The 144179-nt window shown below is 43.9% G+C and overlaps 3 protein-coding genes across 10 annotated transcripts; 1 reads left to right on the plus strand and 2 right to left on the minus strand.

Annotated features, from left to right (window-relative positions):
* Positions 1-30479: 30479 nt before the first annotated feature.
* On the minus strand, positions 30480-41493 carry CBX3 (chromobox 3). 5 transcript variants are annotated; one of them, XM_075558267.1, is made up of 5 exons: positions 40967-41493; positions 39497-39548; positions 36542-36684; positions 33793-33955; positions 30480-32081 (listed from the first exon to the last, which is right to left on the minus strand). In XM_075558267.1, the coding sequence occupies exons 2-5, from the start codon at positions 39518-39520 to the stop codon at positions 31950-31952; spliced, it is 462 nt and encodes a 153-aa protein (XP_075414382.1). In that variant the 5' UTR covers positions 39521-39548; positions 40967-41493; the 3' UTR covers positions 30480-31949. The 5 variants fall into 5 exon arrangements, with proteins under 5 accessions (XP_075414382.1, XP_075414384.1, XP_075414386.1 ...); XM_075558269.1 differs by lacking the exon at positions 40967-41493 and adding an exon at positions 40701-40850; XM_075558271.1 differs by lacking the exon at positions 40967-41493 and adding an exon at positions 40697-40843.
* Positions 41494-41726: 233 nt separating this feature from the next.
* HNRNPA2B1 (heterogeneous nuclear ribonucleoprotein A2/B1) lies at positions 41727-51252 on the plus strand. Of its 4 annotated transcripts, none has more exons than XR_012786116.1 (12): positions 41727-41953; positions 44767-44877; positions 45051-45197; positions 45429-45639; positions 45775-45876; positions 46151-46231; positions 46462-46524; positions 47408-47527; positions 47780-47902; positions 48693-48775; positions 50140-50272; positions 50744-51252. XR_012786116.1 is itself a non-coding variant. In XM_075558266.1 (11 exons), exons 1-10 carry the CDS (start codon positions 41948-41950, stop codon positions 48752-48754), a joined length of 1026 nt encoding a protein of 341 aa, XP_075414381.1. In that variant the 5' UTR covers positions 41727-41947; the 3' UTR covers positions 48755-48775; positions 50744-51252. The 4 variants fall into 4 exon arrangements, 2 of the variants coding, with proteins under 2 accessions (XP_075414381.1, XP_075414380.1); XR_012786117.1 differs by having other exon boundaries at positions 50140-50210; XM_075558266.1 differs by lacking the exon at positions 50140-50272.
* Positions 51253-54835: 3583 nt separating this feature from the next.
* Positions 54836-86592, minus strand: NFE2L3 (NFE2 like bZIP transcription factor 3). The gene is made up of 4 exons (XM_075558264.1): positions 85827-86592; positions 59608-59778; positions 57041-57124; positions 54836-56474 (listed from the first exon to the last, which is right to left on the minus strand). The coding sequence occupies exons 1-4, from the start codon at positions 86403-86405 to the stop codon at positions 55248-55250; spliced, it is 2061 nt and encodes a 686-aa protein (XP_075414379.1). The 5' UTR covers positions 86406-86592; the 3' UTR covers positions 54836-55247.
* Positions 86593-144179: the final 57587 nt, after the last annotated feature.

A 144179-nucleotide genomic window follows, 5' to 3' on the forward strand; every position in this document is an offset into this window, starting at 1 on the left:
CCGGACAGTGCAAGATATGACAAAATAATTTATAAATTATGAGGGAAGGGGGAAAAAAGAAACATGAGGAGCTAATTCCAGGAGCCCAAGTGGAAAGCGAGTGTTTTGAGAATGATGAGGGCAACAAATGTCGAAGTGTACTTTACACAATTGATGTATGTGTGCATTGTTATAAGAATTGTATGAGCCCCCAAAAAATGATTTTTTTTATTACAGGAACTTTTATTCAACAAAGATATCAAAATGGGGAGCTCTTGTCACTTGACATCTCTTCTATGCTCTAGTGCCATTAGTACCATGTCACATAGCAGTTTTGACAAGCTTCAAAGACTCAAATGATGGTGTTTGATGTTCCTTGAGATGAAGTCTACAGGAGCAAGGTCAGGGGCATAGGGTGAATCAGTCAGGGTGTCTCAGGGAAGGTCTCATACAACAGAGAGTGAGCAGGTGCTTTGTTGTGATCGGGGAAAATTCTTTGGCACACATATTCTGGCCTTTTTCTCACCAGTGAAGTTTTCTATTTTCTTAAAGCTTTTTCATAATAAACTGCCAAGACTGTCTCGTGTACTTTGAGAACATCTATGAAGATGACACTTTTGGAATTCCAGAACTAATCACCCTAACTTTCTGACCTGACCCTTTCTGCCTGGAATTGAACTGACCCAGCAAATGCCCCCCAAATCACTGTTTTGATTGGACTCCTTTTGAAGGTACCAGACACAGATAAGTGCATTACTGAAGAGAACTTATCTGCAGCTATTCCCTGATCACAGAGACATGTCTGATCATGTTCCATTTGCAACAAACCCATGCCTGCATGAACTGGAACCTTAGTGGAAATATGTTTGTATGTAGCCTCTCATACCAGAACATTCACATAGATGAGGTTTTTTGTTTTCTGTTTCCCTTTTCCCCTTTTTCATCATTTCCCCACAGTGAATAAATGTCACGTTTGAAATGGAACAAAGAATTCTTTAAATATTTCTGAGCATGACTTTTCCAGCTTTGCTTTTTAATAACACACAATAAATGCTAAGTTTCCATTCTGCGGCAGATATGACAGTATTAATACTAATAGCTATTGACTTTGCCAAGCATGTCTTGTTTTACTTTCTCTTTTTTTGCTTTGTAGTAAATCTGGAGAATTTTTTCTTACGGTTATGCTTGTTTTTCTCCATGTTCCCATGGTGACGGTAGAATAGTCCCTGGAATCTGTTGTCATAAATATAGATGACACTAAGTTGGCTTAAAAGTATATAATGATAAGATAATATAAAGTACTTATTTAGTCTGTGAGACAAAGTAGCCCTTTTTAGAAGAAAATTTAAGTCAGTGAAAGAAATGTTGACAACAGTTTCCATAGAGTGTTTCGTGCTTTCGTTGTTCTTTGTTTTAATTATATGGCTATGAGGAGAGATGCCTGGTGGTATGAACATCAAACTGAAGGTGACACATAGCCCTGGCCTGAATTCTGATTTTAGCTCTGCCATTAATTTCCTGTATTCAAGGTCCTCTGATACTTTGTTTCCAGATAGGCTTAAACTGCATGACCAATTATAGTAAAGTGAATTAGTTAATATGACCCTTCTAATCTTTTTGACACCCACACAATGATAGGATGGAACAATGCAAATGAGGGGCTTGTGGCTCACCGAGTGGTTTGGATGGTTTGTTGCCAATGCAAATAAGGTACATGGAACTGCTATGGGCATGGACCATGCAAATAGGGTGTATGGAACTCTAACAAGGGGATTGGTCCATTTTATCCCACAAGGCTTACAGAGGGTGGAGTGAGGAAGAAGTCATAACAATGGAAAACAGTAAGAGACAGCATCATTTCAAATATATAATTATTCCATAATATAGACCCAAAAATTCTCACTGCCATTAAGTCAGTTCCTGCTCATGATGACCTGATGTAAGGTTCTGAGGCTATAAATCTCAGTGGGAGAATATAGCCTCATCTTTCTCTCAAAGTGAATCTGATGTGTTTGAACCACTGGCCAACTAGCAGTCAAAGCCTAGCCCACAGCAACTCCAGGACTCCTTCATATTGATGTCCATCTTGTGCATTTCCCTGTTGTTGCTGTTGTCCTTAGAAACTGCCAAGTGAGTCCTGACCCTTCATGGCTCCAAGCACAACAGAAGGAAACACTGGGCAGTCCTGCCTCATCCTTATTGTCCCTGTGCTTGAGCCCATTGTTGCAGCCTCTGTGTCAGTCCATCTCCTTGAGAGCCTTCCTTTTTTCCACCGCCCTCTACTTGACCAACATGATATTCTGCTCTGGGCACAGGTCTCTCCTGACAATATGTCCAAAGTGCATAAGATGAAGTCCACCATCCTTGCCTCTACAGAGCACTCTGACAGTATCTCTTCCAAGACAAGTTGATCTCTCAGTCACAGTCCATGGTACTTTCAACATTCTTCTCCAGTACAAATGTATTGATTTTCCTTCTATCTTCCTTATTCAATGTCCAACTCTTACATGCATATGTAACAATTGAAGCTACTATGGTTTAGCCCTTTCCCTCGGGTTAGGCATTTTGTTAAGTGTGTGCCACCTAAAATTCATTTTTATACATTATTTGACACATTTATATGACAATTGTTGACAGACTTAGCAACTTCCTAAAGACAGGTGACAAGAGAAAGATGAGGCTTTCTACTCCTGTAAAGAGATACAGTTGGGTCCCAGGGGAAGATGAGCCAGTCAGAGTGCAGTATACCCCACCGATGAAACATAGAACTTTTCTCGAGTTCTTTTTTTTTAATCAAAAATAATTGATGACTTCATTTATTTTTTATCATTTTATTGGGGGCTCATACAACTCTTATCCCAATCTATACATACATCAATTATTCAAAGCATATTTGTACATCCATTATCCCCATCATTCTTAACACATTTGCTCTCCACATAAGCCCCTGGCATCAGCTCATTTTCCCCCTTCCTCCCCGCTGCCCCCATCCTCGTGAACCCTTGATAATTTATAAATTATTATTTTGTCATATCTTATGCTGTCTGACGTCTCCCTTCAGCCACTCTTCCATTGTCTGTCCTCTAGGAAGGATGTTATCTGTAGATCCTGTAATCGGTTCCCCCTTTCTACCCCACCCTCCCGGTATCCTCATTCTCAGCACTGGTCCTCAAGGGATCATCTGTCCTGGATTCCCTGTGTTTCCAGTTCCTATCTGTACCAGTGTACATCTTCTGGTCTAGCCAGATTTGTAAGGTAGAATTGGGATCATGAAAGTGTGTGTGGGGGGTGGGAAGGGAGGGTGAAGGGGGGGAAGGAGAAAGCATTTAGGAACTAGAGGAAAGTTGTATGTTTCATCTTTGCTACCCTGCACCTTCACTGGCTCATCTCCTCCTCGCAACCCTTCAATAAGGGGATGTACAGTTGCCTAAAGATGGGCTTTGGTTCTCCACTCCCCCTCATTCACAATGATATGATTTTTTGTTCTTTGATGCGTATACCTCATCCCTTCAACACCTTGTGATCACACAGGCTGGTGTGTTTCTTCCATGTGGGCTTTGTTGCTTCTGAGATACATGACCACTTGTTTACCTTAAAGCCTTTAAGACCCCAGATGCTATATCTTTTTTTTTTTTTAAGACTAGTCAAGTGCAGCAGTGAGGGGGCATAGACAAATAGGTCAACCAGTAATTGACTGCAAGCAATCATGAGATCTCACTACCTTCGGACCAGCCGATGCTATACCTTTTGATAGCTGGGCACCATCAACTTTCTTCACCACATTTGCTTATGCACCCTCTATGTTCAGCATGGTGTTGGGAAGGTGGGCATCCACTGATGTGATTTTTTGTTCTTTGATGTCTGATACTTCATCCCTTCAGGACCTCATAATCACACAGGCTGGTGTGCTTCTTCCATGTGGGTTTTGTTGCTTCTGAGCTAGATGACCGCTTGGGTACCTTCAAGCCTTTAAGACCCCAGATGTTATTCCTCTAGTTCTTTAATGCTCTCCCCCGCACCATTATCATGATCCCAGTTCTACCTTACAAATCTGGCTGGACCAGAGGATGTACCCTGGTACAGATAGCAACTGGAAACACAGGGAATCCAGGACAGATGAACCTTTCAGGACCAATAATGAGAGTAGCGATACCAGGATGATAAGGGGAAGGTGGGGGAGGTAAGCGGAACTGATCACAATGATCTATCTATAACCCTCTCCCAGGGGGAGGGACAACAGAAAGTGGATGGAGGTAGACAGTGTAAGACATGAAAAAATAATAATGTATAAATTATCAATGGTTCACGAGGGAGGGGGGGGGGAAATGAGGAGCTGATACCAAGGGCTCAAATAGAAAGAAAATGTTTTGAAAATGATGATGGCAGCAAATGTAAAAATGTGCTTGAGACAATGGACAGATGTGTAGATTGTGAAGAGATGTATGAGCCCCTATAACATGATTTAAAAAGAGAGAGAGAGTCTCTGAATCTCACAGGGGCGGTTTGAACCTGTCCTAGCGGGTTGCTGTATTGTCGGAATGGACTGGATGACAGTGAGTTGATTTTCATTTGCTTGTGTGAAGACACACAAGGGAGATTACTTAAGTCTTTGTTCTCTCAGCAGCCATCTTAAACCTAGCTTACTTTAGTTTCATGGGTATAATTAGAGATTTTTGAACACTGAGGTAATGTTGATATTTCATTAATAAAGGAGTAAGCACTAGAGGAGTTCTCTAATGAGGTACCATTCCTCCTTCAAGAATTATTAACTAGCTTGATTTTATCTCATGAGTTTATTTATTATTTCCCCTATTTGATGTTCTAATTAGCAAGGCTTGTTTTGTCCAGTGTTTCCGAAGAGCTCTCTCTGTTGAAAACAGGGAAGGCATCTGTATTGGTTATATTTTGCTGCCTAAGTAACTGCCCCCAAAAGTAGGTCTTAGAACAGCAAATAGTGAGCCCACACAGGAATTGAGGAGAGGAATGCTTGAGGGTAAGGAATGGGGTGCAGCTTTGGTGGGTGGTCCAGAGGCCTCAAGGCAAGGTGGCAGTCATTTCAAGGCTTGATTGTGATCAGAGGATCCACTTTGAAGCATGCTCTGTGGTTGGCCAGCCCCAGCTCCTTGCTGTTTCTCACCAGGTGGGCTCACCACAGAGCTCCTCACCACAAGGCAGTTTATTTCACTCAGAGCTAGTAGTCTGAGGTTGGTTGGTGAGGAGGATGGACAAGAGTCCCCCAAACAGAAGCTACTGACTTGTGTAACCTGATCTTATACGTGAAATACCATGTCTCTGCCCTATGCTTTTGGTCACCTTCCCCCAAACGGGGGAAGAAACCATATAAGGGTAAGGCTATCAGAAAGCAAGATCTTGAAGGCTTGTCCAGGCCAGGGCTCACCAGAGCATCTAACCAACTGCTTTCTGCCTACAGTTTGGGAGAAACAAGAGAAACCCAGTTTCGTTTGAAAGCAATGAATGCCCTACTACAATTCTCTGGGGACTGTAAACGTATCCATGTGGTTTGTGGAGGCGGATGTTACAGGGAGCAGCACTGCCTTTCTTCTCTTGGTCTTATTTAACTGGCATTTTATTATACTCTCTGTTGTGTTTATGTGACATTTCGACATGATCTACAAGGCATTATTCAGATTTTTTATAGCTACTACTCTATTGAAGAGCCGGGATAGCATATTGGGTTATGTGTTGGGCTGCTAACCACAAAGTCAGCCGTTTGAAACCACTAGCCCCTTTTGGGAGAAAACTCAGGCTTTCTATTCCCATAAAGAGTTCCAGTCTCAAGGTAAACAAGAGGCCATCTAGCTGAGAAGCAACAAAGCCCACAAGGAAGAAACACACCACCCTGTGATCACAAGTTGTTGAAGGGACCAGGAATCAGGCAGCAAGGGGAGTGCAGATTGGGGACCCAAAGCACATCTGTGGGCAACTGGACATCCCCTTGCAGAACGGTCACGGGGAGGATATGAGCCAGGCAGCGTGCAGCGTGTCAACAATGAAACATACAACTTTCCTTTGGTTCCTAAATGTTTCTTTCTCCCTCCTGCCTCCCACCCCCCACACACTATCATGATCCCAATTCTACCTTACAAATCAGGCTGGACTGGAGGATGTACACTGGTACAGATAGGAACTGGAAACACAGGGAATCCAGGACAGATGACCCCTTCAGGACCAGTGCTGAGAGTGGCAATACCTGGAGGGTGTAGGGTTGGGTAGAAGAGGGGAACCAATTACAAGGATCTACATGTGACCTCCTCCCTGGGGGACGTGCAACAGAAAAGTAGTTGAAGGGAGACATCTGGCAGTGTGAGACATGACAAATTAATAATAATTTATATCTTATCAAGGGTTCATGAGTGTGGGATACAGAAGGATTTCTCCCAAGCTGTCTCCCCCAAATATATGCCAAACAGCTGCTTGTGAATGATCATACACTTGGAGGTCATCAGGAGTAGATCAGGGGTCATTCTCCCTAAGGGTTATCAGCCATCTAGAGCAAGCAGTCACCACTGTTTATCCCACAACAAGGAGGGTCCACTCCCTTCTGATAAGGAGAGTAGTTGTCTGTTTCCTTGTAGGAGACCCCAGAGAGGTCAAACCCGTCCAAGGATGACCAAGGTTAGGCTGCCATCCTAAATCTAGGATCCGCCCATCTTGTCACAAGTATAACCCCAATCCCTCCTCTTCCTATTGTGTATATTTCCCTGGACCATCCCTTCTCATTACTGTGTTACCTATAGCACAATCCCTTCCTGTGAGGAATGTCCTCACCTGTAATGAGGGGGCTTGCATGTTCCCAGAAAAGATAAAAGCCTGGACTAGCATTAAAGGCCTCTCTCTCCCTCCACGTGGACCACCAAGCAGGGCTGAGGTGAGCATGCTACTATGAATCATGTCTGAGTCCATTCATTTCAATACTTCTCTTCTATCTCTCATGCTCTTTATAACTTTACTATGATCTTTACTTATTATCGCTGCACCTACCGGACCCGTAATGATGTGTTACAGGCTGCCTTTCCCTGACACATGGCGCCCATTATGTTGGGACCCGTAGGAAAAGAACTCTTTTGAGTTATATCCCGTGTAACAATTGTACGGCCTCGTCAGACAGTGAGGGTGAATCGGGACTTTAAGTTTAAGTGAATTTTTTTTATCCAAGTGAGATATGGGCCAGGCAAAGAGCAAGGATGCAGAGTGTGGTATCACTCTTTGCCACCTCTTGAAGAAACAAGATGCAGTGGTAACGAATAAGAGAATGAAAGAGTTTCTTCAATTGGTAAAGAAATTTAATCCTTCTTTTCTGGAGTCAGGAACCTTTGATATGGAGATCTGGGATAAGGTAGCCATTAATTTAAGAAAAGCTCACGGGGAAGGACAGAGCATACTCATGGAGGCCTGGGAGCTGTGGGTGCAGATTAAAGCAGTGTTGGAGCCGCTGCAGGGTGAGAGAAGGAAGGATCAATACCAGCAGAGTAGTGAGAAACCTCTAATCTACACAGACTTAAATCAGGTGAGAAGCAGGCAGAATGAGTTTCAGACAGATGAGAAAACTTTAGATGTAGCTAGGAAAACGAAGTTGAAATCAGGAAATTTCAGAGAAGCTTCTGCCTCACCAAGTGTAGTGCAGGGAATCACAATACTGTCAAGCAAGCCAGTGCTGGAGGAGAAGAGATTAAATCCAAAGAAATGCAAATAGAGAGATTTAACCTAGAAAGTGAACCTTGGAAAGTGCGAGGCAAAGAGTCAGGGACTAGGAAAGCACCTTTGCTCTCACGGGTGGAGCCGAGTATAGCTCAAGAAGCAGACATAGAATTCGGAATGGCTTATCCTGTTAGAATTATAGACAGGGAGCCCGAGGAGCAGCACTCCAAAGGGAACAAAGAAAGGCAATATACTGCCTTTCCCTTCAAGCTTCTGAAAGATCTCAAGCAGGCAGTATCTAGTTATGGTCCAGATTTACTATTTGTAATTGGTATGGTCAAGAAGATGGCAGATACGGAATATTGGATCCCGGCAGACTGGAAAGCTTTGACGAAGGTGTGCCTTTCCGCTTCAGAATCTTTGCAATATCAGATGCTATGGAACGAGGCAGCCCTCATACGAGCACGCAAAAACGCAGAAGAGGGCATAGATATAGGGGTTCATCACCTGCTAGGAGATGAGAATTATATCAATTGAGGCACAATTAAACTTTGATGAGCAGACTTTTGCTCAAGTTCGAGAAGTCTGTCTTAAGGCCTGGGAGAAATTAATACCATCAGGAAGCAGGAGGCCAAGTTACACGACAGTAAAGCAAAGGAATGATGAGCCTTACATAGATTTTATATCCAGGTTGCAGGATGCTGTCCACTAGAATGTAACAGACAAAGGGGGCAGCGGATAATCTTATTCTTACATTAGCGTTCGAGAACTCGAATACATCTTGTCAGGCTGCCATACGCCCTTTCAAAGAACAGAGCACGCTGTTAGATTATATCAGGCTTTGCAAGGATGTAGGACAGATGAGCATAGAGCCAACCTCATGGCTGCCACTTTGGCAAGTTACACCAGACCTAAAGGGAGATGCTTTACACGTGGAGCAGAGGGACATTGCCAGAGAGACTGCAGGCAGATATCACAAAAGAACAGGACGATTCACAGCAGAAAAGACCCAGGGAAAGAGTCCGAGGGAACTGGACTCTGCCCCTGCTGCAGAGCGTGGTCATTCAAGGTTTAGCAATAGAGGACATTTACCTGGAAGTAATGCCCAGCCAAAAAACGGCAGCGGCGCATGCTCAGAGCCCCTTTGAATGGAGCACAGGTCAAAGAGGAAGGAGCTTGCTACAGACCCTACCCAGCAGAACATGGGAGGCAAGGTGTTTGCCTGTAAAGATCTTAAAGAGAAACTGCTCTCTCCCTCCACGTGGACCACCAAGTGGGGCTGAGGTGAGCATGCTCCCATGAATCGTGTCTGACTCCATTTATTTCAATACTTCTCTTTTATCTCTCATGCTATCTATAACTTTACTATGATCTTTACTTATTATCGCTGTACAATTGCGCCTACTGGACCCGTAATGATGTGTTAGGGGCTGGCTTCCCCTGACACATGAGGGAGAGGGGAGCAGGGAGGGAGGGGAAAACGAGGAGCTGATACCAAGGGCTCAAGTAGAAAGTTAATGTTTTGAGAATGATGATGGCAACAGATGTACAAATGTGCTTGACACAGTATATGCATGTATGGCTTGTGATGTGTTGCACGAGCCCCAATAAAATGATTAAAACAACAACAAAAGAGTCCCAGTCTCAGACAGCCCCCTTTCCCCCCTCCCAGGCAGTGCTATTTGGTCTTTCAGGCATGCTCTGCGTCAGAGTTGACTCTGTGGCAGTGAGTTTAAGTGAGCACACTCCATTACTGCTCATTCGTTCTCCACTGAAGTAACATACTTTATATGGAATCCTCTAGTTCTCTACATAAAGGGTCACTGATGTTTCTGACATGAAGTGTTTCACACACACACACACACACACACACACCCCTGTGGGCCTCCAGCTTTGTATTAACATTGACGCGTTTTCATAGTCTTTGTCTTATTGTGGGCTCAAATTCACATACCCCCAATATGAAAACAAGCAACACACCCATGAGGCCGATTAAATGACTAAAGGACCAGAGCAGTGTGATTTACTTACGAATTGCTCTCACCTAAATAAAAGTTTTAATAGTCAACCTGCCATTTAACTTTAAAATCCATGGATGGAAAGTATTTACAACTAATACTCAAAAGCATTTTAAGGGGTAAAATTCATAGGAAAATTTAAAACCCTTTTGCTTGCACATTGTGTCATATGGTCCTAGACATTCAATTTCCCAACAAATCCATTCTTATCGGGGACCAGCCTCCCCACAACCAAATGGGTCAAAGAGCTGTTATGTAATTGAGGGGTGAATTAAAGAGACATCAGACAAGATAAAGCAGATAAGGCCTCACCTCCACGATTGCTTCTGGAACCAGGTCTAAGCAGAGAAAAAGGCTGTAATGTGATCTCACAAGCTTATATAATCTCAGGCACACAGGCCACACTGTAAGCACATACGAAACAGGAAGGGGGTGTACAAGAGGCATAAATATAACATGACAGGGGTGAGCTAGGAGAACACATGCAAGAGGAAGGGGAGGCACTAAAGGCATACATGCAACAGGAAGGTACATATGTAACAAGACGCACGGGCTCTAGAGTCAAGATGGCAGCCTAACCTTGTTTCTCTCCCAGCTGGCTTCCTCTTAGGTGTCTTTGAGTTCTTGACCAGGAGCACATCTATGATCTTTATCAGAAGGGAGTAGGCCCTACTTAGGGTGGGACAGAAAATAGGGTCCCTTGCTTTTGATGGCAGATAACATTTAGACAGATAGCCTTTAAGTAGTTGATCTTCAACAGTAGAGTGACTCCATGTTTTGCAATCAGCACCTTAAATTTGACATTATTATGGAGAGACATTGAAGGGAATGATTTTTACTTAGGAGAATATGAGTGAGATGCATCTCCAACCCACAAAGGTAAAGGTTTCCTCCACAGAGACCCTGGCCTCCCAGGCTCCTTAACATGTGAATGTTGATAACACTCCAGGGACAAGGGAACAACAAGTGATCCAAATCGGTGGTGAGGAGGGTGTGGGAGAGCAAGTAGGGTTTGATCAATGACAATGTAACTGAGAGGAATTACTGAAACCCAAATGAAGGTTGAGCATGATAGTGGGACGAGAGGAAAATAAAAGGAAATAGAGGAAAGGACTAGGAGACAAAGGGCATTTATAGAGATCTGAATACAGGCATGTATATATGTCAATATGTATATGAGGATGTGGAAATAGATCTATGTGCATATATGTATAGGTTTAGTGTTTAGGTAGCAGATGGACATTGGATCTCTAATCAAGTACTACCTCAATGCAGGAACATTTAGTTCTATTAAACTGTCATTCCATGATGCTCACCTTCCCAACACAATCACAGAAGACAAAGTGAGTGCACAAGCAAATGTGGTGAAGAAAACTGATGGCGCCCAGCTATCAAAAGATATAGCATCTGGGGTCTTAAAGGCTTTAAGATAAACAAGCAGCCATCAAGCTGAGAAGCAACAAAGCCCACATGGAAGAAGCACATCAGCCTGTGTGACTATGAGGTGTCAATGGGATCAGGTATCAGGCATCAAAGAACAAAAATCATATCACTTTGAATGAGGGGGAGTGCAGAGTGGAGACCCATAACCCATCTGTAGGCAACTTGACACCCCCTTACAGAAGGGTCACGGGGAGGAAACCAGCCAGTCAGTGAGCAGTATAGCAACAATGAAACATACAACTTTCCTCTAGTTCTTTAATGCTTCCTCCCTGCCACTATCACGATACCAATTCTACCTTACAAATCCAGCTATACCAGAGGATGTACACTGGTACAGAGAAGAACTGGAAACACAGGGAATCTAGGACAGATAAACCCCTCAGGACCAATAATGAGAGTAGTGATACCAGGGGGACAGACAACAGAAAAGTGGGTGAAGCGAGACATTGGACAGTATAAGACATGACAAAATAATAATAATAATTTATAAATTATCAAGGTTTCATGAGGGAGGGTGCAGGAGGGAGGATAAAAATGAGGAGCTGATGCCAAGGACTCAAGAAGAAAGCAAATGTTTTGAGAATGATGATGGCAACAAATGTGCTTGACACAATGGATGTATGTATGGATCGTGATGAGTTGTAGAAGCCCCCAATAAAATGATTCTAAAAAGAAAAAAACAAAAACATGAATGTTGAAAGTTTGCCTGCTTACACTCTCTTCCCAGTTCTGTTTCCCACACATTCTGCTGGTTAAAAATGAAATCTTGGGTAATCGCTGTTTACAATTAAAAAAGAAAAGCATTTGAAAATAGAAGCCAAGATTTTATTTCTGATTTAGTTTTCTCTTCTTTCACTTACTAAGATTTTTGTCTAGCTCAAGTGTTATTACATACTGATTATGTAAGTACACACATAGCTAGCTATACAGGTCTCAGTGATTTGTTTCTTGTCTCTCTCTCTCTCTCTCTCTCTCTCTCTCTCTCTCTCTCTCTCTCTCTCTCTCTCTCTCTCTCTCTCTGTAGCACATCTTGATGCTAGCTAGTAATATGCACTGCATAAGATATCACACTCTAATACCAAACCAAACTCATTGCTATTGAGTCGATGCTAACTCATAGTGACTCTGGTGGACAGGGTAGAAGAATTGCCCCGTGAATTTCCGAAACTATAAATCTATGCCCTAGGCGTAGAAAGCCTCATTTTTTTCTTCTGAGGAGTGGCTGGTGGTTTCTGGCCTTATGCAACTGGGGCTCCTTAGTGTATTATGTCGCTACATTAGGAACAAGGGGCTGTCTTGTCTCCCCAATGCCTGCAAAGGCCTCTAATACAGGGGTGGGAAAGAGATCAGGCATACTAATTGGACACCTATGGGATGACTCAAACTGAGCATGCACAGACTAGGACCCTTAAGTGCAGGTGAAGCCTAGCCTGATGTCACACAGGTGGCCTGAACTCAACCAGTGGGGTTGGCCAAAACCTTTAACCACGCCCCCCACCCCCCTCCAGGCAAAGGGGCCAGCGGGTATAAAAGAGTGCTGTGGGAAGATCACGGACCCTTGTTCTGCTCCTGTTCAGCTGCAGGCAGAGAGCGGGGACATCTCTCCCACGTGCAGGTACGGGAGGGCACATACATGTCTACTCGGAGCCCACGTGATCTTGGCTTCCTGGGATTCCCTAGTTCAGCCTGTGTGGGATTCATGCTCCCCATTCAGGTCTTCTTTCCCCGTGGTGTTTCTCACCTAATTGAGACCCCTGTGTGGCTTCTGTGCTGCCTGGCATGCTTTCCATAAGTAGTGTGTGCCTTTCGAGACTGTAATGCCTGAAGTTTCCATTTGCTCCATAAAAATGCCCTTGGATTGTGAAAGTGCTTCTGCCACATGAATTCTTTCAGCATGTGAAGCAAGGAACCAAGGTAGACTCAGTCCAGACACTGAGCATGCTGAGTGACAGCCAGAAACAAATATAGACAGTATATTGTGTGCCCTGACTAAATGCCACATAAGCACAATAGGAAATATAATGAAATTCAATTAAATAACACCAAGAGGTACGAAAGTTCTACTGTGTAAACGCTGGTCTTATTGCTATAAGTTTACATGTCATGTTTCCAACCCCTGAAGACAAGTAGAATTCAGATTTATAATGATATTGAAAGTAAAAGGGAATAATGATCAAAGCTTTTTGTAATGACATAGTCTACTTTTGTCAGAATGGACTTAATAATAGAGCCATGGGAACAAAACCCTGTCGTAAATCGGTGACCACTTGTATTCACTGCATAATGTTCTACCAACTACAAATTCCGTCTGGTCAGTTCATGATGGCCATAGCCACCGTCATTCATCTCTTTCTTGCCACCAGAGCAGAGCTCTTGTCCTCCCTTACAATGGTGGCTGCACAGGTTGGCTCTGCATATCCTGGAGGACTTCTCTCGGAAACTAAACAATAGTCTCTTCAAAGCAAGAAACATCAGGAGACTATTAGAGTCCAGAGGCCATGGTAGGCGTTTTATATACATCAGTGATGCTCAACCAGGGGTGATTTTGCCCCCAGGGAGATCTGGCAATACCTGGAGATGTTTTTAATGAACAAGGCTAGGGCAAAAGGATGGTACTGGTATCAAATGGTACTGGTATCAAACGGTAAGAGGTCAGCGAAGCTGTTTGGTGTCCTGTGGTGTAGGATACAGAGACAGCCCTACAAGGCAGAATGATCGGATCCAAAATATCACAAGCACCAAGGCTGTAAAACCGTGAGATACATTGTCTTCTCCAGCCCTCCCAAAGCCCTGCAAGGACATTACAATCCTCCTCGGTTCTATCAGGAGGCTCCCTTCCCCCCAGTTTTCTCTGCCAGGCAACTGAGGCTGAGATAAGCCAACGTTCCCCTACTATAAAAGGCGGAACTGGAAGAGTTGTATGAGCCCCTAATAAAACGTTTAAAAAAAAAAGGCGGAACTGGAATGTGCAATTTCATCTCTGTCTGGAGAGGCCAAACCAAAACCAAACTCACTGCTATCGAGTCAATGCCAACCCATAGTGACCGTCCAAGCTGGAATAGGACTGCCCCATAAGAGTTTCTGAGACTGCACCCCTAGAATAGAAATCCTCATCTTTCTCCTGGTTTAGCACTGCTGAGCTTGCGGTTAGCAGCCCAAGGCCTAACCCATGATGCCTCCAGACCTGAAGAGGCAGTGCTCGTTTATCCACCACCTCCTGCTCGGCACTGGCGTCCCTGGCTGACAGAAACAGCTACAGTCGGACTGAGCATGCTCGATGGCTGTGCTGTTCAAACTGCTGGCACTGATCTGCTTACTAGTGGTTGGCTCATAAAATCAGTGGTGGTCTGGAACCAGCCAAACAACAACAATGCCAACAACAAAAATAACTGATGAAAGGAAAAGGATTAGACAATATCAGCACAGTAGAAGTGTTGTCTCAAGGAGCTTTAGTTTCAGATATGTATGTGCAGGGTGTGCAAATACTGGATTGTAATGTGAAATGTATTTCCTATTAAGATCAGCCATCAATCCAGCCTTCTGATGCCGCCACTGCCATTGGATCCACAGAGCGTTGCACCCACTGGCCAGTGATCTTCCCGCATCCTTCATCCTGCATGTGTCTGTGTGAGTCTGAAGAGAGATTTATGGATTAATATTGGACTAGTATCAGACGAATGGACTTGTTCTGCCCTGGGCTGGGATGTTTGCTTGATATATAGTTACCTCTTGATATGAAGCGCTTTCTTACACATTAAAAAAAAAAAAAGATCATCCATCTAAATGTTTGAGAAACCTTCTCCACACAGTTGCAGGCCTATGGGATAAATCTATGTAATCCATTAAGAAATAATCACTTAGGCATGATCCCTAAGGATGTATGGCTTTCTGTATCATGAAGCCTACTGGATCCAACCCACAGTGAGTAAGAAAAAAAGGTGAAATTGAGTTAATTATGTAATGGAAGCATTAGCTCCCCAGAAATCATCCATTCATCAAATATTTATTAAGCCTCTGCTGTGGGCCAATGCTAGGCGGGAACTATGTAGTGGAGAACAAAGCAGGTAAGCTCAAATGGAGTTTACATTCTGGTAAGGGTAAGCAGGTAACAGTCAGGTAATGAGACAAAGAGAAAATATAACCCACCTAATAGAAATGTCCGTTATTTCCAGAGCCTCTCTCTGCATGAGCACCCTCCTCTTCCAATCCTCCAAAAATTTGTTCTATTCACCGGCTAGACACTAACAATTCAAATTTCTATCTCCCTAAATTGCAAATGATGAACTTCAACACACACAGGATTTAGAAACTGGTAAAGACGTTACATAAAGAGGGCTGGGTCTGAGAGAGACATGATAATGACACACTCCTCCCAACGCTACGGTTTACGAGAGCCTTCAAATAACTGTTACGAAGCTCCCGAGGGGCCATGGGCATTCGACAATCCATCACGGAGCTTTTAGCTCAGTAATTAAAATGTACATTCAAGCAATGCATCTTGAATAGCGGGTAAGATTTTTACATAGCTTTTTGGGAATCCATTTTATGTTTATTGATGTTGATGTTTCCTAAAAAATGGATTCTGTCTGTAGCAGCAAATGAGCTATGAATTATTGACATGGAATCAAGGAATAAACAGACTGGTGCTTCCTTTGTTGATATGCTCTAGTTACACTGACTTATATTGTTAGAGATGATACTTGCACTTTTTAAAAATAATATTTATACTTTTACAAGATGTCAGATAGATACACTGCGGGTTTCTGTTCAGGAAGGGACTTGTCCTGTTTATGAAGTGAGTTGCAGTTTTGGTCAACGGCAAGTATGTACATCAGAAAGATACAATTTGAGAATTTGAGAGGAAATGGCCTTTATGCTCCGGGTGGGGTGTGGGTGGTATGTGGGTGTGCCTGGTTCTTCAGTGAGTGATTGTCAGGATTGCAGTCACATCTTCTGCAAACATTTAGTGAGAATTCCCTGGGTATGTGCCATGCATGAGGCTACAGCAATGAACAAGACGTAGTTCCTGCCCACAAACAAATAGCTTATTAAGAGAATTGGGGCTGGTGAACTGGTCCTTACTCTATACTATGAGATAAGAGGTGTGAGGAGGCAGAGACAGGATCCTGATACGGAGTCTCCGAAGTTTCTTTTTTGGAGAAAATTGTAAATTACTAGGTAGAAGGAGATTGAGGGCAGGGAGAGGTATTAAGTAAAGAAGACAAGGAAAAGGGAGGGGAAAGGCAGGACCGATTTAAAGATCAAGAACTGCTGCTGTACTGTGAGGGAATCTCGGGGGACGTCCCACCCACCCAAACACCTGTCATTCCAACGGCATCATGGAATCATCATCAGGACACCTTTAAAGTGATACACACTATCAGGCTCAAGTTCACTGCCATCAAATCCATGCCAACGCAGAAAGACCCTATAGGACGGGGTAGACCTGCCCCTGTAGGTTGCCGAGATGGCAACTCTTTCCGGGAGTAGAAAGTCCCTCTGTTCTCCCACAATAGACACCACAGGAACAGGCAAAGTGGCAAACAGTTCGGTCGCTTTACTCTTGTACCTGGGAAAGCAGAACCCACAGTTCTGAGAGGATGAGAAACAACACAGATGGGATCAAAGAGTACTTCAGGGAGAGAAAACAGGCATTTAAAGCCAACTCAAGGTCATAGGAGGAGCCCTCGTGGTGTCGAGGTTGGGCTGCGAATGGCAAGGTCGGCAGTTGGAAACCACCAGCTACTCTGCAGGAGAAAGAGGCTTTCCACTCCTGGACAGAGTGGCCGTCTCATCTCAGACACCCTGTGGGCAGTTCGTTACTGTCCTGTAAGGGTGCTATGAGTCCAGCTGGACTCGATGGCAGTGGGTTTGGTTTGAGCTGTGTAACTCATATTGAGAAGTCGCCACTGGAACGGAGATGGGATTGAGACAAAGAACTTGAGGTTAAGAGGGGCTTTGTTAGGAGAGGGAAGGAGCTCCAGGGAGGGAAGAGGGAGCAGAGAGAGGGACAGGAGCGTCTTGAGCTCCCGGGCAGTTCCAAGACCTAACAAGTTAGATCTGGGAAATCACAGCTTGTCAGTGAGGCGGTGAGGGATATTTAGGGCTAGGTAGGGAGGTAGACATCGAAAAGAATGGAGATTTTTTGCTTACAGCTGCAGGACCTTGAGTCAGGATGCGATCCCTGGGAAGTGCCTTTGTTGTTTGCCAACCTGCTCCCTGGAGCGCTGGGACTGGGGCTTCACAAACTTGGTCTGGAGAGATAAGCTCCTTGGAATGTTGGGCCAGAAGATGCAGACTTCAATAGGCCATTTATCTTCCCGAAAGGCTGGAAATGGGGGCCTTGAAGTTCTATCCTCCTGAGGAGCAGGAGAGGAGATGGGTGGGGGGGGGGCTGCCTAGTCCGGACCCAGCCCAAACATTTATGTTGGAATCATGGATCATTTACTAGTAAAAGGTGACACATACACATATAGCATAAAGTTTTGCATTGACTTTCTTGAAGCCGCTGTCATTTAGAATCCTTTAAAGCAGCGGTTCTCAACCTGTGGGTCGCAACCCTTTTGGGAATTGAATGACCCTTTCACAGTGGTCGCCCAATCAGGGAGGCCTTGGCATGTAGAGGGACCACCCCTAAGAAAACAGTTAAGAAGTAGCCACAAAAATAACTTTATGGTTGGCGGGGTCACCACCACATGAAGAAGTGTACTAAAGGGTGGCGGCGTTAGGAAGGGTGAGAACCACTGCTCTAAAGCACAGGGCTCTACTTGATGTGGGTATTGCCCAAAGGAGTACCATGGAAGGAGTTCCTGGGTGGCTGGGGGAGTCAGTGAGGGACAAAGGAATTTTCTGGGAGAGGGAAGGAAGGACTGAAAAAGATGCATCTCAGTGTTTTAAATGTTGACTCAAAGGTAATGATGTACTATGATTCAAAAGAAAAAGAAGTGTTAGGTTCCTCGGGTGGAAATACCTCGGTCCTTGGCTTCACGAGAAAGAATTCACACCGAAGCCGGGTGTGTGGTCCAAGTGAGTTTTTATAAAGGATAGAAGAAATTCCAGGCTTTGTGCAGGAATTGTGCAAAGTGCCCCACGGCGCACTTCAGAGCCACACGTGGAAAGCTGCAGCCCGGCGGCGGCGGCCAGCTGGGAAGCAGCTGAAAAAGAGGGTGGTAGGCTTCGGATTCAGGCTTTTCAGGGCCCTCCACTGGGAGGTGTGGGCGACGATACCGGTTGACCCCATTGACTGAATTTAGCTCACCTGGCCTAGATTGGGGTCCTCCCAGGTGTGCTGGCGTCTGTCTCAAAGGCCTGAGTGTGCGCATGCCCTCTCGCCTGGATTGGCTCCCTGTAAGGGGGAAGGGAGGCCTTGGCAGGTAGAGGGGCAACCCCTAGTTTCTGCCTCTAGCTACCTCACAGAAGCTAGGTGATAATGTAAAGATTCTTAATCATCCTTTAGAAAGAAAGGCGTAGCCAGTACTTTAATCCTAGCTAACAAGGATCAGCAAATCCGGTCTCCCAGCCAGCTCCCACCCTCGGCCTGTCCTGTGTTTGAATGAGAATGGTTTTCGCATTTTCACATGGTTGGGGGTGAGGAGGGGAGGGGGAAAGGGTGGGGGAAGTGCCAGCCCCCCACCAGTAATCGCAGGTTCCATAGGCGCAATTGTACAGTTGAGATATATAAAGATTATAATAAAGTCATTGAGAGCATGAGAGATAAAAGAGATTGAAATAATGGAGTCAGACACATTTCATAGTAGCATGCTCACCTCAGCCCTACTTGGTGGTCCACGTGGAGAGAGGGGGAGGAGAAGGAGGACAAGGGGAAAGGGAACAGGGGAGCCAGGACAGGAGAGGAGAGGGGGAACCCACAAGAGGCCAAGAGGGGAGCCTTTGAGAGCTCTTTATTGCTAACCAGGCCTATAGATCTTTGGGGGGCATGCAAGCCCACTCATTACAGGTAAAGACATATGTCACGGGAAGGGGTTGCACTATAGGTTATACAGCAATGAGATAGGAAGAGGAGGGAATTAGGGGTGCACATATGACAAGACGGTTGGACCCTAGATTCAGGATGGCAGCCTAACTTTGGATGTCACTGAGCAGGTTTGATGTGTTCTCTGGATCTCCATAGAAACTATTATCAGTAGGGTGTAAACCACACCTATAGGGTATAAATCTCACCTATGGTGGCAAACCTTTAGGGAGAAGTAGCCTATTGTCCGTAACAGCAGGGAAAGGGGCCTACCTGTAGTCTGGCAACTGACTGTCTACAGGGAGGTAACTTGACAATCACTTACCATTAGCTACAACCAGTGTCCTAAGTCTAACATACATTTGGGGAGGACAGCTTTGGAGAAATCTTTCTGTATCCCACAGGCAAAAATCCAAAAATTATAATAAATATCAATGCCCGAAAATAAACTTTTATTGGAACACTCAAAAACAGTGCCTTTGAGTCAATTCTGATTAAGGGACCCTGTGACCAATGGTTCTCAACCTGTGGGTCGTGACCCCTTTCAGGGTACAGTGACCCTTTCATAAGGGTCACCAGATTCATAACAGTAGCAAAATGACATTGATGAAGTAGCAACGAAAATAATTTTATGGTTGGGGGTCACCACCACATGAGGAACTGCATGAAAGGGTCGCAGCGTGAGGAAGGTGGAGAACCACTACTCTACACAAAGTAGAGCTGCCCTTGTGGATTTCTGAGATCTCATCTTTCTCCAGAGAAGCGGCTGGTGGACTGGGACTCCTGACTTTATGGTCACAGCCCAATCTGTCACCCCATCATGGCATCAAAACCCAAGCTCACTGCCACGTACAGTCACCTTAAAGGACAGAGTAGAACTGCCGCTGTGAGTTTCCAAGACTGTGACTCTTGAAAATTCGTGCTCATTCATTCCGTATTGTCTTTGGCGGTGTGTTCTCGCTCCTACAGTGACTAAGGCAGCTGCAACCAAGACCGTAAGGCCTGTTCGATTCCTCGGGTGGGAAATACCTCAATTCTTGGCTTCCCAGGAGAAAGAAATCTACACAGAAGCCTGGTTTGTGATCCAAGTGAGTTTTTATAAAAGATAGAAGTTTCAGGTTTTACAGTTAACTGAACACGGGACTGCACCCTTACACATGGTGACCTGAGTGGGCGGGGGAGGGGGAGAGCAAGAGAGAGAGAAAAGGAGAGAGAGAGCAAGAGAGAGAGAGAGAAACCAGAGCCGAGCCAAGATGAAGGTAGAGGAGCCGTGGGAAAAGAGGATGGGGTCTGCGGCTGGGACTCATGTTGACCCCACTGGCTGAATTAAGCCCACCTGGACTAGACTGGGCCAATCCAGGTGTACCATCTACCTAGGTGTACGCTCCTGACTGGGGGGCCTGAATTGGTGCATGCTCTTAGGCTTTATCATCTTCCAATTTCCTGTAGGGGCCCCTAGATATGGAGAGGAATAACCCCCCTATCTTGCTACCTAACAGGCCCACAAAAGCCTAATATGTGCATGGTGATCCTTTATAGAAAGGGTTTACCAGCCTCTGCTTCCGAATAAATTATCCGTTGTTGATATCAACGAAGCAATTATTCTCAAAAGCAGGTTACTTAGTTCCTCATCCACACATCAGTTTGACACGAGTGGACTGTTTGAAAGGAGCTCGCTGGGTTTATTACCTTTTCACGTGTGAGTTGGGTGAAGAATTACAGAGGAGGTCATCGGCCTAACATTTGGCAACTCATACACATTTCATGTCATTGTAGTCCCCTTAATGTACCGCCACGTATCCCATCTCCTCCCTTTGCTTCCTGTTTCCATTCCTCTGCTTCCCCTAGCCCTTCTGAACTGCATTCTTGGGAAAACATTGCCCTTTTGAATTGATCTTAAGCAGTGGATTGTTCTGAGCTGTGAGTACCTCCCCAGTGTTATTGTTCCCCTGATAGACCTGTTGATTGTTTAGCTAGAATTTGAGCACTGGGGAACTGAGTTCAGTTCCAGGCTTGGAGAGATATCATCTAATCTTGACCTTTATGCTAACCTCTTGGAAAAATACCACTAAAGCTAAGAGATGCAATAAATATACAAATGAACTATTTTAATCTGAGTCTTTACTTAAAACAAAGTGGGAAGACAAGTGATATAAAAACTCTGAGGTATATAGTTACCCCAGCCTGCTTTCCATCTGCTTCATGGAAATAAGAGTCCTTGGACTGCAGGCTCTTGGCTCCACAGGAACAAATTGGCAACAAGAGTTAACTTGTTGGTGTTAGGAGAAATTATTTTTAAAATGCATCCACTTGTTTTAGTAATTTATTTGTGAGTTTTCTTTAGACCTCTTTGTTCACTGGTGGTTATGTACAGTCTGCTAGACTTCAGCAGAGTTGTATTTATTTTAGCATTCTTTGCATTTTCCACACTCTGAAGCAGGGCAACCTGAAGACCACACAGGTTTCAGTTTTTGGATTTTATTTTGTATTCCCCGTTTGTGTTAATCCAGGTAGACCAGAGAAACAAGTTCATGAAGACACATATGTGTATAAGAAAGAGCTTTATATAAAGAGTAATTGTATATTAAGAAAACATCCCAGCCCAGTCCAAGTCAAATCCATAAATCCAATATTAGCCCGTATGTCCAGGACCAGTCCATTCCAACTTCTAGTGACCCTATAGGACAGATGACCCTATAGGACAGAGTAGAACTGCCCGTATGGCGTCCAGGGCTATTCATTGTTACAAAGGCACATTGTCGCATCTTTTTCTATAAAGAAGCTGGTAGGTTCAAATCACTAGCCTTTCAGTTAATAGCTAACCTTTGTGTTACCTACTAGGCTCCTTAACCGAGGGATAGGGGTTAAGATTTACAGCACATATTTTGGGGGCCATAATATAATCTATAACAGTGTCATATATAATATATTCCCTAAGACAATAGACACCTTCTTTATGATTTCAGAATTGCTTTTGACACTCACACTTCTACCAGCAGTATGTTCAAAGCAATCTACCCATTACCCAATTCCCAAACCATCTCCATATTTTAGGTATTTATTGGAGCAATATCCCATTCCTGATACCAATTTCTGTCTTAGTTATCTAGTGCTGCTATAAACATCCAATGGAGCCCTGGTGGTGTAGTGGATATACATTGGGCTGTGATTCGAATGATCAGCAGTTCAAATCCACCAGCAGCTCTGAAGCAGAAAGACTGGGCTTTCCACTCCCTGAAACCATTAGTCTTAGAACCCACAGTGGGAGTAGGATGAAGTATCACTGTGAGTCAGTGTTGAGTCGATGGCAGTGCATGTGGCTTTGTTTTATAAACATCCTTAAGCGAATAGTGTCAGTGAAACAGAAATTTATTTCCTCGGAGTTTTGAGTCTAAACGTTCAACATAAGGGTGCCAACTCCAGCGGGATGCTCTTTTTCTGTCAGCTCTATGGAGAGGCCCTTTTTCCTCGGTTCCTTAGGGATTTTCATGTGGGGTGGCATCTGTCTCCCAAGATCCCTGCTTGCTTCTTGATAGCCAATTTACCCTTCTTGATCACAAGAGAAATTGATTTAAGTCATACTCAACACTAACACTAATTACTAGTTACCCTTGGAGTCCTGTGGCGTAGTGGTTAAGTGCTGAGCTGCAAATAGAAAGGTCAGAAATTTGATACCACCAGCAGCTCCTTGGGAGAAAGATGAGGCTTCCTAATATTGCAGAGCCTTGAAAACATACAGGGGACTTCTATCCTGTCCTACAGGGTCACTATGTCAGAAACCAGTTTAGTTTAGTTCAGCTAGCAGTCTAGGGCTTAACCATAATACCACCGGGTCTAGAAATAGGGTGGAGATGCTTCATATTCACTTAAGAAAGTTACAAAATATATTTTCCCATTTTTGTTACAAACAACAGAAGTTAAACATATAGTTCAGAGGTGAACAAACATATACTAAGCTCTGTATTATGTTTAACATTTTTACAGTTGTCTGATTTGTTACAAGAAGTGTATTTTAACCCCACCACATAGGGGCAAAACACTAAGGGTGTGCGACAGAACAGCAAGGGGAGTAAAGCAATGAAGTCCCTGGGGAAAACCAAAAATAGACTGGGAAGCCAGGGAGTGGTATCCCAGCAGACTTGACTGTAAGACTCCTAAAGGTCAACCAACAGACCTTGAACTATTTCAAGATCATCTTTGGTTGTTTTGCTTTCATTTTTTGCTTTGTTTTGCTCTTGTTTTTGTGCTTATTGTTGTCTCTGCATGTCTATATAGATAAGATAGGCGAGATACACAATCCAGAGGAGAAAACAACCAACAGACAGTTGGGGAGGGGAAAGACGTGGGAGAGGGGTAGGGGGGAAAAGGAGGTGGGTGTTGACAAACCCAGGGACAAGGGAACAAGTGATCTAAAATTGATGGCAAGGAGGGTATAGAATGCCTGGCAGGGCTTGTTCAAGGGCAATGTAATCGAGAATTACCAGAACCTGAATGAAGGCAGAACATGATAGTGGGACAAGAGGAAAGTAAATAGAGGAAAGAGCTAGGACACAAAGGGCATTTATAGAGGTCTAAATATATAAATGATAAGGAAATACAGCTATGTATTTATATATACATACATATATGTTATAAATGTACACACAAACATTTTAATATACATATATAACAATAGGGAAACACATCTATGTACATATATTTATAGGTTTAGTATTAAGGTAGCTGGCGGGCATTGGGCTTCTACTCAAGTACTCCCTCAATGCAAGAGCACTTTGTTCCAAAAACCTGGCATTCTGTAAGGCTCACCTTCCTGACATAATCGCTGAAGACAAATTGGGTCCATAAGCAAATGTGGTGAAGAAAGCTGATGGTGTCTGGCTATCAAAAGATATTGCGTCTAGGGTCTGGGGTCTTAAAAGCTTGAAGGTGAACAAGTGGCTATCTAGCCCAGAAGCAACATAGCCCACATATAAGAAGCACACCAGCCCATGTGGTCATGAGGTGCCGATAGAATCAGGTATCAGGCATCAAAGACCCACAATAAAAAAAATCCTATCATTGTGAATGAGGGGCAGTGCGGAGTGGAGGTATAAAGCCCATCTGTAAACAATTGGACATTCCCTTACAGAAGGGTCACAAGGAAGTGACAAGCCAGTCAGAGTGCAGTATAGCACCATTGAAACACAACTTTCCTCTAGTTCCTAAATGCTTCCCCACCCCCGACTATCATGATCCCAATTCTGCCTTACAAATCCAGCTAGAGCAGAGGATGTACACTGATACAGATAAGAGTTGGAAACACAGGGAATCCAAGACAGATAAACCCCTCAGGACCTACATTGAGAGTATGGATACCAGGAGGGTAAGGGGAAATTGTGGGAAGAAAGGGGAAATCGATCACAATGATCAACGTATAACACCCTCCTAGGAGGATGGACAACAGAAAAGTGAGTGGAGACATAGATCAGTGTAAGGCATGAAAAAAAAAATTAACAAGGGTTCATAAATGAGAGGTTGGGGGAGGAAAAAATGAGGAACTGATACCAGGGACTCAAGTAGAACATGTTCTGAAAATGATGGCAACAAATGTACAAATGTGGCTGACACAATGGATGGATGATGTATGGATTGTGATCAGTTGCATGAGTCCCCAGTAAAATGATTTCAAAAATTAACAAAAAAAGAAGTGTATTTTATTTACAAGTAGATTTCAACGGGTAGAAATGGGGGAAATAAGAATCCACAGATCCTTTAATTTTTTCCCCTTTCAGCCAATGCCTTAGAATTCAGGATTAAAACCAGTTTGTGCTCAATTCCCTTTTAAGTCTGTGGTAGACAAAAGGTTATCTCTCAACCCATGGCAAAACGGTCTTTGCAGATATAATGAAGAACTTGAGATGGACAGATTACCTTGTGAGATGTGGTTAATTACTTAATATGGCCCCTGTAGCCATATGTGTGCCAGACTTGTAACCTCTCACCTTACTTATACCGTCTGTATGCTGAGCTAATAATCAGAGAAGCTGGATTATAAAAAGAATGTGGCATCAGGATGAAAGGAAGGTTTAACAAAGTGAGATATGCAAACCCTTGCTCATGAAGGTCAAGGATGGTGGCTTTCAGTATGGATTACAACTGAATGCAAAGGTCACAAGCTTTACAACTGGACCAATAGGTAACACCATAAATGGAGAAAAGGTTGAAGTTGTCTTACGATTTTCTCTGACTTGGCTCCACAATCAATGCTCATGGCAGCAGCAGTCAAGAGATCAAATGACAGGTTGCATTAGGTAACCTGCTACACAAGAGCTCTATAAGATGCTACTTTCAGGACTGAGGTACTTCGGACCCAGCCCATGGCATTGTCCATTGCATCACTTGCATGTGAAAGCTGGACACTGAATAAGGAAGAACAGAGATGGGTTGATGCATTGGAATTGTGCTGGAGAAGAATATTGAAAGTACCATAGTACCACAGACTGCTAAAAAGACAAACTGATCTGTCCCGGAAGAGGTACGGCCAGAGTGTACCTGAGAGGCAAGGATGGCAAGGCTTCATCTCATGTACTTTGGACATGTTGTCAAGAGAGACCAGTCCCTGGAGAAGGACCTCATGCTTGGTAGAGGGACAGCAAACAAGAGGAAGGCCCTCACTCAATGACATGGATTGGCACAGTGGCTACAATGGGCTCAAGCATAGCAACAATTGTGATGGCACCGACCTGGGCAGTGTTTCGGGCTGCTGTGCGTAGGGTGGCAATGGGTCGGAATCAACAGGATGGTAAGCAACAGCAGCAGCCATGCGATTGTAAATTCTAGCTTCTACACCTGGGGATAGAACTCAATTGTGAAGGGAGTAGAGATGCAACAGGATCAAGGTGGGATGTATTTTTGAGACTCCAGCTCATTGTCATCACTCTTTATTTCCTTGGGGGTAAGGTTGCCAGAAGGCAAACACCACGCCTTCGCCAATGGCAGTTTTGTGAGCACTCCTTCCTATGTGCAGAAGCAAGTGCGAGCTGCCTTGCCCTTCAGAGGTTTCTTTTTGCTCTGGATCCTGCATCAGGCTTGCCTCACGGCAGCTTCAGGTTCGACCTGTCACCCGACCTGACTTCAACAACTTCTCTTTGTGGTTGCAGACTTCCAGCTGGACATCTGAGCCTCAGATTTGGAACCTACCAACACCCACAACTGAGTGAGCAGTTTCCTTAATAATTCATGAGTTCCGGGCCACACTAGCAAATTCAAGTGCAGAAGCCTAGGGAGGTGAGGGAATATTCAATGGAGGTGACTAACCGGGTAATGGAGTGGCACAGCATTTGGACACATCCTCATTTAGATCTTTAAATTCTACCTCACTGGAACAAATCTAAAACAAATCATTTTACCACTTTATGTTTCTTGTGTTGTGTCCTTCTGAAATCTATGTTGACATCTTAGCCCCTGAACTTGTAGATATGAACCTGTCCAGAAAGGAGGCTGTTCTGAAGTAACCACCAAACCCACTGTTTTCAAGGCCGACTTGAGTACAAGAGTAGACCTACAGTAAATACTCATGTAGAAGCCGAGTTTTTCAGCACATTGTAAAACAGGTTTTGTGGTAACATTAGGTGCCTCGGCTGATATTCAGGCCGGCTTATACTCGAGTATATTTGGTACTTAATAGGGTTTCCCAGACTAATACAGCTAAGACAGCAGAAGAGATGATTTACTGGGCACATCTCATTAAGCCACAAGTGAGAACAATTCCTAGGTCCAGGGCAAAGGATCAAAACAAAGTGGGCCTCTCAGGTGCTCTTGATGATTGAATGCAAATGGAAGTTCTAGACCCATAGTTCTAGCGCAGTGGTTCTCAAGCTTCCTCATGCCAGGACCCTTTAATACAGTTCCTCATGTGGTGGTGACCCCCAACCATAAAATTATTTTCGCTGCTACTTCATCACTGTCATTTTACCACTCTTTGGAATCTTCATGTAAATATGATATGCAGGATGTATTTTCATTGTTACAAATTGAACATAAAGTACAGTGATTCATCACAAAAGTTTGTAATTATATATTGTGAAATATTTCTCATGACAAGTGAAATTTTGTCTTGAAGCATGGTGTAGCAAGGGGAAGTCTTCACACCGGGTACTTGTATGTGGGTATATCTGCATGTGGGTAGAGATGGATAAAGGAGCGGTGTCCCAGTTCCTAAGACGAATGTTTTCTGATGGTCTTGGGTGACCCATGACCCCCCAAAGGGGTCGTGACTCACAGGTTGAGAACCACTGTTTTAGCATGTTATGCTGTAAGACAACTTCCCAGTGTCTCAGCCTGACACTCCATATTCCTGATGTTGTGGCTTCTGGGGGTGCACATGCTAGTTTACGTAGACTCTGCCTCATCTTTCTCTACATCAGTCTGCACACTCTTCTACCTCCACTTGGCTCTCATGGTTTGGCAGTCTCTTATCAGGATGGCTCTAAGAGCTCCCAGATAAAATCTTTATGGGAGGTGACAGCCTCATCTTTTCCCGACCTTGTGATTAGTAGCCCAAAGCTTAACCTACGCTATTTCAGAGTACAGTAGTCCTAAACCTAATCCCATCTGAATGGTTGCTTGCAAAATTGGACCCACAAGGACTACCAAAGGACAGGATTTCCAGCAGAAACTGGAAGACCCACCAAATAGGTAAAGCTGAGACCAAATGGGTCTTTATCCTCCAGAACTGAGAAAGTGTTTTTTTTTTTATAGCCACAGACGCTATGGTATTTTGTACACTCAACTCTTAAGAAACTGATGCCCTATTCTACCAGGCTGCACACAATTGCAAACATGCATACAGGAGGGAAGGTGTGATGCTGGAAGCGAAGGTTGGGTGTGAGGTGATGAGACTAGAAGATGCTATGTTGTTGGCTTTCTAGACGGAAGGAGGCAGGTGTCAAGTAATTTAACTACCTTCTCAAAATACTCCAAACTCAGTTATTGAGTCAGTACTGATTCATGTTGTTGTGGTTAATAAGTCTTCCTCTAATCCTGTGCCATATTCTTTGTATAACCCAGTTTCTCTGGTTTGTTGAACATCATGAACAAGTATGGTGGCAGGAAACAAGCAGACTCAAAACCACGTATTCCCTTGTTCTGTTTGCACAACTCCCTCTTGATCCATGTACAAATTGAGTGAATACATGAAGGGTTCCTGCATCCTCACTATCAAGGCTATCCAGTTCACATTATTGTTCACGGTTGAATGCCTTTGTGTAGTCAATGTAACACAAACATATTTCTGGTATTCTCTGATTTGCGTCAAGATCCAACACGAGCATTATCACTTGTTGCACAACCTCTCCTGAATCCAATCTGATCTTGTCACTTGTATCAACGTACTGTTGCAACCATTCTTGGATGATCTAGGCAATTTTACTTGCGTGCATTGTCAATGACACCCTCCCATAGTTGGAGCATTCTGATGGGCCATCGGGTCACGTTGGGAATGGGCACATTCCTGGGTCTCTCCAGGCAGCTTGACCTAGCAGGCGTCTTCCACCATTTCTGGCAGAGTACTTCAACATTTCAGTGGGTATTCAATTCCTGGAGCCGTTTGGCTAATGCATTCAGTGGTTTGAAATTCCTCCTTTAGCTCCACGGGCTCAAGCGCCGCCTCCTGAGTACTGACACCACAGCAACCCTAACGTTAGAGCATACATGCCCTGGTGAGATCCTAAGGCGGTTAACTATTTACCGTAGAAAGCCCCATCTTTGAGTAGCTGGTGGTTTTGAACTGCTGACCTCGCAACATGGTAGCACAAGCTGTACCCATTAGGCCACCAGCCTTTGTCTCTGGAGAAGCTAAAAAAAAAGCAAGGAAATTTGCTGCCAGAGCCTCTACAGGCAAACACCTTTGACTTCAGCCCCAGGAGTGATATTGTACTTCTGAGCTCCTGCACTCTAAAGCACAATACATTGTTCCCAGAAATGCCCTCTCAGGGAGGCCCTATCTGTCAAGTTGTATTCTGGTAAAGTTTGAAACTCATAGGCTAAAATTTAATGTAGTTATTAACTCTGCAGATTCTGTATCTGTGAACTAACTGTTGAAAGCCGTGTTAGATCTGAGTAAAACTGCATAGATATAATGATATCCTTTTCTTTTTCTTCAACAAAAGTATCTTTTGGAAATCAAAAATCTATCACCACAGTACAACCAGTACTTGCAGAATGCATGCTACTACTACATTCAGAGGACGGTAAGCAAGCTAGAAAATACTAAACTTTGAATTTCACGAGGCAAATCTCTTTAGGAATCATAAAGGCATTTATTCCCCTAACTACCTCACGGGGGGGGGGGTGGGTGGTTGGGAGGCCCTATCTGTGGAATGTTCTATTCTAACAGAGTTGGAAGCGCATAGACTGGCTTGAAGGTACTAGGATATGTTTTCTAATGTGTTAGTGGTATGCCCTGACACAAATAATGAAGAGAATTCAATGTGTCTACATGTACGTTCAATGTTTGTAATTCTAATGAAAAGGCAATCAGCTATGGGAGTGGGAAAAACAGTCTAACTACATAAAGGAATATAAAACTATTTATTGACCACGGTTCACCAGTATTTACAATAAAGCAAACAATGTACAATTAATTGGGTTAACATTCTGATTACAGCAAAGTTGTTTTCCTGGCTTTAGCTGAGCTGGAGTAACCCCGATACTGAGAAGGTTGAACCTACATGTGAAGAGTGGGTTGGATAAAAACAAACCATGCAGGTCATTAGTTGAGGTGCCAAGTTTGTTCACCCATGTATGCAGCAGGTCCTAAGTGGCAGCATCGCTAACCAGCTTAAAAGGTTTTTTTTTTCCACCAGCAAGATCTTAAAACATTCCATGAATCACCTTTTATGTAACACAGATTTTAACTTTCTGTACAAAAAAAATTGGTTATCTAAAAGGAACCAATACCCACCTAAAAACCTTTTAAGACATCCCGCATTAGTCTAGTTTTCTTTTTGGGTTGGGAGGTTTTGAGTAGTGGTAAGGTTTTTTGTTTTTTTTTGCACACAGGGGATTTTGCAAATAGTTTAATTTATGAGTCTATGGGTGTGGATTTGAGAGAGTTGTTTAATTAATTTCTGGGTCATTTATTTGTCTTAAAAGCTATGGCTTACCAGTTCCCCCCATTTTACTTGACGTGATCTCCTTGAGATGCTCAGAAGGACAGCACCCATCCCTGTGACAGGGAGGTACCCAGGTTGTTCAATACCGTTTTTGCTTAAAACAGTTTTTGGTGAATGTAAAACAAAATAAAATGTACATATGTATTTATGCACACACACACAAAAACAAAGAACCAAGCATCCACAATGGTCCTTAGGCATACATTATGGGTTAAACAAGTCTGATTCAGTAATAACTAAGTAGAACTTCCAATATTTAGAAAAGCTATTTTATAATGCAGAGGAAATAATATGCCATGGTATCAAATGTTCTTTTCTGATAAATGAAGCAACTACCGAAAGCTTTATTTGTTCAAAGTAACCAGTGCTATTTATACAACAACAAAATAACCCCAACAACTCCCCCAGCACTACTCCAAAAAAAATATCAAACTTGATTTCCATTAGAATGTAGTTATTCTTCTCACTAATAATTCAAAACAAAAACAAGAAAACCCAAGACCCAAATTTTATATATATATAAATATATATAAAAAGAATGCAAACAATTATTGAGCTTCATCTTCTGGACAAGAATGCCAAGTTAGTCTCTCTTCATAAAATGCAATGACAATTTGAGGGCATTTCATGTTTGCCTCTTTTGCCAGCACCAAGTCTGCCTCATCTGAATCTTTCCTGTTGTGAGGAATAAAACAGTAAGTTTTAAGACTAAATTGCTTATATCAACTCAGAACCATTCAATGATTAAAGGGGATTAAAAAAACCCAAGCAAAAAACGTTGAAGTACTTAAGGAAGGTTATGTAGCTATTATGGTAATATTCCAATAAAAGTTCCGTTTTAAAGACTGGGCATACATAGTTTGCTGGCCCATAGTAACAAGAACTAGAACCATTCTTTCAGCGTATCACTTCACAGTGATAGAAATGAATTAGGCAACGTTTCCTAAATACTACTATACATATTAATAGGTTTATGAAAGGTGTCATTTTGATGCATTTCAATTTCCTCAATGAAAAATTCTGAAACTGTTTACACTTCTATCACTTATGCTTTTATCCATTTAATATGCCCAAATTCATTTCCGCCTAAGTCTTCTAATCTCAAAGTTCTGTGTGGCATACCTATCTCTACAGATATGGGTGAATTTGACTCAAATGTAAATTGGTTTCATTCAAGAAACAAACTCTGCAACAAATATAAACGTAGTAAAACAGTTCTTAGAGTAAGGGGGAAGGAGGAGAAGGGGGGGGGGAGGAAGAAACTGCAGAGGAAGGGAGACAGCAGTTGGTGTAAGATATGAAAATACTAATTTATAATTTACCAAAGGGTTACGAGGGGCTGATGTTTAGAAAATAATGATGGCAACATATGTACAAATATGCTTGATACAATTGATGTGTGGGTGGTTATGAGCCTCCAATAAAATGATCTTAAAAGAAAAAGCTCTTAGAAAGTAAGCATCAAATGTAATGACAAACAGCTGGTTGCCATACTGACCAACTCAAGCGACCCTTATGATTCACGGAACCCACTATCTCAAATGTTGTATGTTAAATATAGATTTTAAATAAATATCAGTTTCATTTATAAGTTAATAGCATACAACAGCTGCTTTAAAATAAGCTTTTAAAAGAAAATGTGTGGTTTCATTCACTTGTCAATTTGACATTTGTCCGTAGAGATAGGTATATAAGAAGTGCCTGTGAACATAGTTAACAAACATATCATCTACCCTGATTTTGAAATATAACCACTACGTACCATTTCATGAGAAACATCAATTCCCCACTGCTGTCTGTAGCGCCAATTATTCGTTCAGGATCAAGACCTCGGGCAAAGCCCCTTGGTTTGTCAGCCTGTTTGCAAGACATTAAATGATAATTAAAAACAGTACAATAATCAATCTTACGTAGTTTTATATATTAAGCAAACAAACCAATGGTCTCAAAGGTATGACCCTGTTCAGGAAGCTTGCCACGTCCCCTGTCCTGTTTGATTATGGACTCTCTCCCCAGATTTCAATCCCAAGTAGGTGTTTTTCTAATAAGCCAGACACTGCATTTTTAAAATGTACAACAGCCACTATTTATTTTTTATTTTGGAAGTCACTTTTCATGAGAAAAAAATGATTTTTCAACATAATAGGTTTTCTTGTTATTCTGAGCTGAACAATGGTGCCAACCCTTACTAAATATCTGACTTTGGGCAAGTTACTACTTTGTGGTTCAGGTTCTTTATCTGTAAACCAGGGATAATTACAGTTATGGATTTCATAGGTTTATGTAATACAAGTTATTGAAAATATGGGTATACCCAAAAGGTTCAATATATGTGAACTATTGCTAGTAATGCCACGTTACTATTGAATATGTAATTTATGTTCACATTTTGGACAGTGATTCTCAACACTATCTTTGTTATAGCTGCTAGGGCATTTAGTTTATTTGTGGTAGCCTCTAATTTTTTTAATCTATAAAATTGGGATACTTAAACCCCTAATCTTACTTCCATGAAGATTTAATGGACTTTATAAGAACTTGGCATCTAATAAAAGTAACCAAACATCGATTTCAAAGCCCTTTTATCAATAATGCAATTATCTATAGTTTTGCTAGTGGTTGTCTATGAACCACAGGTTGATGATTCAAAGCCACCAATCCCTCTTAGGGAGGTAGATGAGGCTGTTATTCCCACATTCACAACCTTGGAAATCCTACATATGATCACTATGCATCAGAATCAACTTGCTGGCAGTGGGTTTGCTTTAGTTATATATGTGTAATCCTTAAGCCCAGAAACAGATTCTGAACCAAGGCCTTTCCCCTGAACTGCCACTCTCGTTCAGTAAGCAGAACAAGTATAATCTCTGTTTCAGAGTTGAGGATAGAAGTAAACAGTTACCCAATTTGTCAACACCACGGAGACATTAGTGAAGCAAAGAATAGACCAAATGTACACATGTAGCGAATGAACCAAATATTTCAATGCATGCCAACACAAACTTCCAAAACAAGGTATTGCTTGGCAATAAAGATTATACCCAAGCACCTTTTGGTCTTCAATGCCACTAACAGCCTGCAGTCAAGATATGCTATGTGGATAAGCGAGTGTTCTAGTGCTGCCATTGTTTATACGAGGACTGCTGACCCGATTAGGGAGACTATCAATGAGCACTACTAGCTCATCACTTTAATTGGAATACGTACTTTTGCCACAAATGGGTGGAGTGTGCTCAATTAGTTGAAAGGTTGGAGGTTAAAACCCTGGACCCAGGGGCAACTCACAACACCACAGTCCAGGTGCCCTGCTTCTGAAAGATCCATCACAGACTTGAGGGGCCCCATAACATGGTTCTGGTGCATCCATGAGTAGCTAAGTTGGGTTCTACTCCACAACAGCAGGTGCACATTTATACAGTGTAGGCGAAACCACTCCTTCCCTTTTAGTGCCAAGTAGCAAGCAGTTTAAGACCTTTCAATGGCATTTCTAAAGCACCTCAGTAATACATGGTAACCATGTCATCAACCGCTTACAAAGTCATCTTGGTCACAAACATTTTATACTCACAGCATCTCTTTTCTTCTTTGATTTGCTGTCATCAGATTCGCTGTCAGATAAAGACTTTCTTTTCGTACCATCTTTTTCTTTACCAGCTTTTTGAGAGTTGAGAAATGCTTCAATTAATTCCGGACAATCTAAATTTTCTTCAGGTTCCCAAGTATTATCAGCACTATTAAAAAAAAAAAGTGGACCCAATTATATATGGGCCCATCATTTGAATCAGGCTTCTGTAGCTAGTCTTCCGGATGCACATCATTTCCTTCCTATCCTCTTTTCTTGTTTTCTTTTAATTGAGCTTTCAATTAAAGTGTATAGGGTAAGTTGGCTTTTATTTCAATAATCCATGAACATTTGATAATACTGATTGCAAACACCACAATGGAACAGCACTCTTCCCATTTCCTGTGGCTATCATTTCCCTTTTTCGGTCTGTCCTATCCTGCCTTGAGTTTTAATCCTGGGGAAGCGACCCCTTTGAGCTCACATGGTTAACTATTCTAAGGAATAATCCCTCTGGTGCTATTGCTCACTGTATAGTCTATCATTTGCCTGAAAGCTGAACCTCACAAGAGTTTAGTTCTTGGCTTGAAGAACCATTGTCTTAGGGATAGCCCCTATCACCTTTTGAGAGAATGTTTTCATTGGAGTGCCAGCTTATCACTTATCTAACAGGACCAGAGAATAATGGAAACCAGTGTTTCTCAAGGTGTTAGAGACATTCTACCTTTGAGTTTCTCTGACAGTGCTTGTTAAACTAAAGGGTCACATTTTCTACCACAGATTTCCCCAGCAAATTAAGGCCAGGGTTGGGGTCTCCAGTACTTTATTCTAGAGCAATGATCCAGAAGTTCTCTTACATTTGAGACAATGTTTTTTGTTTCTGTTGGGTGCTGACATTTAAATCTATATTAAAGCCCGGGTCAGCAAACCATGACATCTTATGTATAGTCTGTACGTGATATTTAAAATAAAATTCAAAAGTATGAATTTTACAAAAGCAACCATAAACAAGGTGACTTTTTCCATGTGCTTATCAGGAGAAAATATGACTTTTATTATCATTGGACACAACTCAGTATGGAAGCCAAGTTATCTACTTGAAAGCTCAGGGGACTCCAAACCATCGAAATCTAAATTAGTAAGTAGAATTCCTAGAGGTGGAGCTAACTCTTAAAGGGCTTGGCCTCTAACTGGTTGGTGTCAACCCAGAAGTACTTTAAAAGAAGAGCCTGGCAATCTACTTCTGAAAAAGCAGCCACTGGAAACCTTGGGGGGGGGGGGGGGGGGACACAGTTCTGCCTGACACACACGGGCTCACCGTGATTCTGAACTGCCTCGATGCCAAACTGCAAATTAGTGGGCAGAGAAGTTTAAAGAATTGAAACTGGATGCCCACTTCTGTGGAGTAAGGTAGACAAATTCAAGTGTAACCAAAGTCACTGCCATTGAGTCGATGCGAACTCATATTGACCCTGTGTGGGTTTTTCCAGACTTTAACTGTTCATGGGAGTAGAAAGCCCAGTCCGTCTCCAGCAATTGTTAGTGATTATGAACCACCAACCGTGCGGATTGCAGCCCAACACCTAACCACCACACCTTCTAGTCAAATGCAACAGCCCATGATAAATAAGAGCAAAGTATGTATGCACTTAGGTTACTCAAAAGAGTTACCCTAAAAGGCAGTTGTAAGCAGTCCTTAACAAGAAATATGACAGGCCAGGGAGGTTAATATGTCTGGACTCTTTCTTAGAGAACAGGTAAGTTAACCTAAGGGGTTGAAGCAGGACAGACTCTAACACCTCACAATAAAAGTACAGGACTTGGATTATGATAAACTCTTTTAAGAACCACTAGCCTGTTACAAAGCTTCAATATTCTTTAAAGCCCTCTGTAGAAATAAAAAGGAGCCAGGATAGGCTACAGACTGGGGTGTGAACTCAAAAGTAAGCAGTTTGAAACCATCAGCTCTTCTAAGGAAGAAAGATGAGGTTTGCTACCATAAAGATTTAGCCTGGGAAACCCATTGTCCTATTAGGTTGCTACCAGTTGGAATCGACTCGATGGCAGTGAAGGAGCCCAAGTTGAAGCACTTGGTTGGGAACCCAAAGGCGGACAGTTTGAACCCAGCAGACACTCCGTATGGCAGTCTGTTTCCAGACTGACAACCTTGGAAACCCATAGGGCAGTTCTATGCTGTATATGGTTCAGATGAATCAGAACCAACGCAACGCGAAGTCCCTTAGTGTCTACCTACCTTAAAATAATGTACAGACTAAAGTCAATTCTGTAGTTACGCAAATCTGACTCTCCAAGGTAACAAACCCAAACCAACCTCACTGCCATCCAGTCAATTCAGAGACTCCTAGTGACCCTATAGGGCAGAATAGAATAGAACTGCCCCTATGAGGGTCTGAGGCTTTAACTCTTTAGGCAGGCAACCCCCCCTCCCCAGCAATCTTTCTCCCGGAGCCAAGGTAACCAGTCTCAAATTAAAAAAATATCCCAGAATTAAAAGGGATCTTAAAAAAACAAACAAAAAACAGTCTGTGGTAAAAGGAGAAATACCAGCTAGTGACTCTTTAATGCCCCTGTAGGATCTACGAGGCTAAAATCTATATGGAAGCAGATTGCCACATGTCTCTTCCTTAAAATGGTTGATGGAGTTGAACTGACCTTTTGTTTAAACCACCACCCCTACAAGGCCCCCAGGCCCCCAAGTCTAGTTAAATATATACAGAAGCACTGAGGTTCTTACTCTGTAAATCCCTTCCATTTTAGGAAATATTCCACCTTCCCATTCACAACACGCCGGTCCAGTACTTTTTCTACCACAAATTCTTCAGGTTCAGCCTCTTCGACTTTTTTACTCTTCCCATTCTGTTTCTTTCCCATTTTTTGCTAAAACAAAACAAAACAGAAATTTAAGAGACATTCTTTCTGACTTTCCCATACACTTTAAAGGATTAATTGCTTATGTTGGATTCAAAATGGGGAGTTTTTATGTCTATATCTCAGAGCAGACACCTTCTGAAAAGATGGAAGTCATGTAATAATACTATCATGGAATGCGTATTCCATTGGCTTAACCCAAGCCTATCACCCACAACCCCTTCATCAAAAGACACTAACTGGAAAATTCTGTTACCCTTTCTGTCTTACTTCTACATAATCTATAACACCAAAAGATAGAGCATTTTCAACTCATTTTAACCCTGCCCAAAAAAATAGCCATACTTTCACAATTGAAGCAACTACATGGAAACACTAATGTTAAATGACTGAATAAAGAGAAAAAGGAAACACGGTGAAATTAAAAAGTCAAAACTTAAATGGTCATTTCTGAATCCTCATGCTATAGACCAAGAGTAGGTTAGCAAGGTCAAAGGTTTTCCCATCTTTTTTGCAGACAAAACTGCATCAGATAGAAGAAACTTCTAATGCAATTCAAGAGGCCAAAATGTCAGTTCATTTTATAGTTCTCAAAGGTGAAAAGTCCTTTCCTGGAAAATTAACTTTGAGGCGACATTTTTTTTTAAGTGTAGAGGGTATGTGTCTCATTATTTAAACCACAGGTTCCCAAATTTATTTGACCTGACCACCTCTTTTTCAGAAAAAATTACTCCGCACCCCCCATGACAATTAAAACCTTTCATATGCTAGACCATAATCCAGAAAAAAAGGGACGGTATCTGTGTTTGCAGGAGCCCTGAATCATTCCAGTGCCTTCCTGGAGGTGGAGGCAGTATCACCTACTCTGGGAAACAAGATTTAAGTCACGTAGGGTAGCAAATGGAACCAGCTATTTTCCAATGACTACTGGTTGCGTCAAAATTGTAAATAGGCAAATCAAAAAGAACCGTTTAATTAGAAAAGACCAAGAAGCAACCCTCATTATGTTCATACTTAATTTCTTCTTTAAATAAGTGCTATTAAACACACTGTGCTCAGTCACTAAAGCCACCCTATATAGCATGTTTCCCAGCAGATGTTTAAAGGTATGCAAGAGTACACATCTGCAAAAAGCAAATGAATTCAAAACAAACAAAAAAAAAAGCAAATGAATTCTTTAAAATGCCCTAGCACCTGATTTTGTTGAGTATTACCTCTAAATCTAGTCTTAAAATTCTCATTACTCAAAAGACTTGGGCAAAGAAAAATTAAAAGCAGACAAAAGCTTAGTAGATACTGACTCTAAATGAAGAACAAAACTGCTGTCCATAGCTAATAAAATAACAAAAACAAGCAAACGATAAAGGTCTACACTAAGATTCAAAGGAAAAAAAAAAAGGTGGTGGTGGGAGAGTTTACTTAAGATTTACCACCTCAGCATAGATTAGTTTTAAGTACCCTTTTCAAATAAAAGTATTTGGCATACACCAGATTGAATTTCCAAGCACAGGGTGGATTTTGGAGACAAAAAACATTTCCCATTATATATTAAACCCAGTTTCCCATATCAAGCATTGTATACAACTCACAAAAATCAATGCCCTGCCAAACCCATTAGAAGTGGTCAATTTGTAACTACAAAATAATATCAACAAATTAAACACTACCGAACTGTGCAAAACTAATCCCACTTTAATGGGAGCATGTATGGGTGTGTTTACTGTGAAGTATATCCACTTTCAAGTTCTTCTGCCTTGTGGACATTAATTCCATCCTGTCCTTATTTGATGAAGAAATGGGTTAACTGTAAAGCCAATTCCATTGTGGACATTTTAGTTGATGGATTATGGAATCTGAAGGCCAGCTCACTCCCCAGGGGCACAGAAGATGCTGTGTTTCCCAGGGTAGTTAAATGCCATTGTGCAATCGTTATGATGGTACAAATGAATCCAGAAAATCCAATGGAAGAATACACAGTACAAAACCATTTGTTAAGCTTTATTTAGACATTGACACGCATTATGTTTACTATTAATGCAATCGAAGAATTCATTACTGTGGGAACGATTAATTTTGTGACTTATGTGACTATTCCCATGTTGGTTTGAAATTGTAACTTGACATAACTGAACCTACATGTCTGTATATATTTGTGAACTTTTAATGAAGTTTGCAAACTTTGTGTTTAAGTGGATGTGGCTGGAAAAGGAAGATTTATCTCCCTAATCCGACACTGATTTGGCTGTGTATTAATAAAAACAAAACCCCAAGATCCAACCACTGCAATCATCTAAAGGTCCTGCAAAATCTAACTATGACAAGGTGACCAAAGTGATTTGAGACTCAGCAGTTTCTGGCCCAATCTAGGCATCCGGAATACTTGGTTCATTAAGTGGGTATAATTCCAAACACCTGGTTCCCCCAGAGTACAAGGACAGAGTGGATTCTTATCATGCCAAGCAGCACTGGCTTTACTGTGGTCACTGCCCATGCTCTGTAACATTCTTCCACCAGGCCTAATTGTAAGTGTTGCTTTTCAAGATAAAAACCCTTAGCAAAATTCATTATTGTATGGCCCTTCAAAATTTTAGAGCTGCAAAAGAGATCAGGTTTGTTCAAACGTATTAGAAGCCCAATCTGTTGAACGTTATTTTTTGCTCCTAATTCCACCCACCCCCCAATACCGAGGGTGGCGGTGGGGGCTGGTGGTCTGTTGGGGAATGTGTAGGTAATTTTCTAAACCACAGAGATGCAAAGTTATAATTTTGGGGAAAAAAGCTTTGAGTTAGGTCCTTACATATTTAGGTCTTCATTAACTTACCAATGTAGTTTTATTGGAGGCCATTTTTTATTGCAGACTTGAAGAGCTATTACTAGAAAAATGCATGACAGTTAAAAGGAAGTTTGCATGACACAAACAAGGTAACTAAACATAAGTTTTATTTGGATTTCATCCCCCACGTCCATAATGCACCTACCAAACATGGCTAAAAACGCTGAGAAAACAACTGAGCTTCTTTGCAAATCTGAAGTGATACCTGCCTCAGTCTATCATCTTCTAGTGAAGTGGGAGAGGAAGGGACAGTTGTACTTGAGACCGAGCTTTTTCAAATGGTGTGATGGGCTTGTTTTTCCTTCTCAATCTACACCCCAATTATGCTAAATGCTATGTTCAGCCTGGGGGAGGGCAAGCCACTCGTTTAAAGTCAGAAAAAAATTTCCCCAATAGCTGCACCAGAAAACGATTTCTCTAGACCTCCTGAACAGCCCAAAGAATACAATCCTGGCTCGATTTCTTCTTAGAAAACATCCCTCTTTCCAATTACTCGTTTAAAAACAAAGCAACACCCGAAGGGAAAACACACTGCGAAGACTCAGTCTCATTTCATGACACTTAACAAAACCACCACCCAACCACGTCCCTGTCCCGGCTTCCCGCGACCACCTTCCCCACTCGGCCGCGAGCCCCCCGGGAAGGAACCCTGCGAGCCGAGGCCTGGGCGCCCGCCCCCACCCGGGAGCGTGGGCCGCGTGGTCAGCGCATCCGCGGGGAGACAAAGGCCGCGGCGCGGGGGCTCAAGGGCACTGCGCCACCCGCCCGGGCCCGCACCTCGGCGCGGCAGCCTAACGGAGCGCGGGGCCGCGGGCGGCGCGCAGGGCCCGGGGCTGCGGGCAACTACGCCGCCGCCTCCCGCCAGGCCCAACTTGCCGCGGGGCCTGCACGGGCGGGCGGGCGGGCGGGGGAGGAAATGCGCTTTGTCTACAAACCCGACGCCCGTCGCCACGGTTCCCCACCCGCTCCGCCGGGCTCGGCGCCCGGACCGGCTGCGGGCGCCCCGCCGACCCAAAGCTAGCCTCACCACGGGCCTCCGCTCGCCCCTCCACGCCTTCCCGCCAGATCCCGACTCGGGGTCCAGCGGGCAGGGCGGGATCCGCGAGCTGGGGTGGGGTCCCTGGGGTGCATGTGGCATCGGGAGCACAGCCAGCCCCGGCCGGGAGAGCGAGAGAGAAAGAAAGGCACCGACTTCACCGCCTCCGAGCTGCTCCGGGTCGCGGGTCTGCAGCGTCTCGGGCCCTGCGCGCCTGCAGCTCGAGCCACATCCGAGGAGGAGGCGGCTGGGGAGCTGCGCGCTGGGCCGCCGCGGGGGGAGGGGACGGAAGGGGGGCGGCGGCACCGCCCACGCGGAGGGGCGGGGCGGGCGGGCCGGCGCGCGCGGCTGGCGGGGGAGGGGCCGCGACCGCTGGGCGCTTGGGCCGCGGGAGGGAGGGCTGAGGCCACCGCGGCACTTACCCTTCGGGGTTCGGTGCCTGTCGGCTGCCGAGGGGAGGGAGAGAAAGGAGGAGGGACGGGGACGGTGGCCGGAGTCTTCGTGGCGCAGGCTTTTCTGCTTTGCAGCGGCGGCAAGTGGCGCCAAAACCCAGACTCCACCCACTTCCTCGCCCCCGGGAGTGGGTGCTTCCTACCGCGGGGAGGAGGTGCAGAGAGACTTGGGGGTGAAGGGAGTATTGGGAGCTGAGCAGTGTGCCCCTCCTGCAAGACCGCTCTCCACAGCACGAGGAGCTGGCCCGAAGGACGTAGATCTGGGCTATCTCAGTGGAGTGTGACACTTTTGTTGACTGAAATCGCTTCGGGTGTTTCCGGAAGGAGCCGAGTCTGTCTGCTGCTGGGGGAGGGGGTGAAAGAGGAAAAACGAAGCAGACAGGCGACCCAAGGTTTTTATGGTGGGAGAACCCACGGGATTGTCGAAGGCGCTGCGACAGGTTTCGCTGCAGCCAAAGCTCCTCCAGACGGCGTTGATTTCAAACTGCGCGACCGTTTCTCACCTGCCCTGCGCTAAGGCGGGGCCAGGGCCCGATTCTGAGACAGCCCTCTCACGCTGATCTCGCGCCTTCCGCAATTCACTAAGCCTCACTTACGCTAGTGACGTCAGTCGCCGCAGCTATCGGCCAGCAGGGGGAGGGGCACGCACTTTGCGTAGGGCGGGCGTAGCGTGTTCCCGCCTTTGGCGGCAGTTAGGACGTTTACGCAACGGCTTGACGTAAGAGGAGACGCGTTAGTCGGAGGGAAGGTTCTAGAAAAGCGGCGGCAGCGGCTCTAGCGGCAGAAGCAGCAGCGCCGGGTCCCGTGCGGAGGTCCTCCTTGCGGTGTTGTTTCTTGAGCAGCGGCAGCTCTCACTACAGCGCCAGGACGAGTCCGGTTCGTGTTCGTCCGCGGAGATCTCTCTCATCTCGCTCGGCTGCGGGAAATCGGGCTGAAGCGACTGAGTCCGCGATGGAGGTAACGGGTTTGAAATCAATGAGTTATTGGAAAGGGCATGGCGGGGCCGTTGGCGCCTCAATGGAAGTTGGCCACCGTCCCGTGAGCGTGGCGGTGCAGTTGGCCGCTCCCGTAGCGGTTGGTTTGGGGGTGTTTTACTCGGGGTGGGGGCGCGGGTGTTGTGCGGAGGCCTGATTGTGCACAGCACCTTCCTCCACCCTCGGTCTGCCGGCGCCATTTCCTTTTGCCGGGTTGGGGGATGGGGCACCTTCACATGGCGGACGCAGCCCCGCGTTGGGGAAAGCAGACGCGGGAATTCTCGGTTGCCTTCTGAAAACGGGGCAGTTGGGGGGCCTGGCGGCTCGCCTTTGGAACGTTCCGGGGGGCCGTGGTGGGGGCCCCCCCCATGAGGCTGGGAGGCTTCCCCTCCCCCCTCTCCTGGGAACCGGATTTGGCGGCCGCCATTTTCGTTTTTCTCCTGCCACGCCGCGCTGCCTTTTCCCTCGCCCAGTGGCGTTGCTGCGGCCCCTGCGCCGACGGCGAGGCGGCGGGAAGGGCCCCGGCCGCCGCTGGGGTCGTTGAGACGGCGTTTGGAGGCTGCCGGGGCCGTTTGGCAGCGGGAGTCCTTCCAGGCCTGCGTCGCGCGCTCCCGCGCCCTGCCTCGCCGCGACGAAATGGCGCCATGGCGCTCGGCGGGCGCCGGGGGGAGGGGCGGGGGTCCCGCGGGGCCGTTTCCGAGGAGCCCAACAGCCCAGCGCCCTAAGGGCGGCCGCGGCACAAAGAAACCATTTTGTTCCCCACGTCCTTGGCGTGACGGGTTATTTTTTGTAGGGCGGCAATGATTAAAAGCAGTGTAAACGCGGAGAGCTTTTAAAGAGAAAAAACGAAATTTAGTGCCATCAAATGAGCTCGAATCTGCGTACGAGGGGGGCGCTGTGTGAGAGAATGTGGTAGGGGTATTTTAACAGTCCCCCACAAGCCTGCGGGGACGCCGATTCTTTTTTTTATTAGTATTTGATGAAAATCCTGGGCGGTTGAATCTTCCCAGATAAAGATGGGGCTCTTTCTCAGTGACAAGGCCGGGAGCTCAGTAAGGTGAAATAGAAATGACTTGGGTTCTGGGTCGGTGTTTAGAAGTGTTTCAGGCCTAGGGCGTGGTGATGTCTTTGAACTTTGTCACTTTTCTCATTTCTGTTTGCAATCATGGTTGATCATTACGTTGATAAAGCTTAAGGTCTCAAGCCAAGGGGGTTTAGCTTGATAAATTTGTGTGACCCTAAAGCACGCTTATTAAATAACTTTGCTTAAAATCTGTAGTGGACAATCGGGTAAGTCTGGAAAAAGTGACGAGGTAAGTAGATTTTGGCCTTTGTGGTAGTGTTTTTTTAAGAATGGTTGTAGATGTATGATTTACTTTAAATATCAATGAAGTATTTGGGTGGTTTGAATGTTAAGCATTAGTTTAATTTCAAAACCTTGAAAATATCCAACTACATGGAGGGGATCCATACTCTTAAGCTGAGCTCTTAATTACTAGGTACTGCCATCTTGAGAAACTTGCTTTGAACTAACTGCTGGTTGAACAATAAGACATGGGAATAAAATGCTTATTTAAATTTTTTTTTTACATTTTGGTGGTAGTTGACACTCTTTAAATGACCTATTCTGGTTTATTTTTAGAACACCAAGAAATAGTACCTGCGAGTTAGATTTAATGTCCTATCCTTTAATCAACCAAAGAAAGGGGCTGGCTGTTTGCTTGCAGGTGTTAAGATTTCTGTTCAACCCCATCTCCCAGTTTAAGGCAGGCACTTCAATGGTGTGTAGTTTGCCAGATGACCATTAATTTGGTAGGGCTTTAAGCTTTTCTTTGGAGTCAGTGAAATGTATTTGTAAATTTGCTAATATCTTCAGAAAGCATTTTTTAATTGCAAAATGTAAAGCAGAACACTATAGCATCTTGGTGTATAATTTAGTGGCATTAATCACTTCAACATGAGCAACCGTTGTTAACCGCCCGTTTCCAAGTGGACTCAAACATTTTTGGTGTTTTTAGATGTAAAGTTTATATGCGATGAATTTTGTGTAGGGGTGTACCGGTGATTAGTTTATGTAGTCACCTAAATACAAAAGAATCTTGGCGGCCCGCCCCACCCAGGTTACTAGGCTTTTGGCTATAGATAACAGGTTTAAAAACAATTTGTCTTGGTTTCAAGGGATTATTTGGGGGCCCTGACTAAATTTCTGGAACATTCCATGCCACCCTCCTGTACATAAGGGAAACTGTTACACCCCTGAGGTTCATTAGAACTACCACCAGAGGGGGCAGTTAAGGGAGAATAACTTCGTTGCTCCAAGTAATGATTCTGAAATACATAGCAGAGTGGGTTTTAATAAGCCAGTCTTGTTTTTGAACTAAAAGAGCTTTAGTAACAGATTACTTGAAAGCTATAACTTTTATGACTATAGGCTTGACAGGCATTTCAATCACTATTCAAGTGGCCACGGAATACTTATACTTTGCAGAAAGCTTTTAAGTAATTGTATTTTGTTAAAGCTAGTTTTATGTTAAGTTTAGAACAAACTTTAATGACATGAAATTTAAGTAGTTCAACTGAAGACAATTTTTGGTGTAACACAACTAATATGCAGTTTTAACATAAGGTTTAAATTTGATGTAAGTTTTTTTTCTCCCCCCCAGAAAACTTTAGAAACTGTTCCTTTGGAGAGGAAAAAGGTACTCTGCCAGCAGGTCACCTCATATTTAACAATTTTATTTCCTGTATACAGAGAGAAAATATAAATAAAAATTGAAATGATGCTTTCCATTGCAGAGAGAAAAGGAACAGTTTCGTAAACTCTTCATTGGTGGCTTAAGCTTTGAAACCACAGAAGAAAGCTTGAGGAACTACTATGAGCAATGGGGAAAACTTACCGACTGTGTGGTAGGTTAACTATGGAAGTCTAGCTAGAAATGCTAGTCAGTGTTTGTCTTCTGGCGCTGTAAACAAATAATGGAGAAATTAAATCAGCATAGTTCAAAATGCTACATTCGTAGTGTGTGTATAGTTCAAGCTAAAAGTGGTTTAATGCTAAAGTTGCCGATTTTGTTTTAAAGGTAATGAGGGATCCTGCAAGCAAAAGATCAAGAGGATTTGGTTTTGTAACTTTTTCTTCCATGGCTGAGGTTGATGCTGCCATGGCTGCAAGACCCCATTCAATTGATGGGCGAGTGGTTGAGCCCAAACGTGCGGTGGCAAGAGAGGTGAGCAAAAACAATGCACGCAAGAAACATGAAGAAAATGTCGCAGGAAATAGAATTCTTGAATGAATTTCATATCCAACTATGAATTTCCTTATTGCTGTGGCAGTTCTCTGCATTTCCCCCCCTAGGTTAGAGTTGATCTGTCCCCGTTCCCCACCAACTAGGCTGTTACACTTTTGTGTACTTGTAAATGATGTTTGCGGTTTCTTCTGGATTTTTTTTTTACTTTAGGAATCCGGAAAACCGGGGGCTCATGTAACTGTGAAGAAGCTGTTTGTTGGTGGAATTAAAGAAGATACTGAGGAACATCACCTTAGAGATTACTTTGAGGAATATGGAAAAATTGATACCATTGAGATAATTACTGATAGACAGTCTGGAAAGAAAAGAGGCTTTGGCTTTGTTACTTTTGATGACCATGATCCTGTGGATAAAATTGTGTGTAAGTATCTTTAGGAAGCTAGATTGGTATCTTAAGACAATTGGTCTGGGTATATAGCAGCAGTTGCTTTCATAAGTTACTATTAGGAAGGATACTGATTTGATGCTGCTGAGTGTATGACCTTTTTCATTTCAGTGCAGAAATACCACACCATCAATGGTCATAATGCAGAAGTAAGAAAGGCATTGTCTAGACAAGAAATGCAGGAGGTCCAAAGTTCTAGGAGTGGAAGAGGAGGTAACTTTCAGTCTACTTTTTCCTGTATTTAGGTGGGCAGTCCTAGTTGTGTGTGGTGCATTATGAGTTGGGCTGCTACTAACTACGAGGTTGGTACTCAGAAACCACGAGCTGCTCTAAGGGCGAAAGATTGGGCTTTCTACGCCTGTAAAGTCTCAGGAACCTACATGGGCAGTTCTGCCCTACTTGCAGGATCACTGGCAGTGAGCTTGTCTTCCTTCTTAAAGGCATTCATGTATGTGCTTGTTATTAATCGGGGCATTTGTTGTTGTAGGCAACTTTGGTTTTGGGGATTCGCGTGGTGGTGGAGGAAATTTTGGACCTGGACCAGGAAGTAATTTCAGAGGAGGATCTGGTAAGCTTAAGTTCTGAGTATATTTTACAGGTTTTAGTATGTCTTCAGTGTTAAACTCACTAATGCCCTAAGGGTAGGCAATATTCTTGATAATCTACTTTTAAAGTTCCATGCATTTGTTTTTATGAAGACTAGGGTTCTAATTATTAATCTTAAATCAAAATGCTAGTAGAAAGTAATAGTCCTAGAAATTTAGTAAGATAATACCATCTTTGTTCGGCCCTTTGCAGATGGATATGGAAGTGGTCGTGGATTTGGTGATGGCTATAATGGGTATGGAGGAGGACCTGGAGGTGAGTTTCTTCCTATACTTTGGTTTGTGCGACTAGGATTTAGTCACATAAACTAATTGCATTTTGCCATACTAAGTAGGTTTGGTATAATGTGAAGCTATTGGATGGCATTTAAATGAGAACTTAATGGATGCTGTCTTATCCTGAAAGTGCTAGATCTGGACTTAATTGGCTGAGGTCATCATAAGGAGAGGTAACATGAACAATTGATGGATCCCCCAGGCTAGCGTGTCATAAATTCACCTGAGGACCTTTAAGACATTACAGTTTATTGGCTGCTAATATGGAGAGCTAGGGATACTTTCTTTTATACTTGGTTAGATAACTAAAGGTTAGTGCTGATATGGTCATAACGACTGTTGCTGGTTTCCTCTTGGCATTACTGAATAGATTTTTTATCAGTTTCTTTTTTATATTTTTATGTCAGTTTCAATTTTGCTTTGAAACTGGATTTTCATTTTGCTTTATGAGAAAGTGGAGTACTTTAGGGAATTTTTGCAAGTAATTCGAGATTTAGGAGGGGGTAGTGGCCATATTGTTTCAAGGAAATAATCTAATTCATGGGGAAGTGTTACCGTGGGTATTTTTGAACCATTAGAAGAATGTATCGTTTCTACTCCATCCCAATACTTAACGCCACTTTTCCTGAAAACATCGGGTGTTGATAAACCTGTGGTATAGCGGTATTTTATCTACTTGGTTGTCAAAAGGATTACTTTGCTCTCCAATGTTCACCAAAAATAGGCACTCTTGGTCTTTGAGGCTATAGTAGGATGGAAGTTTGCCTTAATAGAAATGTTTTCAAAGCTGAAAATGGGTGATAAGACAGTTCAAATGGCATTGAAAATATTAAGTAATTACTTAAAGGCTTATTTTATAATAGGTGGCAATTTTGGAGGTAGCCCTGGTTATGGAGGAGGAAGAGGAGGATATGGTGGTGGAGGACCTGGATATGGCAACCAGGGTGGGGGCTACGGAGGTGGTTATGACAACTATGGAGGAGGTAATAAATTCACATGCAACCTTTATGTGGGAGTTGGATTGGAATTAATGGCTTGTAACACTTGAGATTTTTCATTTCACTTGTCAGTAGTTGCCTGGTAGCTAGGTATGTCTATTGTTGGGTTGCCTTTTTTTTTTTTTTTTTTGGTGTGGGAATTTGCCCTAAAATACTTAGCATGTATCAGTGGTATAATGTTGGCTCCCCCAATCTCAGGTCATTATGCTAATCTATTACAACAAATTTTTTTTGCAGGAAATTATGGAAGTGGAAATTACAATGACTTTGGAAATTATAGCCAGCAACCATCTAACTATGGTCCAATGAAGAGTGGAAACTTTGGGGGTAGCAGGAACATGGGTGGACCATATGGTGGAGGTAATTTATGATTACAAATAGGATTCTACAATTTTTGTATAAAGTTTCTTATGGGGCAGAAAATGCCATTATCTTAAAACCCCAATATTTCCCCAACCTTTTGAATTCTCTTTACATTAAGGTTTTGGTCACTTAAAATCCACAATTTATATGTGAAGTTGGATGTTGCATGAACAACATATTACATCCTTATAAAGAGCCCAGTTTCAATTGCCCTTGATGCCACGTGCAAGAGGGCAGACTGGTTGCTGTTAGAGCTCAAACACTGATTTCTTTTAATCACTGCTATATTATCAAGTCTAGGCTAGTCCATGTACATATATTTGGGTACTAGTCCAGTGGGATACATACATTATTATTGAAACAAAATTGGCGAATTGCTAAAGTAAATGGAGTAGGCAACGAGATTGAGAGGTTTGGGGCAGATGTTTGGTTTTCTTAAAGTATGTTGATGCTGGGAAGATATTTCAGGATCACACCTCCCACCCACCCTTTATTGGTTGGTTATTAGGAGATAATAGCTAAGTAAAATAAATCTAAACTAATAATGAAAAACTGGTTTTACTGGAATTGAATAGTTTTTTTTGTCTTTTGTTAGTACCATTTATTTGCATCACATCTTATAGGGGAGAGGCTCTTTTAAAAGTGCAAACAATAGTTAAAATGTCTTTAGAGAAGACTTATACCTGATTTTGTATTGGAGACCATGGGAGGTGATTTGCTTGTTTTAGGCTGATCATAGACATCAGAGTGTAAGCCTGCTTTCTTTTTGCTATTCCAACAATTCTAGGAAACTATGGTCCAGGAGGCAGTGGAGGAAGTGGGGGTTATGGAGGGAGGAGCCGATATTGAGCTTCTTCCTATTTGCCATGGGTAAGTAGCTTTTGAGTTTTAAAATTAATTGTCATGGGAGAACTAGCTGCAGGTGTAAAAGCTTTATAGGATGTTAATCTTTCCTTAAAATCTGGTTAGATGGATAATTTCATAACCTATTTTTTTTTACTCTTTACTTCTGTTGAAACAGGCTTCACTGTATAAATAGGAGAGGATGAGAGCCCAGAGGTAACAGAACAGCTTCAGGTTATCGAAATAACAATGTTAAGGAAACTCTTATCTCAGTCATGCATAAATATGCAGTGATATGGCAGAAGACACACCAGAGCAGATGCAGAGAGCCATTTTGTGAATGGATTGGATTATTTAATAACATACCTTACTGTGGAGGAAGGATTGTAAAAAATGCCTTTGAGACAGTTTCTTAGCTTTTTAATTGTTGTTTCTTTCTAGTGGTCTTTGTAAGAGTGTAGAAGCATTCCTTCTTTGATAATGTTAAATTTGTAAGTTTCAGGTGACATGTGAAACCTTTTTTAAGATTTTTCTCAAAGTTTTGAAAAGCTATTAGCCAGGATCATGGTGTAATAAGACATAACGTTTTCCTTTAAAATTTTAAGTGCGTGTGTAGAGTTAAGAAGCTGTTGTACATTTATGATTTAATAAAATAATTCTAAAGGAAATTGTGTAATTATAGACTTTTTATTTTAAATAAGTTAAGGAGTGGGTAGTATAATTAAGGTCCATTGCAAAGTTGTTGTTATATATGTATTAAGATAAAATGCTGGTCAGATATAAGTGTGTTGTCTGCAATTCATCAGGCTTAAATTATCTAGATAACAAGGGATATCTCTGCAAGGAGAAACACCTTTTTAGATCTTTTAGATGCTGCTTCTTCAATGCAAGGAAAGGAAATTACCCCAGCGAGGTACTCTTCAGGGACACAGGTCTAGTACAAGAGAACTCTTGACGGCTACTAAGTTCAGCCGGTCTTAAAAAACTGTGCTGTTTCTACAAAGTTTAACTACAGTAGTTTATAAGGATGCCAACGAAAGCTGAGGGTGTAGAGCAAAATAGTTCTAAGCTTCAGTTAAACTTCTTTTAGGTAAGATCTTATTTACTTTTCCTTTCTTAATTTTCCTCCCCAAAAGATAAACTAATACTCTTAAATGATCTGTTTCAGTATAGTGGTTCTTATGTAGTTTAACATAGCTAAAAATAAATTTGAGTTTAACAATTTATAAACTCGAGAATACTTTTGTAAAAAAGAACAACCCTGTTTTCCAATCTGTCATTACTTAAAATTATTTTGGTTGTGTTTTCCCTTTTTTCCTCCTTTCCCATCCCTCCCCTCCATGAAGATTCAGGTGCTTAACATATCATTTTTTTCCCTGCTGGAATTTTAGCCTTGATATGAACCATGGACAAGTATATTCTGCTGCCACAAAGACTAAAGTTCTTCATTTCAACAGCTGAGGCAAGCCAAGTGATCATTAATAAGCTTTTCTTGGTTCCTTCAGTGGTGTTGGTAGTAAAATGGTAGGTAAAAGTCAGGCTGCAATACAAGTTCACTACATCATGACATTTTTCCATCATTACAACCTTGTGAATTCACATTTCTCGGACCAAGCATGGGTTTTTATTGTTACTTAATATGGTTGCTTTAGCTCTACCTGACAGGTTTAAAGAAGGAAGGGCAAAATGGTTGTCTACAGTTTGCAGAGAGTAGTAGTTACTAAATAGCTCTGGGTGTACCTGTGGTGTAATCTAACCTATTAACCCTACACTGTAAGATGGAGAGGCGACTGCTAAAATTCATTTCTTAAAACTGAATGTCTTCAAGGGATTTTTTTTTAACCTGGCTTTACTGCCTCTTCAAGAACACTATAAGGCATATTCTACTGTAGTCACCAGTGAGCCTTCTTTTGTTCCCAAGACCACCACTGAAGTTAGAGGTTCTTTGAACAAACATGATAAACTTCTTCAGATACTTTTTTTTTCCTTTGGCAGGAAGGTGTCTTGCTGCAGGTAACTAATGAAGAAGTGGTCAACCACAGAATCTTCAAGAACTAAGAAATTCTGTACCATCTGAAAGTAGTTCTTGTTGGTGCCTTCTTTTTAAAAAGCACTTTTTAAAGGGAAATGTTTTCTGATAAAACAAAATTTTATTTTAGTCCAGGTTCTTAACAAAACAGTTACAAATTGAGTATTGTTTGTAAAACAGACCAAAGATTAGTCAGAGAAATGTATCATGTTTTAAGTTAGGCTTTTGTGAGTAGACAGATTAATTCTATTTTGAATACAAAGTTTATGAAATAAATTCTTTTGTATCTAAATACGTGGTGTAATGTTTGCACACAAAATGTGTGAATCTTGTTCTCTGAACATGCAGGTTGCCATTCCTTAAAGTTTACAATTTCACAAATCTATGCATATTGCCATTTTCTTTTGATACTAATAGACAAATGAGAAACTTTGAACATAACTGTCCCCAATAAAATGCCATTCCTTATCCTGTATATTTCAGCGTGTGACTACTGCTGTACTTTTCTGGCTTTATCTTTTGTGCTTTAACATTGCTGGTTGGTCTTTTTTTAAAGGTAGGCACAGAAGTCTGAATTAACTGGCTTATTGAATGATTGGTGAAAATATTGTCAAATGTCAGCTCATTGCATTTTTGCACTTTATGAATTGCATATCAATGGTGTTTTTGTTTCTCAAAAGTGGGTTAAAGCTGGAGGATGAAACACATGGTAACAAGTGATAGTTCATTTATTGCACGAACTTAGTAAAGGACACCAGACAACAAACCATTAGTAAGGTGAACTGATGGTTTTAGCTCTTTAGTTGGTTTTGGATTTTGATTTGGTTATCACAAAGGTAAGTCAAACTGATGAAAGCGTAACCCGTGAATTGTAAGACTATTTCAACCAAGTGCTTTCACTATAAATGCTTGTTGGAACACTGCTTTGTTTGAGGAAAATTAACTTTTAACGTGTTGGGTTTTTTAAAATGCTTGGTAGAGTTCTTGTTAGAAGGTGGTAATCTGATTATAATAGTACATAACCTCAAAATACCCAGCTTTGGTTTTAAGAGGAAGATGGAGGAAGGTTAGAGAAACTGAACCTCAAGGTAGTGAAGGGGTTGAGTAAAGTACTCTTAAGCCAGAGTGAACCTTCAACACGGCATGTTTTAAATGTTCACTAAGTTCCTTTAAGGTCAATTTAACCTTAGACTAGTAAAAACAATGTTTAGAGTGGTTTTTCCCCCTTTTAAGTTCAACCATCTCACCTCTGCATAACAGATTATATTTTACAAGCACAACTATTCTAAGAGAAACCATTTCCTGTACACTTGGGTTATTAATCTGGTTGTGGTCCAGTATCAACTCTTAAAATGGTTCTTGACAACTTCCAACATGGCTGTTTATTTGTGGGCTTGGTAAATTGCTAAGGAACTTGAGTAATCAGAAATGGGTATCTCACATTCAACCGGTCGCATGAGTTTTCTATGAATAGTGGTGGTTGGGAATCACCTGGGAAGGCTTTAAGAATTTAGTGATGGTTTAAAATTTAAAATATGCCATTATTTGGGGCACACTTAATGTTTATGCTAAAGTAATAGTTTGGCTGACATGTGTATTATGGTTCAGATTTAATGTATATTTTGCCACTCTTGAGTAAAGTCAAAACTAGCATTAAAATGGATTCTATCAAGGCACCAGACATTGGAAGACTAAGTTGGTTTCCCTATTTGGTGCATTGCAGAGTGCTCTATACCCACCTGTAAACCGATGTTTTAGTGTATTGGATTTGGGTCTCAACCTAACTAGAACCCAATCTACATAAAGGAATACCAGTGCCCATAAGGGCTTGTCATGTACAACAAAGGAATTCAAGAAGTGATTAACTTAAAAGGCCAATAAGTGGTATAACAGGATATAAATGTGTATTTGGAGAGGCACTTTCAGATCCACACCCATTCCCCCAAGTCACATACCAAATTAGAACCATTGGCAATTAGCTTGGGTGGTAAGGTCAATTACACCAGTTGTTCGATGATACTGCTGTGTATGTGGGGTTTCCATTTTTAAGGAGTCTGGAACAGATGAAGCCATTAGCTGTTGTCAAACCCATCATAGATTGCCTGCACCCAGAGGAGCTCCAAGGGTGAGGAGTGCACAAGGTGGGGCAGTGGGGTTCTGGACCTGAGCCAAGAGACCTTACAGGAAGGAATTCCTGACATACTAGAATTAGGCAGATACAACGACAAAGTTTGGACTAGCAAAGCTGGTTATGAGATCCTTGGAATGTTGACCCTTGCCTACAGTGTACCAAATATCTTCCAAAAGAACTTAACCGTTCAAGCTGAAGTTGCCAATAACACTGAATTCCCTAACCCCCACCCCCAATTGATCAGGTGTTCTGCCATACCACAAGCACTGCTAGTTTCACAACAAAAATTGCATTGTAAATGTTCAAAAGCTATGGTGTTCTGTTATGACATGCTCATTAAAAGTTTAGATGTAATGGAATTAACTGGCCAAATTGTCATAGTGCCCAAGACGTTTTAAATGAAAATTTAAAATGTTTAACTCTAGGATTATAGTATGGGATATCCAAGTACCTGTATTAAGTAACTTTGGGATTTGGGTTAGCTTTCGATTTGCTTATTGCTAATTTTTTTTTCATAACAATTGCTAGGTTTCCCTTCACCCAACACTCTTGTGCATGGTGGCTGCCTTAACCACTTCAATTACTCTTAGATGAGCATGGCTAATTCCTGGGTTATGGACGTTTCTCTTTGCTGATTGTTACTAGTATTGTTTCTAAGGCTTGTTCTGAAGGACTTTTGTGTATAAGATCTTACGGAGCTGCCTGCTGGTGGCTTTGAACTGCCGAGCATGTGGCACAAAGCCACTATACTACCAGCGCGCCGTGTTCTAGACGAGGAATCTCCAAATGGTGCGGCCCACTGTTTCACTGCATCAAACCCAAACACGGTAGTACAGTAGGTGAAGGTCTGGCTCTCAGGAAAGATGTGACTGGTTGGTCCAATCCCTGGATAGTGGTATTACTCAAAACTTAAAAAAATAACAGTTGACTTCCATAGTTGATTCAGATTTCAATCCCATAGGATTTGGGCACATATTGAAATAGGAAGCCTTGTCTTGAGCAGCTGGTCATTTTGTATTTGGCAGCCCAACATGTAAACAGTGTGGCACCATAGGGGTATTTGATGTGGCCATGTTTTGACAGAAAAGATTTTAAGGTTTTACCTTGGATCTATAACCTTTTAAGACTAAGGCATCCCGGACCTTTGAAAGGGGGCCATTGAATAAGGATCCCCAAATGCTGCTGAGTAATAGGTACATGGAATTGCCAATAAACTGTCTAGGAAGTATAGGGAGAATACTGAGAAGGGATAGCTAGTCTTCATCTTGTACTTCGGGCTCGTAAGCGGGCCAGTCTGCACAGTGAACAAATGGGCCGCAAGATGCATTGGGCAATGCTCTAGAGTTAGAAATGGAGTAGAGAGACATTTGCCTTAGAGCTACTTTTGAGGTTTGACTTCGAACTCCTTGGTTCTTAAACCCGATGTGTCACCAAGACATGCTCTTGTCCGCTGTATTAATTACTCCACTTAACTAGATGCAGGAGGGAGGCCTATAGGTAGCCTACCCTTGCAGCTGTGACTAGAGGGGTAAGTATTGGGACACTTCACTAATAGAACACTAATGTTACTGTTAAGGCAAGGCGGACAGGTGGTGCTGTTGTGTAAGCACGGTTGGTAACCACAAGGTTGATGGTTTAAATTCACCAGCTGCTCTTAGAAGTATGAGGTTATCTGTTCCCATGAAGATTTATAGCCTTGGAAATCATAAGATGGGGTTCAATTTGCATCAAGACTAGAGTGGGGGTGGTGGGAGTTAGGGTTCTTAGCATTTTGGGTTTTAGAGCTGGCTAAAAGTCCAGAATTACCCCATCTCTGGGATACTATTGACCACAATCTAAAGTAGAACACTGGGCTGGTTATGTGTCATGCTGTCTGAAGGTGAGTGTTCTTGAGGTAAACTGCTTGTAATTTCTGTGTAAAAGGAAATGAGTTCAAATATAAAATTTATTTCCACAAAGCTGTAAGCATAAAAATGAATTTGCTTTTTGAAAAGCCAAGACTCATTTAGAAGTAGTGCAGTGCTTGCTTTTTTTCAAGTGACCATGTTCACTGAGTTTCTACCGAAGTGGTAGCCACATGTACGGCAGCCACACCCTACTTGAGTTTCACATGGGCTATTGCAGTACAGCGTGAAAAGTGGCCTCTCCCTCCAATTCCCCAGAAGTCTGGTCTTTTAAGTCTTTCTGACCACTTTTGTCCATGCATGTTTTAAAATGGGCGACTAAAGTAGTAGCAGTACTTGAAGATTGAACACTGTACATAAAAAGGCGATGGTTTGTGATGGCAGACCCTCGCGTTTCTCAGTGTCGGCGCTTTGTCCGGTGCTGGGAGTGCATCCTCAGCTCCTCTCACTTTTCCGCTTTCCCTTTTGGTTTTCCTTTTTGTGAACTGAGGTCACCAGTTCCTTAGGAACAATCAAAACACTTCCATCATGGCTGCACTGAAGAGCATACTGGTTTGGATTGACTGGCCTACCTTGGTCGTCTCTTAATTTGCTGAAAACATCAAGATAAAGATCGTGCAGTTTTTGTTTCATGATATTAATAGCTTTGTTACACTGGGCTTGCTCTCTCTTCAGAGTTTCCTTCTTTGCTTGTAAGTTACATACATCATCTTCTAGATTCAAGATTATGTCCAACTTGCGTTTGCGACAGTTCTGAGCAGCAACTTTATTTTTCCCTCTTCGTCGGATATCACGGATAAGAGATACTTGTAAGTCTGTCAGATAATGCCCTGTTAGCATCCTGTTGAACGTGTCGACAGGCATGCGGACAATTTCATCTACCGAAAAGGGAATTTGCAAAGCTTTAGCACGCCGCTCGTCACGGCTTAAGTTTCTGTCCGTGTCATTGCGCAACCTTATTTTCTGGGACTTCCATGAAAATGGTTCAGAAGTTGTTTCTGGTATTGACTGTAAATGGTAAGTGTGGTTGTGAAGTATGTGTGGCAATGCAATTTCCTCATGGAAACCAGAATCACTCCTGTGATCCATCTGATCAATAGGCTCTGGGGAGTAGCCACCTACAGCTCCTAAATCATGATGGGAAAAAGATTCAAGGTCACTACTATAACCGATTGCCCCTTCATCATACACCAAGTGAGAGGAATTAGGCTTGGCAACAGAGGTGCTATAGTGACTTGAATTTAAAGAAAGTCCAGAATCAGAATCTGGTGCTTCAAAAAGCGGTGGAACTTCCACTGGCTCAAAGCCTTCCATAGCCAGAGACATTAAGTTTATCTCCTCAAATATTTGGTTCACATCAAAGTCATGTAGAAGGTCTTGGCTTAGATTCCTCATTTGATTGTCAACAGGTGGGAGAAAACCTGTGAAATTGGGTCCATTTAGAGTTTGCTCCGGAGTAGTAGGAAAATTTAACTGCAGAGCTGGCTCTTCTGGCTCTGAAGGCCTTGCTACTGGTTCTCTTGTAAATGTACAGGTGGGACACAGCAACATGGCCTCATGGAGACTCACATCTTGGCTGATGGCATGGCTGAGGTTTACACTGTGTGTTGAGTTCATGCCATCATTGCTGCCACTGGGGAGAGTATCTGCCAGTGAGGTGCCCTGCAGAATGGGGGTAAAAAACACTTTAAACATGGAAATATCCTACATGAACAGCTGTTCTACCTTACCTACCAACCCCTTCCATATAAATAGGGATATGCTTTGACTATGGATACCTAATTGCAGTATGTGATATGAGCTAAAACAATATGCAAAAGTATGAAAACCAGTATCGGCTATTAAAGGATTGGGATGGCTCAACCTGATTAATATTGTTAATTCTCTTATAAGTTCATCTAGGATCACGAATCATAATCTCAGGAAAATTAATTGTAGAAATACAAAATAGGACTGATTTTTAAAGCATAAAGAACTTTTAAGTTTAATACTTGGTAGGAAGTTGGCAAACTAAAGAAATTTTTAGTTGGTCAAATATTTACTATTTCGCTTTAATATAAATGGTCTAGATTTGATTATATCTTTGTGGTTAGATATAAAAGGTATGAATATTGGTTAATTCTCAAAGCATTTCTATAAAAAATAAAGCTGAGACTACATACTCAAATAATACATTATATGTCAAAGTAAAAGCATTGTGTTTACTGAGATCTAAAAGCTCTAGTTACCTCAAGTGAATTTTCAGGCTGTGATGAAAGCAAATGAAGTAAGTCTTCCAAACAAAAAGATATGTCTGTCCCATTTAGATGTCTCTAGAAGAACAAAAGGTACATCATTCTTCAGATAAATTACATAATCTTTATAGAGGAAAAATAGGCTTTACCCTCCATGCTGGATTTGATCCCAAGTTTAACATTTTCTCTTTACATATTTAAAGGCAAAAATCAGTATCTAGCTTTCCTAAATAAGGGCCTTTAATTCCAGGCTTCTCCCATATAATGTTTGGCTAGTACTTTCAGTTCCACTGTATTTTGCCCCTCTATAGACCTTTCAAATTGGTTACAAAATTACATAGCTTTTTTTTTTTCACTGTAAATCATTTAATCGGGGGTTCTTAACTACACATCAATTCCTCTCTTATTATAAATTATTTTCATATCTTACACAGACCTTATTGTTCATCTCCCTAGGGAGTGGGGAATTTGTATCACAGTCTGTTCTTCATTTCTCCCCCAACTCGCCTTCCCCCCTACCCTCATGGTTTAACTATTCCCATTGCCCTACATAGTTGGTAACTTAAAGCAAATTCAGTTCTTAGTTATGAGGGCATGAATCCCAAAGGCAGGCACTGGGAGGGCTGCATTGCTGTGACCCTGCCAGTCCTTCCAGCTTCTGGGGGCTGTTGGCACTCCAGCAGCCACGTCAATCTTTTAGGCCAGAGGTGTCAAACTCAAAATGGCCCTTTGGTGCAATTGGCAAGATTCACGTGGGTCACATCACATTTACAAATTTTGTTAATTTATATTTTGAAGTGAGAATTCAGGAATATGTATAGGATAATTAAAACAATTGCTTTTATTTAAACAATGTATAAAACAAAATTATTTTAAAATATAACAAAGTAACTAGTAAACACAAAATGTTGGACAGCTGACAAGCGTGATACACAATTGTAATGGCTTCCCTCTAAAAATGTTAACTAGGGCTGCTGCTAGGTATGATTCATAACAGCACAGCCCCGAGTGCTATTTTTAACCTTTCCCCTATTGGGATCTTTTTACATTACCTGACACAGAGTAGCCAACATATCACAAATGTTGCCAGAATTGAGTGCACGTTTAGACAGGTCCACAGGCCCCCAGGAAATTCACTGGGCTACCTTATGATTCTACTCATCTTCAGTAGTTAAAGGGTTAACTGAATTGTGTGTACGATATTGCCTCGGTTTCCCTAAGTGCTATTTTATTCATAACAAATTTTTCTATTTTTATTTCAGACCATCGTGAGCCACAAAAACTTATCTTGGGTTGCATGCGGGCCACCAGTTTGACACCCCTGCTTTAGACCATCATCTCTGTGCCTCCAATCTAATTGGTCTTTTAAGGATATCTGTCATTGGATATAGGGCCCATCATGATAATCAAGGATAATCTCACCTAAAGATCCTTAAATATACTGGTAAAACCTTTTTTTCCCAAATAAGGTCACTCACACAGATTTTGAGAAAGCGTATCTTTTGGGGGGAATGTGGGGACACCACCAAGGCGTGGGGTTGCACTTAAGCAACCAGCTTCTAACCATAAGGTTGTCGATTTGAACCCAGCCAGTGGCTCCATGGGAGAAAGACCAAGAGATGTTTCATAAAACGACATGCTATGGGGCAGTTCTACGTTGTCACATGGGATCAGTATGAACATCAACTGGATAGCTATAAGCAACACTTTTCCACCCCAAAGTTTATCTTTGCCTCTTCACTGTTGAGTAGGAGGGAAGACACTGAGTGGTCAAGGAGGTGGTCCCACTAGGCCTGTCCTTTGGTTCCATGGACGCCTAATGGTTTAGCTTGGGGAGACTGAGAATTTGGGTTCAAGTTCTAGGTGTTGCATCCTGGGTTCTCTGCTCTCATCCCTAGGTGTTGCATCCTGGGTTCTCTACTCTCATCCCTAGGTGTGGCTGCTCGAGATAGCTGGTTGAGGAGTCCTGGGTTGGGTAGGTCAAACCTCTATCCTTTTCTGTAGCAAACACAACTCATGAAACTAGTTGGAAAGTTCCTAGGGATATATAATGAATTAACACTAGGCTTACAGATATTTTTATATACATGAACACAAAACCATGTTTTCTTAATAAAAATAAAAATCATAACAAACATTTAACACAGCATTTGAGATAACGGGTTCAATGTAAGGGTGCTTGGGTCAGTCAATATTAACAATCTGCTGCATTCTTTGTCTTTACATTTGATGTTTAGTTTCTAAGAACTCCTTTTACTATGTTTATTACTGAAATAATGCTCCACGAATGAAACTGATTTACTGGGATTACTATATATTTGGGAATCTGTAGATATAGGTATCTGCTGAGATAGGTATACAACGAAAATTTTGATTTTCATTGAGGATTTTGTTGTCATTTGTCCAAATGACATGTCCTGTAAGTCTAGAGTTAAATGGAAATAAATTCTGTGGGTGGATGCCACATTAAAAATGTGTTTCGTATAATAGGGCACATTGACATGCAAAATTCATTCGCAACACACGTGGTGAAAGCCAAATGTTCCACCATGCTTGCTTACCTCATTCCTTGATTCAGAGGGCTTTTCTGCCTCCCAGTCAGGTCTATGTGCTGTGTTACTTTCAACTTCATTATTCTGCTGGAGTGAGTCCTGAGCTGACACCCTCTGTTCACCTTCATGTTGGGAACTGTAACCCACAGCTTCGCGCCCTTCTCTCAGAACCTGTATTTCCTAAAAAAGTTCCCCAAAATATTCAAACTAGGAATCCATATTTCATCAGACAAGTAAAAAAACCTTTAAAACAGCATTGTACATGCTACTCAGCCTTCATAAAGTTTACAAGTTGACACTATTCCTCTGGTTCCTCGAGGCTTCCTCACCCCCCACTACCATGTTCCCAGTGCTGCTTCCCAGTTCAGACTAGACCGGAACCATGTACAACCATGTATAGAAAGGGATGGGAGCTCACAACACAGAATCCGGGAGTGGGAATTGTGATGCTAGAAGGGAAGGGGGAAGAGGAGGGGAATGGGGGAACCAATCACAATGATCGTCACATAACCATACACCCCTCTACAATAGAACAATAGAAAACATGGGAGACAGCGGCCCGTGTGAGATTATAATCACAATGTACAAGCTGGTAGCAAGGGCTCAATAGAAAGTAAATGTCTAGAAGAGAATGAGGGCAACAAATGTATAAACATGCCTGGATTGTGATTTTTTTTTGTAATCATTGGGGTCTCGTACAATTCTTATCACAAATCTATTGTGTCAAGAACGTGTACATTTGTTGCCATCATTCTCAAAACATTTGCCTTCTACTTGAGCCCTTAATATCTGCTGCTCATTTCCCCTCCCTCCCCACTCCCCCCTACCTCATAAACCCTACATCATTCATAAATTATTTTGTCATATATTACACTGTCCAACGTCTCCCCCCTGCCTTCTCTGTTGTCTCTCCCCCAGGGAAGAGGCTATATGTAGACTATTATAATCAGTTCCCCCTTTCTACCCCATATTTCTCTCCACCCTCCAGGCATTGCCACTCTCACTACTGGTATTGAAGGAGTCATCTGTCCTGGTTACCCTGTGTTTCCAGTTGCTATCTGTGCCTATGTGTACATCCTCTGGTCTAGCCAGATTTGTAAGGTAGAATTGGGATGATAGTGGGGGAGGGGAAGCATTTAAGAACTAGAGGGAAGTTACATGTTTCATTGTTGCTAACCTGCACTCTGACTGGTTCATCTCCTCCCACAACCCTTCAGTAAGGGGTGTCCGGTTGACTACCATTGGGTTTTGAGTCTCCACTCTGCACTCACCCACATTTTCAATGATACGAATTTTTTGTTCCTTGATGCTTGATACCTGATCTCTTCGACAGCTTGTGTGTTTCTCTTCCATGTGGGCTTTGTTGCTTCTGAGCTAGATGGCCACTTGTTTATCTTCAAGCCTTTAAGACCCCAGACGTTATATCTTTTGATAGCTGGCCACCATCAGCTTTCTTCACATTTGCTTATGCACACATTTATCTTCATTGATTCTATCAGGGAGGTGGGCACCCATTGATATTATTTTTAGTTCTTTTGAGTCTGATAACTGGTCCCTTCTGCACCTTGTGGTCAGACAGGCTGGTGTGCTTCTTCCATGTGGGCTTTGAGGCTTCTCAGCTAGATGGTTGCTTGTTTATCTTCAAGCCTTTAAGACCCCTTGTTGCAACAGAGCAACAAGGAGAGCACAGCAATGAAGTCCCCAAGGGAAATCAAAAGTAGACTTTGGGGCCAGTTGTGGCACCCCATCAGACTTGAACAGAAAATACTCATAAAGGTCAACAAACAGACCTGGAACTATCTATAGGCTTCTTTTTTTGTTGGTTTTGCTTTTTGTTTTCTTTTGCTTTGTCTTGTTTTTGTGCTTATCATCTCTGAATGTCTCGATAAGATAGGCGAGATAAACAATCCTGGAGAAAATCAACGGGAACGGCAATTCTGGGGTGACGGAGTTGGGAGGGGAGTTGTTAAACCCAGGGGCAAGGAAACAAGTGATCTAAAATTGATGGTGAGGAGGGCATAGGATGCCTAGTGGGGCTTGATCCAGTGCAATGTAGTCGAGAGGAATAATGAAACCTGAAAGGAACTAGGGCAAAGGGCATTTATAGAGCTCTAAACAGGCATAAGCGTATATAAATATATAACAGGGAAATAGATCTATGTACATATATTTATATGTTAAGTATTAAGGCAACAGATGGACATTGGGCCTCTACTCAAGTATTCCCTCAATGCAAGAACACTTTGTTCAAATAACCCGGCTTTCTGACATAACTTCCCTATATGATAGCCTAAGATAAAAAGGGTGTATAAGCAAACATGGTGAAGAAAGCTGATGGTGCCCAGCTATCAAAAGATATAGTGTCTGGGGTCTTAATCGCTTGAAGAAAAACAAGCAGCCATCTAGCTTAAAGTAACAAAGCCCATATGGGAGAAGCACACCCGTCTGTGTGATCATGAGGTGTCCATGAGATCAGGTACTAGGCATCCCAGAACAATGTGGTAGTTATATAACTCAATTTGAGAGGATTATGAGGGAAGGAGTGGAGTCTAGTCTGTCAATCGGATGATAGCCAATGAGGCTTCCGTGTGGGCACGGTCTTTTGAGAATTCTGGGAAATCTGGTATTTCCTCCTTGGATGTGGGAAACTCTGCCACACCCTGGGAGACATAGCAGCTGACAAGACACATGGACCCACCCTGATGCAGAGACCCCTGCCAGAGCAGAGAAGTTTCCAATGACACTGGATCCAAAGACTTTCTACCCACTGGCCTGTGATCTATATTCGGCATCATTGCATGTGTTTCATGAGTCTGAAGAGGGCTTTATAGATTGGTATCAGACATGGGGCTAATATAGGACTTATGGATTTGATCTGGACTTGGCTGGGATGTTTTCTCAATGTTCAGTTCCTCTTGTATATAAATCTCTTTCTTGTACACATGTGTGTCCATGGATTTGTTTCTCTAGTCTACCCAGACTAACACAATCCAGAACAAAAAATATCACATCAATGTGAATGAGGGAGAGTTCAGAGTGGAGACCCAAAGCCCATCTGTAGACAATTGGACACCCCCTTACAGAAGGTCAGGGTGCAGTATAGCACTGTGTTGTTTTTTTCCTGAGTCAGAGAGTGAGTGAGAAAATGAGAGTGAGAGTGAGTGAGTGAGACAGTGAGAGAGAGTGAGATAGAGTGAGGTAGTGAGTGAGTGAGAGCGCTAGTTTATTGTGACAAAGTTGGACGTGCGCAGCAACACTCCATTGTTAAATGGAAGTGGTATATACGAGATCGGGCCAAAGCAGGACCTGAAGGAACAAGTAAGCTGCATGAAGAAGTGGCCCAAATGCCCACAGTCTCCACTCCTGTCACATTGCCTCCTTTCTCCCAGTCTGCACCTATGGCCTCCTGGGGAGTTCCTTACCATACTTTAAGTAAAGACCAAAAAAGTCATGCTTGGTTTACGGATGGCTCTGCACGATATGCAGGTGCCACTCATAAGTGGACAGCAGCAGCACTACAGCCCCTTTCTGGGATCTCCCTAAAGGACAGTGGTGAAGGGAAATCTTCCCAATGGGCAGAACTTCGAGCAGTGCACCTGGCCGTTCAGTTTGCATATGAGGAAAAATGGCCAGATGTGAGATTATGTACTGATTCATGGGCTGTGGCTAATGGCTTGGCTGGATGGTCAGGGAATTGGAAGGACCATGATTGGAAAATTGGTGACAAGGTGTGGGGAAGAGGTGGATAGACCTCTCTGAATGGGCCAAGAAAGTAAAGCTAATTTTATCTCAAATGAACGCTCTCCAAAGGATTACCTCTGAAGAGGAGTACTTTAATAATCAAGTGGATAAGATGACACGCGCTGTGGAGACTGGTCGTCCTCTTTCCTCTGCCACTCCTGTTATCGCCCAATGGGCACATGAACAAAGTGGACATGGTGGCAGGGATGGAGGTTATGCATGGGCACAGCAACATGGACTTCCACTCACCAAGGCTGACTTGGCCACTGCCACTGCTGAGTGTCCCATTTGCCAGCAACAGAAACCAACATTAAGTCCAAGATATGGGACCATTCCTCGGGGGAGATCTCCTTGGGGGAGATCAAAACCCATCTGTAGGCAACTGAACATCCCCTTACAGAAGGGTCACAGGGAGGAGACGAGCTAATCAGGGTGCAGTGTAGCAACGATGAAATATATTGAAATATATCACTTTCCTCTAGTTCTTAAATGCTCCCCCCACCCTGCCCACCTACCTCCAGTATCCTGATCCCAATTCTACCTTACAAATCCAGCTAGACCAGAAGATATACACCGGTATAGATAGGAACTGGAAACACAGGGAATCTAGGACAGATGATCCCTTCAGGACCAGTGGTGAGAGTAGAGATACTGGGAGGGTGGAAGGAAGATGGGATAGAAAGGGGGTACCGATTACAGGGATCTACATATAACCTCTCTGGGGAATGGACAACCCAAAAGTGAGTGAAGGGAGACGCTGGACAGTGTAAGACATGACTATATAATAAGTTATAAATTATCAAGGGTTCATGAGGGAGGGTGTGATGGGGAGGGAGGGAGAAAAATGAGCTGATACCAAAGGCTCAAGTACCAAGCAATGTTTTGAGCATGATGAGGGCAACAAATGTACAAATGTGCTTGACACATGGATGTATGTGTGGATTGTGATAAGTGTTATATGAGCCTTCAATAAAATGATTTTTTTTAATTTAAAAGAATAGACTCCTGAGACAGCTAACTTGGTTTGCAAATTTGCTTTTGGTGGGTGAAGGAACTTTTGATCTCTCTGTCATTTGATATAATTTACAGTAGCAGTTGTCAACCTGTGGGTCTTGACCCTTTTGGGGGTTGAACGACCCTTTCACAGGGGTCACCCAATATATCCTGCACATCAGATATTGATATTACAATTCATAACAGTAGCGAAATCACAGTTATGAAGTAGCAACGAAAATAATTTTATGGTTGGGGGTCACCACAACATGAGGAACTGTATTAAAGAGTTGTGGCATTAGGAAGGTTGATAACCCCTGATTTAGAGCCATGAAGCTGGATCTGTTGAAGTAGTCTGAATCGTGAGTTAATATAACATACATGCACATGCACACAAGAGACTATAGCTTGTAACTTTACATAAATAAACAATAAAAAGATTCAAGGGTTTAAAAACAAAGTGAGATTAAACCCATAAGGAAATTAAACCAGTAAAAACCAACCTGGGAAGGTTAATTGTGGGGAAAATTTTCAGTCTGCAATGAAACTTGGAGGAAGTACTTGAGTGGTCCGAGTGGCTATGTGCTGGACTACCAGCCAAAAGGTTAGTGGTTCGAGCCTACGCAGAGTCACCATGGAAGTAAGACGTGGTGGTCTGCTTTAGCACTGGAAATACTCCATGGAGTGCTTCTAATAGGCACCAGGAGGGAGGTTTGCTCTCCTTAGAACACGCACCCACACTAGCTCCTCAGGACTGCGAGGACCCAGAGACCCAGTGCAGGAGTAGGAAGGCAGAGGAAACAAGGAAAAAACAGAAACAGGGAGGAAGGGAGATGAGTGCTGTTACATTGCTGGGCAAGCAATCAATGCTATGTACAAAACATAAAACAGTCTCAAAGTATCCCACAGAACTTGTGGGAACTACAAAAAGGACACATGGTTGAAGGGCAGGAAAGGTGTGCAGCAGGGATGGCGTCCTCTCCCTAATTCAGTCTGTATGCCGAGCCCATTTCCAGAGAGGCGGGATGAAGCGCCAAAGAAGAGTGTGGCATGAGGATGGCAGGAAGGCTCATTTACAACGTGAGAGATGGAGAAGACACACCTTGCTTGCTGAAAGTGAGGAGAACTTGAAGCACTTGTCATTGGAGATCAAGGAGTGCAGCCTTGAGCATGGATTACAACTCAAATGTAAGGATGACTAAAATTGTTACAAGTGGATCAACAGGGAACATGAGCAACAGAGAAGAGATCGGAGTTGTTAAAATTTCATCTTGTGTGTCCCCCTACTATCATGAGCACAGTTCTACCTCATAAGCCTGGCTAGACTAGAGCATGCACACTGGTACAGGTAAGAGCTCTCGATACATGGACTCCAGGACAGACAACACCCCTAGGAACAGTAATGGGAGCAGTGATACCATAGGCAGTGGTTCTCAACCTTCCTAATGCTGCGACCCTACCATACAGTTCCTTATGTGGTGGTGATCCTCCAACCAAAATATTATTTTGTTGCTACTTCATAACTGTACTTTTATTACTGTTATGAATTGGGTGGCCCCTGTGAAAGGGTAGTTCAATCTCCATAGGGGTTGCGACCCACAGGTTGAGGACGCTCCATAGGGGTAGGGTGAAGATGGCGAAAGAAGGAACTGATAGCAAGGATTGATGTATACACCCCACCCCCAACCACCCCCAGGGGAACGAACAACAGAAAAGTGGGTGAAGGGAGACAGCAGATAGTATAAGACATGAAAATAATTGATCATTTATCAAGGGTTCATGGGGGAGATGAGGCGAAGGGAGCTGATACCAAGGGCTCCAGTAGAAAGAAAATGTTTTGGAAAGGATGATGGCAACAATATGTACAAATGTGCTTGATGTATGGATTGATGTATGGATTGTTATAAGAGATGTAAGAACCTCCAATAAAATGGTTTATTAAAATTTTTTTTTCATCTTGCTAGGATCCATAATCAATACTCATAGAACAGTCAAGTGATAAATGATCTGTTACCTTGGGTAAGTCTGCTGCACAAGAAGTCTTTACCATGTTGAAAAAGGGTGTTACCTTGGGAACTAAGGGGTGCCTGACTGAAGCCAGGATGTTTTCAACTGCCTCACGTGCACAGGGACGTTGGACGTGAATAAGAAGGACTAAAGAGGAGCCGCTGCATTGAATTACAGTGCAGGTAAAGATTATCAAAAGCACTTGGAACTGTCAGTCACGGAAGCGGGACCTCGAGGCCAGGAGACTTGGTCTTCTGTGCTTCAGATACGGTGTCAGGAGAGACCAGTCCCTGGAGAAGGACATCATACTTGGTAAAGCAGCGGGGCAGTGAGAGAGAGGAAGCCTTCCACCACAAGACGGATGGACACAGCGACTGACTGCAACAAGGGGCTCGAACTAAGAACCACCGTGGGGATGACACAGGACTGACTGGGGCAGTGTTTTGGTCTACTGTGCATAGTCGGAAATACTCCACTGACTTGGCGGCACTGAACAGCAAAGAGAAAAATAGCAACGCTTCAGGAAACCTTGACGGATACATTTCGCAATGGCCAAAGCTAACAGCGCATTATCCAGGGCAAACCTACGTCTGGTGGGCCTTCAGAGCTGGGCACGAGGCCACTTCAGTGTCCTTTCCGCCCAAAACGTCATGGCCTCAAGCCAATCACGAGGAAACACCAGACAAATCAAAACTGGAAGGTGTTTGACTAGATAACTGGTTGATCCTCTTCAAAAACCTCAAGGTCAAGAAATACCAAGGCTAAGAACTCTTCCAGATTGAGACTAAAGAGATTTGAGAAATAAAGGCAATGTATGACCCTGGATTAGAGGTGAGGTCGGGAGAGGAAAGGAGAGAAGTTAGGGAACAACAAATACGGTACACAAATAGTTAAGTCAACAGCTCATCCCACCCCAGTGACAAGGCTCTTTGTGGGCTGGGCACCTTTACAAAAGCACAGGGGCTCCTCTTTTCTCCTGGGGACCCACCTATCTTACAGTCAGTAACTGAGCACTTAATCTTACATGGACGGTAAGTTTTTTACATAAAATCGTTTAAATAAAAAAATATGTGACAGAGATACTTTAGAAACCATCCACTTCTGAAACCATTCTCTTTTGTACTCATGGATGTGCATTTTAACCATTGTTATTATTTTTTAATTTAAAAGTTAGCTATAAAGAATTCATTTTGATTGTGACCCCCTTCATACTTTATGTCTGCACATATAAGAGAAAATTAAACTTCTCAAACACTTCTTAGTGAGTTTTTAAAAAGTACGTTGGTACTTTCCATGTACGGCCTATAGGAAAGATTTAGTTTCAAATTTTAAAAAAATTAAGGTACTAGGATAACTTCTGTTGTAGCTCCCCCCGCCGCCCCGCCATGGAGGAATGGAATTTTTAATTTCATTTTAGTCTATTTATATTTAAATACCCACATGTGGCCACTAGCGCCAAGCTGGGAGTGAATTCTAAGCTTTCACCTTATTTATTTATTAACCATTTTATTGGGGGCTCATACAACTGTTATCACAATCCATACATATATCAATTGTATAGAGTACATTTGTACATTAGTCGTCCTCAACATTCTCAAAACATTTGCTCTCCTCTTAAGGCCCTGGCATCAGCGCCTCATTCTTTCTGCCTCCTTCTCCCCTCCCCCACCTCATGAACCCTTGATAATTTATAACTTATTATTTTGTCATATCTTACACTGTCTGACGTCTCCCTTCACCCACTTTTCTGTTGTCGGTCCCCAAGGGAGGAGCTTACATGTAGATCCCTGTATTCGGTTCCCCCTTTCTACCCGGTTGTAGTTTTTAACAGATTTTTATGTAGAATAATTTTAGTTGGCATGCAAGTAATCGAATGTGTTGCCACCTGCTTGAGCATATGAAAAATCATGTGTACATTTAAAATTTTATGATTACTGGCAATAGAAAGCTCTTGTTCTCAGATGTGCACAGAAATATTTGGGGATGGGGTAATGCAACAGCTGATTCCGTCTGGAACGTTGCACAGGAAAACAATCACCTATCTGTGACTATATACACACAACACAGGTGACTCCTTATTCCTGAAGTCTTTCAGTTATGATGAGCTGCACTTAGGATTGGTTTTAAAAATATTTCTTATATTATGTACTATACACACAAGATTTTAGCATGTAATTTGGGGATGTTATCATTCTCACATGCTCAGATCAGATTTATACAGGCCCTGATTTAAAATTTAAAAAGCTTTAATAATAAAAACAAACATAACACACAGGCTGGAGCCATTGGAACGAAAATCTATCTCAAGTCAGAGATTGCGTGCTCGTTTGCACAAGAGTAGCTTTGGGCTATGAATGAGATTTGTTTGTTCCTGTGTGGGTCAGATTTGAAGAGAAGTTGGCACAGGCACCTACTTTAGTGCAAGGACAGGGAGGAAAGTGAGACTTTCTGCTCCCCTGAATACGTTCCGCCAGAAAGCCACACGGGTGTAGCTCGAGTCTCTCCAGAGGGTCGCGATGAGTTGAAACTGATTTGATGAGTGAGTTTGGTTGGGAAAAAGTGCAAAGCAAATCGCCAAGTCTCCGGAGGGCTCTCCCCACCCCCCCCCCCCGGGCTCGCCCCCCCTCCCCTCCGGTGAGTCTGAACTGCCCACCTTTGACACTAGCAACTGAGTGCCCAACCACAGTACCAGCAAGCCTCTTATCAATCGAGAGAGAAATCAAATGGGACAAAATGTAAGCAACAGGGAAACCTGTGCAAAGATGTGCATGCTACTCTTGGAACGTTTTTGTAAAGCTGAAAATATTCCTAAATTCAAAGTTCCTCCCCAACATCTCTATATAAAAAGTTACTTTGGCCAAGGGGTTGACCCAGTACTTTCCCTGCTTTCTTTTCTCTTTCCTAATTATCCTGTTTTCCCTGAAAGTCTTATCAATTGCTTTAATAATTAGTCTTACCTTTTCCTGTACATTTTCACTTCACATTCCATTTTCTTATCTAATTCTTTGGCTATGCTTCCAAATTAATGTCACATGACATTCTTATCTTCTTCCTGAGTGATTAACAGAGACCTTTTTAATGTTTCGCCCCAATAAGAGTTGTATGTGGACTTTATCCAGTATACTCTGAGTGGTAAGAATAATGAAAAAACATATTCAGACTTTGGCTCATCTGAGCTTACATTTCAAAGGGACAGGAGACTACAAGTGAATTAGTACATACCATAGTTGTGCTATACTACCTTACGGGGGTCAAAGAGGAGAAAGGGACAGAGAAACCTAGTGAAAATGAGGAGGGAAATAGCGAGGAGAATACATTCCAGGATCCATGATGTTCAAAGATTGTGTTCCTCAGCTTGTTACCATAATGAATCTAATCTAATTAGGCCATGAGCTCGTGCCCTAAGGAGGGATTTGTGGGCATTTCCTACTTTTCCTTTTAACAAATATTAAAAGGCCCTCATATACATTTCTTTGCACACATGTGCAAATAGGATAAACTCCTAGAATTTCTGCCAGGTTAATGGGTATGTGCGTTTAATTTGATGGCTACTGCCCAAAATCCCTTTGACAATGCTTGTGCCAATTAAAATTATCAACAGTTTAAAATAGGTGAAAACAAATTATCTTGTAATTCTAATATTTCTCTCCCTCCGAATGAAGGTGAACACCATTCACAAGTTAACAGCATCTGTATGGCCTCTCTATTAGTGACTTTCACTCGCCTGGTTTTAAATGGACTGGTAAGACCCTAAGATCAACTTTCATTGCCTGCTCCCATCCAGTCTCCACAGAGGTCCGTCTGTGGATACTCTAACAGTTGAGATGGGTGTGGAGGATGGTCTGGTTTTAAAAGAAGTGGAGGGCTCTAGTAGATATTTTGAAAAAAGCACACATTTGTTGATGGACTGGGAACAGGGAGAAGAACTAGATTTGTGGCTTAAACCGTTGACAGGGAAACAATCACAACTTCTTCCGCTTGGGAGATGAGAGAGGAAACGTCAAGACTTCTCAATTCTACCCAGCGAGTGGTGAGGAAAGGTCCAACCTGGAGTTAAAACAGGGGCTGGGGGACATCGACATAATTTTCCTCTTCATATCCAGGGGAATGGAGGAGAGCCCCAGCCAGAGTGCAGAGAAGGGGAGCACAAACAGGTCAGGCAGAGAAGCCAGCAAGCAGGTTTCGAGAGCAGATGGCAGTGATATCTTAGAGCCCAAGGGTGTTTCACGAAGAAAGGAGTGGCTGATGGTGTTGCTGCTGCTTGGAGGTGGCCTCAGGACAGAAATCTTGTTGGCAATAAAATGCTTCAAAAGCGAGTTTTAGGGCTGAAGCCAAGCGGTACTGCATGGAAGAGTCAATGGGAAGACATTGGAAACTGTACTTGACAATTCTTTCAGGAATTTTGGCTATGAAGCTGAGCAGTGTTTTCTTGTGTTTTCGTAAGGCACTGATTCAGGAAGAGTGGCGAACTGCAAAGTAGCATCTTTTAGAAAGCAAGAGTACAGACTCCACGGTACACGTGGCTGATTTTTCAAAGGGAAAACAAAACCTTTATTTCCATATTTGAAGAGTATTCTTTGGAAGGAGAAATGGATATTTGGTGTCAAAGAACACCTTTAGATGAAACTTAAAGGGTATCATGTTCAAAGGCTGTGAGCATTTCCTCTTCCTCTTCCCCCAAGTAGAGAGGCAGCGAGACTTGGAGAGCATCCCTTTCCCTGACTTACAACATACTTACTACACATTCAAGTTACTATCTTTATAAATATATTTATATATAACTACTAGCAATCTGGTTTGTCTCTCTAGAGAACCCTGTCCAACACAGATACTTACTATAGTCCATCTATTTTTAATGTGTGTGCACACACTGTTAACACACATTTATTAATTTACATGTAATGTTTCCAATTCCCAAGGAAAAATAAAGATGGAATAAGAAACTGATAAAAGGCAATAAAAATTAAATCTGACTGACCGTGAAATGAGAGGCCTTTCACTCACATTTGTTCCAACTTATGATGGAAGGTCACAAGAGGAGGAGAGAGGGCTCTGAACAATTCAGCTGGGGCAACAGGTGGATACCAGGACTGTCCACAGGACTATCCTATCTGGGAACACAGTTTACCTTACACAAAAATCTTCTAAGGAAAAAAAGAGGACCTGATGCAAAGGGCTTAAGTGGAGAGCAAATGCCTTGAGAATGATTGGGGCAAAGAATGTACGGATGTGCTTTATACAATTGATGTATGTATATGTATGGGCTGTGATAAGAGTTGTATGAGCCCCTAATAAAATGTAAAAAAAAAAAATCTTCTAAGGTAATTTCTTCCTTCCTTCCCTCCTTCCTTCCCCTAACTGTAATTTCGCCAGAGCCTGCTGTGGTGTACCAGGAGTGCTGTGTGGAGGAAGGAGTATGCATCCAAAGGGACGACTAATGCCCAAACCTCAAAAACAAAGAAGGGGTGAGTTTGAATAACAACATTCCCAAGTTGTCATGAGGTGCATCATCTCTATCTGTTAAGTTTAGGTGTGGTGGTACTTCTTAGTATTTTACAGAAGCCCTAGCTATGCTGCCCTGGGAGCACTGGACTGTTAGCCAGCAACAAGGTCGGGGGCTCAAACCTACCAGCTGATCTACCAAAATAAGGCTCTCTGCTTCTATAGAGATGTCCAAAGCTTCACAACCCCCCCAAAGGGTTACTGTACATACAGATTGACCAAATGGGTTTTATTTTTTGGGGGGTGTTTATTGCTATATATACTACAAGGTTTTAAGTGTCTCAGTGTATGTGTTTAGTTTCAGACTCTCATGGTCCCCTGCAAGGAAGCATTTGTGGCTGGCTAATAGGGACAGCCTCCAATCATGCCCCTCAAGAAACCCCTCTGCTGCTGAGCACCCTTCCCTAGGGCGAAGGCCTACTCAGGGGGCCTAACGTGCCAGGGCTGATGGATCAGCTGGTGCTGGTCTGAGAGCCTGGTGTGGGATGATTCTGACGGGCTGTTTGAGTCCAGCGCTCCCTCCACCGTCGGCCTGCACCACACCCTGACTTTCCCTTCAGCCTAGTCCTTCCCTTCCACAGGGATGGTTCTCCAGAGAACTCTCTTCCTTGAGTGGGAAAGAGACCAAAATTCCGAGGCAGGGATGGACGGATGTTTCAGCATTGCAATGTTTATATTTAGAAAAAGGCCTATCACGTGTTATATAATTTGCAGTCCACAAAGCACTATAGAAATCTGGGCTAGGATGGATCAAGTGCAAAGGGACGGAGGCGAATGGTCCAGCAAGAAGGCTTGGTAGTGTGTCAGGGTTAAGCACTCAGAAGCTAACTGGAAGGTCAGGGGCTTGAACTTGGCAGTTGGTCCACAGGAGAAAAGGCCTGGTATCCATTCCCAGCCTAGGAAATCCCACTGGGCAATTCCATTTTTGTCATATATGGCCAATATAAGAGAGAACGGACCCAAGGCTACCACCATCACCACCCCTACTGCTATGACCCCGGGCAGTTTTGTTTTTTTTAAAACATTTTATTAGGGGCTCATACAACTCTTATCACAATCCATACATATATATACACATCAATTGTATAAAGCACATCCGTACATTCTTTGCCCTAATAATTTTCAAAGCATTTGTTCTCCACTTAAGTCCTTTGCATCAGGTCCTCTTTTTTCCCCCCTCCCTCCCCACTGCCCCCTCCCTCATTAGCTCTTGATAATTTATAGATTGTTATTTTGTCATATCTTGCCCTATCCGGAGTCTCCCTCCCCCCGCCTTCTCTGCCGTCCATCTCCCAGGTTACATGTGGATCCTTGTAATCGGTTCCCCCTTTCCAACCCACTCACCCTCTACTCTCCCAGTATCGCCCCTCACACCCCTGGTCCTGAAGGTATCATCCACCCTAGATTCCCTGTGCCTCCAGCTCCCATATGCACCAGTGTACAACCTCTGCCCTATCTAGTCCTGCAAGGTAGAATTCGGATCATGGTAGTTGGGGGGAAGAAGCATCCAGGAACTGGGGGAAAGCTGTGTTCTTCATCGGTACTACCTCGCACCCTGACTGACCCATCTCCTGTCCTAAACCCCTCTGTGAGGGGATCCCCAGTGGCTGACAAATGGATCTGCACTTCCCCCTTCATTCACTATGGTATATATATATTTTTGCATGATGCCTTATACCTGGTCCCTTTGGCACCTCGTGATCGCACAGGCTGGTGTGCTTCTTCCATGTGGGCTTTGTTGCTTCTGAGCTAGATGGCCGCTTGTTCACCTTCAAGCCTTTAAGACCCCAGACACTATCTCTTTTGATAGCCGGGCACCATCAGCTTTCTTTGCCACATTTGCTTATGCACCTGTTTGTCTTCGGCGATCATATCATGGAGGTGTGCAGCCAATGATAGGATTTTTTTGTTCTTTGATGCCTGATAACTGATCCCTTCAGAACCACGTGATCACACAGGCTGGTGTGTTCTTCCATGTGGGCTTTGTTGCTTCTGAGCAAGATGGCCGCTTGTTTATCTTCAAGCCTTTAAGACCTCAGACACTATCTCTCTTGATAGCCGGGCACCATCAGCTTTCTTCACCACATTTACTTGTTCACCCGCTTTGGCTTCAGCAGTTGTGTCTGGAGGGTGAGCATCGTAGAGTGCCAATTTAATAAAAGAAAGTATTCATGCATTGAGGGAATGCTTGAGTAGAGACCCCGGGCCAGTTTTAAAACCCTCTTTGGCCCTTAGTTTGAGCATCTGTGAAATGAGATAATACTACACATTTCAAGGAAGTAGCTGAACAAGAAAACAAACCAACACACTACCACTGGGTTGGTTCCGACTCACAGCAGTCCAGTAGGACAGAGAACTGCTTCTTAGTGTTTCCAAGACTGTGAATCTTTGTAGGAGCAGCCAGTCTCACCTTTCCGTGGAGCAGTTGGTGGGTTTGAAGTACCGTTGGTTCTGTTAGCAGCCACTGCTCCACCAGGGCTCCGTCACTAAAGAAAAATCAAACCCAAACCAAACTCACCGCCATCGAGTCGATGTTAAGTTATAGTGACTCTATACGACAGGGTGGAACTGCCTCTGTGAGGCTCTGAGTCTACCTCCACAGAAGTAGAAAGCCCTGCCTCTCTCCTGCAGAGCAGCTGGTGACGTTGAACAGCTAACTTTTCAGGACGTAACCTAACAACTGTAACCACTCTGCCACCAGAGCATAGTTGACGAAAGGACTTCGTAAATGTTCAGAAGCTATGTAAATATTATCACTGCTGCTTGGTGACTCTGAAGAGCTCTATGTAATGACCAATCACTGAAAACATCATCATCAGTATCTCAAGAGAAAGCACCACCAGGCCCTCATAGCCAGTAATTACAACATTCCCACTCCCTCCCTGTTTTCACAACTGGGTGGCAGGCAGCTGAGACACAGAGTGCACGCACTGAAGTGCAGTATGTACCGGAGATTTATGGTCTGTGCTTTAATGTAGAGTGGGCAAGTCAAACCCATCATTAAGTTACTTTTTATTTGTGTGTAGGTCATTTTTAGCCTTGTAGGGCAGGGACCCAATAAAGCAAAGAAAGCTTCCACACTTGTACCCTGTTTGTGAGCTGGGATGCATCCTCACAACTAAACACCCCGAGACATGTACAGAGCTAGCCCCGCTGAGACAGCTCTCCCCACATAGCCCTCTGGACTAGACCCCAGCCCACCCTGTCCTCTTTAGGATCCAAGCCCCGCCACTTTGGGCCCCCTAACCCAAACTTGGCTCAACAACCCCTTTGTTTGCAGCCTTCCTCTGGAGGCACGTCCAGACTCTCTGCGATGACCATGCGGGCCTTTCCTTTCCTGGGGGTGATACGGCCAACAAGTTGGTGTTCAACCCAGAGAGGCACCGTGTGACCCATTGGAATGGCCCCACACCGTCTTCTAGGCTGAAATCCTTAGGGAACAGACCACCATACTGGGCTTCTGTGCAACTGGAGACCCGTCTTCCGACTGCTCACCTTTATCACCTGCGTCAGGAGCAGATGGGAGTCTTGCAAGGCAGTTTTTTGAGTTACTGCAGGTGAGGCAAGGGGGGGGGAGGGGGCAAACACCACCCTGGGCAGCTCCGTGGGCAGCACTTCTCACAGCGAGGCAGGGAGAGTGCGCTCCTGCAAAGCCTCTCAGTGAACAGTCTCAGCTGGCCTCGCTGGGGCCTCTCACTGATTCATCTGAGGGAGGGAGGCTCTGAGCCTTGGGGCTGGATGAACCTTCAAAGATAAAGCACAGCATGGCGCCTCGGAGAGGACCCACAGCAGAGAGGTCTGGGGTCTGCCTGGAGGCGGAGCCGAGCTGGAGAGGAGGGGCGCTGTGCCCCTGTGGCCTGGAGGGGTTTTCATAGGCACACTATTGTAGCCCGTCTTTATGTGCACTGGTTCCCGCCGCTGAGATCACTGGATGAACCCCTCTCGGAGGAAACTGAGTAACACAGTTACTAGTTAAGTAACTAGGCTTAGGCCAGACGGCTAACAGCAAACAGAGCCGGAATCGACTGCCAGTGTTTTTATTTCGGAGCCAACTCTCCCTAACCACCCTCCGACATCTACCCTCGACCCGCCCTGGTTTCTTGCGCAGCTGTAGAAATGCCACAAGTGGGTTGCTTTTAACCAACCAACCGGAGTTTATTTTCTCAGTCTGCAAGGCTGACAAGTTTGCATTCAAGGCACAGGCTCTAGGGCAGAGCCTGCTTTCTCTGTGGACTCGATGGAAGGACCTCCTGTTTTCAGCTTCTGGTCCAAGGATCCTGGCAAGCTTCCTCCCTCCCCACCTGTACCTGCTTGGTACCTAATGGCTCCTTTTCCATCTCTAAAGTGCTGAGTTTCAAACAAAGCCCACCAGGAATGTGGTACATTAACATAAAAAAACTCCCCACTTCCAGGTGGGGTGACACCACTAATTCAGGGTTCAATCCATCACACAACACCCCTCCTCCTTCAGTCACTCTCGCTGACCCCTGCTAACTCCAGGCACCCCCTGCTGCCTGGCTTCCAGCTGGGTCCAGAAGAGGGAGGCTGGAGCAGGGGGCTGAGGTAGGGCTGTCCTCCCCACCCCCTTACTTCCCCGGGGTGGTGGCTGCATCTCTCCCAGGCCTGCTGGGGGCCTCCCCCAGGACTGGCTCTCGCTGTCACCCCTTGTCCCAACATCCATCTTCCTGTAGGATGTCACTCACCTTAGGCCGCCAGGGTGGGCCCTGTTTCTGCGGGAACCCCACTGCACAAGCTGGTGGCCCACTTGCTTCCCATAGTCACACAGATTCCAGCAACAGTGGTGGACCAAGCACATGCAGGCTCCCAAGAAATAAGAGGAAGTTCCTGTCGGCTGGCTTGATTTTCATGCATGACCACTGGATGACTCACACCATGCAGGGGGTCTTCCTTGGAATGCAATTTGAACAAAGCCACCCAGAAATACTATTCATGAAGTGATTGGGGAAATTTGAATGTGACTGGAGGTCTCATCATGTTACTTGGTTTCACTTGGCTTTGAGTCGGCATGGCGTGGATGGCAGAGAGAGAATGGTAGGGCAGAGGGAGGGCTGGTGGCTCAGTGGTTATGTGTTGGCCCGCTAACTGCAAAGTCAAGCAGTTTGAAGCCACTCACCACTCAGGAAAAAGACGAGGCTTTCTACTCCTGCATGAGGTTACAGTCTTGGAAAGCCGCAGGGGTCGCTGTCGAAATCCACTTAATGGCAGGGAGTGAGGGGATCGGTTAGCTCAGGGATGGAAACTGCACGGTTTACGGGAGATTCCCTGGCCATGACGGAAAAGGAAAGAAGCAGAATGGGCCTTTCTACTTGTGACGTCTCCGCAAAGCCTTCGCAAGAGATGACGTCTGGGCTTCGTTCCAAAACCACAGGATGGGAAGGGAAGGAGCCAGGGCAGCTCATTACCCTAGTCCCTGTTATGAACAGAGGCACGACACTCTCTACAGCTAAACATGACATGCAAAGAGTACCCAGACAAAAACACGGAAAAGCTCCACTGGGCAGAGCTTTCACAGGACACGGTTCTTCCCACTAGGCGAGCATCCAGTGACATCACCTGGGAAGGTTCTCTCTGAATTTTTTGGTAAAAGGAGTTTTGCTCGAACCTCGTTTGTTGTGATGGTCGATTTGACAGAACAGAGTGCAGCTGTGAATTTTTGCTTCCTGCTCAGGAAAAATGCAACAGAAACGTGTGATGTTGAACCCAGCTTACAAGGGCATATCCTCTATCCAGGTCTGTACACATCTGAAGACAGCGCTTCCACCTCTCTCCCCCTTCCCAAGAGTTCTGCACGCTTGGATTCGCATCATGTGCAATGGTAGTTTCAGCAGCCTCAAGGGCTCGGTCATGTTCCCTTCAGCGTTCTTTGCCGTTGGGGAACAAAAGGAGTGCGAATGGGGCAAGGTCAGGGCTGTAGGGTAAGTGGGGAAAGGCTTTCAACAAGATTATCCTAGGGCGGTCCTTGCTGCCCTCAAAGAACTCACAAGGGCATTGTCACAGTGGAAAAGGAATTCCCCGCTCACCGTTCCTGGCCTTCTTCTCACCAATGCAATTTCCCATCTTCTCGAAACTTCTTCAGCATAAGCTCCCTGATCCTCCTGTGTCCTTCAAGAAAATCAAAATTGTCTTTTGGAATTCTCAAAGATAGTTGCCATCTTCTTCTGAGCTGACCTCTATGCTTTGACTTTGGCCCACAGATCTCTTCCAAGCACTGTTTTGGATCCTACTGGTATATCCAAGCCTTGCTCGCCCCTGGTTAGCATTCGATCCATAAAATTGTCTTCGTTACCTTCGATCTTGCTTAACAGTAAGAGGAAATTACAGGAAAGGAGGTGACTAGAGAGTCTGATCGCTCAGGCCTGGAGTAACAAGAGCAAATCATCCTGAGCAGTGATTTTCAACCTTCCTAATGCCATGACCCTTTAATACAGTTCCTCATGTGGCAGTGACTCCCCCAACCATAAAATCATTTTTGTTGGTACTTCATAACTGTAATTTTATTGCTGTTATGAATCGGGCCACCCCTGTGAAAGGGTTGTTTGACCACCCCCCAAAGGGGTCACGACCCACAGGTTGAGAACCCCTGATCTAAAGCTCTTTCTTAGACACGAGTGTATATGAATGTTTCTCTAGTCAACCTACACTAACAAATTCTGTATGATGCTGAACAGGTTTCAGTGAGCCTTGAGACAAAAACCGAGTAGAAAGGAAGGCCTAGCAATCTATGTTCCTAAACAAAGCCAAGGAAAACCCCAGTCTGATCCCACGGTGCACAGGGTACCATGGACTGGGGACGATTCAAGAGCACTTAATAGCAAGCCCTGGCCTTAGCCACACAGTACTGTTTGATCCTTACAAGAACTTTCTCAAAACCAAACTCACTGCCATCCAGTTGGTTTTGACTCACAGAGACCCTGCAGCACATGGGGAAACTGGCCCTGTGAGTTCCTGAGACTGGAATTCTGTTTTGTCTTTCTCCCATGGAGCACTGGGTGGTTTTAAAGGGCTAACCATGTGCTTAGTTAGCAGTCCAAAGTGTAACTACCAGCACTCCGCTCCATGAGGTTAATAATCTTCGTTTACCAATTTGGAAATGGGCCATCACAGGAATTGCGTGGGAAAAGAAGGAACGAGAATGGTGTGGGTGCTGCCATTCCTTGTCAACTTGGTTAGGCTACTCAAACCCCAGCAACCAAATCCACTACCACTGAGGAGACTCCTTCCTTTAGGGTGGAGTATGCCCCCAGAGGGTGTCAGCCCTCATTATTCAATCAAATGCCACTCTACCTGCTGTTGTGAAGGTAGTCGGTGCTTCGGGCCAACATCTACAATCAGGTGACCAAGTCAAGGAGATTATTTTGAGATCAGAGTGGGCCTTGACCCAGCAACTGAAAGGCCTTCGGGGAAAAACGAAGGGTTTCACTAAGAAAAGATGAACTTTTTATTCCAGACCGCTGGATCAGCTCCCTTCTGAGAGCTTCCCACCTGCTGACCTGCCCTCAAGTTCAGATTTGCAACTTCCAGAAATCAATCTCTTTACATTGGAAGGAACACCGGAGGCGCAATGGTTAAGCACTCCACCAGTGACCAAAAGGTCGCTGAACTGCCTCCCTCATGACTACGAGGCAACACTATGGGGCAGTTCTACTCTGTTGGATAGGGGTGCTGGAGTCAAATGACTGGCTCCTAACAGTAGGCCGGTGTGTGCACGCAAGCATGAATGTACACATATGAATACATCACAAACAAGAACTCACTGTCATCAAGTGAATTCTGACTCCTAGAAAGCTTACAGGACCGGGCACAAATGCCCCTGTGGACTTCCATGGCAGTCACTCTCTACAGGAGTAGAAAGCCCCGCCTTTCTCGATTGGCGTGGCTGGTGGTTTTGAACTGCTAACCTCACGGTCAGCAGCCCAGCTTTTGACTCACTAGCCACATCATACACATCCTTATTTGTTCCATCAAGACCTTCTACTGGTTCTGTTTCTCTGGGAACCCAGTCCTATCCCAGTTCAGAAGTATTGCCCCTTCCTCCATGTCCATACCTGGTCAAATCTGCCAGCACACGACCCAAGTCAACAACCCAGGTGTATCCCTGAGGCCCAGAAGTTCCAGCTGGCCCACAGGTATTCAGATATTAACACAGATCCCTAATGACTAGAGATTTAAAAACCCAGCCCTACTGCAAGGTTGCTGAGTATAGGAGCAGCTTGTTTTTCTGCAGTGGGCAGGAGGTGCGGCTTCCTTGGTATGTAAGAACAGTGATCTGTTCTATTTGGGACAAGGTCACTGCAGCGTGATATAACTTTAGGCAATCCCAAGTTTCACCACCTGATTAATTACAAATGCCAACCTGAAAATCTGCTTTGCACTGCCCCCATCCACTCAGCCACTGGGCAGGAACTGGTCCGATAGCCCTTCAGGCCTTCCAATCTGACCTACTTTCTAGTCGGGCAGACTAGGAACTCTGGCCTTGAAGGACCGGAAGCCTTCAAGCTCCTGGTATCCTGGCTGGGGTGGGGTGGGGGTGCGGATACGGAGGGCTCCACAGATGCTGGCTGAACATGTACTCACAATCCTGTAAGGGGTCCTACTGGCAAGTTAAAGCGAAGACCCACTTTCCAGTTCAAAGGAGGGGGTGCCAAGTCCCAGAGCGGACATGCTGCCAGGTGCAATAGGGCTCAAAGGGGAGAGCAGGGCATGGTTTGTATACATGTGACAGCTGGGGCAAACCCGAGAACTTAACAGTAAAAGACTTAAAGAAAAGGCAGGCAGCTTTCTGGGCAGAGTTGATAGAAAGAGGCAGGAAAGCATGAGGTCATGGGGGACTTGAGGGAGAAAGCTTTAGTCTTGAAGTCAGCTACAGGAAGGGGGGCAGGGTGAGGTGAATCCAGCAAGGATAGTTGGGGCTCAGGCTGCGCTCGCTCTAGGGAGAGCCGCGAATAACAAAATATCTGGTTATGGGGAGTTAGTGGAGGCTCCCCAGGTGACAGTGAAGTCATGGAAGCAGGCCTGCTCTGGAAAACAACAGAGGGGCAAAGTATATTGGGAGAGGGTGTTCGTGGGTCCGTGCAGTAACAGGAGCCCTGATGGGTGAGTGGTTAGCTGTGTGGCTGCTAACTTCAAGGTCAGCAATTTGAACTATCAGCCATTCAGCAGGAGAAAGACTGGGCTTTCTACTCCAGTAAAGAGTTAGTCTCAGAATCTCACAATGGCAATTCTACCCTGACCTACAGGGTCGCTGCGAGTCAGAATTGGCTTGATGGCAGTGAGTTTGGCCGCATTAGCAGTAGTAGTGCCCATCTTGAAGAGCTTCTCTCATGTCCCGACCCTGCTGAACTTGATCTGTATGATCTCATTGGCCGCTCACAGCAACTCCCTAAGGCTCTACTGCAATCCCGTTTCACAGGTGAGGAAGACAACCAAGCCCCAGAGAGGTTAGGAGGTGTGGTGCAATCACACAACCAGCCCACGGTGAGCAGAGATCTAACCTCGGTGGTCAGACTCTGATGTCTGCACATTGACCACTAGACCACTTTGCTACTAAGATGGGGCCTGGACCCTGACCTCTCAGATCAAATCTGAGTTCCCACTGTCTCAGCTAACAAGGAAGGGAATGGAAGGAGGAGAGTGGATAAGGATTCAACAGAGGTGACATCCCTGTCACCTAGCTGCCAAGGGGAAAGGCTAAAGGGAGATAGCTGCATTGAATGAGGGACCCAAGGTGGCTCATCAAGCTGGCAAAGCCCACAATTCCCCATGGGCATATGATCACGGGCTGCTACCAAGGAGCCAAGACACTCATCAACTGCTGCCAAAAATGTAACTGGTGTTGCTTTCGCACACTGGGGCCTACTTGCTAAGGAAACTTAAGAACTGCCAGACTTCCCTCAAGAAGAGATTACTGAAGATATCAGTGTTAGAGCAGAGTGATGAGAAACTAGATGGTGCCCGGCTATCAGAAATAATAGTGTCTTGGGTCGTAAAAAGGCTTGTCTTCAAATAAGCAGCCATCTACGTGAGGCATCAACTAAGTCCACACGGAAGAAGCACACCAGCCTGTGCGATCCAAGGTTTGTGTAGCTACTAGGATCCATATCCACAGGAGTGAAGAGTAGCAGAGCTTAAGCTGTGAGCATCAGGTTTGCAGAAGGCTCTGGATAACAGTGGAAGCCAAAATTCCATATATAAGACACCCCCCCCCCAGATAAGCCTCCAATGAATCCCCTCTGACCAAAGGTGAGAGATGAGAATAGTCTTGTTATCAGACAGAGAGGAGACTGCAAACAAAATCAATTACAGTAGATATAGTCAGGTTAAAACATATGATCTTATTTAATCTCCCCTTTGACCTATTGAAAAGTTGTTTCAGTGCAAAAAAAAAAAAGAGTGAAGGGGAATCCATGTGGATTAAAGCTCCAGTGAACCCCCTCTGACCATAAACCAGGGAAGTGAAGAGCCTGGCTAATAGGCAGAATGCAACAGGAAGTGGGTTACGGCAGATATACTTAGGTTAAAAATTAACACCTTACATTTGAGCTCATTTTTCCACCCTTTTTAAAGGTGTTCTAGTTTTTAATTTTTTACTTTCTTTGCAATTGAAGTTGTCCTGTTTTACTTTGCTATAGTTGTTAGTTGTCTTTGTTTGTTTGTTGTTTTAATGTTTTCCTGTTTATGAAATCCAGGGTAGGTAACTCTATAGAGGCAGTAACCGGATTAATGGTTCCTTGACGGTATGGCAGGGGTAGATGGGGGCCAAGGAGGAGTTAATAAGTACAAGATGAAAATGTTCTAAAATCGATTGTGGTGATGATTGTACAACTCTTGATATGACTGAACTGTGAAACAGTATGATATGTGGATTATGTACCAATAAAGCTATTAAAGAACAGCCAGCGGGGAGATGCAGGCCCTGCCACTTGCTCCTCCCCATGGGAAGACCCTGCGTGCCTCTCCAAACCCCTGTCGTGAGCAAAATGAAAAGGCCATTGGGCTGTAATGTTTGTAATAAGCACACTAGTTAAAGACATATGGGTCCAAATTGTATTTATCCTCAAGTGCCTGGGCACTAGGAACTATCTCTGGTTTTGAAACAACAAAGCAAACTTTACTTTAGCAATCAAGGAATCACTTTCTCTTCCTTTTAGTCCTCGAAATAGGTACTAACAGTGCCAGTATTCTTCTTGTGACCTGGAGAAACCCATTGTGATGGGCAGCGAGCCAAGAGGACCTGCTGGTCCCAAGCCAGAAGAGGGTCCTCTCCAGAAGGCATGGAACCACATCAAGGTGACCACAACCCCTCTGGGTCTCTCCAAGGGGTAACAGTGCTCTGATACACTGGCGATACTGGTGCTGGGAGTCCCATGTATCCAATTCCGCAAACGGTTTAACCCATGCATTCCTCTGCAGAAGATGGCCATGATTCTTTGTCATCAGTGAATGGTTGTGGTTAAGAAGGGAAGAGAGTCTGCCTTGGGGAATTCTGGGTTCTGGTTTCAGATAATGATTAGTCCCACTAAAGTAAAACCAAAACAGTTCTTTTGACACTTGGAAAATCCCCTACTCCCCGACTATTTCTGAAGTATAACTTCAAAAGTTAAACTTTAGAACCAGAATCTCTTACAACTTGAATAAAAGCTGCATCTATGCAAAACTAGACACCAAAAATGTACCGTCTTAGGAATAATGGCTAACAATGAGAAAGTCTTAAGAGGTGGCAGGTACTTCACAATTTCCATAGACTGCATTCCTTAATTCTTTATCAACCTAATGGGGGGAGGGGGCACGAGTGAGGGGGGGTTAAAAAATAGTTCACGGAAAGCGTAACTAGAAGATGAAATTTTTTGGCCAAGAACTTTGTAAAGCCCCCTTGTGTATCTTTTGCCACAAAGGGGGGGTGGATAAATCCCAAGTAAACCCAAAATGAAAATATCAAACTAGCACAGGCAAGCAGAGGCCCTGGGTCCAGAGAACTGCTGTGTAGGGGCATCACATTTCCGTCTTACCCCATGGCCTATGCAGGGAACCTGAGGACAGCGCGGGCTCTTAATTTCTGTGCCAGGCTGGGAGTCCCCTAGGAGGCTCTGGTTCCAGTCCTACTTTTGGCACTAATTAACCATGAAACTTTGGCTAAGTCCCCTAACCTTGCTGTGACTTTAGGGGACTTCGCCAAAGCTACCTAGTGAGGTACAACCTGGCTATAAGGATGGCTGGCTGCATACCTCACAAGGCTGATGCAGAAGGTGTTAATAATGACAACGGTGAATTAACTTGGCAAACTCCAAGGTTCATGACAGCTTCTCATTGCCAAAATGAATGTTATCACAGCTAACATGGCCCAGCAGATTCACATGTCCCAGCCAGGAAGAAAGGCCCTGACATTCAACCACTCCTCTTGGAAAACTGTGATTTAAGACCTCCAAGGGGATCTGGCTGGGCCCAAGAATGACACCAGAGCTTCTTCTAGAGAGTCACCCTCAAGGTGACGCTGCAGAGAAGTTCTCAAAGAACAGCCGGCCTTCCCTCCCATCCAGGTCTCTGCACACTTGCAAGATGGCTGACGTTCGGCTATGAGGGGTCTGGGTGCCATCTGGTACAGCACCCAGCATTGGGTTTCTACCCCAAATGCTACAAAACCAGTTCTGATAGAAGTGCACATACCCCTCATTAGCAGGCAGAGGGCTCAGGAAAGAGAGACCCCATGGGGTCCAAGCTGGAAGATTTCTGAACAGCCAACGCCCACCTAAACTCCCACAGTGCCCTCCCCAGCAGCTTCCAGCCCAAGGAAAGAGAAACGACTAAGGTGAATCACAGAGCACTTTGACACAATGACCCCCTCCAAGAGAGGGTGGAGAAGCTTGTCTGGCAACTGCCTACACAAACAGGGCAATTGTGCTGAGCAGCAAGCAAACCAGTTGGGCTCTTGGACCCGTTTTGCATAAGACTGCACTCCACCAAAATATCGGAAGAGCACTAGTTGATGGATCCCAACCACCAGTCATTAAGACACTGCCGTCTGAGTCAAGAAGGAATTCAAGAGGCCCTTTTGGCAGGAATTTGGATAACGTGGTTTGGTGGGCATCAGCCTAATTTGGAGTCATGGAAAGCGGCAGATACTTCAGTCAACAGATTCTTATGAACTTTGTTTCCTAAGACAGTTAAGTGGCAGAAGGGCTTCCATAAACCAAAGGGATTTTGTTTGTGTCCCGGGGAAAATAAAGGTGCCTGTCTTCTTTATGCTAATAAGACGTTTAAAGTGCCTGGGAAGCAGGTGGGGGCGGTGGTTAGATCACAGCAGGCCCATCTGCCAGCTGGCTTCATGGTGGACACTGACCACAGCTCCCGAACTCAGGGAAGCAGCAAAAAGGAACCGGAATTGGGTTAAATGGGAGCGGGTGCCACCACAGAGAGCCCGGAGGGTGGAGTTTAAAAGCCACGTGCATCCCTCACCGCCTAATTCCAATTCACCAACGCGAGCTGCCCCGGAGGGTCCCACCCTCTCTGTAAATCTTCATGGCAATGGAAAGACTCATCTTTCTCCCTCAGAGAGGCTCCTGGGTTGGAACTGACCTTGAGGTTGGCTATCCATCTCAAATCGGGCACGGGTTCACAGCAATTGCATTAAGATAGTCCTCAAAACCTGCCATCTGGTCGGTTCATCCCTTCCGCCTCCCACCCTCAAACTACCCTGACAGCCGTCTATCATCGGGAAAGGTGCTGGCTACATGCAACCCGAGGGATGACCTCACTCTCTTCTTACTAAAGCCTAACAGGAGCCTCCGTTCGGATTTCACACACGGGAGCTGAGCAGAGTCGTAGGGATCCTTCACCTACAAACCACCCGGGGCCTAAAGAGGGCCCGAGGGAGCGGGCAGGCCCCGCACAGCCCTGTCGGGATCCGGGCCAGTTTCCCTGCACCCCGCGCCGAGGACGCGGCGTCTCGGTCGGCTCGCGGCTCCCATTACCTCGCTCGCGCGTCCGCCGGCGTCCGGAACTTCAGCCGTCGGTTCGGCCGGCGCCTCCTCCTCCTCCTCCTCCCCGGGGGGCAAGGCGTTGCTTCGCGCCTCCCGCGGGTCCCCGCCAGCCCCGGGGGCCGCCTGGCTGCCGCCGTTCCCGCTGGCGCCGACTCCTCCCGCGGCCGAGGCGGCGGCAGTGGCGCCCAGTAGCCCGTGCGCCCCGTCGGCGTCCCCGGCCGCCACGCTGTGCACCAGCCACGCATCCACCCGCGTGCGGGGGATGAACGGGACCCCCAGCGCGCACAGCTCTCGGAGCAGCTGGCTCCCCGACAGCGCCCTGGGGTCCGACTCTCGGCCCTTGGGGTGCAGCGGGTCGGCGCGCCCCCACCCTGGCGAGTCCGGGAAGGGGCCGAGCGCGTAGGCGGAGCTCGCCGGGCAGCCCCGGAGCAGCAGCTCATCGCGGAGCGGCGCGGGGGTCGGCAGCAAAAGGCAGAGGTCCAGGTCGACGCGGAGCCCCGCCAGGCTCAGGAGAACGGTGAGGTGCAGGAGGCCCCCGCCGTCCGACCCCCACGCCTTCAAGTACTTCATCTCCCGCCGCGCGCCCGCGGGGCCAGGCGCTCGGGCTGCGGCTCCGGCACGTGCGGGCCCCGCGCGCCGCCGGCACCTGCCCGGCAGAGACAGGAAAAGGACACAATGGGCTCGGGAGCCGGGAGCCCGGCACAAAGGCGCTCCCGTGGGCAGTCGGCTGGGAGCCTGGCGCGGCCGGGACGCGGGAGGGCGGAGGAGGAGCCACCTGCGCGCCCAGCCCGCCCGCCAGCCCGTCAGTCCGGCCGCGGCCCCGCGCCGCCGCCGCCGCCGCCGCCGCCGCCGCCGCGCCCCGCCCCAGGCCTTGGGCGCAGCCGCCGGGAACACGCCCACGGCGCCCGGCGCCCGCGGGAGGGGCTCGCACGGGCGGGGCTCCCCGGCCCCACAGCGCTGTGTGTTGGAGGTGAGGGGTGGGGAGACGACCTGGGATCGCAAGGATTTCTGGGAGCTGAAGTTCGGGGCCAGAAGTGCCTTCTCGCAGCCCGGTGGCTTTGGACGGGTAGGTGGGAAGAAGGCAGGAGATCAAGTAGCTTAGAGGTAAAGCAACTGGGCACCGGATTCCTTGCAAAGAACTTTCACACACGGGAATACGAGTCAGCTCAGGACACCCTGGCTCAGACCCCAGCCCTACCAGCTACCAGTGCACGACCACGAACGAGTATCTTTTGTCTTCTCTTCCGTAACCTCTGTGTTCTTCAGTTTCCTTATCTGTAAAGTGGCGTCGGTAGTATCTGTACCAGTAGTGAGTTCAGAGGAAATATATGTAAAGGCCAGAGACTAATATATAGACCCCCCCCCAAAGCTGCCATTGGGGCCACACAGCACCCCACACACTGCTGGCCTCAGACACCCCATCCCCCCACCCCACCCCTGCTGTTCTCTGGGCATGCCCTGCATAGTGCTAGGCCTTCCCTGCAGTCTCCTTTTATTCCTTCAATGAGAACTGACAGACCAAAGGGTTTTGATTCAAACCTACCCAGGAACCCTAAGGAACAGTTCTGCTCTGTAACCAGCGGGGTCACTATGAGTCTGAATTGATTGAATGGCAAGGAGCTTGGTTTTTTGTATTCAAGAGCAAAATATCCAACCAAACAAAGCAAACTCACTGCCATCAAGCCAATTCGGACTCATAGGACAAGGTAGAATGGCCCCTGTGGGTTTCCGAGACTGTTACTCACAATAGGAATTGAAAGCCTCATCTTTCTCCCATGGTGGTTGTGAACTGCTGACCTTTTGATTAGCAGTCCACTACCCTGTGTGTGAGTTCACATTCCTTTTAAACTACTTACTAGCCTGGACCTTGTACAAATCATTCACTCTGTGCCTCAGTTTTTATGTTGTTGTTGTAAAATGAGACAAATAATAGCACACTACTCCCCAAACAGGTTGTGAGCCTCAAATGAGATGTTGTTGGTAGGTGTCAGCCAGTCAGTTCTGACTCAGAGATAGTACATGTAAAGCTCATGGCTGTAGCACTTGGTAGGTAGTAAGTCACCTGTTATTTGCATTACCCATCCTCCAAAGTTATAGCCTCTGAATCGTCACCAGCTGGACCGAACCTCTCTTCCATCTGTTCTCCCACATTGCTTTCCCCAGATGCCAACATTGCGGCACGTGGACCATTATGCTTTGTGTTGTATTTGAGATCGGTCTGATTTGCCCCTTGTAAATTCTGTAGGGCAAGAAGCCTGTTTGGCTCACCTTTGTACCCCCACATTACCCACTTGGCCATGCAAGTATGGATGTTGCTCTCCCTTATTGAGGGTGCTGGGGAATAAGGAGACCATGGGAATGTGTCTACCTGTGTGATAATCACCACCTGGAATTGGAAGTTGTGTAAGAAGTTGAGCAAGACTTGTTTTAAGAGGCCACTTCCTCCACCTAGTTTTCCTTCTCTCTGCTGGGGCTAGTGTGATAAAGATTTCATTTTGCCCCATGGGGCCTGGAGAGTGGCAGACTTCTGCTTTCAGCCGTGTAGGATGAGTTAGGAGGTGGGGAAGAGGCGGGACTTTCCGGGCTCACATGGTAACAAGGTTTGGCCCAGAAGCTTTGTTCACAGCACTCAGGCCTGAACCATTCGGGTTCCAGGCTCAGTAACCAAAATCTCACTGCCCTCTGGTTGATTCCGTCTCAGAGAAACCCTATAGGACAGGGTCGGACTGCTCCTTGGGGTTCCCAAGACTGTGTGTGTATGTGCATATGTGTGTGTGTGTGTAATTGTTCTTCTTTCATTTATCTTTTAAAAATCATTTTATTGGGGGCTCATACAACTCTTATAACAATCCATAGATCCATCCATTGTGTCAAGCACATTTGTACATTTGTTGCCATCATCATTCTCAAAACATTTACTTTCTGCTTGAGCCCTTCGTATCAGCTCCTCATTTTCCCTTCCCTCCCCACCCCCCCCATATTTTATAGTTTTATTGGCACATAATTCACATATCATACAATTCAATATTTCAATCATATCAAGAAGAATTGTACAAACATTAACACAATCAATTTTAGAGCATTTTCTCTCTTTTTTGGTTCAATTGCTTATAAAATGAGTTGTATCATCACAATCAGTTCTAGTGCCCCCTTCTCCCTCCCACATACATTGCTTGCTTCCAAAATCACCTTACCCACTCTTATCTGCCATCCCAGACCCCTACATCTGCTATAAACCCTTGCATCAGTTATTATCTCTATGCATCGACTCTTTCTGTGCTTTACAAACTAGAACCAATAAAAACCAAAATAAAATGGTAAGGAAAAAATAATAATGTGGAGATAGAAATAAAATTATTGAATAAGGAAGAAAAGACCACCATCAATAGTTTAAAAGCCAGGGAAGACATTTTTGTCATGGAACAAGTGAGAAATACTTGCACCCAGAACAAATTCAGGTTGGGTCAAGAGGTATGTATATCAACCGACCAAGTATGAAGGTCGACCCAACATAATCAAAGTTATAATGATTCCTTAACTGATAGTAAAGCTGTTTGCGACCCTTGCCTATGACCAGAGGGGATCGGCCAGCAGTTTTTTCTGACTAGATATTCCACAGATAGGTTTTGGGCTGCCACTGTCTTCCCTAGCCTTGTACAAATTGAGCGTTAACAATTTAAGCTCTGATATTTTTCCCTTCATCATATTTGAACTTTGTTATTATCATCTTTGGATCACACAAGCTGGTGTGCTTCCATTTGGACCTAGTTGCCTCCTCACTTCGATGTCTGCTTGTTTGAATACAAGCTCTGTTAGTCTGGGTGTATTAGAGAAACAAATCCAGGGAGACTCCTACGCGTGTAAGAGAGAGTTTTATATCAAAGAGTAATTGTATATTAAGAAAACATCCCGGCCCAGTCCAGATCATGTTCATAAGTCCAATGTTAGCCCATATGTCTAATATCAGTCTATAAATTCCTCTTCTGACTCACACAACACATGCAATGATGCTGAACTCAGGAAGATCACAGGCCAGTGGGTAGAAGGTCTGTGGATCCAGTGGCAGTGGAAGCATCTCAATACTGGTGAGGGTTTCCATGTGTCTCCTCCAGCCCTTAAAGGGACCTCAACTTAACAGCGACACAGTTCACAGGCTAGGCGCCCCATAGGTAGTGTAGCCTGTAAATTGAGGCACAGAACAAGCAAGTCAACCCCATACTGGTCTGATGATCAAAGAGTGAGAGACAAGAAAGGTGAGGCTCACCGAGCCATTTATCTCTCTGCCCTTCAATTAATCCCACTTGTGTTTATCAGCCAGGCTGGCAAAATAAACTATCTCATGAACGTTTGATTCCTAGAAATTGTCTTTGGTTAATCCTGCCTGAAATGGTGAAAATGATTGTGATAAATGTGAATCTTGAACTTGAGTGGCAAAATCACTTATTGAATTTCTCAGAGACCATGCTGCTTAGTTAAAATGGCTGACAGAAGGCCCCACCCTGGCATGATGAAGTCAGAGGTCTAATAGGCCATATTTCGTATCAATGGGATAGTTTAGATAACTATTAAGATACAATAGACAAGGATTGAACTTGACTGTTTGAAGAATTGAGTTTAGGATGTGGCTGTACTAGGTTTATACTGTTTTCTTCAGTTTTTTGATATTGATATAATGATTGATAGAAATGATTATTGAGGATATGAAAATAGAGAACTTGTAAGCCCATTTGCCTTCAGCCATTAATTTGAATCTTAAATGGGTTAGGGCATGTCTACAAAGAAGGCTCTGAAACGATAAGCCCTGCCCAGTGCTTTGGAGTACTCCAGCTATTTGCATTCAGAGAGACTTGCCTAGGGTGCTGTTGACAGACTGAAGAAAAAAGGGACACTTTGGCTATTTGAATTTTGAACTAGTGATTTGTGCTTGAAGCTGGAAAAATTTGGAGCCGTGGAAGGAACTCTCTGCTCTAGGACTGAACTGTTAAAAGGAGTAAGCTGAAATGCTTGCTAGGTGACCACCTGTATCTACTTGTTGAGTGAAAGTGAGTGAAACACAGCAATAGATATGGGTTGAGTCTGTCCACTGACACTGGTGGACCTGGTTCACAGGGACTAGAGGAGAAGATGAGAGCGGGTTGGCTGGTATGAAGTTCATGACCTAGCCCAGGGTGACTGGGGTTGTTGAGAATTTGTGACTCTGTCCACAGTCTAAGGCAAGGTGACCAATGGGCACCCTAGTAAGCCTAAGCAAGGTGGCCCACATTGAGTTGACCAGAACCTGACCAGATGAAGAAAAGATTTTTGAGCCTGTGAACTGGTGCATATTGCTGTAGACTTTATGGGTGGCCTTTCCTAATTTGACTTTGCTTATGGATGCAGACTCATAGAATTCCAACTGGAATGAAGATCTTCGCATCAAAGAACATGCTGGTCTCTTCAGAGCGCTGGGTTGATAATAAGTGGGCAGCATAGAAATTGGGTACCCAAAATGTGGAGGATAAAGGCATGAAGTAGCTGGCTTACAAACTTTGATAGGTGCTGGAATATATATCCATACTATTACAGGATTAGGGTATAGATGTTCACTGAACTGCAACTGTAGGCATAGAATATTGTTTTGTTCACTTATAGAATATTATGTTTAAATGAGGCTGGCATATATTGAATTGTCTGCATTTTAGTTTTATCCTGTTAGGTACTGATATGATTTTATTATTGTTTTGTTTAAAAATTATTTGGCTAGAGTTGTGACAAGGGTTGTTCTGTGGCAGTTACATAATCTCCTGTCAACTTGAGCAAAAGGATGGAATCTAACCTGTCAATCAGAAGGTCATAGCCAATCATGCCTCTGTGTGGGCATGGTCTTCTCCTGAGGATTCTGGGAACTCTTATCTTCCTCCCTGAAGGTGGTACACACTCCCCCTCTGCCTTCCCTTTCCTGCTGTTGAGACACTCAGAGAGCTGGAGGAGACACATGGAGACCCTCGCCAGTACTGAGATGCTTCCACTGCCACTGGATCCACACGACCTTCTATCCACTGGCCTGTGATCTTCCTGCGTTCAGCATCATTGCATATGTTGTGTGATTCTGAAGAGGAATTTCTGGGCTAATATTGGACTTATGAACATGATCTGGACTGGGCCGGGATGTTTTCTTAATATATAACTTCTCTTTGATATAAAACTCGCTCTTCCACACCTAGGAATCTCCCTGGATTTGTTTCTCTAGTCCACCTGGACTAACACACAAGCCTTTAAGATCCCAGACATGATTCTGATGGCACCATCTGCTTTCTTCACCACACTTTGTGGCAGCTCCCTTACCTTCAGTGATCACTTCCTGTAGGTGAGTATCAGCTCTAACTTCCTGGATTGGGGGTGGAGTTGAGGAGGAGCCCACAATTCATCTGCTTGTTCCTGGGATATATACAACTCAGGTTGACTATGGCAGTGATATGATGACAATTCAAAACCTAATTAGACCAAATACACCAACAAGAGCAACAAACCAACCAAAACGCCCCATATGGATTGTGTGCCAGTATAACTATTAAAAAAAATGAACTAAAGGCAAGAAAACAAAAATCCATAGAAACCAAAAAGTAAAAGATTGTCAATCATCCACCTGGAGTATAAAGCAATTGCACTGATAACATCAACAATTTCCCCAATGACGTAGCCCTCCGGACACCATCAGTATGAGGAGTCCATGTGCGTACAGTTCCCTCTGGAGCCACAAGCCAGGAGTTGTTGCTCCACACAGTTTGAGCTCCCATTTGATTGTACTCTGTTTGCCCTAAGTATGGGGATTGGTGCCAGGGGGAATCTCTCTGAATCAATTCTTCCAAGTGCAAATCCTTACCCAACAGATCAAACCTGTCATGTCACTGTGAGGGGAGAATTTAGGTACTAAATATGTGGCGATTCTGGGTCCCTTTCCTTTGGACACCCAACAAGCCAGGGGTTCCCCCCAAGGTCCAATGATAGCCATTTCGACAGGCCCAGGGTGGCCACTCTCTGCTTCTTCTCCCATCCGAGTACCCCAGTCCTTAGACCAAAAGTAAGACTAAATCTTTACAGGGACAAGAAAGCCTCATCTTCCTGCTGAGGAGAGGCTGGTAGCTCAGAACTGCTGACCTTATGGTTAGCAGTCCAAAATGTAGCCCACCAGGACTCCCAGGCTCAGTAATTGCTTGCTGGCTTCAGCTTTTTTATTGTTGTGAAATGGAGTTCTTTTGTAGACAATGAAACGCTTAGGAACAAGAGAAAGCACTCACATGTCAAACTATTGAGGAGACAGAAATGATGTCATAGCTAATAAAGAAAGTGCAGTAAACCAGTTGAGAACAGAAGCGGTGCCTTCTTCAATATGGTATCGTTCAGAATTTTGCTCATAGGTGGTGTTCAACAAAAGGCCTTTTCACTTAAATTGAAGAGGTGTCCCTTGAGATCAATGTTTAGGGATTTGAATAGCTAGGAGCCTGAAGGGCATTCAGAAATATGTTCTAACATTGTTTGGAGAGGGGCTGACTTGCTGCCTTGACAGTGTGCACTGACCATCACAGTGTCCATCAGATGGCTCAGTTCAAAAGCAGGGCTGAACTCTGCAGCGTCCGGACTGGCAGAAAGGACATCAAACAGGAGCCTCACACTAAGCCCAAACACCCTTGATCTTGCTTCCAGCGCAAGATCACATTTTTAGGAGTGCAGAAAGAGCAGGGGGAGAGTCGGACAGGCTTCTACTGAGTTTTATTTCTCGAATGCCTCCAACTAGGAACAACCAGAGGGGAAGTTTAGATCTCTGTCTTGCAAAAGCCTTGAAAATTCATCTGCACTGAAGTGACTCTGTGTTCTTCTGGGGACTAGAGGGGTGAGTCTAGTGCCCAGTGATGCCCAGATTCACCTCTCTTTTCTATCCCAGCACCTCCGGCCATCTCCAAGTGCTTACCACGCTGCCGCTGTAGATGTCTCCCTGGAGAGGCACCTCTGGATTCAGACTGAGAGGGAATGAAGCTTTGCTTTGGGGACTGTGATGAGATGCTCCTTTCGGGGTCTCTCTAAGGGTTGAAGACCAAATGGCCCTAAGCTCATTTCTGTGCTTCCAGTTACTGCTGTTTCTTTATGAGAATGGTTTTGGGTTTTTTTTTTTCCCCCCCTGGCTTCCAAGGAACCAAGACCAGGAGGTATAAAATGCTAAGGGCCTAGGAGACTCAGCTCAGCAGGCTTTTATTTTGTTTGTTTAGAGCACAGGTTTGGTATGCCTCATAAATAGTGCTCATCCTCAACTCAACACCCCCTCACTGCGTGTTTGAAGCCTTAAAAAACCTTATGAACTATTCACACACATATGTGTGTTGCTATAGTTTATTGTGCCAGCCTGGCCGATAAACACAAGTAGGATTAACTGAAAGGCAGAGGGATAAATGGCTCGGTGAGCCTCGCCTTGGTTGTTCTGTGCCTCAGTTTAAAGGGGTACACTACCTGTGGGATGCCTAGCCTGTGGACTGTGTCGCTGTAAGTTGAGGTCCCTTTAAGCCCACACGATTGGAATGTTCATCTCTGGAGCTGGGGACTGACAGTTGATGACAGTTGGGGACCTGCCTTGCTGTTTGCTGCCTGGGTATATATAGCCCAGCTCTCTCTACAGAAGGGGGCTGGCACCTGGCAGCTCTCAAGCCTTGAAGGACTGCTAGTGTCTCACTGCTTTATAATTTAACTGTTAATTTCTTGTATTATCTATCTGTATATAATTTAACGGTTTATTCCTTGAGTTATATATCTATCTTTATAAATATATTTGTATATAATTACTAGCAATCTGGTTTGTCTCTCTAGAGAACCCTGTCCAATACATGTGTATATGCACATATTATTTAAACCTTTAAACCAAGGTCAAAGGCTAGTCAGGAACTGGTGCTATTTGAGATACTATTTGTTCCTGATCAAATGAGTTGCCAAAATAAATACATAAACAAAGAAGCATAAATAAAAATAATAATAACCAACAACAAACAAACTCACAGTCATTGAGTCAATTCTGACTCGTAGCGACTTTAAAGTACAGGGTTGCACTGCCCCTGTAAATTTCTGAGACTGTAAGTCTTTATGAGATAGAAAGTCTTGTATTTCTCCCCAGGAGGGACTGGTGGTTTTGAACTGCTGACCTGCCCAATACCTAACTCACCACACACCACCAGGACATCATCACGAGAGTTAGATAAGAGAAATGCGCGTTTAGAAAGGTCCACAGTAACTTGACATTGTTATGACATCCAACACATACTCAGTGAGTGTGTTGATTTGTATGCCTTTGTTCCCTTGGAGTTCTGGCAGTCGTAGTGAGTTGCACATTGGGTTACTCACCACAAGGTCAGCAGTTCAAATACACCAGCTGCTTCTTTGCAGAAAAATTAAGCTGTCTGCTCCTATAAAGCAGCTACTTACTTTTACAGCTTCTTAAGTCCTATATAAGGTCACAGTGAGTCAGAATTGGCTCAAGGGCAGTGGTTTTTAACCTAATTTATCCTCCTGGAAATCAATTTGTATTGTATTTTATAAAAATACTGACTTGTCATAGAGTAAAAATTAAAAGAAAAGGAAAAAGAAAAAAAACAAACTAAAAAGAAGCGGATTCTTTGCCACGGTTACATGGAAGCGCAAGCACTGCCTTCTATCTCGTGCCTTTGAGGTAGGCAGCTTCTAAAATGACTGCCTGGCATGCCCTGACCTTGAATGTGGGCTTGCCCCAGTGCCCTACCTCAATGACAAATGGGATGTATGTTCTCTTGAAGATTGCCGTTGTTGTTGTGAACATGGAGCCCATTCCCACTCATACTAACCCGACAGGACAGAGTGGGGCTAACTGTGCCACTGGGTTTCTTTCCTAGGCTCGCATCTTAAGGGAAGGAGTCCTGATGGTATGATGGTTAAGCTGTGGCTGCTAACCAAAAGGTCGGTGGTTCGAACCTACTAGTGGCTATGCTGGAGAAAGAAAGAGCAGTCTGCTTTCATAAGAATGACAGCTCTGGAAACCATGGGACAGTTCTACTCCGTCCCATAGGGTCACTATGAGTTGGCATTGACTACAGCAATAGGTTACTCTTTAGGAGAGAAGATCATCATGTCTCACCCTCACCCACCCACCCACCCTAGTGACTGAAAAGATTCAAACCAGAGGCCTCTATTTCTCATTGTCATCCTCTCAGAGCAAACCTCCATGCTGTGAGTAACCATATGAAGGAAGTTGCCCATGTGACCAGGGACGGGCATCTTCATCCAACATCCAGCTAGAAGCTGAGACCTGCAGCTGTCTCAGCCACTCCCCCAAGTCAACCCCTGATTGCAGCTTTGAGAAAGACCCTGAGCCAAGCCAAGTTCCATCTAAGCCACACTTGAATTCTTGACCTAGAATGGCTTCGAGATAAGTCACTACATCTAAGTCATACATTTGGGGTTAATTTGTTACAGAGTCATAGCTAATTAATACCCCGGTGGTGTGTTGGGTTAAGCATTGATCTGCTAGTCCCAAGGTTGGCAGTTCAAACCCACCAGCTGCTCCTTGGAATACAGATGAGGTTATCTGCTCCCATAAAGATGTACAGTCTGGGAAACACTATATTGGGTCACTATGAGTCAGAATTGACTCCATGGCAGTGGAGAGGTGGCAGAAGCTGAGATTTGATACAGAGAAGAAAACTTAAAATGCAACCGCAGTTGTCCAATATGGGTAGTGATAACCAATGAGTAGTTTCCAACTATGAAATAATATTACAGTCATATATTCTGGTTCCCGGCAGCAATTTTCTGGCTCAACCCTTTAAATGCAAAATTATAACAGCATGAAAGATAGTAGTCTCTAAAATAGTCATCAGCTGGTGGACGGTGAGCATGGATGCTTCTCTTCATGGCAATTTCTTGGAAGTGCCCATCCAAAGTCAACCAGAAAGGTAATAGGTCAGAACCTTGACATGTTTCTTTGAAAAAGTTTCAACTAATATTTTTATTAGCTGCTGCTGAGGTGGCACTGACTCCTGTCAACCTCATGAGCAGTAGAACAGAGTGCTGCCCAGTCCAGTGTCCTCTTGATGATTGTTGGCATGTTGTTGCTATTACTGTGTCAGCAGTCCATTTTTCCTGATGACAGGGTTCAAGTAAGTGAGCCAAAGTCTCACCACTCCCATTTTGGTGGTGTGTGTGGATAGGGGTGGGGGTGGGATGGGAAGCGGAGGAGGGTAGGCAAGTACTTAGAGATCTTATTTTTCATTTAAAAACCTTATTTACACACTTATGGTTATTGATCTTTAATTGTATTGTTTTCTTCCACACTAGATTATTACTTAAAAATCGTTTTATTGGCATATGCTTAATCATGCAGTCATATTAAGATTTGTGCAGTCATTACTACAATCAATTTCAGAACATCTTCTTGTACTCCTTGTTAGCTCTCCCTTTCCCTCCAACCCTTCTGTCACACCCCTATCCAGTTACTCTCTCAGTAAATCCACCTATCCTGTGCTTCATATACAGGAAATTATGCAAAACACAAACAGGTATCAAACAAAGAAACCAAAAAACCCAGCAATGATGACCAGACAAAACATAGAAAGACCTCAATCAGAAGAGTTTGCTTAGGGGCACTGAGTTCATTTTCATGGTAGTGGAACAGTTTGAGAGGGAGATCAATAATGGTTGTACAACACGAAGAGTATAATCAATGGCACTGAATTACACATGTAGAAGTTGTTGCATGGGAGAATGTTTTGTTGTGTATATTTTTGCCATCATTAAAAATGTTTACATGAATAACAATGAGTATGGGGAAAAAGAAAATATTCTAAAATTGTGGTAAAGATTGTACAACTCTTCTTGGTATGGTTGAGCTTTTGAATTATGTGGAATGTGGATGAAGTGCTAATAAAACTGTTTTTAAAACCCTCAATCAAAAAGAAAGCAGAAATTATTTAAAATGGGTCAAAAGGGAGATCAAATGACATAAATCACACTTTAGCCTAACTATATTTGCTGTAAATTGACATTACAATGCTCTCTCTCTCTGATGAAAAGGCTGTTCACATCCCTGGCCGATGGCTAGTGGGGATTCGTCGGAGACTTAGCTCCTGTGGGGACCCTGCAAATGGGTTTTGGTCTTCCACTGTCATCCATACCCTTCTGTAAACTGGGTATCCACAATTTCAGTTCTGATACCATTCCCTCCTTCAGATTTGGATTTTACTATATAAATCATTAGATCAAACAGGCTGGTATACTTCTTCATGTGGACTTAGTTGATGCCTCACTCAAATGGCTGCTGTGTTAAGAGAAGCCTTTAGCTTGAAGATAAACAAGTGGCCATCTAGCTGAGAGACAAGAAAGCCCACATTGAAGAAGCACACCAGCCTGTCCCGACATAATCGCTGAAGACAAAACGGGTGCATAAGCATATGTGGTGAAGAAAGCTGATGGTACCCGGCTATCTTAAAGGCTTGAAGATTAACAGGCAGCCATCTTAAAGGGGTCTTAAAGGCTTGAAGATTAACAGGCAGCCATCTAGCTGAGAAACAACAAAGCCCACATGGAAGAAGCATACCATCTGGTGTGATCACAAGGTTTCAAAGGGATCAGGTATCAGGCATCAAAGAACAAAAAATTCTATCATTGTGAATGAGGGGGAGTGCAGAGTGGGGACCCAAAGCCCACTTGTAGGCAACTGGACATCTTATTACAGAGGGGTTATGGGGAGAAGATGGGCCAGTCAGGGTGCAGGGTAGCAACGATGAAACATACAACTTTCCTCTAGTTCTTATCTTAAATGCTTCCTCCTCGTCAACTATCCTGATACCAATTCTATCTTACAAATCTGGCTGGACCGGAGGATGTGCACTGGTACAGATAGGAACTGGAAACACAGGGAATCCAGGACTGATGAACCCCTCAGGGCCAATGGTGAGAATGGCAATACCGGGAGGGTGGAGGGAAGGTGAGGGAGAAGCGGGGAGCAGATTACAAGGATCTACATATAAGCTCCTCCCTTGGGGACGGACAACAGAGAAGTGAGTGAAGGGGGACGATGGACGGTGTAAGATATGACAAAATAATAATAATTTATAAATTGTCAAGGGTTCATGGGGTTGTGGGGAGTGGGGAATGAGGAGCAGATACCAGGGGCTCAAGTAGAGAGCAAATGTTTCGAGAATGATGATGGCAACAAATGTACAGGACTGCTTGACACACTGGATGGATGTGTGGATTGTGGTAAGAGTTGTACGAGCCCCCAATAAAATGATTTAATCAAAAAAGACAAGCCTTTAAGACCACAGATGGTATGTTTTCGGATATCCAGGCACCATCTGGTTTCTTCACCACACTTTGCTATAGCATCCATATCCTCAATGATCTCTTCTTGAGGGTCAGCATGGAGCAGGGCCACGTCGTAAGCACTGATTGCTCTTAGATGTCCGCCACCCTCATTTTTAAAGAGCATTCTGGCTTTTCTAAGACTGATTTATTCTTTCTTTTGGCTGTCCACGTGTATTCTATATTCTTTACACACACCTTGTTCTAATGCATCAGTTCTTTGGGGGACTTCCTTTTCATTGTCCTGCTGTCACATACAAGTGAGACGATTTAAAAGACTGGGTCTTGAGTCAGTCTTTCCGTCAAAAAAGTCTACTTATCAAAAGTGATGTCTTTGGTTTTTAAAGCTTTCAACATTTTTGCCGTAGATTTTCCAATGGAATATAATATGTTGGTTAAATTCTTGATGGCTGTTTCCAGAGGCATTGAGTGTTGATCACAGTAGAATAAAGCATTGACAATTTCAATTTCGTTATTTATCACGACATTGTGTGCTGGTCTAGTGCGCACTTTCCCTTTGCCCCCTTTTCTGGTGTAATCCACACGGAAGACTGTCGTCTTTAATCTTCGTCAATAACTTCATAGCCACAGGAAATTAAATTTTTGGTAGAAATCCCCAGATTGTCCCTCCCCCGTCCCAAATTCATAGTTTTCTCCCCTCACCTCCCCCCCCATCTAGGTCCCTGAAAAAAAGAAAGAAAGAAATCCCAGCATTAAGTAAAATAATCAATGTGATTTTATATTTTCCAAATTAGCTGTCTTAACTTTGATAAAAAATTAAAGAACAATTTTAAAGACAATGGCTGACATTTAAAGGTTCAAGATTTTATATATATTCAAGATATAAGTGAAGGGTGTAAGTCTTGTATTATCTAGGCAGAAGAATTTAGTATAGTAAATTTTCAGGGGAAGCCAGCCCCTAACACATCATTACGGGTCTGGTAGGTGCACTCGTACAGCGATAATAAGTAAAGTTCATAGTAAAGTTATAGAGAACATGAGAGATAGAAGAGAAGTATTGAAATAAATGGAGTCAGACACAATTCATAGTAGCATGCTCACCTCAGTCCCACTCGCTGGTCCACGTGAAGGGAAAGAGAGATCTTTAATGCTAGCCCAGTCTTTTAACTTCTCTGGGAACATGCAAGCCCCCTAATTACAGGTTACAACATACGTCACAGGAAGGGGTTGTGCTATAGGTAATACAGTAATGAGGGGGTGGTCTAGGGAAATACACACAATAGGAAGAGGAGTGATTGGGGGCATACATGTGACAAGATGGGTGGATCCTAGATTTAGGATGGCAGCCTAGCCTTAGTCATCCTTGGGCGGGTTTGACCTCTCTGGGGTCTCCTACAAGGAAACAGACAACTACTATCCTTATCAGAAGGGAGTGGGCCCTCCTTGTTGTGGGATAAACAGTGGTGACTGCTTGCTCTAGATGGCTGATAGCTCTTAGGGAGAATGACCCCTGATCTACTCCTGATGACCTCCAAGTATATGATCATTCACAAGCAGCTGTTTGGCATATATTTTGGGGGAGACAGCTTGGGAGAAATCTTTCTGTTTCCCACAGTAAATTTCAAAGCAGCTATAGTCCCTAGAATTTAAATGACTCAGCAATTGCAGTTAAGTGCATTATTTAATATGGCTCTGCTAGCCAAAGCTTTTTATTACTCTCACCAAAGGACCTTTTCCCTGATACATCTAAGTAAGAAAGTGTATGTGTGTGTTGGGGCGTGGGGTGGGGGTTGCTGAGTGGATTATATGATTCAGCTGTGATTGAAGTTATCAGGGTTAATTGTAATTGCCATCCTGCTAGGTATAAAATGAGCCACTGAAACAGAAAGGGGCAAGTCTCACTACCAACAAGAGGGAAGAGCCTGGAGTGGAGCATGCCCTCTGAACCCCAAGATCTCTGTGCTTTGAACGTCCTTGATCCAGGAGAAACTCTAACACCAGAGGGGTGGCAGAGGAGCATCAGAACCAGGAACAGAGTGTGAGACAGAGCAGTGGACTTTGCAGCTCACAGAGTATGGAAAGCTGAGTGCCTTCAGGCCAGACGCTGGCTTGTAGAGTAGGAAGCCTCTGTGCACTTAATTGGAGATGCTCAGATTGCTGTCCCTTGGAGCCAGAGCTGAGCGTCTTCCAGATGAGACTTATTTGGACTGTTGTGCCATTTGGGTATATATTGGCAGTTCTACAAGAGCTTTGTAACATTGCATAAGTAAGGCAGAGGCCAACTGACTGTGTGTGGCTAAGAGGTCGAAGACCAGAGAGAGGCTTCCTGCATGCAAGGCTGAGAAGATATGCTGTTATGTCTGTATAATTGTATCCTGTGGATTTATAGGAGCCCTGGTGGTGTAGTTGGACTAATTCACATGGTTCATAGTCTGAAATCATCAGTAGCTCTGAGGGAAAAAGACTGGGTTTTTTACTACCATAAACAGTTACAGTCTCAGAAACTCACAGGGGGTCCCTATGAGTGAGCATTGACTCGATGCTAGTGAGCTTGGTTTGGTTTTGGGTACTTTGATAACCTGTTAAACTTCCTTAATAAAGCCCACATTGTGAATATTGTCTAAGAGGTCTATGTGACCCGTGTAGTCACATAGTGCATTATTTAATATGGCTTCTCAGAGAAAAGACCTGAGTGGCCAATTCTCCCATTGGTGGCAGAATTGGAAGAAGATTGGAGAGCGGGACATGTCTGACCTCAGCCTCCTAGGAATTGGCCTCGGGCTAGTCTGGTGTACCATTTGACTTTCCTTCTGCTTTGTGTAGCTGGAGCTGGTCAGACGCCTCCCCCACTGTCACTCAACCTCTTCCTTTTTACAGTTGGTGTCAGAAGTGGGATTCTTTGTGTGGCTCCAGACTTATTGGAAACAAGGGACTTTGTAAGAGGAGCAGCAAGAGGCACGGGAAGTAAAACTTGATCCTTGCTTGCCTGCAAGCAAGGCTGAGAAAGTTGTTCTGTCTGAATAACTGTATCCTGGGCTTTTGTAACCTGCTAACATCCTTAACAAATTTCCTGAACGTGACTATAGTAGCCATCACAATGAATGATCCAACCCAGCTGAAAAGTAGAGATCCAAGGGCGGGCCTGTTGGTGTCAGAATTGGAAAGAAGGTTGGAGGGTGGGGCATGTCTGACTTCAGTCTCCTAGAAACTAGCCTTGGGTGTTACTGGTATGGCGTTGGATTTTCTTTCCCCCTCCACAGCTAGAGGATGTCAGAAGACACTTCCCACTTTGAATTCTTTTTTACAATATGACATTCTGCCAAAGACTTTTCTGCAGAGGATAAAAGACCCTAGTGGCCTAATTTACTAGTCCCAAATGTTGGTGACAATGAATCAGCTGGCACTTAATGAGGAAATGTTTATCCTTTTTCTTATTAGTTAATAATCTCCTGAAAGTTGGACATTTTTAAGGGGCTCTAGTGGTACTGGGTTTTCAGCACTGGAATGTGACGGCAAGGTCAGCAGTTTAAACTTACCAGCTACTTTCTGGGAGAAAAGATGTACAGTCTCTGAAACCCTAAGGATCTGTTCTACTTTGTCTTACGTAGGAATGCTATAGTCGGAGGAGCCCTGGTGGAGTAATGGTTACAAGTTGGGCTGTTTAACTGCATGGACGGCAGTTCAAAACCACCAGCTGCTCCCTGAGGAGAAAGATGGAGCTTTCTCTTCCTGTAAACATTAGTCTTGGAACAGGAGCAGTTCTACTCTGTCCTATAAGGTTGATCTACGTGGGAATCAACTCTATGGCATCAGGGTTTTGTTTTGTTTGAGTTGGAAATGACTATGGTAGTGGGTTTGTGTATGTGTACGTGGGGGTGGGGGTGGGAAAAGTATGGAAAAGCTGAAGAATGCAGGTTATGCTTGCACATCGCCTTCAAAGTAGAAACTGTGATGTGTAGAACCCTACCTGTGCTGGGTCCTGTTCATGCTTAGCTTGTTTCATCCTTAGAGGAGCTCTCTGGAGCTCGGCCTCCATCGCATACTGTCTAGATGAGGAATCTCAGGTTAGAGGTCAGGACACCTGTGCCCAAGGACATGCTCTCCAAGAATGGCAGAGTTCAGATTCACACCATCTCCACCCCACCCTTTGACTTGTTTATTCATTACTCATTCTGCTCCTTCAGCTAATACATTTTTCCCATGGCCTCTGAAAGTGTAACATCTGCTGAAATTTCATCTCCTCTGTATTGTGTCAGGAGAAATGAATCTTATTTTTATGTTCCGGTGCTCTGGTGTAGTGAGTTAAGATTTGTCCTGTGAATAGCAAGGTCAGTGGCTCAAACCACCCAGCTGCCCCTTGGGAGAAAACTGAGGCTATCTGTCCCCTAAAGATTTACAGTCTTGGAGACCCTGAACAGTTTTATTGCCTTGTAGGAGCCCTGATGGTAGGTTATGCATTGGGCAGTGATCCGCATGGTTGGCAGTTCAAAACTGCCAGCAGCTCCACTGGAGAAAGACTGGGCTTTCTACTCCCATAAACAGTTACTGTCTTGGAAACCCACTGGGGAAGGAAGGCGGGTGGTAAGGGTGCGGTGTCACCATGAGTCAGCACTGACTCAGTGGCAGTGAGCTTCTGAAGGGCTCCTTCAAGTTGGAACCTGACGGCAGTGGATTTGGTATTGCTTTTGTTTTCTCTTCTTTAAAGAGTCCTGGTAGCACAGTGGTTAAGTGCTTGGCTGCTAACTGAAAGGTTGGTGGTTCAAGCCTGCTGGCTGTGCTGTGGGAAGAAGATGTGGCAGTCTATCTCTGTAATGATTTGCAGCCTTGGAAGCCCTGAGGTGCAATTTTACCCTGTCTTACTGGGTTGCTATGAATCAGAATGGACTTGCTGGCAGGGGGTTGGTGTTTATTTTTATCTTTTTAAAATACATCCTGATTTGCACTGGACTCTAACCTGACTGTTGCTGCTTCAAGTTCAACCAGTGGTGCCACAGAAGGCCTGGTGAGCTGTTTGGTGAAAACTAGGCCAAAGAAATCCTATGGACATGGTGGAAAGGAGGGCCAGCTAGTCAGCACAGCTAGGAAGCCTGAGGAATACTGGTGAGCTGGTCCTGCCTTCGGAATCATTTTCTGGGCCTTCCAACTTGATTCTGATCTCTGGTTGCAGTTACTTCCCTAATAAACAACACCATGCTGGGGAGGGGGAGGCAGAAAGACGAGTTGTGCAGCTGTTCTGCTCTGTAACACATGGAGATGCTTTTTAAAAGAAATCATTTATTAATCATTTTACTTGGGGGGGGCTCTTACAGATCTTATAACATTCCATAATTCAATTGTTTTAAGCACACCTGTACATATGCTGCCCTCATTTCCAAAACATTTTCTTTCTACTTCAGCCCTTGGTATCAGCTCCTCTTTTTCTCTCTCCCTCCCACCCTTGATTCCTTGAATCCTTGATCAATTCTATATTATTTTTTGTTATTTCCTATCTTACATCATCTGTTGTCTCCTTTCACTTACATTTCTATTATTTGTCCCCCTGGTGGGGGGGTGTTATATATCCAACCTTGTGATCAGTTCCCCCTTTCTCCCTCTCCCCTCTCCCCCTGCTCTCATGGTATCGCTGCTCCCACTGGTGTCCCTAAGGGGTTTCTCTGCCCTGGATCCCATGTGCCGAGGGCTCTCACCTGTACCCGTGCGCATGCTCTGGTCTACCTGGATTTGTAAGGTAGAATTGGGGTCATGATATAGTGGGGTGGTGGAGGAAATATTACAAAACTAGAGGAAAGTTGTATGTTTCTTTGGTGCTATACTGTACCCTGACTGGCTCGTCTCTTCCTTGTGACCCTTCTGTAAGGGGATATCCAATTGTATTGTATACAGATGGGCTTTGGGTTTCCACTCCACACTCCCGCTCACTCACATTGATATTTTTTTGTTCTGTGTCTTTGATGCCTGATCCCTGATCCTATCGACACCTCAGGATCATACAGGCTGGCGTGCTTCTTCCATGTGGGCTTTGTTGCGCTCAGCTAGATGGCCACTTGTTTAACCTCAAGCCTGCAAGACCCCAGATGCTCTATCTTTTGATAGCTGGGCACCATCCAGTTTCTTCACCACATTTGCTTATGCACCCATTTTGTTTTCAGTGATTGTGTTTGGAAGGTGAGTATCACAGCATGATAGGTTATTAAAACAAAGTGTTCATGTTGAGGGAAGACTTAAGTAGAGACCCTAAGTCTGTCTGCTGTCTTAATCGTTAACATATAAATATATGTACATTGACCTATATCCCTGTCATTTATAAATTAATATATTCATGTATATACATGCCTTTACCTATACCTCTATAAATAGCCTTTGCTTCCTAGTTCTTTATTTCCTTTCACCTTCCGTGGAGCTTCCTTTTTTTTTTTTTAATTAATCTTGTTTTGCTATCTGGTGTTTCTTTATCATTTTAAATCCTGTTTATTCACACCAGCCTTGTTTACCATCAAAGGAACATACAAAGCACCCACTTAGTGACCGTTACTGGGATCCAAAGGCCTTCAAGGCAAGAATTTGCCATCTTATTAAGAAGTGGGATGTGCATTAGGTAAAAGCAATGCCACTGACTAAGAGACTAAAATGCCTCATGTGAGAAATATGTTTAGGGCCACTCCTCGACCAGGGAACTCATAAGGTAAGTAGGTGTACTACTCCCACTCAGTCTCTGTAATATGAGTTAGCATTCTTACATGCAGATTAAGGTTTTAGGTATGGTAAATGTGTAGAGGTAGTTTGTGTGTGTGTGAGTGTGTGTGTGTGTGTGTGTGTGTGTGTGTGTGTGTGTGTGTGTAGGGGTAAGGGAATGGCAAAGGGCAGAAAGATTAGAAGCGAGGTCTAGCGGACATTGGTTGGCAGGGAATGAGAAGTCTAAAAGTTTACAAATATGCATTTGGGGGCAGAAGGGATCTACCGCTGCCGATCTTTGTCCTGTCTGTCCCATATGAAATGCTGGACCCACACAAGCTTGGGGATGATTAGACATGGTGGGCTACCCTCTATGACAATCTCAGACACTTAATCCAATAAACACTTACTTCTTGCTTAGTTTACTGTCCAGGATGAGTGTGGGATGAGGGCAGAGGTACTCTTTGGGGTCAACTGAAGTGACTTTGTTCACAGTGGCCCTGTCTTCTATGTCTTCAGGGTCCTATCCATCCCGACTTTAGGTGAAAGCAGTGAAGATAAAGTATGGAGGAGGTTATGGGCCAGGTTTGTCATTGACAACCATGACTAAGATTCTGTTGGCCAGAACTCAGCACGTGGTCACACCTCTCACAGAGGCTCCACCCCCTAGAGATTCTGATGCATTTGGTTACAAACGGAGGCCAGGGATCTGTAGTTTCGCCAGATCCCCAGGTAATTTCAATGATTACGTTTGGGAAGCTAAAACTCTTCTGGGTGGTTCAAGGATGCTGCCTGTGTGAATGATCAAAGCAGTTGGCATGGACCAGGGACAGAACCCCAGAGCCCTGGTTCAAATCTTAGTTTAGTGTAACCATGTCATTTTGGAAAGTACACCTCCATCTCTGGACCTTGGGCCCTTCACCTGCCCCACGAGAACTTGAACTGGATAATGTTTTTCCATCCTTTAAAAATAACGATGTATAAATTACAAAGGGCACATGAGGGAAGGGGGAGCGGGGAGGAAGGGGGAAAAAAAAGAGGACCTGATGCAAAGGCCTTAAGTGGAGAGCAAATGCTTTGAGAATGATTGGGGCGGGGAATGTATGGATGTGCTTTATACAATTGATGTATGTATATGTGTGGATTGTGATAAGAGTTGTATGAGCCCCTAATAAAATGTAAAAAAAGAAAAGGGAAAAAAAAAGAAAAAAAGAAAAGAAAATGATTAGGGCAAAGAATGTACAGATGTGCTTTACACAATTGATGTATGTATATGTATGGACTGTAATAAGAGTTGTATGAGCCCCTAATAAATTGTTTAAAAAAAAATCCCAGCCCAAAAAAAGTATAAGCAATATTAGATTAACACACAACTCAATGCCTTCCTTTAGCAGTGAGACTCTCTTCTAAAAGCGCCCTCACCCAGCTGTGGGGAAGAAAGCAAAAGCAAGTCCGCACTACCCAATTAAATCTACAATTGGAAGCCGACCTCAAAAGGTAGCTCGCTGACTTTGGGATGATTGTGTTTTGATTTTGTTTTTTCAATGTCACGGGCTTGCCTGATGGCATCTTGAACGCTTGACACATCACTGATCTTTACTCCCCTACCCCTGGCTATTTGGCCATAGCGAAGCAGCACTTGAGAAAGCTGGGTGGTGGGGCAAACCACTGCTTATCCATAAAATAGAAAGCCCAAGCACGATCACTGGGGATTAGGATAAGCATGGTTTGCAGAGGTCTGACTTATTGCTTCTTTGCTATTTTTAAATTAATAATTGCTATTTGGAATGATGATTTCGATGCCATTGGCCCTGATCATTATTTCATGAAACAGCTGATAGTTTTTAATTATCTGAACCGACAGTTTAGCACCTGAATTCTCTCATTTGTTTAATCGTCTCCCTTACGTGCATTTGTATGTTTGGTAACAGCTATCATGTTCTCTTTATGAATTCACATGATTAAACGATTCCTGTTTAACGACTTCTCTGTCCTTGTTTGTTTTATTTAAATTTTTTTATCTTGATTTGGGTGAAAGTTTACAGCGCAAATTGCTTTTCCAGCCAACAGTTTGTATGCCTTTTGATGAGTGACATTGGTTGAAAGACCCATAATGTAACAGCTCTGCTCCCCCTACCCATTCACCCTGTGTTTCCCTTTTCCATTTGCGCTCCTTCCCCAACTCTTCTTGACTTCTCAGCTTTACCCCTGGGCACCCGCTGTCCTTTCGGTCTTATTCGGATTGTTGATAGTGCTGAGGAGGGTGGCTCTCCCTGCGTGTCGCTGTTCACCTTACACGCTGGACTACTGGAAGGTGAGATACTTGGCAGAGAGTCAAGTTCCCAGGTCTGAAGGGCATCTGAGAGCCACAGGCTGGGGCTTCAACCAGGCTCTGTCAGGTCAGAACTTTTTGGTTCTCTTGCATTCCAAGTTTTATCATCCTGTACTCTGGAATCTCTATTTGATCTTAATTTGTAGCAGCTTTCTGATTGTCTAACTGCCTCCGCATACTCATACAGTTAGTCCCTTACTTATGACACGATCGAGCAAACTGCCATCAGTTTTTCATTTTTGTACATTTGCTCATTAGTATCTTTCAGTGTATTCAAAACTTAGCACCTTCCTGGAGGAAGATACAGGAAAAAGCATGCAGGGGACGTAGAAAAAAAATGCTGAATGATGTGAAGGTGCCCCATGCATTTGATCAGGAAAATAGGATGTAAACAGGTCAGTGGGAAATTGGCGCATAGGGCAAGAAGGCTAATTTTAGGACCTGATGTCATCAGTGTGGAACAGCTCAGAGATCACAAAGAAGGGGAATGAACAGACCGGGGCTTAATGGAATTTGAAAAGGAAAACCATGCTGAAAAAGAACCAATGAGGAAAAGGAAAGAAAGTGTCCAAACGATGTACGATAAGAAGATTAGGGGAAGTTTTCTTTCAAAAACAAATCAGAGCCATCGTTGCTTGACAATATGGACTCAAATGCTGACAGCAGGAAGCAGGAAGATGTTCCCGCGAAATATGTGAAGAGAGGAAGACAAGGGGCAAGTAGACAACTCTCACGAGCTGTCTGACTAGAAACAGACGCCGATTCCAGGACAGTCCAGTAATCCAGCTCCTTCTACAAGTGCAATGGCAGCAGAGGCCAGCTCTTCACTGTTGGAGGAAATGGTTTATGATTGGTGTATCTGTTATATGCACATGTACATGAACATATATCTAAGTTTTTATGTATGTTTTCAACCTCTAAAGGTAAATAAAGATCAGGTTTATAAAGATACTGATATTAAAGGACAATTGAATGATAATGAATGAAAATTAGAAATTAAGTAGTTGACTTATGCCAGAACCATGATGGAGTCCCTGGAATAGAACCTGGTTTTAGGGTGCTGGAGTCGTCATCAAAATTGGATACTACACAGCATTTTTTGTAGCTGCTTTTTAAGAACCATTTATGTAGAACACAACTTCTCTGTTAGCGAATGTCTCATTGTCTGTATATGCTTCAAAGAATTCCATAATATGGACGTGCTTTCATTTACTTAATTCTCGATAGATGAATCTTTCAGGTTGTAAAGTTTTCACAAGTGGTGAGTAACTGTGATAAATTGCTCTTACACATGAACCTGAGCACATATCTGATGACTTCCAGAGTGTGGTGTTGTTAGAATTTGGACTCAGAGAGAGCCTGCGTGACAGTCGGACTGGTCCATCAGGTTTCCGAGGTGGTAATCTCTGGGGGAGGAGCCCTGGAGGCGGGATGGTTCAGTGCTCTTCTGGGAATCAAAGGAGGACTTGAACTCACCCAACGGTCCCAGGGGAGAGACCTGGCTATCTGCTCCCATGAAGCCAATCCCATGGGCAGCGTCCTCTGTCGTTGAAGTTGCTAGGAGCCACCAGTCGACTGTGCGATGCCTACTGGCCACAGCGACAGATCTCGAAGGGAGCAAATGCCATGGTCTTTCTCTAGCTGAGCCACTGTGTGGATCAAACCTTTTGGTTATTAGCCAAGCCCCTAACTGTTGTGCCTTGGGGGTTCCTTCTAAACCCACTAGAATGGGATTTCTGGGTCAGAGACTATAAACTTAGGGGAGAATTTAGATACTTTCTGCCAGTTGCTCTCCAGGTCAGACTGTGTGGAGACTTTCAAGCAGTGTGGAACTTCAGTTGTATGTTAAAAAAACAAGCAACTAAAAAGCAGTGTAAAAAAAATAATAATAAAAAATAAAAAGCAGTGTATATGAATTTTGAATTACAATAAATACTTCCTGGTTTGGGGGGGGCAAAGCTAATATGACCTGTTATTAATGCTTACATTAGAAAGGATCTTGTAAAAAAGTTTCATGTGAAAATCTGAGATTTTTGAGGCGAGCAGTTTTTCTTCCATTGAGCGCCCCGCTCCCTCCCCCCTCCTTTTTATCCTGAATTGTTTCTGTTGGAGCTTGGTTTGTGATCACCGAGTCCCAGGAGTACTGACTACCTGGAGACTTTTTAAAAAATTAATTAAGTTATTTATTTTTATATTTTTTATTAGGGGCTCATACAACTCTTATGATAGTCCATACATACATCAATTGTGTAAAGCTCATTTGTACATTCATTGCCTCCATCATTCTCAAAACATTTGCTCTCCACTTAAGCCCCTGACATCAGGTCCTCATTTTTCCCCTCCCTCCCTCCCTCTGTCCCCTCCCTCATGAACACTTGATAATTTATAAATTATTATTTTGTCATATCTTGTCTGTCTGACGTCTCCCTTCACCCACTTTTCTGTTGTCCGTCCCCCAGGGAGGAGGTCACATGTAGATCCTTGTAATTGGTTCCCCCTTTTCAACCCATCCTCCATCTACCCTCACAGTATCACCACTGGTCCTGAAGGGATCATACGCCCTGAATTCCCTGTATTTCCAGTTCCTATCTATACCAGTGTCCATCCTCTGGTCTAGCCAGACTTGCAAGGTAGAATTCGGATCATGATAGTCGGGGTGGGGGGAGGGGTGGGAGGAAACATTTAGGAACTGGAGAAAAGTTGTATTTTTCATCATTTTGCATCGCACCCTGACTGGCTCATCTCGTCCCCGAAACCTTTCTGTAAGGGGATGTCCAGTGACTTACAAATGGGCTTTGGGTCTCCGTTCCACACTCCCACCCTCATTCACTATGGAAAGATTTTTTTGTTCTGATGATGCCTGATACCTGATCCCTTCGACATCTTGTGATAGCACAGGCCTGCGTGCTTCTTCCATGTGGGCTTTGTTGATTCTGAGCTAGATGGCCGCTTGTTTACCTTCAAACCTTTAAGACCCCAGATGCTATCTTTTTTTAAAAAATTTTATTAGGGGCTCATACAACTCTTATCACAATCCATACATATACTTACATCAATTGTATAAAGCACTTCCATACATTCTTTGCCCTAATCATTTTCGAAGCATTTGCTCTCCACTTAAGCCCTTTGCATCAGGTCCTGTTTTTTTTCCCCCTCCCTTCCCACTTCCCCCTCCCTCGTGAGCCCTTGATAATTTATAGATTGTTATTTTGTCATATCTTGCCCTATCCGGAGTCTTCCCCACCACCCTTCTCTGCCATCCGTCTCCCAGGGAGGAGGTTACATGTGGATCCTTGTAATCGGTTCCCCCTTTCCAACCCATTCACCCTCTATTCTCCCAGTATCGCCCCTCACACCCCTGGTCCTGAAGGTATCATCCACCCTAGATTCCCTGTGCCTCCAGCTCCCATATGCACCAGTGTACAACCTCTGCCCTATCCAGTCCTGCAAGGTAGAATTCAGATCATGGTAGTTGGGGTGAGGAAGCATCCAGGATCTGGGGGAAAGCTGTGTTCTTCATCGGTACTACATATCTTTTGATAGCCGGGTACCATCAGCTTTCTTCACCACATTTGCTTATTCAAGGTGAGCATCATAAAATGCCAGTTTAATAGAAGAGAGTATTCTTGCATTGAGGGAGAACTTGAGTGGAGGTCTAATGTCCTTCTGCTACCTTAACACTAAATCTAGAAATATATGTGCATAGATATATTTCCCCATCCTCATATATAAATGTATTTTATCTAGACCTCTATAAATGCCCTTTGCCTCCCAGCCTTTTCCTCTATTTCCTTTGACTTTCCTCCAGTCCAACTGTCATACTCAGTCCCCACCAGGGTTTGAACAATTCCTCTTGGTTGAATTACCCTTGATCATGCCCTACCAGGCCTCCCACACCCTCCTCACCACCGATTTGGGTCACTTGTTGTTCCCTTGCCCTGGGTTTGTTAACACCACTACCTTTCCCCATACCTCCCCTCTCCCATGTCCCCCCAGAACTGTTGGTCCTATTGTTTTCTCCTCCAGATTGTTTATCCAGGCTATCGTATTTAGACAGACCTGCTGAGATAATAACATGCACAAAAACAAGACAGAGCAAAGCCAACCAACAATATACAACAAAACAACAACAAACCAATGACAAAAAAATAAAACAAAACACAACAAGAAAGAAAAGCTTGTAGTTAGTTAAAAGATTGTTTGTTGGCCTTTAGGAGTGTTTTTCAGTCCAGTCTGTTGGGGTACCATGCCCTGACCCCAAAGTCTACCTTTAGCATTTACTGGGGACCTCACTGCTCCATTCCCTTGCTGTTCTGTTGCACTTCCTTAGTGTTTTACCTTGGTGTGGCGTGATCAGATTGGGTGCAATTCCCACAATGTGTCTCTGGTGTTGCCCACTGTAGGGCTATGGGTCAGTGAGGGGTGTCATGTCTCCTAGTGGGGCCTCCCATGTGGTCCTCTCTGTTGACTGGCTGCTCTAATTGGGAACATCATCCTCACGGACTGGTGGGCCAGGATGTGCTCCACTCTCTACTCCTCCACCTTCATCTGCTCCCGTGTGCTCCGATCAGATATGTCCCTCTCCCGGAGCTGCAGATTCAATGCCGTCCTTTGAAATAAATTTTTCTGGGGGAGGGGCAGGTGTCCACTTAGTAGTTGGGATTGGGGCCTGCCCCCCAGACCTCTCCACTGGTTCCCTACTCCACGCCAGCATGTTGCATTCACAACTTAGAGCACTGGGTTGAAGTCTGGTCCCTCTTTCCCTGTGGAGATATAAACAATACCCTCCCCTTGGGTGGGTTAGTGCCCTGTGCCCCCACTACCCATTTCTTTATTATTGTTTTGTTTCCTTTCCCCACCTCCTTTTTAGTTGTCTACCATGTGCATCCCAGTATTTGGTCTGGTCCCTGCCATATTACCTGGTCCTCACTCAGGAATGTTTGCATACAGCAGCTTTTTCCCTATGCCCCATTTGCAGTTTTTCTTTTAAAGCTTACCTCAGTGGACTCATGTCGTACTTGTCCTTTTGTTCTTGGCTTACTTTGCTTAACATGATTTCTTCCAGTTCTTCCCATGCCGCTATGTGCTTCATACATTCATCACTACTTTTTAGAGATGTATAGTACTCCATTGTATGTATATACCACAACTTTTTAATCCAATCATCAGTTGATGGAAATTTGGGTTGTTACCAACTCCTTGTAATTGTGAACTGTGCCACAATGAACATTGGAGCACAGATGTCTGGTCTTGGTTTGTTTCTTGCCTCTTCTGGGTATATGCCCAGTAGGGGGATTGCTGTGTCGTATGGTAATCGATTTCCATCTGTATTAGATATCGCCAGATCGATTTCCATAGTGGTTGTACATACTTACAGGTCCACCACAGACCCTCCCCACAGACCCTCCAACACTTGCTGCTTTCTGATTTTTGAATTGGGCTATCTTTGAGGATGTTAGGTGGAACCTCATTGTTGTTTTAATTTGCATTTCTCTTATGGCTAAAGATTGGGAACATTTTCTCATGTTTGTTGGCCATTCGAATTTCTGCCCTGTGGGACTTCTGTTCAGGTCCTTTGCCCACCTCCTCAGAGGGCCATTAGTTTTTATCTTTTTGGAAGCTAGCAGAGTATTGTAGATTTTAGTAATAAGGCCTTTGTCTGATGTGTCATTGCTAAAGATGTTTTCCCAGTCCGTGGACTCTCTTACTACTCTCTTGGTGAATGCTTTTGATGTACACAGGTGTTTTATCTTCAGTATATCCCATTTGTCAATTTGTGCCTGTTCTGTGTTTGTGTCCTTCCCTATTTCTGATAGCTTATGTATTCCCTGTGCCAAAGTTCTCAAGTTGGTCCCAGTTCCCTCATTGATGGCCCTAATAGTTTGGGGCAGGGCATTGATTCATTTTTCTGCAGGTCAATATCCATTTTTTCCAGCACCACTTGTTAAAGAGGGCATCTGGTTCCCATTTGATATTTTTGGGGCCCTTATCAAAGATCAGTTGTCTGTATGCTGATGATTTTATTTCTGGGGTTTCAGTTCTTTTCCATTGGTCTGCGTATCTGTCATTGTACCAATACCATGCAGTTTTGACTACTGTGGCTGTATAGTATGTGCTAAATTCAGGTATAGCAAGCCCTCTCACTGTGTCTTTCTTCTTGAGGAATTCTCTGCTAATTCTGGGCTTCTTCCTTCTCCATATGAAGTTGGTAATCAGTTTTTCCATTTCCTTGAAGAAAGATGAGTGTAATTATATCGGGACTGGATTAAATTTATATAGTGCCTTTCGCAGACTGACATCTTTACTATATTGAGTCTTCCAAACCACAGCCTGGGATAGTCTTCCATTTGTTGAGGTCGCTCTTGGTTTCTTGTAATAATGTTCGGTAGTTTTCCCATATAGAACTCTTGCTCTTTTAGTCAAGTATATCCCTAGATATTTCAATTTATGCTTGGCTATTATGAAGGGTACCACCTTTTTTAATCTCTTATGTGGTCCTATCCGATGTGTATAACAGTCCGATCAACTTCTGTTTGTTGATCTTGTATCCTGCCACTCTGCCAAACTCCTCTATTGCTTCCAATACTCCCCTTGTGAAGCTTTTGTCATTTTCCATGTGTAATAACATATCATCTGCAAATAACAATAGTTTTACCTCCTCCTTCCCCAGATGAATACCTTTGATGTCTCTTCTTTGCTTTATGCTGTTATCTAAAACCTCCAGTACAATATTAAATAAGAGTGGGGACATGGGGCATCCTTGTCTGGTCCCCCTTTTCAGTGGGATTGTGTTAGTCTTTTATCCACTGACTACCACGTTGGCTGTTGGTTTTTCATATAGAGCTTGTATTATTGAGGAATTTTCCTTCCATTTCTATCTTTTCAAGTGTCTTAAACAGGAATTGGTGTTGGATGTTGTTTAATGTTTCTCTGTATTTACTGATATTATTGTGTGGTTCTTATAGTGTTTCATGTCAATGTGACGAATAATATTAATGATCTTTCATATGTTGAACCATCCCTGCATCCCTGGTATGAATCCCACTTGGTCATGGTGAATTATTTGTTTTTATGTGCTTTTCTATTCTGTTGGCTAATATTTTGTTAAGGATTTTTGCTTCCATGTTTATTAGGGATATTGGTCTGTAGTTCTCAATTCTTGTTGGATCCTTTCCCGGTTTTGGTATCAGAGTTATATTAGCTTCATAGAGTTCAGGAGTTTGTCATCTTTTTCTATATTCTGGGAGAGTTTTTGTACAATTGGTGTTAGTTCTTCCCTAAATGCTTGGTAGAATTCTCCAGTGAAGCCATTCGGTCCAGGGTTGGCTTTTTTTGTTGGTAATCCCTTGATCACTTTGTCTATTTCTTCTATTGCTATGGGTCTGTTGAGATTATTGACGTTCATCGAGGATAGTCTAGGGAGGGATTGCTTTTCCAAGAATTTGTCTATGTCTTCCAAATTGTTGAATTCATTGGAGTACAATCCTTTGTAGTACTGTGTAATTATTCTTTTGATTTCATTAGGATCTGTTGTAATGTCCCTCTTTCATCCCTTATTCTTGCTATTGAAATTTGCTCCCTCTTTTCTTGGTTTAGGTTTACTAGTGGTCTGTCGATTCTGTTTATCCTTTCAAAGAACCAACTTTTAGCAGCATTAATCTTCCCATAGTTTTCTTATTTTCCCTCTCCTGAATCTCCGACCTGATTTTATCATTTCTTTTCTTTTGCTATTAGTAGGATTGTCCTGCTGACTCTGCTCTAGTTGTAAATTTTGTGTCAGCATATCAATCATGAGTCTCTCTTCCTTTCTCAGATGTGCATGTATTGCTATGAACCTTCCTCTGATAACTGCCTTTGCGGTGTCTCATAAGTTTTGGTACATCGTGTGCTCATTCTCATTGGTTTCTAGAAATTTCCTAATTTCATCTCTGATCTGTGACTGTACGCATTCATTTTTCAATAGAGAGTTATTCATCCTCCAATTGTTTGCTCTTGGTTTCTTTGTCTTCCTTTTGTTGATTTCCAGTCTTATGGCACAGTGGTCAGAGAGAGGTCTGTATTATTTCAATGTGCTTAAACTTATGTAGATTTGCCTTATGCCCCAGCATGTGGTCTATCTTCAAATATGTGCCATGTGGACTTGAAAAGAATGTGAATTTTTTTGTATTTGGATGAAAAGCTTTGTAAATATCTATCAGGTCAAATTGTCTAATTGTGATATTTATCTCTGTAGCCTCCTTGTCGAGTTTCTTTTCCTGTGATCTATCTTTCCCAGAGAGCAGTGTATTGAAGTCACCCACTATAATTGTTGAGGCTGTGATAGCCTTTTTCATCTTTTGGAGTGTTTGGTTGACTATTTCAGCAGGTCTCTCATTCGGAGAACATATATTTACAATGCGGTTCTTTGTCTACCGTTCCCTTGAGCATTATATAGTTTCCTTCCTTATCTCTTTTTATGGTTTGAACTTTGGGGTCAATTTTATCCGAGATTAGGATTGCAACCCCCTGCTTTTTTTGTATTGTTGTTTGCTTGGTATACTTTCTCCAGCCTTTGATTCTCAGACTATTTTTGTCTGTAGCCTTGAGATGTGTTAACTGTAGGCAGCAGATTAATTGGTTGTGTTTTCTAAGCCAGTCTGCTAGCCTCAGTCTTTAATGCCCGAGTTCAGGCCATTTATAATCAGGGTTATTATCTCCATCTGCGGACTCTGTGGTGTTATCTTATACCTTTTGTGTTGGATGTTTTCATACTTTCCTTTCTCATTAGTGTGTTGTGCATATGTGTGTATGTGTATCATTCTTGACTTCTTCCATGCTTAAGCCTATGCTATCTTGGGGTCTGTTTTCTTTTTGTTGCCCTCTGGGTGAGGTTGTTCTTTGTGGCAGTCTCTTATTTATGCTTGGTGAGTGCTGTTCTTCTGCCAATACTGGGTTGGCAAGGATCTTTTGTAGGCCTGGGTTTCTTCTAACATATTCTTTGAGTTTTTCCTTGTCTGGGAAGACTTACTTCTCCATCTATCTTGATCGATAATTTGGCTGGTAGAGTATTATTGGGTTTGCATTGTTTTCCTTCAATTTTTTGAATATGTTACTCCACTCTTTCCTCTTCTTCATAGTTTCTGCTAATAGGTCTGAGCATATTCTTATTTGGGAACCTTTTGTGTGATTGCTTGTTTTTCCCTAGCTGCTCTAATGATTTTCTCCTTTTCCTCAAAGTTGGATAATTTAACTATTATGTGCCTTGGTGACTTCTTATTGGGATTCAGTCTAGCTGGTGTTCTTTCAGTCTCCTGAATGGTTGCCTGGTTTTCATTCATTAAGCTGGGGAAGTTTTCCTCCAAGAATTCTCTTACTATTGTTGTAGATGACTTCTTTGTTGTGTCTTCCTCCGGTAAGTCAATTGTGGGGGTAGGTGAGATGCTCACAGACATCCTCCCAGAGGGCGATCAGTTGCCAGACTATATGGCAGGCCCCACTCCCTGCTGTTAAAGACAATGGACGCCTGTAGTCATCTATTTGGTTCCAGTAGGTGGGGTTTGCAACCTACTGATGATGGTTCCTATGGAGATCTAGGGAATAGGTCAAATATAAGCCGCCATCCTAATCCTAGGATCTGCCCATCTTGTAACATGTATAACCCCAATCTCTCCCGTTCCTATTGCGTGTATATCCCTAGACCACTCCCCTCTCATTTACTGTATTACCTATAGGATATCCCCTCCAAGTGACGTATGTCCTCATCTGTAATTAGGGGGCTTGTACGTTCCCCAGAGAATATAAAAGGCCCGGGCTAGCATTACATCTCTCTCTCTCCCTCCATGTGGACCATCTAGCAGGGCAGAGGTGAGCATGCTACCATGAATTGTGTCTGACTCCATTTATTTCAATACTCCACTTCTATCTCTCATGCTCTCCATAACTTTACTATGATCTTTACTTATTATCGCTGTACAATTAAGCCTACTGGACCTGTAATGATGTGTTAGGGGCTGGCTTCCCCTGACAGTCAATAATTCTAGTGTTGTTCCACTTTATAGCATCAGGTTTTAGGTTTTCTTCAGCTTCTCTGATGATCTCATTAGATTTTTGTTCGTGTTTGTTAACGTCTGCTTGGTTGTCCTCCAAGTCACTGATGCGGTTCTCTGCTTCCTCCAGTTGATTCTCGAGGTCCGTGTTTCTGCTACTGGTTTTTCTTATCTCCTTCCTAACCTCCTGTATTTCCTTTTGGTGCATGGCCTTTATCTCCTCTATCATTTCGTCATTTTTTCAGTATTGTTTCCCTCATATCCTGTATGACTCCAAACAGCATTCTGAAAATTTCTTTCTGTGGCAGCTCAATGTCTGCTTCTTCTATGCATGTAGTTATGTTCGGGACATCTTCTGCCATTGCCTTTTGTTTCTCCTGTTTGTTTTTTGTTGTTGTTGAGATCATTGGGGCTGATGGCTGTTTGCATTGCATTGTTTTAGAGGAGCCAGGTGCCATTTTCCAGGGAGTCGAAGAGCACTGGCTCTCTCTGGGGGCCTTGTAGGAATGCTTCTTCAAACTGCCTACAGCTAATTTCACTATGGAATTAACCTACCACTTTATCATCCTGTGGCTTCCCACTCAGGGGAGTGCCCCAGAAGGCTTGTGGGTTGCCTGTTTTGGTGTTACAGAGGTTGGGCAAAGGTTCCTGCAGCAGCTTGGAATGTTGATGAATGTTGGTTGAGTTGCCTTAGGGTCCCAGGCACACAGGCAGGAATTCCCCGGTAAGAAGTTTGGCAGAGTATCCCCTGGTGGAGGTCCGCAGAGATTTCCCCAGCCTCCGACTATCTACACAGGGTGGAGCTCACCTAGCTAGGTGTGGCGCAGGCATAAATGCCCTATGCTCAGGGTCGTGGTCTGGATGTCAGCAGTAGAGTGTGATAGAACAGGAAAGAAACAAAGAGGAGAATATAAAATTATAAAATAAGCCCTCTGAGCCTGTGCGGGGATATTGTCAAGAGAGGGAAACAAAAGCAACAATGTAGTTGGGTCCCAATCCTCACCCGTGGAGCTGCAACGGTTTAGTCCCTGCCCCGAGACGGTGGTGGCAAGCTGTGGCTCTGTTGAGAAAAGCCCCACTTACCCCCACCCTGCGCAGCCCTCCAAGACTGTGGGGGTACAGAGAGAAGAGAAGGAAACAAAAGCAACAATGTAGCTGAGCCCCGATTCCTGCCTGTGGAGCTGCAAGTGTCCAGTCCCAGCCCCAAGGCAGGTGACGGCAAACAGTGGCTCTGTCGAGACCAAGCGCCCCCACGGGTTCCAAATGGTCCCGGCTCCGGCAGAGACAGTGGTGCGGCAAGGTCAAGCCCTGGCTGGTCTACACTGAAGTAAGCCAAAAGCTCCCAGTCCCTCAAAACCCTGTGGGTCGGTGCCTACCCCTCTTTATGATGCTCCTTCTGTGGTCCAGCAGCGTTAAATTTCCCAAATTTCCCTCTAAGCAACTCTCCTGGGGGAGTCCCTCTGGTATGTGTCACTCTATCACCATCTTCCCGGAAGTCCTCTACCTTGTGACTTTTCTAAGTGGCAATTAGCCACGAACACCCATCACCCTCCTTGATGCAGGTGTCTGCATAAATCAGTGGCAAGTGTGTTGTGCCAACTCTATTGAATGAGCTCTCACCAAACCTTCAGGATTTCCAAGATGAGTTTGGAAGAGACAAGATCTGGAGTTGTTGCCCATGAAAAGTGTCAATATTTGTCAAAACGACGGGGAGGGAGTAGAGTCCCAGTGAAATGCCATCTGTCTTTGCATTCCTGCCAAAAAGTCACTTCACAGTGGAGAGATGATTACTTGGCATTACTGATCCTGAAATCGGCAAGGTGGCTTCCAGAGCAGATACTGGCATATGAAAAGAGGGGTTTTGTGGTGTAAAAACTAAAGGTATAGAAATATGCTGTTCTTTGTAAAACTGTAAACCCAATGTTGTTTAACAAAGCATTTCCCATAGAATTCTCAAGCAGCTAATTAGTTTACACATTCGCCTCATGAACCATAAGTTATCTTGCAGTTAGTTATTGGTCAGAGGCTGCAACTCCCCTTGCATGATTCCATTATTCAACCATGTGGTCTCTTAAGCAAATCAGTTCATTGTTTTTCCCATTATATATGGAAACTCAGTTCTGGGGCAGTGTTAGGGGATGTGTGATACATAAACCCTAGGAGATTGGAGTTCTTGGGCCTTGGCTGTATATTGGGACACAATTTTCATCAAGCGTCTTTGTTAAGATGGAAGCACACCTACCCTGCTTGTTTCTAAAGGAGGATCTTACCTGGAAAATCTAAATTCCTTTGGGCATTAACCTGAAGAGTAATTTAATAAATCATCTTGGGTAGGAGTGAGATTCTTCCAAATAAATTTGACAACTTTCAGGGCCAATTCTCTTTCTGTAGAATGTTACCCAGAGGCAGGTTTGCCACGCAGAATTTCTAGACCATCTGTGTTTGGTACAACTCTTGCCTGAAAACACACACATTTGAGAACTCTGAGCTATGGAGTTTGGTATGGAGCTTTGAGCATGGAGTTTGACTCAGGGTTAAGCTGAGGTGTGGGAGCAACAAATCCAATGACACTTAATGTATGTATAAAAAAGGCTTTATATCAAGAAGTAATTATATCTCAAAAAGGCATCCCAGTCCAACTTAAGTCCATAAGTCTCTCTTCAAAGTCATGTTGCTGCATGCCTGTGACACAGAAAAGGGAATCAGGAAGGTCACAGGACAGTGGGTGCTGACTCTCTGGGATCCAAGGTTGGAGAAAACATGGCAGGGCACAGAGAGTTCCCAGGGAGCCACCTCTGGAGGCAGACACCGTAACCCAGTGAAGTCTGAGCCAGGAGAAAAGTGAAGTGGCAGAGAGAGGCAATTCCCAGAGTTCCTCACTCTCATACAAAGGGCCACACCTGTAAGGAAGTGCCATAGAGCAACCACTTAAGTGATGGGTTTGATGTCACCTCTAGCACAGAATGTCTAGTTGACATAAGATCATCCAACTACCACAGACTCTGTAACATTCTTGTGACCCCAAAATATTAGTCATTCCATTCAGCAATGTCATTTCTTCCAAGTTTATTTCCAGTAGATCAGTGGTTCTCAACCTGTGGGTCGTGGCCCCTTTGGAAGTTGAATGACCCTTTCAGAGAAGTCACCTGATTTCTAACAGTAGCAAAATTATAGTTATGAAGTAGCAATGAAAATAATTTTATGGCTGGAGGGGTCCCCACAACATGAGGAACTGTATTGAAGGGCCGTGGCATTAGGAAGGTTGAGAACCACTGCAGTAGATACTACCTTCACTCAGCTTCATCTCATCTTCCTCTACCCTGGAAGAGGACAGTGACCCCAGTCTCAATAGGGGACTAACGCAGCTCACCCAACTGTCCCTTTTAGGTTAGAACAGGCTTGGATTTGCATACTTTCTCTTATTACAACACATTAGCTACTTTGCAGACTTCATAATCCCAGTTAACCAGATCCAGCTAATCCAGTAGAGTCTGGATTACTATGGAAACCCATTATCCCAGACCCCGTTGATGCATGGTTATAAGATTCCTGAGTTAACTACTCCAATCAGTAACTATTTAACACAGCACTTACTATGTGTCCGGCATTGTGCTGAGAACATTGTTCTCTGAATAAAACGAAGGCCCAGCTCTCCTTGAGTTTGCAATCTAGCTGGGATAAATAGACTCTCAAAGAGATGATTTATTAGGGGGTAGTAATTACAAAAAAAGAAAAAGCCAGAGAAGGGGAATGAAGAAGAAATGGATGGCCTCTCTAGGGTTGCACACACCTGTGTTCCATTGGCGCACAGGGGTGGAGAGAGAAGACCTGGCCTGGAGGAGGTGAAGGGCACACAGTGAGCTGGCAGAAGGTGTTCAGGAAGAGAGCACAGCAAGTGAAAAGGCCCTGAGGCAGGAGAGGGCCAACTCTGTGCAAAAAGTAACCGTCTTGTTGGGCAGCACAGACGGTGGTGAAGAATTTGTCTTCTACTTCGTGTGGGATGAGACTCTACAAGAGATTTTTAGACAAGATGTCAATGCATGTAAAAGAGTAAAAGCAATACACACAGTAAGCACTCAAACCCCCCCCCCACTAGCTTTTATTTTCACTTTCTTGACTCTGAAGGGGATCTCCATTTTGTCTTATAAGAATGATATTTCTTTCCTAAAATATGGCAGAAATGTTGGAAAGCCGATATAAAACTACTGGTCATCAGGTTGTTGGGTGGCACCGATGGTTGTTTAACCTAGGACGGGGTGGTGGGTCATTCTGCTGTGTGCAGGGTCACTATCAGTCAGAACCACCTCATAACAATATCAGGGGTGTCTTGGAGGACAAGCCTGGTGACTTGCTTCCAAGAGATCCCAGCATTGAAACCCTATGGAGCGGCTGTGCTCTGCACACATGGTGTCTGCAGGGGGTGGAACCAATGCCACAGCAGCTGGACATGACAGCGTGCAAACATAGGGCACTGTCCAAGTACGCGGACGCCAATTCACAGCTCACACGCTTAACCCCTGTGAAGACGGGTCTTATCATCCTGATGTCCAGCTCGAACATTCTCTGTGAGAGATTGTGACTATTAGCAAAATCACAGTCTTTCTTTGCCCTTCTTTTACATTCTGCTAACCAGCTGTTTATTTTTAAAAGTATTTTATTATGGACACTTTCAAACGTAATATAAAGTTGGAACACCCAACTTCAAGTAATTATCCATCCATGACTAAACTTGTCTCATCCACATGGCTATCCCCTCCTGTGCACTGAGTTATGACTGTACCCCAAATATGTGTTGTGAACTCTGATCCCCATACTCAATGCCTGTGATCCCATTTAGGAGCAGGGCATCCTTTGTTATGTGAGTAAGGACATCATCGTTAGGGTGTGTCTTAAATCCGTTGGTGCTAGCTGGATCCCTTGGGGCCTCTCATGTAATGACAACTTTTGATCAATCATTGTCCATTTTGATAGGATGCCAATAGTACACTTTGCATACAGGTCAAGGTCATCTGACCATTTTGATCTCAGCATCACAGCAGCTGTTTCAGGAAATCAGACTCTTAGGGGGATAAAAGGGGGAAGAAGTGATGACAATAAACTACATCCAACAGATTCCTATTGCTCAGATTCATAAATATACTCAGTCATATATTAAACCTCCTTGGAAGTCCTGTGAGATACATGCACACACCCGCCTATATATGTATATATTTATGTATATGTATATATAAACAGGTATTTAGATATACATCTGTTTAGCTATTCTTTTTTGTTTGTTTGTTTTTTATTTTATCTTTTTATTTTAACAATTTATTGGGGCTCATACAATTCTTCTCACAGTTCATACATATACATACATCAATTGTATAAAGCACATCTGTACAGTCCTTGCCCTAATCATTTTTTTCTCTTTTCTTCTTTTACATTTAATTAGGGACTCACACAACTCTTACCACAATCCATACATATACATACATCAATTGTATAAAGCACATCCATAAATTCCCTGCCCCAATCATTCTCAAGGCATTTGCTCTCCACTTAAGCCCCTTGCATCAGGTCCTCTTTTTTTTTCCCCCCTCCCTCCCCTTTCCCCCCTCCCTCATATGCCCTTGGTAATTTATACATCGTTATTTTGTCATATCTTGCCCTATCCGGAGTCTCCCTTCCCCACTTCTCTGCTGTCCCTCTCCATTCTTTTTTTTTTCATTGTGATAAAAGTAAATATTGCAAAGTATCTGCCATTTCAACAACTTTGGAAACATGAAAAATTCAGTGAAAAAAAATTTTGTCATCATCTTGAACAACTATTACTATTATCCATTTCCGAAATTTCCCATCAGCCTTGGTAGAAATGTAGAGCTCTTTAGGCAACGGTGTTCCAGTACCTTCTCCCACCAGCTCCCGGGAACCAATCATAAACTTTGATCCTTAGGCATTTGCCCATTCTGATAGTTCATCTAAGTAGATCATATGCTCTTTCTTTCTTTGAGTCTGACTTATTTTATTCCCCTAAATGTTTTCAGGGTCCATCCAAGCTGTAGCATGTTTCAGAACCTCATTGCCCTTTATGACTGAGTAGTAGTTCATTTCCTGCATAGACCATGTTTTGTTCATCCATTCCTCTGTTGATGGACATTTGGGTTGCTTCCACCTTCTGGCTACTGTGAATAGTGCTGGGATGGGCATTGATGGCTAAGTATCTGTGCCTTGCTTTCAAGTCTCTATATTTGTAAAAATGTTATGATGGGGTTTTCTGACATCCTCTGACTTTACAAGGGGGGGATATCAAAGTTGATTCCTATGAGTTAGATGGCAGACATATCTCCTCTTACCAACCTTTTTACTAATCCAGTACCAGTGGCCCTCTTGTTACATCACACTTGTCTGTTGGGTTCGATAAATCATTGAAATGACTGCACAGAGCTCACAGACAACATGCATGATTATAAAATTTATTCTATAATAGCATGTACACTGGTACAGATGAGAACTCTCGACACATGGAATCCAGGACAGATAAACCCCTCGGGAACAGCAATGGGAGTAGCGATATCATGAGAGTAGGGGGAAGGTGGGGGAAGAAGGGGAAGAAGCGGGAATCAACTATAATGACCGATGATGTATAATTCCACTCCCTCCCTACGGGGACGAACAATGATAACATGGGCAAAGGGAGACAGAGGATGATGTAAGATATGAAAATAATACTAAAAATTTATAATCTATCAGGGGTCTTTGAGAGTGGGAGAGTGGGGGAGGGAGGGGAGTGAAAAGAGGAGCTGATATCAAGGGCTCAAACATAAAGAAAATATTTTGAAAATGATGATGGCAACATATGTGCTTGATACAATTGATGTATAGATTGTTATAGGAGCTGTAAGAGCTCCCAATAAAATGATTTATGTTTAAAAAAAAGAAAAAGGAATTTATTAGGGAAGTAACAGGTTACAATTCAGAATGAGAAATAACTCAGGATACAGTTCTTCAATCAAGATATCCTCAGTTCATTCATGCCCATAGACAGACCTTTCTCTGACTCTTGGCCTCTTGGCAAGTATTAAGATGCTTTCCTAGTTCTTCCCATAAGTGCCCAGAGGCATCTTACACACTCCACCAGTAAGCGCTGGCCTGCAGGCATTCAGCTTTCTCATTTGGAGGGCCGACAAGCCTAGCTTTGCAAATGCCCAGAGGCATCCACTGCCAGTGAGCCTCCTTCCCGTAGATAATGGACTTCCTTGCTCTATGGACCTACTGCTCCCTTTAGGGCTGGTTTCTCTGCCTTTGCTTCTTACCACTTCTCATCTCCAGTGTTACAGCTCTTTTTCTTCCTGGATTAAGTGCCTTCAGGCAGCCCACTGTCCAAGCCAGCCTCCTGAAAAAAGCACTCAGCTTCACTTGGGAAATATCTATCTCTGTTCCATGCTGTGGCTCCTGGTTCTGCAGCTGCTCCTCTGATGGTATAATTGTCTTCTGAATCCATGTTTCACTGAACAGGAATTTTGGGCCTACAGGGCACCCTTCACTTTGGGCTCTTGCTGGGCTAATTTTATACACATCAGAATGGCATTCCAGAGAATCCTGTTCACAGTTACTGACAGGTGAATCCTATCAGTATCTTCCCTCATCTTCTCACCAGACTCATGCAGGAAAGGTCTTTGGGTGGGAGTTAAAGCCTTTGGCTAGACATCGCTCTCCCTTGGAGTAGCCAGGTGGTTTGAACCGCAGTCTTTGGTTAGCCGCTGAGAGTGCTTATCACCACACCAGCAGGACTGGAAAAACGGGTGCTGTAGAGTTGGTTCTGACTCACAGTGACCCTGCATACAGCAGAATCAAATACTGCCTGGCCTTGCTCCACCCACACTCTCACAGCTCTGTGTGAGCCCATTGCAGATACTGAGGGTCTGACTCTTTTTCGTTGACCTTCTTCTACTTTACCAAGCACGATGCCCTTCACCATGAACTTACCTGGAATTCCTGATGACAGGTGAAAACGACACAAGACGAAGCCTCACCACCCTCCCTCCGAAGGAACATTTCGCCTGTACTTCTTCCAAGACACGTGTATTTGCTCTTCTGGAAGTCCGTGGTGTAGTCAGTGTTCTTCACCAACACTGTCATTCAAAGGCACCAAGGATTCTTCAGTCTTCTTACCCCAGAGGGTAGCTGAGACACCAGAGAATTTGACAAACTCAGCCACCGTAAGAACCCCGGCAGCGACGAAAGCAAGAGTGGATGTCTTGGAGCACATGCCGGAGCCCCGGTGTGATTTGGTTCATAATAATGCCTCCGACCGGAGTGCATGAGATGCTTTAAAACATGAATCAATGTAGGTTTAGTCTGGCAGGTGTATTAATATATGTAAACTGGGCTGGCAGAAAAATGTGTTTGCTGTTATAACTAACTACAGGGATATTTTATGCATAATAATCAATTGCTGTTGTTGAAACACTAAAAAAAAGACTGGCTAGAAGAATCATTAAATAATTCATTGCCCATGCAACCTAGTTGATAAGTCCTTGGATGTAAAAAGTGTTTGTTAGTCACTGTATCTCCCAAGTTTATTTGACTACACACACTTTTGGGTTGATCTTCATCATATCTTTTCCATCCGGTGGAACCTACTTGGCACTTACATAATCTCCTGTCAACTTGAGCAAAGGGTGGAGCCTGGTCTGTCAATCAGGTCATAGCCAATGATGCCTCTGTGTGGGCATGGCCTTCTCCTGAGGATTCTGGGAACGCCTGTCTTCCTCCCAGAGGCAGGACACACACTCTCTCTGCTTCACATTCTGTTGACCAGCCACATGAAGCTTGGCTGATGGCAGCCAGAGCCCTGGAGCTGGAGGAGCCACATGGAGAGCAACACCAACATTGAGATGCTTCCACAAGACACCCCACCTACTGGCCCGGGATCTTCCTGCTTTTGGCATCATTCTATATGCTACATGATTTTGTAGAAGAATTTATGGATGCATATTGGACATATGGGCTAATATCAAACTTATGGACTTGATGTGGACTGGGATGGAATGTTTTCTTAATATACAATTAGTCATGGATATAAAACTCTCTCTTACACACATGTGAGTGTCTCTGGGTTTGCTTCTCTAGTCAACCCATACTAACACACCTACTTTCAAGAATATTGTTTTAACTTGTACTAAAAATACCACTTATATATTTAGAATAAATGCCTGGGTTGCTTAGCTGCCTGGAATCCATTTGACCATCATCTGGTTTTTGTTGTTTCATCTTCTTTCATTTAAACACCCTTTCTTGTGAATTGTATGAAGGTTTACCAGGCAAACAGATTTTCCATTCAACAATTTCTCTCTCGTTTAGTGTCATTTATTGAAATCCCCACAATGTAACATCACTTTTCCCAGTTCTTCCCTGTGCTGCCCTGTTTCATTCCTCCTACTTTCCAGACCCTTCTTGCCTTCTGCACTTTGTCTTTGGGGAAATTTTGCCCTTTCCATCTAAAAGGGCTGATCATTCTAAGGACTGGGTCCCTCCCTAGGCTTGACAGTCTTCGAGACTGTGTTCGTATAGTGGCATAAGACCATAGATTGTTTTGAAAGACTGGACAGAAGAATGGTTGACATCCGCAGCAAAGCTCCACCTGGAAATTAAATTGTGAAGTCTGTTACCCTTGGAAGGAATGCTTGAGCCATTCAAACGAGAACAACCATTTCACTTATCGCATCCATCTCACAGGGTGACCAGTACTGATATAGAACCAAGGGAAAAACGAGTTGCCCTCAAGTTGATTACAAATCAGGGTGCTCTCCTGTGTCTCAGAGCAGAACTGAGGTCCATAGGATTGTCTGTGACGTTTCAGAAGCCAACCTCCTGGTCTTTTTACCACAATGTACCGCTAGGTCAGCGGTTCTCAACTTGTGGGTCTTGACCCCTTTGGGGGGTCAAACGACCCTTTCACAGGGGTTGCCTGATTTATAACAGTAGCAAAATTACAGTGATGAAGTAGCAACGAAAATAATTTTATGGTTGGGGGGGGTCACCCCACATGAGGAACTGTATGAAAGGGTCGCGGCATGAGGAAGGTTGAGAACCGCTGCTCTAGGAGGATTGGGATCTCTGATCTTTCCATTAGAAGCTGAGGCATTAACCATTTGTACCCCCACCCGGGAAGTCAGCCCCATTTACTCTCTCAGCCCCACACTGCTGTGCTCTTCACAGTCATTCGCCATGTATGTTTCTTGGGTCCCACTGCTGTTGACGTTGGCCTACCACCTCCACCAATCGAGCGTCCGGATGATGGCAAACGTGAACATGACGGAGCGAGGGTCTGGCAAATTCCTGGATTGGCCCCTAAGTCAAGGGTTTGACAGCACTGTTCACATGGCCTTTTGGAAGAAACATCTGTTTCCTTTATGTTACATGTACCCGATAGCTTTTACGAAGCCCTTACTGGTCCGTCAGCAGCCGTGCCGAGTATTCTCAGAAAGACATGGTCCGGCTCTCGTAGAATGTTTGAGCTCATCGTCATCGAAAGGGGCTGTTGCGGAAGCGCGGGCTTGTGGGCAATGGGAGGAAGCCAGGGAAGCACAAGAAGCAAGTAGTCCAGTTTGCGACTCAGAGCCTTCTAATCACCAAGAGAGCCCAGCCCCTGTGTGTGGCGTGTTGTACCCATGGCTCCCAGACAGAAACGATACTTGAAGTCAGCTAAGATGCAGTGCTGTGGTCCTAGGTCAGAGGGTAGAGGTCAACAGGACCCTAGCCAGTAGCTGGGGATATTGGATTCAGAGTTAAGCCTCAGGGGAAGCAGCCTGGTGGGAGTGGGGCAGGGTGCCAGGATTCCAAACATCAACTGCATGGTCCCAGAATTAGGCAGGGTCCAGTTTGCATGTTGAAGCCTTAATTGGCTACACCAAAACCAAACCCATAGTCATTTCCAACTCACAACAACCCCGTAGGGCAGAGTACAATGGCCTTATATAGTTTCAAAAGCTGTATTCTTTACAGATGCAGACTGCTGCATCTTTCTTCCATGGGGGTTCACACCATCAGTTTTTCATTAGCAGATGAGTACTTAACCTCTGTGCCACCAGATCTCCTTTCAATGGACCATACTCTTTAATTGGCTATATACTGTTATCAACTGGATTCCAAATTATAGGGACCTGTGTATGGTTTCTGAGACTGTGAATCTTTATGGGTGCAGAGAGCCTCCTCTATCTCCCATGGAGCAGTTGATGGATTTGGACCACTGACTTTGCAGTTAGCAGCCCTATGCCTAACCCACCGAGCCAACAGGGCTCCTATTAGCTACATTAATAGGGCCTAATGAGTAAATGCAGTCTAACACCCAGCACCATGGAATAGGTCAGGATTGAGGGGATGGATAACAGAGTGCTTGAGAACATGGGCACTGGTTTCAAGCATCCATGATTCAAATCCTTGCTCTACTGTTTGCTACCGGGTTACAAGAGAAAACCCCTCAGTCTTTCTGTATCTCAATCACGTACTACGTAAAACGGGTACAAAAATAATATCAACCTTGTATGTTGTTATGGGAGCACATGGAATAAGGTAAAAACATACAGAGCAGTGCCTGGCACAGAGTAAAGCAACGGGAATTGTCTGTTATTAAACTGTGGTGTTAGAGGGAAGATCAGTACTTTTAGCCAGGTGGGTTCCAAGGAAAATGTCAAAGGTCAACAAGATCTCCGCAGAATGACAGTTGAATGAGCAGTGGAGAGGAAGTTGGATGCTCCTTCAGGGTAGAAGGATAGGATGAATAAAACACATCGCTGAAACAGTAAGAGGGGAGCTGGGCCTTGCTTTCTCCTACCATTCATTTTGGAATAAGGGCATGACAGTGTTTTGTGTTCACTTGGCTACACTAGGATTCTCAGTATTTTGGCATTTAGGATATTGTAACCTCCCATAATGAGATCTAATTGTAGTGTAATCACTTTTATGAGATCTACCTGAGCAGCCAACCAATTGAAAGGATGTTTCCTCAGGGTGGGCCCTGCTTCCAATAGAAGTGGATACTGTGGACAAGTTTGCTTGCTTTTTGTTGGGTCTGGATCCTTCATGTAGATCATGGTTACACCTCTGGTTCTTTGGTTTTGAGCCAGTGGCCTGCCACATAGCCTGCCGATTCTGGGAGTCATCAGTAACTTGCCATTGTACCTACCAACCTTGGATTAATTCACATCTGCAGCTAGAGACCTGATGATTTGGGGTTCATCAGCCCATAAAGCTACCTCAGTCAAGAGAAGCCTCCAAACCTGTCCTCTGAGCCACAGATTTAGAACTTTCCTGCCTCTATGATGGTCTGAGCCATTTCATTGATACCAACCACTATCTATGAGGTTTTCTACCCCTGTAAAGATTTGAAGTCTTGGAAACACTCAGAAGCAGTTCTATTCTGTCCTATAGTATCACTTGAGTTGGCATAAACTTTTATATACATACATACATATATACACATAGATATATGTTTTGCATTTCTAGCGAATCCAGCATAAGACAGAGGGCCCTAGCAGTGTGTCTTAAACTTTTTCCACTTGCGTTCCCTTTTCACCTGCAGAATTTGCAATATGGGAAGCACTACCAGAAACACCTCAGATTCATTACATGTTTGATTGTGAATCATTTTTTCTTTCTGCATTCAGAAATCTTTTAGCATCGCCAATTGTGTGTGTGTGTGTGTGTGTGTGTGTGTGTGTGAGACCTCCTAGATTTAGTTACAGTTTAAGAAGCTTTGGGCTATAGTACCCCTTCCCATGATAACAGGTCAAGGTCATGGTTTATCTCAGGTGAAAAGTCTGATGTCCATGTTCCTGTTTGTGTTCTAAGATTCCTTGGTTTCCTCTCTTTGACTCTTTGTAATATGCCTCTTATCCTTGTCCCTTGAAATAAGTCACACAAGCTTCACTTATACTTGGTAGCAGATTATGAAACTTTTGATCAATCAGATTGCTTTCCTTTTTCTTTTCCGCATGAGACAAGAATATTTGACTCCTTTACACTTGAAAAAGCAAAAGCCATCAAGTCATTTACAACACATCACAACCCTGTAGGGCCAAGTAGAACCATCCCATAGAGTTTCTAAGGCTGTTTTCCTTCAGGAAGTAGCTTGAAGTGGGTTTGAACTGTCAAACACTTTAACTGCTGGGCCACCAGGGATTCTATTGGCTCTTCTATAGATTCTGTTCTTCTAAAGAATCTATAGAAAATAAGGTTCTAGAGAAGAGGGAAACCTTATATGATAGTTAGGTTTGGTGTTACCTTAATTGAACCTGGAATCAGTAGTTTGGTAGTAAAACCCCATGCTGTGACTTGACATAACGTATTCAACTCTGCAGTGAGTAGCCAAGAAGTTGTAGAAATTAAGGGAAATAAACCCTTTATTTAAGTCACTGTCCGGATGTAAACAGAATGGTGTTTCCTTGGAGGTGTGGTCTACTTCATATATAAGTTGACACTGTGGGGAAGCTAACTTGCTTCTTGCTAGTTCTGTACCCTGCATCTGTCTCATTGACCTCTGGTTCTTTGGACTTACCCACATAATTACCTACTGATCTTGGGAGCCATCAGCTGCCAGCCATCTGACTTGCTTACCTGGGCTTCATTGGACTCTGCAGCCACAGGCCTGACTTGCGGACCTTGAATTCAACTGCCTCTTGATCCACGAGCTTGTGGCTCTCCTGTTTTTGCTTCCTGCTTCCTGGTTGGTTTTACTATCTCCTGGTTCACCTGCACCCTCAATCGATGTGAATCAGGACAACCTGAACCAGGCTAGACTTACTTTTACAACTGTGTGTTTTGCCACGTTAGAGAATCCAGTCTAACACATATTACCAAGGAGCATTAAACACATCTTTTCCTTGATAATAGCTTGATGAAAGTGGGCCTCAAGAATGCTCAGAAACTGCCCAGAGTCAAGTCAGGAGTCACATGGAGTTAGTGGTCTCTTTGTCGGCAGCCTGAATGATTTGTTGGTACCCACGGCCTCCATAGAACGAGAGCAGCTTTCCCTACCGGCCCTTCCGCAGCCTGCCCAGTGAGGGACCTCCAGCTTGCTTGCAATCTTCACTGATGGTGACTTGGGGAATTTTTTTTTAATTCCAATTTTCCACGAACTTTTTGATGCTCTCTTGTACAATCAGCTAGTACCAGACCAAGGGATTGCTTTGATCAGTTCTTTGTGCATGTCACCTTATCCCATTCAACCTCATTTTGTCCAGAAGAATCTAGACTTTTCCAGTTTGGACTCCAGAAACAAATTTCTGGTTTCTGAATGAGGACATCGCTTTAAAGAATGTCAAGGTAACTATGTTTCTTTCCATATCTCCCATTGTCCCCCTGACTTCTGCTGTGCGTTCTCTCCCATCTCTTCTTCTTCCCCTATACTAGAGCCTCCCCAGATCAGCTCTGCAGGCCTGTGTTTTGTATGAATGCATTTGGATGGTGGGCATCTAGTTGTTCTACCTCTGATTTCTGATTATCAACCTCTGTGTTTCCCCAGTGTCACCTCTGCATCCAGAGCAGCACGGATCCCAGCCTATGGGTCAAGTATTCCCATTGAAAGCCCCCAGAACACCTCCATGTATTGATGTCTATGTAGTAAGCCTTGGTCATTTCTAGTAGTTTTCTTTGACAGTCTCCAACTGAAGAACTTCAGCTCCCAGGTCAGGCTGAGAGCCCCATCCAATGAGTAATCAATATTAACCATACAAAGTGGCCACATACTAGTCATGTAGTAGCCACGAGTACCGCGAAGGAGAGAATGCTAAGGTTCTCACTTTCTGTTGCTAAGTCCTTTGTGAGTCCAAATGAGCTTTGCTTTTCTCTGCTCTGTCTCTCCAGGTGTTATATGCTTCTTCTCTGTAGCTGGCATTCGGCTCGAGAAGAAGATCTTGCTTCTGGATCCTCTGCCTGGGAAGTTGTGGTTGTTAGTTACACAAGTTTTTAATGGTGGTAGTTGCCGTCAAGTTCACTCAGACTCATGGTGACTTTCCGAATAATAGAACAAAGCGGTGTCCAGCCCTGCACTATCTTCATGTTCATTTAGTAGGTTCAAGTCCTACAATGTCAGTCCACCATATGGAGGGTCTCCTTCCTTTTCACCAACGTCTACTTCACCAATAATGGAATCCTTTCCTAGTGATTGGGTTTTCCTGATGGAGTGCCCACAGTAAGTGGACTGGTCTTGAAACTTTTGCTTGTAAAGAGCAATCTGATTGTTTTATTTCTTCTAGAGTCCGAATCAACAACCCTCCTTCCCTTTTGTAATAGCCCCAGGCCTGCTTTCCGGACCCAATGCAGGCATGCCCCCTACTCTGTGTTTTGAAGAGACATTTGCACAACACAGAGAAATAGGCTCATGACAATGAAAAGCAACTTCAAACATGCTGTCCAGAAGTCATTAAACAACAGTGATGAAGCAACCATTGTGAACTTGAACTAGTCCTGGGTTAAGAAAGTCAGTGACAGATGAAAGGGGAAAGCACACCTGAATCAACTTGCTCATGAGCTGAAATATTCAAATGTAGGTGCACAGTGGTTACTTAACTCTTGCACCTCTTATGATTCAGCACACACTGAAGTGTTGAGCCCAGATTTGATAAGATGCCAGGATTGGTCACAGAACGAGAAAATACCACCATGGTATCAGCCATAGAATTCCGGGAAAAAGGCAGAGATATCCTGCCAGGTCCCTGTCAAATTATGGGGGACTTTCGACTAATCACCGGTGTGATAGTTAGGCTTTGTGTCAACTCGGCTGAGCCAGGATTCTCAGTTTGGCAATTGAGGCTTTCCACAGGATGTGACTTAATGTTATGTAATACATTCCATGATGGGATCTGCTGTGAGCAATCAACCAGTTGTGGTACGCTTAGGGTGGAGTATTACCCCCATAACCAGGTCACGGGAACGATGCAGTTAGAAGGAAGTTTCATTGCGGGTGGAGCTTACTCTTATTTAAGCAGTCTCTGTGGGAAGGCTGTTTCTTCTTGCTGGCCTGAAGCCTGCCTCTGTATTATCCACCTCTAGTTCTTTGGATGAGTGTCAACAACCCAACATATTGCCTGCCAACCCTGGGAGCTAACAGCAAGCTGTCACTTGCCTACCAACCGCGGATTCCTTTGGCTCTACAGCCATGAGCCTGACCTGCTGACCGTGGATTCATCCGCCTCTGTTTCCACCAGTCTGAGGTCTTCCTGCTTCCGGGTTCATCTTCCTGTTGCCTGGTTTTCCAGCCCCAACAACATTTATGAGTTAGAAAACACTTCCAGCTTAACCTCTGATCCATGGGCTTGAACTAGACTGGACTTACATGCTTCTAAAACGGTATAAGCCACGTTCTTGATGCACATGTCTTCATATGTACATGTAAGGGTCACTGGTTTTGCTCATCTAGAGAACCCCGTCTAACACAGCCAGGAAGACTTGGACTCATGTCTGCCTTCCTTGAGTAACTTAAAAACAACATTAAGACCTGAGGCTTAAACTTTGCTACTAGTTGAGTTTTGAAGTGTAACAGGTTTCTTTCTCTTTTTTTGGCACCATGAATACTGCTAAACACAGTGCAACTCACATAAGGACGTACTGTAGTCACTGATTTAATTATTGCTTAGAAGAGAGTTTGCCAGATCCCGGTGCGCAGGAAAAGGCATCATTACTGGTGTTGCATTGCTCATGGTGCTCTTGGCAGAGGTAATATTGATCAAAAGCTTTCAGGAGCCTGCGGTCTACGTCCAGGGTTTTTTGTTTTGATAATGACATGCAGTTAGCTGACAGATTTTGTGGTCCTGCCTCCATGACAGTAGTATCAAAAGAGATCTGCCTGCCCATGCCTAGATAACTCTTTAACTTCAGTATCTTGTAGGGCCTCTATGAAGGTTTAGTGAATAAGTTTTCTTTGTAGAATATGGAAGAGCTTTAAAGAGCTTAGGGGAGAAAACCTAGAAAAGAAATTAGGTTCATTTATAGGAAGGATAGCCAGTTATAACCTGCCTGGAATATAGAAAAAAATATCATTATCAGCTTGAGGTAACTTTTATGAGAGGAAAGCATTGCTTCTCTAACCCTTGAAGCATTTTCAATTCTCCATGTGCTGAAATTTCCATCAAAAGGGCTAATTTGGTCCTTGCGTGTGCAGGTGGCTTGAGCCTGGCTGCTTAATTGAAAGGTTGATGGTTTGAACTCACCTAGTGGCCGTGAAAAAGGAATGGTCATCTGCTTTTTGGTAAAGATTTCAGCCAAGAAAACCTGGTGGAGTTCAGCTCTACTCAGTAACACCTGGGTGGTCTTGAGTTGGAATTGGATGGATGAATACTAATGGGTTTAAGGTAGGAGTGGATTAGGAAATCATTAAAAAACCAAACTCAAAATAGATGTTAACCACAGAGCTTTATGATTCCAAGCTGTTACCGATGGGGTGGTTGGCAGGGCACCTACCATTTGGATGTGTCTGAACCTTCATTATAGAGTTTGAGGGGATATTAGCTGTCACCTCTTCCAGCTTCTCTAGCTTGCAGGCCAAGAGAAAATCCACTGTTTTGGTTTTTTTTTTGCAGGACATGGATTTATTCTTGGACAACCAAGACAGTTTCCCAATGCCAAGACCTTTGCATGGCAGCATGTCCCACAGTGCTTACTTCAAGACCCTCATTGGCCTTGGAAACTGCCCAGAGCAAATCTCCAAGATTTCTGATATTTGAAGTTAGGCTTCATGCATCCAATTTGGGAATAGGAATGTCCTATTTGTGTTTGTAAATGAATGAGACAGGATTAGAGTGGGGCTTATCTTAAGTCAATTTCTTCTGAGATATAAAGAGAATTAACAAGTGAGATCGAAGCAGAGATCGGGGAAGACACAGTCCAAGATACATAAAGATCACTCCGGAACAGAAGCTCCAACAGACAAGACCTTTCCTCCAGAGGCAACACAGAGAGGCCTCCCCTGGAACTGGGATCCAGAATTAATCAAATAAAACCCAGCATTAAATGAACCTAAGGGTTGCTATGTGCTGGTGTTGACTCCATGGCAGTAAGCTTGGTTTGTATGAGGCACTTAAACTGTGAAAATAGATTTTTGTTTGCTAAAACTATCCATTCATGGCAGTGGTTCTCAACTTTCCTAATGCCTCAACCCTTTAATACAGTCCCTCATGTGGTGGTGACCCCCCAATCATAAAATTATTTTCGTTGCTACCTCCAGAGCTGTGAATCTAACTGCCTCTGGGGAGGCAGAGATCACAGTCCAGGTTGCTAGAAGAAGTGCCTTTCCACTTGCGGCGGGAAGAGGAGTGACTGTGAGCACAAAGTCTCATGGTGGATCCCCTGGGAAGCTCCTTGAGCATCACCACCACAAGCGCTGAATGCATCCATCCCCAACCCAGCCAGGGGTGACTGAGGGCTACCGAGATCAGAACATACCTGGAAGAACAGAGGGAACCACCTGGAATTGAACCTGCTGAGATTAGCATCCCAGAATTCATATCTTTGCATTATAATCTTGGTCTGCAGTGATATATTCCCCTCCCCGACCGTGTGTGTGTGTGTGTGTGTGTGTGTGTGTGTGTGTTGAGGAGAGGAGATAGGACATAGGCTCCTAATGAGTTTCTCATATGTCTATTTTTATAATCCATAGGGATACAGGATGGAAGAAATTGGATTCAAAGAATGCTTTAAGATTTTCAGACAATTCAGAGCCTTAGCTTTTTATCAAACAAGAATCATTACTTCAAGTAGGTCAATACAAACTTGTATCTCCCTTTCATATCCATAGGCTTTTCCCGTATTTGGGAAGCAAAATACAGACTGCCCATAGAGTCAAAGTGGACCTTGTCTTACTCGATGGATGGGAATGTGTTTGCATATGCTTATCAAGTGCTGTGATGTCACAAATACCATAAATCAGCAATTTTCAACCTGTGGGTCGAGACGCCTTTGTGGGGTTGAACTACCTTTCACGGGGGTTGCCCGATTCATAACAGTAGCAAAATGACAGTGATGAAGTAGCAACAAAAATAATTTTATGGTTGCGGGGAGGCAGGTCACCACAACATGAGGAACTGTATTAAGGGGTCACGGCCTTAGGAAGGTTGAGAACCACTGAGCTAGTGGATTTGAACCACCAACCTTTTGGTTTACAGGCAAATGCTGAACCATGCTGCCACCAGGGCTACTTTGAAATAGATGCACACAGCTGTCAAATTTCCTCTCACCTCCTGCACCCTCTCCCCTTGGATGGTTTTCTGGGTTTTAATCTGAGTCTGTGGACTTGATCTTGAATGCCAATCCTTGTCGGGTTTCCTCCTGGGACAGTCCAAGGTCTTACAAGTATTTGGACTTCTGGAGGCCCAAGATAGCATACCAGTTAAATTCAGGGGGCGGGGTTTTTTGCTCTACTGGGGTGGCTTCAAACTGCTGGCCTTGCAATTAGCAGCCCAATGCATACACACTATGCCTCCAGGTTTCCTCCTAGGAAGGACAGACGTGTTGCAGAAGCACTGGTCCCTAAAATGTGACATGAGACGTTGCTGTTCAGAGCTCGTGCCAACAACCCAAGCCAGCCTGAAGTGATCTACATGGAGGAGAGAGAACAAATGGGGGCCTTTTACTTATAAGCGGCTAACACTCACCTAAGACTCAGCACAGCCAGCATTGGATATCCCCACGTTAAAGAACAACAACAACAAAACACAAAAAAACAACAACAATAGGGATGCTGCCCAGCAGAAACATAAACCCTTACTCATTTCTAAAGTGGAATGAAATGAAATTGATTGTCTATAAAATATTTATCAGATCTAGTCTCCTGTTTGAATTATAACATCTCCTACAGGCTTTGAAATATCCTCTCTGGTTATTTCATTATTGATTAGGCAGACACAATTTTTACTTAATGCAGTGACTATAATATGTTTATGAGGATTAATTTACTCGCCCTTGAGGATTAATTTAATTCCTCTATGGTGGCAATTTTTCTTGGGAAGTTTTTTCTTTTCTCAGAATCACATCCAAATTTATTTTACTGTTTTATCTGTCACATTAATGTGGATGTTATTGAATAATTTATCCCTGTGTTTGCCAAATTTAGTTAGCTGCCCATCAGAGTTTTCTGGGGGCTCACTCATTGCGATTGCACCAGTTCTAACCCATAGCGACAATCTATGGGAGCATTTCTGAAAAAGGTACACTCCTAGGTCCAACTCTGGCCCAGGGAAGCAGCATCTTTGGGCATGGTGCAACCTGGGAACACTCCTATCTTAGAAACTCCTCCGTGGGAGCAGTGCAGCAACGTGGACTTTGTTGTGCTAGGAGTTTAGTGGGCAGTGTATTTGGGGACCTCAGGGCAAATATATTCTAACTGGACAAAAGGCATGAGAAATTAATGAATTGAGTCTAGGGTACTTTCAAGGTAGATGCTATTGCATCCATGTGGTACAATTTTCGATTGCTAACACCAGGTGTCCTGGTTTCTTTTTGCTTTACCACCCATGAGAATTACCCGAGTTCTCTTCCCTACATGATGAGAAGAAATCAGTGGAGAAGGACACGTTTGGGTGTCCCAAATTTCTTGGCATAAATGAGTGAGTGGTTCATCAGCTTGTGGTATGCTGTCAATACCGACGGTCCTGTTTTCAGTGCAATGCTTCCAGTGAAGTCTGGGCTTCTTTCTTCAGCACCATCACATCTTGATCACACGCGACCTCTTGAAATGGTTGCGTTGCGACCCGTTGTTTTTGGTGCAGAGACTCTGTGTCTTCATTTCATCTTCTTTTGATGTTTCCTGCATCACTCAGCATTTTGCCGACACCATCTTTCAATATTGCAGCTTGAGGCCTGGATTTTCCCCTTCATTTCTTTCACCTTGATACATGCCGAATGCGCTCTTCATTTGGTCTTTCTGACTCCAGGCCTTTTCACATTGCATTATAGCATGTTGTTTTGCAGCTTCCCTCTGAAACTTTCTGTTCAGTTCTTTAACGTCATCATTCTTCCATGAGCTTTAGCTACGCTACGATCCAGAACAAGTTTCAGGCTCTTCTGACATCCACTTTCCTCTTTTTCTTTCTTGCCTATCTTTTAAAGACCTTACTATGCATTCTTCATGTGTGAGGTTCTTGATGTCAGTCCACAGCTTGGCACAGCTTGTCATCAGTGATCAATGAGTAAAATCTATTCTTGATATGTTTTCAAAATTCAGGTGAGATATGCTCATTGTGGTAGATTGGCGTTTGTGGACTTGATTTAATTTTCTTCAACTTCAATCAGAACTTACATTTGAACAATTGATGGTCTTTTCCACAGTCAGCCCCTGCCCTTGTTTTGGCTGCTGATGTTGAGCTTTTCCATCATCTTTACCCACAGATGTAGTCCATTTTATTCCTGTGTAATTTCATTAGCCAAAGTCAACATGGACTGTCACCATTTATGTTGTTGAAAAAAGGTATTTGTAACGAAGAAGTCATTTATCTTGCAAAATTCTATCGTGTGATCTCCAGCTTTGTTTCTATCGCCAATTCCATATTTTCCAACCACTGCTCCTTCCTCTTTGTTCCCAACTTTTGCATTCTAATCGCCAGTAATTACCAATGCACCTTGATTGCATGTTTGATCAATTTCAGACTGAAGAAATGGTAGAATTATTCGATCTCTTCATCACTAGCTTCTGTGGTTCTTGAGTAACTTTGACCACTAGTTGTATTAATTGTTGCGTTAACTGGATTTCCTTCTACGTGTATGGATATTATCCCACACACAGACAGACAGTATTATGTGTTGATAGATTTTGACATGTTCTGTTTGATAATGAATGTGACGTCACTCCTTTGACTTCGTCATTCCTGGCATAGTAAGCCACATGACTGTCTGATTCGAAATGGCTCACACCAGTCCATTTCAGAACACTGGCGCCCAGGCTGTCAATCTGTATGCATTCTTCAGGTAATGAAGGTCTGGGAGCGGAACTCCCGCCATGTCATCATGGTGAAGTCGACTTTCAGAGGCAACTCTCCGACTCTTGATTCGAAGAGCTCATCTTCTGGCACTATATCGGACAGCACTGTGATGCTATTCACAAGCTTTCAGTGGCGGATCCCAAGGAAGTGGCAAGCCTATTTCTTCTTCCTACTCTGGAAACTCTACTGAAGTCTGCACACCTTCAGTGGCCCTGCTGGTGTTTGAAATACGGGTGACTTAGCTTCTGATAGGCAAGTGGAACAGTGAGTCATCTAGGCATTCTCTTTTTATCCACCTTCTCACTCTAGTTCAGGTTCTATCATGGAGCCCCAGCTTCTGCACACCCAACACCCCACCCTGGCCTTCCTCTTGCATCTTCAGAGTCATGTAGCGCTTTTATAGCAATTGTTCTCTGAATAGAGTTCCCCGATCTTAATGCCAAATGCAAGCCTCCTTGATCTGGTGCCAACAGGGTCTGTTTCAATCTGGATAAGCAACAGGGAAACAGTTTTCTAAGTGAAGGCAACAATATCATGACACATCCTTTTGTTCAAAATTGCTATTATGACAACTTGTGACAAGGAAAATGCCTGCCATGTGATACGTGAGGGGGAATGTGTACGGATCACATATACACAGTGATTCTAACGCTGTCAAAATGAAAGGTGGGGGTAGGAGGAGACCAATCAAGGACCGATCAGAATCCTCTGGAAATTGAAATCACGAGGGGTGTGTCATGAGGTCAGAAGAAAAAGCTCAGTGAGACGCCATTAATCCCTGCTCCTTAGAGGAGCATCCGAGGAGGCAGCGTAGCTTCAAAGAGTAGGCCCTGGAGCCTACTGCTGGAGATGAAATCTGCTCATTACATGTGATCCTATGCCTCAGTTACCTTAGATTGTGAGAGATAGGTAGACAGCTACCACTGAGCAGACTCTGACTCCCGGTGACTTAACGTACCACAGAATGAATGCTGTCCCATCCTGCGGCGTCCTCACTCGCTCCAGCATGGCTAAGCCCAGCATTGTGCACACTGGGTGGCCCATCTCACAGAGGGCTTCCCTCACCTTTGTTGGCCCTTTACTTCACCGAACCAGATGTCCATCTCCAGATGGTGGGTCCAAAACAAGAGAGCCAGCAGATGGTCTGCTGTGTGTGGGTTTTCACTGGCTAAGATCCAGAAGTAGACCACCAGACCTTTATTCTTGTCTTTTAAATTGAAGTTTTATCGACACATGCATCACATGTCATCCAGGTCAATGGTACAATGTATTTAAAGAGTTGTGCAATCATTGCCGCAATCAAATTTCGCATATTTTCTTCATTCTTGTACTCATTATTATTCGTGTACCATTTCCCCTCAAGCTCCCTTGCCATAACCCTAAGAAACAATTCATCTAGTTCCCTGTAAACCTTTTGCCAAGTCTGTCTTAGTCTAAAAGTTCTGCTTAATCCAACCATGGGTGATACGGTTGGTATTTGAAATATGGTGGTGTGGCTTCCAGCATCATACACAAGCTATCACAAAAGGGACAATAATAACACTTCTTTCTTTTTTTTTAATTCTATTTGTTTATTTATTTATTTTTAATAACACTTCTTTCATAGGATTTCTGTTAATGTTAATTGAGTCAGGGCAGCATATCAGCTAAGACTCTTGTCAGGAAATACTCTGTGTATAAGGCCTGATTGACCAGAGTGACAAATTTAGAGACCCTCATGTAAGAGAAAGCTTTATATCAAAGAGCAAGTATAGATTGAGAAAACATCCCAGCCCAGTCCAGATCAAGTCCATAAGTCTGATATTAGCCTATAAGTCCAATACTAGTCCTTAAATCTCTCTTCAGATCCATGCAGACATGCAGTGATGCAAACGCAGGGAGATCACAGACCAGTGGGTGCAAAGTCTTGTGGATCCAGTGGCGTTGGAAGTATCTCCAAGGCTCTTGCAGGTCTCAGCATGGCTCAATGTGTCTCGTCAACAATAAGGTGAAAACAGAGAGTATATGGACCTCCTCCAGGGAGAAAGAGGAAGAGGCCAGCTTAGAAGAGCAATTGATCTTGGCCACCCTTCAGTCAAGCTGCGGCCAGATTGACTGACTAAACCCCACTCCCATCTTCCTATAAGAGCCAAGTTGTCACCAAAAAACCTAACTAACACACTCTGTATATTTCAAGTAGTAAAGGAATTTGGAAGATGGAATCAGGAACAAGAGATTCAACAAAAAGCTAGAGAGGCAGGTTTGAGGCTTTAGGAACCAGGACTTGGCACTGGTTCATTTTGATTTGACTACGCCCTCCTAAATATTTACATTTCCACCAGAGAGATATAACTCAGAGATAAACAGCTCATTTGAGGTGGGACACACACTCACTCCCTGGAAGACATTGCAGCTGACAAGACACATGGAGCTAAGCTAGTGCCCTGCGCTGGAGGGGCCACGTGGAGACTCCTGACAGCACTGAGATGCTTACAAAGCCCCTGGATCCACAGGACTTCCCACTCACTGGCCTGTGATCTTCTGCATTTGGTGTCATTGCATGTGTTTCTTGAGTCTGTAGAGGAATTTATAGATTGGTATCGCACATGTGGGCTAATATCGGACTTATGGACTTGATCTGGACTGGGCTGGAATGTTTTCTTAATATACAATTGCTCTTTTATATAAAACTTTCTTAAACATATGAGTATCTATGAATTTTGTTTCTCTAGTCAACCCAGACTAACACAGGCCAGCAGAATTTCTCTCATTTAAATAGTGTTCAGACCCTTTTTAGCAGAAAAGCGATGCTTACAAATAGAACATGGATTCAAATGACTTTCATTATAACACACTTAAACTCATAAAAGCCCAATTTGGTGCCTTTGAGTTGATGCCGACTCATAGCAACACTGCAGGACAGGGCAGAACTGCCCCCATGAGTCTCCAAGAGTGTAACTCTCTACGGGAGTTGAAAGCCCTGTCTTTCTCCTGTGGAGTAGCTCCTGGTTTTGAACTGCTGGCCTTGCGGATCACGGTCCAATGTGTGACCACTACACCAGCAGGCCTTCTATAACATACTTAAGAACATAACTATACAAAGACATAGAAACTCCATTGTGCGTAGCACTTAGCCTAATTTCACAAACAGAGAGGGCTGCAGTTACAAAGGAGCACAGTGCAGCTTTTACGCATACAGGTTCTGGAGCCAAACCCATTTGTGTTTAAACCCAAGACCCACTACTTTATTTGGCATGCCACTTTAGACAAGTGAGCTCATCGCTCTGCGGCTCAGTTTGCTTACTGGCCAAATGCAGGTCCCAGTACTTCCCTTAGAGCTCTCGTGAGAATTGCATGAGTTAATCCACATAAAGTGCTTAGCATACTTCCTGGAACAATACATTGTAAATGTTCAATAACTACTAGTTAGTATATTGTAAAACAAAGCCAGTGAATCACAAACGCAACTGAATACTATACATTAGTGATCACTGATACCGGCTGCCTTCAATGTAAACACAATAGTGATGGTCAGTTGAGAATAGCGATATGTTTTGGGAACTTGAAATACACACAATGGGAGAATGAGGTGCAGAAGACACCGAACAACCTGCCTCACACAACCGAAAACCCAATATTGTTCAAGTCAGCAACATTTGTGTGCTAAGAGGTGAGGGGGAGGGCTGAGTCTAAGCAGCGACCCTGCACTGAGGAGGAGAATGTAGGGCTGGGCCAGTATGAATGTAGGGAACCCCACTTGTCTGGCCTTTTTGCCCTTTCACGATAATCAGATCTCATAGGTAATTAAAACTCTGTTAAGCATTCCTGAAGTGCCACTTTTCAAGAAATGCTACTGGGTAACTTTGGGGAACTGGATGGTCATTCACAAGTAAGGCTGGCACTGCTGTGTCCACAAAAATCTGCGTTAAACTGGTGTCTAATTGCATTGCTTCTCGATCATGGAACACAACACACTTTATTGTTTGTCCACAGCTACACACACAAGTGAAGTTCTAGAAGCTGACAGGCACAAAATAGGGTCCATGATGCAATGCGAATGTGGTTCTGC

This window comes from Tenrec ecaudatus, chromosome 9, assembly GCF_050624435.1.
Source record: "Tenrec ecaudatus isolate mTenEca1 chromosome 9, mTenEca1.hap1, whole genome shotgun sequence".
In the NCBI taxonomy this organism is placed as follows: domain Eukaryota; kingdom Metazoa; phylum Chordata; class Mammalia; order Afrosoricida; family Tenrecidae; genus Tenrec; species Tenrec ecaudatus.

Excerpts from the sequence above, each read along its gene's own strand:
- CBX3 (XM_075558272.1), bottom strand. The coding sequence starts at position 39,520 with ATGGCCTCCAATAAAACTACATTG. Across the intron at positions 36,685-39,496 it reads CCTCCAATAAAACTACATTG|CAAAAAATGGGAAAGAAACA; the intron begins GTAAGTTAATGA and ends GTTTTGTTTTAG. Across the intron at positions 30,900-31,986 it reads TTGATGTTTCTCATGAAATG|GAAAGATTCAGATGAGGCAG; the intron begins GTACGTAGTGGT and ends TCCTCACAACAG.
- HNRNPA2B1 (XM_075558266.1), top strand. Across the intron at positions 46,525-47,407 it reads GTATGGAGGAGGACCTGGAG|GTGGCAATTTTGGAGGTAGC; the intron begins GTGAGTTTCTTC and ends ATTTTATAATAG. Across the intron at positions 47,528-47,779 it reads TTATGACAACTATGGAGGAG|GAAATTATGGAAGTGGAAAT; the intron begins GTAATAAATTCA and ends TTTTTTTTGCAG.
- NFE2L3 (XM_075558264.1), bottom strand. The coding sequence starts at position 86,405 with ATGAAGTACTTGAAGGCGTGGGGGTCGGACGGCGGGGGCCTCCTGCAC. Across the intron at positions 59,779-85,826 it reads CCGGCGGACGCGCGAGCGAG|GAAATACAGGTTCTGAGAGA; the intron begins GTAATGGGAGCC and ends GAACTTTTTTAG. Across the intron at positions 56,475-57,040 it reads AGCCTGAAAATTCACTTGAG|GGCACCTCACTGGCAGATAC; the intron begins GTAACTAGAGCT and ends CCCATTCTGCAG.